The 144,179-nt window shown below is 42.5% G+C and overlaps 1 protein-coding gene across 1 annotated transcript; it reads right to left on the bottom strand.

Moving 5' to 3' along the window:
• Positions 1-37,348: 37,348 nt before the first annotated feature.
• OSTN (osteocrin) lies at positions 37,349-109,072 on the bottom strand. Its single transcript, XM_069768044.1, has 4 exons — positions 109,028-109,072; positions 57,254-57,340; positions 50,934-51,112; positions 37,349-37,433 (listed from the first exon to the last, which is right to left on the bottom strand). The coding sequence occupies exons 2-4, from the start codon at positions 57,338-57,340 to the stop codon at positions 37,349-37,351; spliced, it is 351 nt and encodes a 116-aa protein (XP_069624145.1). The 5' UTR covers positions 109,028-109,072.
• Positions 109,073-144,179: the final 35,107 nt, after the last annotated feature.

The raw sequence follows: 144,179 nt of genomic DNA, 5'->3' as shown, positions 1-144,179 counted from the left end.
GTCTGTGGATGGATACCATGCTTGGCATAGGTGGCTTTCCTTCATAGGATGCTGCCCTTCCCGGGGAAAGGCCTGGCTATTCACTGCTTGCGTCGAGAAACACGTGATGGTGTCTCCGCAGCTTCTTTACATGCATCTGCATATTTCCCATAAGGGATGGGGGCAGTGTTCTGGAATCACTGCGTTGAGAAACACGTGATGGTGTCTCCGCGGTGTTGGATGTTTTGGTCTCCCCGAGGCCAATCTTCTGTGCCTTTATAGCCTTTTTACTAGGCACTGCTCCTAATAGCCAGATTCCTACTCCACACTGATGAGGGGCAAAAACCCCGAAACAGCTGTCTGTGGATGGATACCATGCTTGGCATAGGTGGCTTTCCTTCATAGGATGCTGCCCTTCCCGTGGTTGTTCCTTCCCGGGGAAAGGCCTGGCTATTCACTGCTTGTGTCGAGAAACACGTGATGGTGTCTCCGCAGCTTCTTTACATGCATCTGCATATTTCCCATAAGGGATGGGGGCAGTGTTCTGGAATCACTGCGTTGAGAAACACGTGATGGTGTCTCCGCGGTGTTGGATGTTTTGGTCTCCCCGAGGCCAATCTTCTGTGCCTTTATAGCCTTTTTACTAGGCACTGCTCCTAATAGCCAGATTCCTACTCCACACTGATGAGGGGCAAAAACCCCGAAAAAGCTGTCTGGGGATGGATACCATGCTTGGCATATGTGGCTTTCTTTCATAGGATGCTGCCCTTCCCATGGTTGTTCCTTCCCGGGGAAAGGCCTGGCTATTCACTGCTTGCGTCGAGAAACACGTGATGGTGTCTCCGCAGCTTCTTTACATGCATCTGCATATTTCCCATAAGGGATGGGGGCAGTGTTCTGGAATCACTGCGTTGAGAAACACGTGATGGTGTCTCCGCGGTGTTGGATGTTTTGGTCTCCCCGAGGCCAATCTTCTGTGCCTTTATAGCCTTTTTACTAGGCACTGCTCCTAATAGCCAGATTCCTACTCCACACTGATGAGGGGCAAAAACCCCGAAACAGCTGTCTGTGGATGGATACCATGCTTGGCATAGGTGGCTTTCCTTCATAGGATGCTGCCCTTCCCGTGGTTGTTCCTTCCCGGGGAAAGGCCTGGCTATTCACTGCTTGCGTCGAGAAACACGTGATGGTGTCTCCGCAGCTTCTTTACATGCATCTGCTTATTTCCCATAAGGGATGGGAGCAGTAACATAGTAACATAGTAACATAGTTAGTAAGGCCGAAAAAAGACATTTGTCCATCCAGTTCAGCCTATATTCCATCATAATAAATCCCCAGATCTACGTCCTTCTACAGAACCTAATAATTGTATGATACAATATTGTTCTGCTCCAGGAAGACATCCAGGCCTCTCTTGAACCCCTCGACTGAGTTCGCCATCACCACCTCCTCAGGCAAGCAATTCCAGATTCTCACTGCCCTAACAGTAAAGAATCCTCTTCTATGTTGGTGGAAAAACCTTCTCTCCTCCAGACGCAAAGAATGCCCCCTTGTGCCCGTCACCTTCCTTGGTATAAACAGATCCTCAGCGAGATATTTGTATTGTCCCCTTATATACTTATACATGGTTATTAGATCGCCCCTCAGTCGTCTTTTTTCTAGACTAAATAATCCTAATTTCGCTAATCTATCTGGGTATTGTAGTTCTCCCATCCCCTTTATTAATTTTGTTGCCCTCCTTTGTACTCTCTCTAGTTCCATTATATCCTTCCTGAGCACCGGTGCCCAAAACTGGACACAGTACTCCATGTGCGGTCTAACTAGGGATTTGTACAGAGGCAGTATAATGCTCTCATCATGTGTATCCAGACCTCTTTTAATGCACCCCATGATCCTGTTTGCCTTGGCAGCTGCTGCCTGGCACTGGCTGCTCCAGGTAAGTTTATCATTAACTAGGATTCCCAAGTCCTTCTCCCTGTCAGATTTACCCAGTGGTTTCCCGTTCAGTGTGTAATGGTGATATTGATTCCCTCTTCCCATGTGTATAACCTTACATTTATCATTGTTAAACCTCATCTGCCACCTTTCAGCCCAAGTTTCCAACTTATCCAGATCCATCTGTAGCAGAATACTATCTTCTCTTGTATTAACTGCTTTACATAGTTTTGTATCATCTGCAAATATCGATATTTTACTGTGTAAACCTTCTACCAGATCATTAATGAATATGTTGAAGAGAACAGGTCCCAATACTGACCCCTGCGGTACCCCACTGGTCACAGCGACCCAGTTAGAGACTATACCATTTATAACCACCCTCTGCTTTCTATCACTAAGCCAGTTACTAACCCATTTACACACATTTTCCCCCAGACCAAGCATTCTCATTTTGTGTACCAACCTCTTGTGCGGCACGGTATCAAACGCTTTGGAAAAATCGAGATATACCACGTCCAATGACTCACCGTGGTCCAGTCTATAGCTTACCTCTTCATAAAAACTGATTAGATTGGTTTGACAGGAGCGATTTCTCATAAACCCATGCTGATATGGAGTTAAACAGTTATTCTCATTGAGATAATCCAGAATAACATCCCTCAGAAACCCTTCAAATATTTTACCAACAATAGAGGTTAGACTTACTGGCCTATAATTTCCAGGTTCACTTTTAGAGCCCTTTTTGAATATTGGCACCACATTTGCTATGCGCCAGTCCTGTGGAACAGACCCTGTCGCTATAGAGTCACTAAAAATAAGAAATAATGGTTTATCTATTACATTACTTAGTTCTCTTAGTACTCGTGGGTGTATGCCATCCGGACCTGGAGATTTATCTATTTTAATCTTATTTAGCCGGTTTCGCACCTCTTCTTGGGTTAGATTGGTGACTCTTAATATAGGGTTTTCATTGTTTCTTGGGATTTCACCTAGCATTTCATTTTCCACCGTGAATACCGTGGAGAAGAAGGTGTTTAATATGTTAGCTTTTTCCTCGTCATCTACAACCATTCTTTCCTCACTATTTTTTAAGGGGCCTACATTTTCAGTTTTTATTCTTTTACTATTGATAAGAATCTGGAATCACTGCGTTGAGAAACACGTGATGGTGTCTCCGCGGTGTTGGATGTTTTGGTCTCCCCGAGGCCAATCTTCTGTGCCTTTATGGTGTTAAAAGCCGTCTTCCATTCGTCCCTTTCACGGATGCCAATCAGGTTGTAAGCACCCCACAGATCTAGTTTAGTAAATACCCTTGCTCCCCGAAGCCTATCAAAGAGCTCAGATATCAGGGGCAGTGGATACTTATTCTTAACGGTGATGGCGTTAAGACCCCTGTAGTCTATGCATTGACGTAGTTCTTCATTCTTCTTCTGCACGAAGAAGAACCCAGCCCCTGCAGGAGACCCTGACTTCCTAATGAATCCTCTTGCCAGATTCTCCTGGATGCACTGTGACATTGCGTCCGTCTCCAGGAGAGATAACGGATAGACTCGATCCAACTTGACACCCGTCTCCGGGAGGCTCAGCACCAGGCAAGAGGTCAATTGGACAGTCATAGGGGCGGTGAGGCGGAAGAGTCTCTGCAGCCCTCTTGGAAAACACGTCCGCATAGGACTGATAATGCTTGGGGAGAGATGAAAGATCTGCGGGTACCTCTGTAGTAGCAACCTGAACGCACTCCCTCTGACATCTACCCTCACAAGATTTACTCCAACCCAAAATTCTGCCTGTGGACCACTCTATATGAGGGGAGTGATACCGAAGCCAAGGTATCCCTAACAGGATCTCATCAATTCCCTCAGAAATGACAAGTAAGGATATAATGAGATGGTGACATAGATAGAGTAAATGGGATGGTCTGGTGAGTAGTCTGTGAGGGCAGTGTCGACCCATTCACCACTCGTACGGTTACTGGCTTGGCGAGCATCACCAGGGGTATTGCGTGACGTTGGGCTAAGGCAGATGACATAAAATTGCCCTCCGCCCCAGAATCCACGCAAAGCTCTACCATAAGAGTGGATGGGCCAATGGTAATTGTCCCCTTAAAGGACAGTTTAGAAGAAAACGCTGCTATGTCTAGTGAACCTCCTCCTTCAGTTACTAGACGCGATCGTTTTCCTGATCGCTGTGGACATTTATTGGCATAATGTCCTAACTGCTGGCAGACATTACAGACCACGGGTATTCGAGCGGCTCGGGTCTTAGGTCCTGCTCGAGAAGCCTCTATGGTCTCGTGGGAGTCAGACACCTGAACAGGAGATTCCGGACTGGCGAAGGTAGGAGCCAACCAGAACCTCTACCTAGACTGGGTCTGCTCCAACCTTCGCTCGTTAAAACCAAGGTCGATGTGGGTGGATATAGATATATGCTCCTCCAGTGTGGCAGGAATCTCCCTGGTGGCCAAGGCGTCCTTCACATGGTCAGCCAGTCTGTGACGGGGTGTACGGCAGAGCAAGAAGGGACAACAGGCCGAGGGATGATTCAACAGATTTATTATCAAGAACGCTGGAACAACACATGCAGGTAGATCTACAGAGTCCACAATTAGTCCAATGGAACAGGTTCGGGGGCACCTCCCGATAATCCTTGTGCCAGGTAACAAAGCAGCAGTCCACAATTAGTCCAAGGGATCCCAAAACAATCTCACGAACGACGAGATATGTCCTCAGCTCAAGTCTCGCCCCGTTCGCTTCCACAGTCCTAGATGGGCGTGGGGTCTTGCCTCAGCTAAGAATCCCCACTCCTTCTCCTTCAAGGATCAACTCACATCTGATCTCAAAATAAGAATGGATTGTCTGAGCTCCTGGGATCCGCCCATGAAGGGGGGTAGGGGTCACACCTTCTATTCAATGGTTGGGTCCACCAGAAGATTCTAGACTGGTGGGCTCCGCTTGATCTATGTAGTATGTACATTTGACTAACCACCTGCTGTGAGGAAGAATGGCTATTCCTCCACTAGTGATGTTGACAAAGCTTAATTACATTAGAGCTTAGGGCTGCAAGTATTGGGGGAAGGAGACATATTGTTACAGGTGAACTCCCAGCACAAGAGAATACATAAATTACAGCTAATAGAAACCAGAGAACAGTTACATATGGCATATTATTCAAATACAGGACAGGGCAAAAGTACATATCATGACAATCCCTTCCCCTCCCAATTTGTGTACGTACCAGGGACCTCTACAGGTCGCTGGTTAATTACACACAGGCAGAGCGTAACTTACATGTGGCTTCATGCAGCCACGAATTGGCATCGTAGCTCTCCCACATCATTGCCCAGGAGAACATCTGCAGGCAGACCACCCATCACCCCAATCACACATCGCCTGACCCCAAAACCAAAGTTCAGATCCACAGTGGCTGTGGGAATAGTCCTCCATTGTCAACCAGCCAGTTCAATGACAATCCCAGGTCCTCTATGGATTGCCTCAGGCCGAACCACTCGGGGATCAGCCAGTGTGAGGAAAGCCCCTGAGTCACAAAATCCAATAAGTCTCTGTCCATCCAGCACGACCTCCTGCAAGTGCTTACCTCGATGAGCAGAAGTCGTCATAGCTGCAGGTCGCACACCATAAACTTCTAGTGGTGCAACATGGGTGGGTGATGCACAAGGCCAGTCCTCACGTAGTGGTGACACGTTGTCCTCCATGGCACTTGGCTGTACATAATTAATAATACGACTGGGTACAGGATCAATCCTCATTTGAACAGCTGGGGAGGAGGCTTGCAGATGCCCCGGCTGTCCACATCGATAGCATCTGTGCTGGGTCTCACTCCATCCAAGGCGTCCTCTTGGGCGAGGGGTAAGGGAACCTGGAGGCTGGCCCCCACCTGAAGGTGCTGTAGGGTTTTGAGGACGTCTCCTCCATGGGCTGGCTGGGCATGAGACCTGCAGATGCCCCGGATGCCCACAACCATAACACCTGCGCTCTGCTACTTCCTCTCCTCGTCGTATTCCAGAAAACGCAGTAGAAGCAACTGGAGGCACATTTACACGGGTATCAGCATGAGGTGGTGGCTTAGAGGAACGGGGAACAATGGGGACAGAAGAACAGGGGGCCACCGGTGTTGTGGAGCTGGTAGGCCTCTCTCCATCCTCCAACAGAATCCTCCACTGAGGCTTGATGGTGAGAGCCTCATCAGCTAGAGCTGCAGCTTCCTCCACAGTGGCTGGTCTCCTTTCACGCACCCATTCTCGAATCTCAGCAGGGCACATGAAGTAAAACTGCTCTTTTAGGATAACCTGGAGGAAGGTCTCCCAGGTTAAGGCCTCATCTGCCTCCAGCCAGCGATGACATATTTGTTTGAGTCTGTGGGCATACATCTTGAAAGACACTTCCTCATCACAGGCTAAAGTACGGAACTGAGTCCTGTAAGTGTCTGCGGTAACAGCATAATGTTCTAGAATAGTCCGTTTAATCTCTGCATACTCACAGTTCCCCCGAGGGTCCATAGCTCTATAGGCTGCGGCAGCTCCACCCTCTAAGAGCCCCACCAGATGTCGGACTCGCTCCCTTTCCGGGACTTCCATTAATCGACACTGATGCTCAAAGTCCTGGAAGAAGCCCTCAATGTCGCCTGCAGCCTCATTAAAGGGCTTGAAGTCTTTGCGGGACACTCTGGGGAGTTCCCTCATGGTGGGTGCTGGGGTTACAGTCTGTCTGGAGCTTCTAGCTGCTTCCAAAGCGATCTGCCTCTCCAGCAATGCCATCTCCTGAGCTCTGTGAATGGCCTCCCTCTTATCGTCTATGGTGGCCTCTTCTCCCAGCAATGCCAACCCCTCCTCGTATCACACAACCCACTGACTTTTTTGGGTATTTACCTCCGGCTGCAGTCTTTCCTCCATTTGCTGTGAGGGTCCTTCCTCAGCGTCATCTTGCAGGCGAACTCCTTCCAAAGCCTCAATAAGCTGCTCCTTGGAGAGTCCCTTAAAACGGACTCCTACTTCACGGGCCTTTGATTGTAGGCTCCCCAAAGTCCAGTTCTTGTACTCTGCGGTGTTGGTTCCCGATGTTGGGCCATTGTCCTCCATTCCTTCTGCTCTGATCCCACTGCTTGCCACCAGTTTGTGACGGGGTGTACGGCAGAGCAAAAAGGGACAACAGGCCGAGGGATGATTCAACAGATTTATTATCAAGAACGCTGGAACAACACATGCAGGTAGATCTACAGAGTCCACAATTAGTCCAATGGAACAGGTTCGGGGGCACCTCCCGATAATCCTTGTGCCAGGTAACAAAGCAACAGTCCACAATTAGTCCAAGGGATCCCAAAACAATCTCACGAACGACGAGATATGTCCTCAGCTCAAGTCTCGCCCCGTTCGCTTCCACAGTCCTAGATGGGCGTGGGGTCTTGCCTCAGCTAAGAATCCCCACTCCTTCTTCTTCAAGGATCAACTCACATCTGATCTCAAAATAAGAATGGATTGTCTGAGCTCCTGGGATCCGCCCATGAAGGGGGTGTAGGGGTCACACCTTCTATTCAATGGTTGGGTCCACCAGAAGATTCTAGACTGGTGGGCTCCGCTTAATCTATGTAGTATGTACATTTGACTAGCCACCTGTTGTGAGGAAGAATGGCTATTCCTCCACTAGTGATGTTGACAAAGCTTAATTACATTAGAGCTTAGGGCTGCAAGTATTGGGGGAAGGAGACATATTGTTACAGGTGAACTCCCAGCACAAGAGAATACATAAATTACAGCTAATAGAAACCAGAGAACAGTTACATATGGCATATTATTCAAATACAGGACAAGGCAAAAGTACATATCATGACACAGTCCCCTCCAGAACACCGCAATAAGGATTTTATTCGGCTACTCCAGCTCTGATGTCAAAGTCCGGAAGTGGACGGCGAATTGGCTGACCCTGGACGAGCCCCGTATTAATGCTAGCAGTTGGAGCGCCATATCATGGCACATGTAGCCTGAGTGGCAGAGTATTCACTGGCGACAAGCTCAAACATAAATGATACTAGTGCATGGCAGGGCGGCCATGCACATCTTTTATATGTGCAGCAACTTCAGGACCTTCGTAGAGGACCAATGAGAGCTGCTACAGGACCTGAGTGTGTGATCCCCGGCCTCCAATGAAAGGTCCTCCTTTTGGCATGCTCAGAAGGAGAAAAGTGGGACTTAGTCCCAGAAGCATCTGCTCGCCGCTGACCAGTACTGGCTACAATGGCTGAGCCTGGAAGGGCAGCAGCAACCAGCCGTGTTTTGCTGTTTTTTCAAATTTTTGGAGGATCTCTGAATCCTCTTTTTGTACTTTTGCTGTTTAGAGATAGGACTCATAAGCATGAGGACCCTTGACGTGGGTTATGAGCTTGCGTATTTTGGCCAGAATATAAACCAATACCTCACATAATATTTTTTTTATGTGTTTTTTGCATTTTTTTCGGGGTGCAGTTGGGCCCATTTTCTGCTTGTAAACTGTGGTGTCTGTGCACATGGGGTGCATTTGGATAGCGCTGGGCAGGCCCGCCTGATCTAATAGAAGGGTGTCACTACTAGGCCTGCCTGGATGCTGTGCATCTCCATTGTGTGAACAGCGCCACATACAAGTTTTTATGTGCAGCTATGTGCCAAGCAGCCACCCCCTCCATTAGTTTGGTAGCTGGTGAGTGGCTGTGTCATCGGTTATGCTGCACCTGTGTTTCTATTTTACCACATGGGTCCACTGCATCCTGTTAGTGCATTTGTTTGGAGGACTAGGCAGGTAAGAACCTCTGCCGTGTTTTGCTGTTTTTTCAGCAGCAACCAAGCCCACAGTATCTGCCTGAGCCAGACGCTGGGACCAACGTCTCCAATGGGCAGGCTCCACTGCGGCTGAAGAAGAATGGGAGACTGCAGCGGAGGTGGCTCAAGATTCCCCCTGTGCAGGGGAGGGAACTCGACACGTAAGAGCATTTGACAGAGATACCACACGGTAAACGATGTGGCCTGTATTTTTTTTACAGCAAAATAGTGTCACTATAGTGTCACTATCTAGGGTAGCACACCGCAAAAACAGTTCAATATAGGCCTGAAATGCCACAATTTTTAGCCCACAGATAGATGAGGTGTGTGTTGGAGATACCAGGCTGTAAAATATGTGTCCTGTTTCTTTATTTTCTTACAGGAAAATAGTTTCAAGAACTAGGGTAGCACACAGCAAAAACAGTTCAATATAGCCCTGAAATGCCACAATTTTTAGCCCACAGACAGATGAGGCATCTGATGGAGATAGCCCACTTTCAAATATCTGGCCTGTATTTTTATTTTTTTTTTGGCCAGCAAAATTGTTTCAATAAGTAGGCTAAGACACAACAAAAGCAATTCTATGGAGGCCTGAAATGGCACAATTATGACCTCAATGATATGCGATCTGTGTGGGGGGAAAAACATAGTGTAAAATATCTGCCCTGTAGTTAAATATTTTTTTGGCTGCTAAATATTTTTTTTGGCAGCAAAATGGTGTCAAGAAATTGTATAAGACACTTCTAAAATTTTTTACAGTACCACAAAAATGGCAATATTTTAGGCGCACTCAGATGTGACCGTTGGGACGGGTAAACCTGTTTAAAATAGCTTCATTTTCACGCTGTACTATGAAAAGGATCTGGCTGTATTCTGCAGTCCCAACAAGCAAATTGAGAAAAAAAGGGGGCTCTGAATTGCTTTGGAATTACATAAACAGGATTAAGATGCAAAAAAAAAAAAATATTCCTGGGCAATGATACCTGGGGCTATGTATACGGTCAATATATGTAATAGGCAGCAGCAGAAGCAGACAGTAATGGAATGGACCCTCTTGATGTATGCAATGCAGTATGCCATATACAATGCCTGCCTGCTACTGATATCTATATACCCACATACACTCCCTGCCTACCTATCACTGCAGTCTATGTACCCCGTAATTAGTCCTTAGGGCCCCTTTCCACTTGCTAGGAAAACGGACGAGTGCAATCCGATTAAAAATCGGATTGCACTCGGACCAATGTTAATCAATAGGTGACACTCCATTTGCGATTTTTTTCCCAGCCGAAATCGGACTGAGAAAAATCTGTGTCGGCTGAGAAAAAAATCGCAGCATGCTGCGTATTGCTGAGATTCTCGGACGAGACTCGCCAATGCAAGTCAATGGGTGCGAGAAAAAAAACGCACAGCACTCGCACCATGCGTATGACATCCGTTTTAAACGGATAGAAGAATCAGAATTTAGCACAAAAGAGGAAAATGATCCCATGACAGGAAGTGACATACAGGGAAGTGTTGGCAGGCTCCCCTACAGCACATGTCATTAATCACTGCTTGTGCCCACCTCCACGGAGTTGAAAGTTAATCTGTTGTAGCCATGTCTAATATAATTAACGTGGAGACGCTCTTGGTGTTAGTCCAGGAGCGCCCCGAACTTTGGGATCCACAAGATTCTAATTATCAAAACCGACTTGTGAAGGACGCCTCCTGGACTTACATTTGCCGGCAATTATTTCCCAATTATGCTGAGAGCCCCCCGGATGTCAAAATTAGGCTGAGTAAGTAAACAATATTTCTTTATATAGATATATATGTAAATTTGTTATCTCTCCTTCCTGTATATATATATATATATATCTATCTATATATATATCTATATCTATATCTATATATCTATATATATCTAGAGAGAAATATATATATATAGATATATCTATCTATATCTCAAAAATAGGTATGTATGTATATATACACACATATATACATACATATATATATATGTATATATATATATACTGTATGTTTCTCCTAAAAATATATATATATATATATATAGATATATACATATATAAATATATACTAGATGGTGTCCTGATTCTAACGCGTTGGGTATTCTAGAATGTGTAGGTAGTATCTAGCACAGGCCACGTACTAGATAGCATAGCCATATAGTATAGAACATAACCGACGTAGTATATAGTATTAGATAGGCCAGACACGTATTATAAAGGCCAGCCACGTTTTTTTTGTTTAAATGTGGCCAGTATATTCCATTGCAAGCAATAATTTTACGAAAAACTCATTATCTATTCACCCTCCGGCGTCCTGCCTATTCAAGGCAGGCGTTTAGCGATGGACGTTGCGACGCGGCGGGCTGAAGAGTGCACTGCCGTCTTGACAGATGCTGATGTGCGAGAGCAAGACCACTACATCATCATCTAGCGATCTTGCAATTCATGGTCCCTAGCCTCGCCACCATTGTTGAAGCCATTGTAGTGTGAATATATAATTCTTATTTCTGTTTGTTCTTATTTTTTTTTTTTTTTCAAATATTGATGCTGCATAGGCAGCATGAATATGAAAATGTTTGTCACACAGGGTTAATAGCAGCGTTAATGTAGTGCGTTACAGCGTGGCATAACGCGGTCCTTTAAGAAGGCAATTAACCCTGTTTGAGCTGTGACTGTAGGGGAGTATGGAAGGTACACTGACTGCTGTGCAGTAAGCATCGCCCATTTGTCTTCCGGCCTCTGCGCGTTGCTGATTGTTCATGGTCGTTTGGCCAAAAACAATCATCAATTTTGTTTTCATTGACACACAACCAATGGGATTTTGCATACTGCCAGACAGACAGAACGTACCCTTACACAATTGTGTTTATATATATATATATAAATAAATATATCTATATTTGTGATTATGGCATTCACAGTACGAATTATTGCATGTGTAACTATTTTTGCTGGCTTTTTCTTTTGCAGTGAATGATGTAACCCGGAGGTGGAGGAGCTGCCGGGATCAATACCGGAGAGAGCGCCAACTACGTCAGCAAAGTGGTTCTGGGGCTATCAAAAAAAGGCCATATCTGTATATGAGGCAATTAAACTTTTTATCACGCATCATTGACCTAAGACCGTAAGTACCCTATACTCTTGAGTCTAAGCCCGGTATGGGCGGCACGGTGGCGCAGTGGTTAGCACAGCAGCCTTGCAGCGCTGGAGTCCTGGGTTCGAACCCCACCAAGGACAACATCTGCAAAGAGTTTGTATGTTCTCTCCGTGTTTGCGTGGGTTTCCTCCGGGCACTCCAGTTTCCTCCCACATTCCAAAGACATACTGATAGGGAATTTAGATTGTGAGCCCCATCTGGGACAGCGATGATAATGTGTGCAAAAAATGTAAAGCGCTGCGGAATATGTTAGCGCTATATAAAAATAAAGATTATTATTATTATTATTATTATTATGCGTTTGCAACATCATCCCTGTCCTGCTATGCGTGCCTAACAACGTTCTGTCCTGATGTGTGGCTCCCCTTGTCGTGTCCTGGTATGTGAGTCTCACCATGTTGTATGCATGGCTCTTCTGTGCCCTCCTTGCTCAGCTACCCACCCTTAACATGTTTTTAGGCCTGGCTGACATTACCCCCCTTCCCATCATACTCACCCTCTGTTGTTGCCTCTACGTCCCTGCATCGACATTGTCTGGCGTTGTCTGCTCTCCCATGCGGTCACGTGTTACCCGTCATTAAGGTTATAATTAAGCACTCCACGCCTATGGGAGTGGAGATGTATACATATTTAGTACCTTAATAAGCGGGACCACGTGACGGCTAAGCCCAGGAGTGGAGAGATGGTGGCGTTGTGAAAACGGTGATGCCTCGACGGAGGTTGAGTATGATGAATTGTGAAAGTCATCTCCATATGCTGCTAGGGCGTTGCCCTTCCCCTGCCAGCATTGTAGCAAATTTTCTGGTGTCTAATCCGAGGATGAGGTTTTGTGGCTCATCCAATTTGAATATACTCTTGGCTTATACACGAGTATATATGCAACTTGTTTGTATGGGCCATCGATAATTTAATGAGCGAAATTCAAATTTGGCTTAGCAAAATATATTAATCTAAAAACTTCTTTATATTTAGAACCGATTCTAACATTCGAGAAACAGACACAGGCTCGGAGGCAGAGGCAGGGACATCACAACATGAAGAACGACGGCCATGTGAAGATGTCGTCCCAGGAGCATCAGCGGAGGAAGGTCCAGACCCACCAAACCATACAGAGGATGCTGCACAGCAGGAAGAGCAGGCCAGGAGCAGCAGTCCAACATTGCCTCTATATAGCTCCCCCCAGGCATCAATACCACAGCGAATGCGCCGAAGGAGAGAAGCACACAATCTAGGGTCAAGGAGGGAGATTGATAGACGTGTAATGGATTATATTGGTCGCACCATTAGTGATGATGGCGAGGAGGCATTTTGTCGCAGCTTGGCCCAACATCTTCGCCGAATCCCAATGGATTTAAGACTAAATACAAAAACATGTATAATGCACCTCATACATGCTGCAACACCACCACAAAATCCACGTGAGATCTTTCAAATAATTGAAAGACAACACCAACTGTCTGAATGCCCCAATGCATCCAGTTCTGCCGCTGCTCACGGCCATGCAACTGGTGAGTCACAACAATCACCTATCAGTAGGCCAACTAATGACTCTGGGCGTCCATCTTCCTCTGACATTTCTACACAATCATGGCATCGTCACATGAGTGTGGAAGGTCAATTTGGACAGGAGCATGGCAACATAGGCCAACCGCCTACTTTTATTGGCTATTCCAACCCCACCATCACCAATATTCCACCCACAAATACTCTGCAAGCATGGCCACCATACCCAAGACATTATGGTCATCAAGGCCAATATGGGCCACAAAATAGGTCAGCTAATGTAGTTGGCCAGGGTGAAGGCTGGGTTCCTCGGGGTCCACACCACCATCCAAATATTCCCCAACACAGCAATATATTTCAACATCCACAAACACAAGAGGCTGCTTTCTATTCTCAGGGCCAAGTTGATTATGTAATCAGTCATCACCAACCAATACGAACCCAGACCAACCCACCAGCAGCAATTACTCAAAATCAAACATATCAGCAAAGCCCTGGCCGCGAAAACCGCAGCAGTAACATTTCTCCATCTTCACCAACAACATCCCATCAGTCTTTTATTGATTTGTAATGTTTTGAACAGTTTTGATTGTTTTTTTTACAACGTTTGCAAATTGAAAAATTAGGCCAAAGGAAGCCTTGTTATTTATGTTTAATTTGCTACATAAAAGCAAATATTGTTTGACAAACAAGATCTGTGTTTTTTCTGGAAAACTTAAAATGTAGCCATTGTAATGCCAAAAAATCATTACAGTATATACTCGAGTATAAGGCGACACAAGAATAAGTCAACCCACATACATTGACCATTTTTAAAGAAAATACTCCTCAGACACTATCTTGTAAGGACTTGTTGCCCAACCTTAAAGCTGGAAGGATCCTTGGAAGTGGACCACCCATTTGCTTGGGGATAATACGCCAAACCATTATGTTAGAATTTAATATGCGACAATCTATATTTCTTACATTATACACAATATAGAACTTTCAAAAGTTAATTTGACGGTCAACTGACAACCAGAATGCAAAAATTATAACTTTGTCAAAAATTTGCCCTAATCAAAATGTTGTGGTTTGTTTGAAGCCATTGGCAATATACTTACTTAAGGGTGTTGGCTGCGTGGAATGGAGGGTCCCAGAGTCGATGATGGAGGAGCCATGATTGGAGCATTGATGAAGGCTGGGAATCGGGTGGTGTTTGAAAATGTATCACGCTCCACATTCTCAGCAACACACATTGATGATTACTCCTAGCTACCAAGAAATGCCTCCATCATCTGCTCCGTCCCATTTCTGGAGTGAGAGGTACCACCATGGGCAACTAACTGGTTTTTTGAATGCTTATGGCCATGTTAAATGTTGGCAGCAATGCCAACAACGCCAAGGGCCATTTTGAACACACAAAACCAGAGTATTGTGACATTAGGAAAAAGCTAATGGTTGCTTTAACATAACACATGATGGGTCTAGCCACAGTCAAGAAGACATTACCTAACATCATTCACCCACCCATTTACACAATGTTCCTTTGCCTACAACCAATCAACATCACTCTTGAAGACAAACATCCAAAACAACCACCTGGCCCTCAACAGCCAATCATTCTTTTTTTGACTTGGAATGTTTCTTATTTGTTAAATTTGCAAAGCTTTGACAAGTATGCCACCTTTTCATTTAGTTAGAAATGAAGGCTGATTTGTGTTTTTATGTTTGTTGAATTTTTTTTTATTTTTTTTTTTAGGTTCCCAAAATTTTGACCAATCCAAACATTTTTGTGTGAAATATTGCAAAAAAAATTTAATTTTTTAGCACAATCATAATGAAGAAACCAGAATAGGAAACAATCATATTACTACATTTTCTTGGCAGGGTATTGCTCCCTCCAGCGAATCAAAATAATTTGCAAAATAATTTCTGACTCTGAGGCCTGACAGCTGTGTGTAACATAGTAACATAGTAACATAGTTAGTAAGGCCGAAAAAAGACATTTGTCCATCCAGTTCAGCCTATATTCCATCATAATAAATCCCCAGATCTACGTCCTTCTACAGAACCTAATAATTGTATGATACAATATTGTTCTGCTCCAGGAAGACATCCAGGCCTCTCTTGAACCCCTCGACTGAGTTCGCCATCACCACCTCCTCAGGCAAGCAATTCCAGATTCTCACTGCCCTAACAGTAAAGAATCCTCTTCTATGTTGGTGGAAAAACCTTCTCTCCTCCAGACGCAAAGAATGCCCCCTTGTGCCCGTCACCTTCCTTGGTATAAACAGATCCTCAGCGAGATATTTGTATTGTCCCCTTATATACTTATACATGGTTATTAGATCGCCCCTCAGTCGTCTTTTTTCTAGACTAAATAATCCTAATTTCGCTAATCTATCTGGGTATTGTAGTTCTCCCATCCCCTTTATTAATTTTGTTGCCCTCCTTTGTACTCTCTCTAGTTCCATTATATCCTTCCTGAGCACCGGTGCCCAAAACTGGACACAGTACTCCATGTGCGGTCTAACTAGGGATTTGTACAGAGGCAGTATAATGCTCTCATCATGTGTATCCAGACCTCTTTTAATGCACCCCATGATCCTGTTTGCCTTGGCAGCTGCTGCCTGGCACTGGCTGCTCCAGGTAAGTTTATCATTAACTAGGATCCCCAAGTCCTTCTCCCTGTCAGATTTACCCAGTGGTTTCCCGTTCAGTGTGTAATGGTGATATTGATTCCCTCTTCCCATGTGTATAACCTTACATTTATCATTGTTAAACCTCATCTGCCACCTTTCAGCCCAAGTTTCCAACTTATCCAGATCCATCTGTAGCAGAGTACTATCTTCTCTTGTATTAACTGCTTTACATAGTTTTGTATCATCTGCAAATATCGATATTTTACTGTGTAAACCTTCTACCAGATCATTAATGAATATGTTGAAGAGAACAGGTCCCAATACTGACCCCTGCGGTACCCCACTGGTCACAGCGACCCAGTTAGAGACTATACCATTTATAACCACCCTCTGCTTTCTATCACTAAGCCAGTTACTAACCCATTTACACACATTTTCCCCCAGACCAAGCATTCTCATTTTGTGTACCAACCTCTTGTGCGGCACGGTATCAAACGCTTTGGAAAAATCGAGATATACCACGTCCAATGACTCACCGTGGTCCAGTCTATAGCTTACCTCTTCATAAAAACTGATTAGATTGGTTTGACAGGAGCGATTTCTCATAAACCCATGCTGATATGGAGTTAAACAGTTATTCTTATTGAGATAATCCAGAATAACATCCCTCAGAAACCCTTCAAATATTTTACCAACAATAGAGGTTAGACTTACTGGCCTATAATTTCCAGGTTCACTTTTAGAGCCCTTTTTGAATATTGGCACCACATTTGCTATGCGCCAGTCCTGTGTGTGTATGGGCAAAGCCTGTGCAATGTGTTGACGATTGCTTGTTGATCCTAAAACGCCATCCTGACACACAGAGACATCATGGTGACGGGTAAAGTTGTGTAGTATGACGCATGCCTTTACTACTAGGTCCACATTGTTTGGGCTTAACTGGAGGGCACTGTGCAAGACCCGCCATTTAGCTGACAAGATGCCAAATGCACACTCCACCAGACGACGGGCACGAGTTAATCTATAGTTAAAAATGCGCCAACGTCTGTCCAGACACCGTCGCGGATAAGGCCTCATCACATTCCGTGTTAGCTGAAATGCCTCATCACCAACTACAACATATGGCATTGGTGGACTCCCAGAAGAAGGAAGACTCCTTGGGGGTGGCACAACCAAATCATTGTCCTTCAGCCGCTGACCCATAATGGAAGAACTGAAGATTCGAGAATCTCCAGTTCGTCCATAGGACCCTATATCTACAATTATAAAGTTGTAGTTGCTGTCAACTAAGGCCAACAAGATAACTGGAAAATAACCCTTATAATTGTAGTATAGGGACCCAGAGTTCGGCGGCTTCTTGACACGGATGTGCTTCCCATCTAGGGCACCTAGACAATTAGGAAAGTGGCACGTGTTGTAGATGCCATTAGCAATACGTTCCCAATCTTCGGTTGTGGGCTCAGGCATCACTTTGTTCTTTAGGGCAATCCATATTTGTGAGCATGTGTGCTTCACTATATTTGATATTGTTGGTATGCCTAGAAGAAACTCGAGATGGAGGGAAGCATAGGATTGTCCCGTTGACAAAAACCTAGAAATGGAAAGGACAAAAAAAAAAACAAATAAAATAAAATTGATGTATATCACACCATGTTGAAATAAAATAGAGTTCCACGCCTAAGCAAACTCCAAAATTTAAGCCACATACAAAACTAAACTTTACCCCTACCCATAACCCTAACCCTACCACGAAAACATAAGTATAGGTAGGGGTAGGGTTAGGTTTAGGGGTAGGGGTACGACCAAACAGTGGATTAACCACACATATGGGTTATTGGCGTACTCTGGACCAATTTAAACATTTTTTGTGTAACATTTATCATGTTACCCTTGCTGACTTCCTAAAAATTGGAACACTTTGTTAGATGTTAGCATGAGATACATTAAATGTTTTTTTGTGTGTAGCATAGCTACGCCTTGAGGGGTGGTGGCTTTGGAATGGGGTAACATTTATGTGTTTTAGAGCATATCGACCTATTATAAAGTGACAATTTGATGGGTTAAATAGCAACCATATTCTTTGATGCCAGTATGTGATTTTACAAAAAAAATATACCTTAACGTTAACATGAGACGTTCTTCAGCAGAAATGCAGCGACGAAAACGGGTATTTTGAAAAGTGATGGCTGGACGAAGCTGTGCAAGAAGAAAGTCAAAGGCCTCAAGTGACATCCTTGTGTAGGCATAAAATTTATCCCGATGCATCCGCATATGTTGATATAGGCGGGAAAAATGACCTTTTCTAGGACGCTGGGTGAGGAGAGGATGCACCCAAAATCTACGCCGCCTACTCGGAGCACCAACAAGGGGATATCCCACTCCATATTCCCGGGATAACATCCAGTTAAAGAGGAGCTCCTCAGTAGGGTCCAGACTAAGATTTCTGGCAGACATGCTTGCTTGGGGTTTATTAGAAAAGACACACCACAAAAAACTCAACAAGCAATCACACATGTTGCTAAATGCCTTTATATAGGGATAGCACACATGATTTCTGATTGCTTGGGCATTTTAGGTCCGTTTAAAACGGATTGCATACGGATGTAAAAACGGATGATGCGATTAAAAAATCGCATGACACTCGCATGACACTCGCATGGCACTCGCAGACGTTACATCAGTTTTTTCGGTCCGTAAATCGGACCGTTTTTTTCTCACACTAGTGGAAAGGGGCCCTTAGAAGGACTGTTGGTTTAGCTGGATTTATGTTTTCTATTATGGTATACCCACAGTAACTGATACACAACCTATTCTGTCACTGGCGCTGCAGCAAATCTCCCTACACTGGTGATTCTAAAGCTGACTGTGCCGAGCAGGGCGACGCCAGGTCTGATATAGACCTGATGACGCTGTGCGGCCAGTCAATCACTGTCATGCCACAAACAGCATGGCTGCGGCATTACAGTGCATGGAAGACAATCCCTGCATGTTGATTAGCGCTCTAAAGAGCGTCAAACATGCAGGGCGGGGACCTGAGCTCCTGCCAAATAATCCTGGAAATGCTTGGCGCTTGCCGAGCACCACGAGTACAGCGATGCTCGGGTGAGTACCAAGTATTACCGAGTATGCTCACTCATCACTATTTACTACATAATGGCGGAGGGCTGCAACTCGTATATCCCTCCGCTACAAGAACCCATACATCTGACTGACATGCAGGTGAGGTGGGGCACCAAGGTCTAAATTTTGCATACAAGTAGATATAGACTATACATTAGTAATAAATAGTCACAATTAATTTGGGGAACAGAGGGTCTTTTTACGTTTGGGGTTTTTTGAAGTGAACAAATATTTCGTATAAAAAAAAGAGCAAGCGACAAAATTTTTTTCAGAATTATATTTTATTGCAAACAAAAAACATTTAATGAATTCGTCTACAGTAGTAAAGAGTGTGGAGGGTGTGCCAGTATATGTGTAAGAAACTGTAATGAAGAAAATGAACAGTGCTCCATAATATATTGCCAGCACGTAACAAGTTACAACAGGTGATGATATTGGGACTGTGGTTTTATCTCAGTGGTATTTAACGTGGGTAAATATTTCAAAGTACAAACTATTACAAAAATGAACAGCAAAGTTCAAACTGAAAATCTCATTTCCCTAACCGATGCACATTTTTATATTGTAGTGTTTTTGTTTTGTTTTGTTTTGCTTGCTTTCTTTCATCTTCAGGTTTTTTCTTGGTTTACACATATTTTCATACAGATTGAAACCCTATATTGTTTTTTGCATCATATTTTAGAATATGATTCATGCATATAGGATATTTCTCTGTGTAATCTGTAAAAAAAAAGCCATGACAAAAAAATCTGAAGATGTACAGTAACTTAACCATAAATGTCCCTGGTAAAGCACGGTGGAGTCAATTCTGTCACAAATTACTGTAAACTGTGCACATACACAGTTGAATTACCGTACATTGCCCTGCAATGTGATAATTGTAACCACCCTTTCACCCTCTTATTTCTGGTCTTTTACGATGAATGAAATGACAATACAGCAATCTATCTGTATAAATACTCATCTACAAATCTGTTACATACACCAAAATATAGTGGTAAATCATTATTAATATAGCTTTCATCTAGCGTTCAGCAAGAATGAGTGTCAAAAATATTAGTAACTACTACAACTATGATTCATTCCTGATGGGGAACAAGTAGTCAAATATGTTGTAAGATGCTACATGAAAGCATAGATAAATCTATGATAATTCTACACAAAGAATTGAGCTGCCTTGGAAACATTTGGTGAAGTCGGGCCACACTTCTTGGACTGAACCATGCGTGTTGTACCTAAATATTGCACAGTTTAAGAAAGATGTCTTTAAAATTCTAAATCTGCCACATATTGCTAATTAGTTAAAGAGGTTTTCTGCGCTTAGAGTACAAGTCTGTAATAACTTTATAAGACTGCAGACTTGAGAATCCTCACAGCGCGAGCAGTGTGCGCTGTAGAGATTCTCCGGCGCTGGCGCCAAGAGCAGGAGGTCATGTGACTGCAAGTATATGATTTGCATACTTCTTACCACATTCCTACTTGACACATTTTGGCCTTGCGCAGTACACTTCCATTGAGCGATAAAATACTCATCTAATGAGCACATGACCGCATGTATGCAAATCACATAGTAGCGGTCATATATCCGCCACTCCCAGTGCAGGCACTGGAGAATCCCCATAGCCATAGCATGCACTGCATACGCTGTGAGGTTTAACAAGATTGACTGAAGACTTGTACGCTAAGGCTGGCCAACCCCTCTAATCTAGGAAGAATGGGTGGGTTTACATGTAAGATAAAAAAAAATTGAGTTTTAATTATGTACCCCTAGGTACACTCTAATGGAAAATGTAAATGCACTACATACGATACATATACATGCTATGACACAGGGATATAATTTGCAGCACTTAGGTTTGTATATTCAATCTCCACTATGTATTTGTCACATTTTCTTTTACAATGTTCAATTATGTAATTATTTAAGTATTGTATATGAACTTTAATAGGTTTCACTGGTCTTAAGAGGTGACAATACAAGGCTCCTTACGCTCTATTCACACATCCATGTCACACGTTCATGTGCTGTCCATTTTTTCTCTCAGACAGCCCATTGACCCATAGCGTTTCTTCAATCCATACACACATCCAGCCTAAAAATTGGATCTTTGTCCAGCGGCTGCATGTCCTATTCTCATCCATTTTGTGCCTCAGTTTCAGCTATTAAAGTCACTGGGGATCAGTATAAAACAGATGAATTGCAGAAGACATACTTTGCACTTCAGAGTTTCATCCAAGTTTCATCCATTTTTAACTAATCCTTTGCTAAGAGAGAGTGGATAAATAAAGGTTCAGACAGTCTGCTGGACTGAAAAAAACAAAAATAGGAAAAGAAAAAAAGTGGATGCAACTAGAATGACACCTGATAAAATGTCTGTCTGTTTCTCTTGGATGGTATCACACACATAAGGAAGCCTTAAAGAGGTTTTCCCATGAATAGTGTTGAGCATTCCGATACCGCAAGTATCGGGTATCGGCCGATATTTGCGGTATCGGAATTCCGATACCGAGTTCCGATATTTTTGCGATATCGGGAATCGGTATCGGGATGAAGATTGATGTGTAAAATAAAGAATAAAAAAAAAATATATTGATATACTTACCCTCGGACGCGCCCTGGTTGTAACCGCTGCAACCGCCATGCTTCTGTTCCTTCGAATGAGCGCGTGAAGGACCTTCGATGACGTCGCGGCTTGTGATTGGTCGCGTGAGCGGTCACGCGACCAATCACAAGCCGCGACGTCATCGAAGGTCCTTTATGCGCTCATTCTTAGGAAGGGAATCATGGCGGTTGCAGCGGTTACAACCAGGGCGTGTCCGAGGGTAAGTATATCAATATTTTTTATTTTTATTCTTTATTTTACACATGAATATGGATCCCAGGGCCTGAAGGAGAGTTTCCTCTCCTTCAGACCCTGGGAACCATAGAGGATACCTTCTGATATTTGTGTCCCATTGACTTGTATTGGTATCGGATATCGGTATCGGCGAGATCCGATATTTTTCGGATATCGGCCGATACCATCCGATACCGATACTTTCAAATATCGGATGGTATCGCTCAACACTACCCATGAATAAAGTACACTATAATCAATAGACCTTGGAATAAAAATAAGTTCCACAATTGGATGTGTAAACTAAGAATGTTCCTGTGGTGAGATAATGTGCCCCTGCTATGTGATGTGTAATGGCTGTTTCTGACCGTGCAGGAACATGATCTGATTATACCACATCTCCTGAGGAGGGGGGGAAGCAATGAGTATACAGACAGAACAGCATGGGATCACAGCTGCTGCTTTCTGTGAGATAAAATATTTCACTGCCTGTTTATAAGCTTGACTTACCTCACAGAAAGAATCAGCTGCAATCTGCTACTATAATCTCTGTATACTCTCTTTTGCTTCCTCCCCTGCCACGGAGCTGTGGTATATCCGACCATGTTCCTGCATGATCGGACACATCCATTACACAAGGGCATATTGATAAGATTATTTCAAGACAGGGTAATTGTTTTTTACTTTGTCCTTAACAGTTGTCACCTGCATCTGGACTTCCAGATCCATGTCTAACTTGGCTTCAAATATAGATTCAGAAAAGATTTCAAAGGACACACAGCTTATGAACAGAAAATAATGTGTATATTATCTAATAGCATATAATGTACTTCTGCCTTTGATCTTCTTTACTGTCCATCAAGTATACAATATCGGCTTTGTCTATCTATCTGCAAATCCTGACATACAGTGGGTACGGAAAGTATTCAGGCCCCTCTAAAGTTTTTAAAGTTTTCACTCTTTGTTTCATTGCAGCCATTTGGTAAATTCAAATAAGTTCATTTTGTCTCATTAATGTGCACTCTGCACTCCATCTTGACTGAAAAAAAAACAGGAAAGTAGAAATTTTTTCAAATGTATTAACCCCTTCCCGACCTTTGACGCATACGCTGCGTCATGAAAGTCGGTGCCATTCCGACCCATGACGCAGCATATGAAAGTATATGCGTCATGGAAAGATCGCGTCCCTGCAGATCGGGTGAAAGGGTTAACTCCCATTTCACCCGATCTGCAGGGACAGGGGGAGTGGTAGTTTAGCCCAGGGGGGGTGGCTTCACCCCCCCCCGTGGCTACGATCGCTCTGATTGGCTGTTGAAAGTGAAACTGCCAATCAGAGCGATTTGTAATATTTCACCTATTATAACTGGTGAAATTTTACAATCCAGCCATGGCCGATGCTGCAATATCATCGGCCATGGCTGGAAACACTAATGTGCACCCACCCCACCCCACCGATCGACCCCTCAGCCCCCCGATCTGTGGTCCGCTCCCCTCCGTCCTGTGCTCCGCTCCCCCATCCTCCTGTCCGCTCCCCCCGTGCTCCAATCACACCCCCCGTGCTCGAATCAAACCCCCCGCACTCCGATCCCCCCGCACAGCGATCCTCCCCCCGCACAGCGATCCCCCCCGTGCTCCGATCCACCCGCCCGCACAGCGATCCCCCACTCCGTGCTCCAATCCACCCCCCCATGCTCCGATTCACCCCCCCGTGCTCCGACGCCCCCCCGTGCCCTGATCTCCCCCCCTTATACTTACCTAGCCTCCCGGGGTCCGTCCGTCTTCTTTCCTGGGCGCCGCCATCTTCCAAAATGGCGGGCGCATGCGCCCGCCGAATCTGCCGGCCGGCAGATTCGTTCCAGAGTGAATTTTGATCACTGAGATAGGTTATATCTCAGTGATCAAAATAAAAAAAAAAGTAAATGACCCCCCCCCCTTTGTCACCCCCATAGGTAGGGACAATAAAAAAAAATATTTTTTTCCCCACTAAGGTTGGGGTAAGAACTAGGGTTAGGGTTAGGGTAGGGTTAGGGGTAGGGTTAGGGGTAGGGTTAGGGTTAGGGTTAGGGGTAGGGTTAGGGCTAGGGGTAGGGTTAGGGGTAGGGTTAGGGGTAGGGTTAGGGTTAGGGTTCTGGATGTGCACACATATTCTGGTCCTATGCGGATTTTTCCGCAGAGGATTTGATAAATCCGCAGTGCTAAACCGCTGCGGATTTATGGCGGATTTACCATGCTTTTTCTGTGCATTTCACTGCGGTTTTACAACTGCGATTTTCTATTGGAGCAGTTGTAAAACCGCTGCGGAATCCGCAGAAAGAAGTGACATGCTGCGGAATGTAAACCGCTGCGTTTCCGTGCAGTTTTTCCGCAGCATGTGTACAGCGATTTTTGTTTCCTATAGGTTTACATTGAACTGTAAGCTCATGGGAAACTGCTGCGTTTCCGCAGCGTGTGCACATACCTTTAGAATTAGGCTATGTGCACACGGTGCGGATTTGGCTGCGGATCCGCAGCGGATTGGCCGCTGCGGATTCACAGCAGTGTTCCATCAGGTTTACAGTACCATGTAAACATATGGAAAGCCAAATCCGCTGTGCCCATGGTGCGGAAAATACCGCGCGGGAACGCTGCGTTGTATTTTCCGCAGCATGTCAATTCTTTGTGCGGATTCCGCAGCGTTTTACACCTGATCCTCAATAGGAATCCGCAGGTGAAATCCGCACAAAAAACACTGGCAATCCGCGGTAAATCCGCAGGTAAAACGCAGTGCCTTTTACCCGCGGATTTTTCAAAAATGGTGCTGAAAAATCTCATACGAATCCGCAACGTTGGCACATAGCCTTAGGGTTAGGGTTGGGTTGGAATTAGGGTTGTGGTTAGGGTTAGGGGTGTGTTGGGGTTACGGGTGTGTTGGGGTTAGGGTTGTGATTAGGGTTACGGCTACAGTTGGGATAAGGTTTAGGGGTGTGTTGGAGTTAGAATTGAGGGGTTACCACTGTTTAGGCACATCAGGGGGTCTCCAAACGCAACATGGCGCCACCATTGATTCCAGCCAATCTTGTATTCAAAAAGTCAAATGGTGCTCCCTCACTTCCGAGCCCCGACGTGTGCCCAAAAAGTGGTTTACCCCCACATATGGGGTACCAGCATACTCAGGACAAACTGTGCAACAATTACTGGGGTCCAATTTCTCCTGTTACCCTTGGGAAAATAAAAAATTGCTTGCTAAAACATCATTTTTGAGGAAAGAAAAATGATTTTTTATTTTCACGGCTCTGCGTTGTAAACGTCTGTGAAGCACTTGGGGGTTCAAAGTGCTCACCACATATCTAGATAAGTTCCTTGGGGGGTCTAGTTTCCAAAATGGGGTCACTTGTGGGGGGTTTCAACTGTTTAGGCACACCAGGGGCTCTGCAAACGCAACATGACGTCTGCAGACCATTGCATCAAAGTCTGCATTTCAAAAGTCACTACTTCCCTTCTGAGCCCCGACGTGTGCCCAAACAGTGGTTTACCCCCACACATGGGGTATCAGCGTACTCAGGAGAAACTGGACAACAACTTTTGGCGTCCAATTTCTCCTGTAACCCTTGGGAAAATAAAAAATTCTGGGCTAAAAAATTATTTTTGAGGAAAGAAAACGTATTTATTATTTTCACTGCTCTGTGTTATGAACTTCTGTGAAGCACTTGGGGGTTCAAAGTGCTCACCTCACATCTATATAAGTTCCTTTCGGGGTCTAGTTTCCAAAATGGGGTCACTTGTGGGGGGTTTCTACTGTTTAGCCACATCAGGGGCTCTGCAAACGCAACGTGATGCCCGCAGAGCATTCCATCAAAGTCTGCATTTCAAAACGTCACTACTTCACTTCCGAGCCCCAGCATGTGCCTAAACAGTGGTTTACCCCCACATATGGGGTATCATCGTACTCAGGAGAAACTGGACAACAACTTTTGGGGTCAAATTTCTCCTGTTACCCTTGGGAAAATAAAAAATTGCGGGCTAAAAAATCATTTTTCAGAAAAGAATTTTTTTTTTTTTTCATGGCTCTGCGTTATAAACTTCTGTGAAGCACTTGAGGGTTCAAAGTGCTCACCACACATCTAGATTAGTTCCTTTGGGGGTCTAGTTTCCAAAATGGGGTCATTTGTGGGGGATCTCCAATGTTTAGGCACACCGGGGCTCTCCAAACGTGACATGGTGTCCGCTAATGATTGGAGCTAATTTTCCATTTAAAAAGCCAAATGGCGTGCCTTCCCTTCTGAGCCCTGCCGTGCGCCCAAACAGTGGTTTACCCCCACATATGGGGTATCTGCGTACTCAGGACAAACTGGACAACAACATTTGTGGTCCAATTTCTCCGATTACCATTGGCAAAATAGGAAATTCCAGGCTAAAAAATCATTTTTGAGAAAAGAAAAATTATTTTTTATTTTCATGGCCCTGCATTATAAACTTCTGTGAAGCACCTGGGGGTTTAAAGTGCTCAGTATGCATCTAGATAAGTTCCTTGGGGGGTCTAGTTTCCAAAATGGGGTCACTTGTGGGGGAGCTCCATTGCATAGGCACACAGGGGCTCTCCAAATGCGACATGGTGTCCGCTAACAATTGGAGCTAATTTTCCATTCAAAAAGTCAAAAGGCGCGCCTTCCCTTCCGAGCCCTGCCGTGTGCCCAAACAGTGGTTTACCCCCACATATGAGGTATCGGCGTACTCGGGAGAAATTGCTCAACAAATTTTAGGATCCATTTTATCCTATTGCCCATGTGAAAATAAAAAATTGAGGCGAAAAGAAATTTTTTGTGAAAAAAAGTACTTTTTCATTTTTACGGATCAATTTGTGAAGCACCTGAGGGTTTAAAGTGCTCACTAGGCATCTAGATAAGTTCCTTGGGTGGTCCAGTTTCCAAAATGGGGTCACTTGTGGGGGAGCTCCAATGTTTAAGCACACAGGGTCTCTCCAAACGCGACATGGTGTCCGCTAACGATGGAGATAATTTTTCATTCAAAAAGTCAAATGGCGCTCCTTCCCTTCCGAGCCTTACCATGTGCCCACACAGTGGTTTACCCCCACATGTGAGGTATCGGTGTACTCAAGAGAAATTGTCAAACAAATTTTAGGATCCATTTTATCCTGTTGTCCATGTGTTTATGAAAAAATTGAGGCTAAAAGAAGTTTTTTTGTGAAAAAATAGTACTTTTTCATTTTTATGGATCAATTTGTGAAGCACCTGGGGGTTTAAAGGGCTCACTATGCATCTAGATAAGTTCCTTGGGGCGTCTAGTTTCCAAAATGGGGTCACTTGTGGGGGAGCTCCAATTTTTAGGCACACGGGGGCTCTCCAAACTTGACATGGTGTCCGCTAAAGAGTGCAGCCAATTTTTCATTCAAAAAGTCAAATGGCGCTCCTTCCCTTCCAAGCCCTGCCGTGCGCCCAAACAGTGGTTTACCCCCACATATGAGGTATCAGCGTACTCAGGACAAATTGGACAACAACTTTCGTTGTTCAGTTTCTCCTTTTACCATTGGAAAAATACAAAAATTGTTGCTGAAAAATTATTTTTGTGACTAAAAAGTTAAATGTTCATTTTTTCCTTCCATGTTGCTTCTGCTGCTGTGAAGCACCTGAAGGGTTAATAAACTTCTGGAATGTGGTTTTGTGCACCTTGAGGAGTGCAGTTTTTAGAATGGTGTCACTTTTGGGTATTTTCAGCCATATAGACCCCTTAAACTGACTTCAAATGTGAGGTGGTCCCTAAAAAAAATGGTTTTGTAAATTTCGTTGTAAAAATGAGAAATCGCTGGTCAAATTTTAACCCTTATAACTTCCTAGCAAAAAAAAATTTTGTTTCCAAAATTGTGCTGATGTAAAGTAGACGTGTGGGAAATGTTATTTATTAACTATTTTGTGTCACATACCTTTCTGGTTTAACAGAATAAAAATTCAAAATGTGAAAATTGCGAAATTTTCAAAATTTTCGCCAAATTTCCATTTTTATCACAAATAAACACAGAATTTATTGACCTAAATTTACCACTAACATGAAGCCCAATATGTCACGAAAAAACAATCTCAGAACCGCTAGGATCCATTGAAGCGTTCCTGAGTTATTACCTCATAAAGGGACACTGGTCAGAATTGCAAAAAACGGCAAGGTCTTTAAGGTCAAAATAGGCTGGGTCATGAAGGGGTTAAAAAAGAAAAACTGAAATGTCACATGGTCATAAGTATTCAGACCCTTTGCTCAGACACTCATATTTAAGTCTCATGCTGTCCATTTCCTTCTGATCCTCCTTGAGATGGTTCTACTCCTTCATTGGAGTCCAGATGGGTTTAATTAAACTGGCAGGACTTGATTTGGAAAGGCACACACCTGTCTATATAAATCCTCACAGCTCACAGTGCATGTCTGACCAAATGAGAATCATGAGGTCAAAGGAACTGGCCAAGGAGCTCAGAGACAGAACTGTGGAAAGGCACAGATCTGGCCAAAGTTACAAAAAACATTTCTGCAGCACTCAATGTTCCTAAGAGCGCAGTGGTCTCCATAATCCTTAAATTGAAGATGTTTGAGACCATCAGAAGTGTTCCTAGACCTGGCTGTTCAGCTAAACTGAGCAATCATGGGAGAAGAGCCTTGATGAAAGAGGTAAAGAAGAACCCCAAGATCACTGTGGCTGAGCTCCAGAGATGCAGTAGGGAGATGGGAAAGTTCCACAAAGTCATCTATCACTGCAGCCCTCCACCAGTTAGGCCTTTATGGCAGAGTGGCCAGGCGGAAGCCTCTCCTCAGTGTAAGACATATGAAAGCCAGCATAGAGTTTGCTAAAAAACACAAGAAGGACTCCTAGACTATGAGAAATAAGATTCTCTAGTCTAATGAGACAAAGATAGACCTTTTTGGTGATAATTCTAAGCGGTATGTGTGGAGAAAACCAGGCACTGCTCATCTGCCCTATATAATCCCACCGGTGAAACATGGTGGTGGCAGTATCATGCTATTGGGGTGTTTTTCAGCTGCAGGGACAGGATAACTGGTTGCCATTGAAGTAAACATGAATGCGGCCAAGTACAAAGATATCCTGGATGAAAACCTCTTTCAGAGCACTCTGGACGTCAAACTTGGCCTACGGTTCACCTTACAACAAGACAATAACCCTAAGCACACAGCTAAAATAACAAAGGAGTGTCTTCAGAACAACTCTGTGACCATTCTTAACTGGCCCAGCCAGAGCCCTGACCTAAACCCAATTGAGCATCTCTAGAAAGACCTGAAAATGGCTGTCCACCATCGTTCACATCCAACCTGACGGAACTGGAGAGGATCTGCAAGGAAGAATGGTAGAGGATCCCCAAATCCAGGTGTAAAAAACTTGTTTAATCATTCCCAAGAAGCCTCATGGCTGTACTAGCTCAAAAGGGTGATTCTATTCAGTACAGAGCAAATGGTCTGAATACTTATGACCATGTGATATTTCAGTTTTTCTATTTTAATAAATTTGCAAAAATTTCTACATTTCTGTTTTTTTTTTCAGTCAAGATCGGGTGCAGAGTGTACATTAATGAGAAACAAAAATGAAAAGAAAAATTTACTTTTTTGAATTTACCAAATGGCTGCAGTGAAACAAAGTGAAAAATGTAAAAGGCTCTGAATACTTTCCGTACCCACAGTACATGCATTACTTTAATTAAATCCAGTTTAAAGACATGTGTTATGTAAAATACTGTTATCATTGAAATAAAAGAAGATCCACAGCAACAGAACATCAAAGGATTGCTCAAGATCACTGACTAAAGGCAATCTGTCAGCAGGTTTTAGCTATGTAATCTGAAGACAACAGGAGATAGAAGCTGAAGCATAGAATTCAGGGATGTGTCACTTGTCAACGTGTATGCTGCTGTTTACTAACTGTGAAGGATTTATCATTAAGAGATAAACATTGTTGGCCTATATTAGTTCGGCAATGCTCCCCCTGCCATGATAAGCACCTCATTGTCTATAGACTATGTACATAGAGAGCCTGGCGTGGGCGGGGTTAGCTTTCTCAGCTCTGCTTCATTCTAAAACTAAAAGCTCTGACTATGTCAAAACGGCTGCACCAAGTAAGCTAAGTGATACGTTGTTGGTTTCAGCATCTCTTTTCCTACATTACGGTGCTCTCAGATGAGGTAGCAAAAATCAATTGACAGATTCCCTTTAACAGGATTAAAAGATTTTGTAGAAGAAAAGTTTTTCTTTACAATCAGAGGCTGATAAAATATGACTAGAAATGCTTACTATACTTATTGAGGAAATGGTAGGATAAAATGTGACTGATTACATCTCTGGTTTCCTTTGTGGTAGTTTTTATGAATCTCCCTAAAGATTACTCAGAGTGCCTAAAGCCAGTGATCTGTGTAATAAACTAAAACGAAAGCACCACAAAATGTTCACGACATAAGTGTGGTCCAGCTACTTCGTGTGCTCAGTCACCCACCCTGGGTTATACCTTATAAAAGTAAAAAACTCATGTAATACATTATTTCTATGACACAGGGATATCATTTGCAGCACTTATGTTTGTATATTCAATCTCCACTATGCATTTGTCACATTTTCTTTTACAACGTTCAATTATGTAATTATTTAAGTAATTTAAATCCTCTTAGATTATCATGATTTTAGAAAGTAAAAATACATTTGGGCTACAGTGCAATCCTATGGCCATAAAGGGGTATTGGGGTTGGGCGGGACAGGTGACTTTATGAAACTGTGGAGCTGAAACGTTTAAATATTGTTGGCATAGATTTCATGGTTAGACATTAAATACATATAACACACAGTAAATTCTACATGTATTATATAAGTGCGTTACTCCACTTGTAGGGGATAACCTTTATACAGTTATTCATACAATGTTTCATGATGCTCTACAGCAGGAGACCCCCAACCTTTCTGACCCTGAGAGCCACATTCAGTTATGAAAGAGGGCTGCGAGCCACATTCATCTCTGAGAGGGTCGAGAGTGACATCCAGCTCCTGCCCACTCACAGTAGTGACACCCACAGCCCCCTATTACCAGTATAATGACAGGCAAAGCTTTTCCACTGAAATCACACCAAGGCACTATGCCAAGCCCCACGGTTTCCTCTTACCCCCTGCTCTTGTGCGCAGGGCCAGCCACAAATGTCACCATCTAGAGATCTACTCTTAATAGCTGTTTGCTAAAACTGGTGCTAATGCACTAAGCTAGCAGACAAGCCATGGGCGACACATCATGGGCTGCGAGCCACATGTGGCTCCCGAAATACTAGTTGGGGACACCTGCTCTAGAGCTACATAAAGTCACAATAAAACCTGGGATCTGTGAACGGCAGTCTTGAACTATTTTGAACGTTTTGTATTTTTAATTTTTTTCAACAGCTGTTCAGAAACCCAAAATTCAATAAAGATTAATGTTTTAGTGATGTGTACGTACACCTGCGATGCTTTCCAAAACTGATTGATGCAATTATTATAATCTATAGATGTAGCAAAATGTTACTTGATAAATAATACACCATTTTGATAACTTGTGACAGGTTACCCCAATTAAAGGGGTTATCCGAGACTAATTAATTTTTTAATATGGGCCTAAGAATGAACAGGTAGATAGTTCCTCATTATAGTACCTGCCCGTTCTGCCTGCTATCGATCTTCGCCAGATCAGGGGTGTCACATGCTGCTCCTATCAGCAATTCTGTGGCTTCTACTGACGCCACATCAGCCGAGCAGCTGCTTGTCTTTTGCCCTGCTCTGTTCATGGAGTTCTTCCAATGTCATGCTGATTGACAGCTGCCTCTCCTCAAAATAACCACAGGAAGCTGACACTCAATTAGCATGATTCTGGCAGTTAAGCCCTGTCAACAGAGCAGCCTAGAAGAGAAAGATCTTTTCTGTAGGTGTGAGGAACAGAACCGCCAGCAGGCGTGATCTGTGACTGATCAGCCCTGGGTCAAGCAGGCAGGTAGTGAACAACTGATACTGATTTGGCACTTATCCTAAGTCATATTGCAAGACACGTTAAAGGGTTGATTGTGACTTGTAGGATCGCTAGTTCCAATAGATGGCACTATAGAGTTCAAGTCCTCTTTTTCTCTTAAGAGGCAATTTGCATGTTTGTTTTTAGGCACACAGAAAAGAAATAAAATAGTTCCGGAAAGCCCGTTTAAGAGGATCCAGATAACTTAACATTACACAAGCCATTGACTGATGTCTAGTTATGTGTCAAATTACACTTTTTTGCACCGTGATATCCCAGTGCTGTATTAACTGCGTTATTGTAACCTTTACTCCATCAGTACCATTCAATAACAGCAGGGATTCTTATTTTAATATTATTGCATTAATCAATTTTCATAAATTTGATTTGATTCTATGAACGATCTTGTGGCTAATTTTTTACAGGGTATATACACATGCTAGATTTGTTAAAGAAATGTCTGCTACTGTTCCATTCATGTGTATGAGGCTTGCAGAAATCCATGTACCTGGCACTGAAACAACCCTATTGCAACCCCAAATCTGCTGCTTTTAGGTATGTTCATAAAGGCACACAACCACTTGATGGTAGTGTATGATCATGTAATGCTCAATCAGGACATAAGAAATATGTAGGTGTACAGGTTTTGTATAGGATAAGCTACATGCAGTCTAATAGACTATGCAACTAGTAGGAATGGAGATTATTGGTGACAATCAATTGATTATCTTGGTAAATTTTAGCCTATTAAAAAGTGCAGTAAATTTATATGCAGGAAACATTTCTTCTCTTCAGTACAAAATTTCACGACAAAACACGCAAACTAGGATCACAAGTCAGTGTAGGATTATACATACACCCTGCCACCAGGCTATGGAAGTTTCATCTGATAGATGAAATCTATTATTGTTTTGACAGTGGAAATGAAATAAATGATAGATGGTCAGTTCATTAATCAATGTAACTTAAATCAGAATCTGGAGTCTTGTAAGGTATGAGCGTGTTTTGGTGACTTCTGAGATGTATCATATATCATCCAGGGTGTATATTCCTGCAAAGACAAAAAAAAAACGTTGCGTAAGACAAGACATTTCCTTACCAGAATCCTGTTTCTACTTTACTAAATGAACTAGACACATCTAATGGTGTAAAATATTGATCATCTACTGTACGTCTAAGGTTTTGCAACTTATTGAACATTCTATAAACTGCCAATATGCCTAAAAAGCAATCCATGTATATAATTTAGAGAAAAGTATATCAACCCCAGGTGCTTGCTTCACATCATCTCACAGATCCATTGGTATTAATATAGAATCTGTTCTCCATTGGGTTCAACAACAGCTCACTCTGTTCTGAGATCATTATCCACTGGAATAAAAGGGATCTGGCAAAATATGGCTGTCCTTGGAAATGACCACACAGCACCCCATTCATAAATGCCTGTCCTTATAGTGCTTTTCACCACTGGTCTTCTTCGTGGAAAATAAATGAGCCCAGACGCTATTAGATCTGTAAGCAGATGGTTGGCCTCTAGCCGCAGGTTGTGCACCCCTGTATTATGAGAATTGGGTCCAGTATACTTTGCTACTTTGCGTGAATTTAACATTTGTGCACCTGCTTGAACATTAATCAATAACTGTTGGTGGGAGCAGTGATCATGAATGCACACTATCACTCAAGATTCATCAAGTGGATGAATTGGTGCTCACATATATCAATCTTAGTGGATCTTATGAACTCCACTTCAGTGTTTGTGGGGGGCCTGGTGGGGGACAAAGTAGTCAAACATCAATCTATCATACATTTCTAATTTATCTTATGGATAGGTGACACTCATTTTTGGGTTAAACCCCCTTATGAATACTGTGAGGATTCAGCCACAAGAGCTTATGGAACAAATATGTGTCCACTTTCAGTTATAATGCAATCACAATGTTTAAAAGGTCTAATTTATGAATCAAACCAGAGGACACAGGCCCTAGTAGTAGGTGATTAGCTCCAAAGTAAGCTACAAACGGAGTTGTTTCAAACATGGGCACAATAGAGGATGCTCTGAAGTTCTGGTAGGCTTAGCTCAAAGTTGTTGCCAAAGTTCACCTCGTTGCATATTTGAATGGATTTTGGTCATGGCTCTGTAAAGATGTAGCAAAATCAGCATTTTTTTCTATTTTTGAGTTCACACTTTTTATGGAGAAATTCTCATTTTAACACAAAAATAGGCTTTCCCCAAACTATTGGCACACAGTTGGAAGCATTTTATGTTTTACTATGTGAATGGTCGAGAAAGCTATTGGAATATTTAGCAAAAGATTGTACAATATACATTACCCTTCTGCTCACCAAAAATTGAACAGCCGCCTACTAAACCTCAATTAATTCAAGGTAATTAATACAGAACAGAGAAAGGTAGTTATTCTGGTTCTACACTAAACAAGTAGGGAAACTTAGATGTCCATGAATATTAGTAATTCCCATCTAGTCTTCAACTAAGACTTTCTAGCATTTATGTCATACTCACTACTACTTTTCATTAACTTGTGATTTTTACAATTTACCTGCAGATTAGAGGCTTTAGCAACAAAAGACCAAAGATGAAGATACCGTACCCAAAAACTCCACCATGCTCACATCCCAAGTGGGGGAGCTACCCAGGGGGAGGTTTGATACCACTAGTATAAATGGACACTCCTATCAATAGCAATAAGGAAGAAACAGTGGAGTTACAGTCCAAAAACAAGTTTTTATTCAACAATAGTTGGCAACCATAGCCAGAACAGTATACAAAAATCCTAATTTAATTAAACACAACATATACCTGAAAAGGAGAGTGGATGGTAGCAATAGATGGAATTAGACACCACGTAGGTATTCCTGGTACCAATTGAATATCAATAAAGTGCATAGTGCCATATAGTAATTTGGGAAAAAGGATCAAATGGTATACAGGTACCCCTATAAATCTATACTTCACGGCTAAGTATACATATGAGTAGCCCTGCGCACAGGCTATGTGACCACTATATCAGGTCATTCATCATAAGCCAAAAGGAAGTAAAAAAGGAAGACACCATACAGAATTATTATTGAACCTTACCCAAAGTTTGGTGACCAGGATAACCCACGTGGTGGCCCCAACGCGCGTTTCGCGTCAGCTTAGTCAGGGGGCGGTGCTGCTACATGTCTAAGGTGTGCCATTTAAATGTACGCAATCAGCTACAATCACTGCCACCTGAAGCGGCGCATGTCGCCGCGCATCCAGACCCTTCAGGTGGCAGTGATTGTAGCTGATTGCGTACATTTAAATGGCACACCTTAGACATGTAGCAGCACCGCCCCCTGACGAAGCTGACGCGAAACGCGTGGGTTATCCTGGTCACCAAACTTTGGGTAAGGTTCAATAATAATTCTGTATGGTGTCTTCCTTTTTTACTTCCCTGTGCGCAGGGCTACTCCTATGTATACTTAGCCGTGAAGTATAGATTTATAGGGGTACCTGTATACCATTTGATCCTTTTTCCCAAATTACTATATGGCACTATGCACTTTATTGATATTCAATTGGTACCAGGAATACCTACGTGGTGTCTAATTCCATCTATTGCTACCATCCACTCTCCTTTTCAGGTATATGTTGTGTTTAATTAAATTAGGATTTTTGTATACTGTTCTGGCTATGGTTGCCAACTATTGTTGAATAAAAACTTGTTTTTGGACTGTAACTCCACTGTTTCTTCCTTATTGAGATTAGAGGCTTTAGTACATTCACACTTCATGACTATACATTAAGGAAGTATCCAATACAGAGAAATTGTGGTTCTGTGCTTTGATTGCTACAAAATCACAATTAACATTGGTTTTTAATAAATTGCTGGAAGACTGTAGCATTTTGCTGCAATTTTGCAGTAATTGCTGTGAAAAAATGTTAAGTTTAATAGCATATTCTCAGAGTATACTTGTAAGGAAAAATACTACTACTTTTTATGGCATTAGATGAATAATGAACACTATTTTTGATACACTATACCTCTTGGAGGGCTGTAGTTTGCTCACAGTATGCCATAAAAGCTTGATAGGTCCGAGTCCTACTAATGTGATCTTCACCTATCAGATGAGAATCTGTCAGGAGTACTATCAGGAGTGAGTCCAGCATTTATTAGGTGTATATGACATGTCCTTTCATATCTGCCTAACATGGAAAAAACCTTTAATGAGGCTTTCCATAACATCTATATATTAATGACCTGCAGTGAAGATAGACACCCCCAGAAATCAGCTCTTTCCAAGTACTACAGTGGTAATTATACTGCTGGCTCAATGAAGCCAGCCAAAAAATTCATTAAAATATATTGTTTATTATATAAAGATTAAAAGATCCAAATGACCACATAATAATCTTCATAAACATACAACACAAACATGATGCCCCTGGAAGAAGCAGAGGGCAAAGATGCCCCCGGAAGAAGCAGAGGGCAAAACGCGCATCGGGGAGCCAGAGGGGATCACCCGACGGACCACTCACACGTCGTTCTGTCATCTAGTTGGCAGCCTGGGAAAAGGTAATATTCTGTGCTTTTCATTATGCATTTCTGGGTACATTTTGGCTATTTATATTGACAGCACAGACGGGATTTCTGTATGGATGCTGTCTGGCACCTTTAATGTTCTTTCTGGTCTGTAGGGTGTTGAATGCTGCTATATCTAAATACTCATTTTATAATTATTTGCACAGTTAGTTTAATTTTCCTATGTATGCTATATTGCTAGAATTATATGTTTAGGATTGTGTTCGGATGTTCCTCCGTCACTTGGGTTGTATGTTTGTGAAGATTATTATGTGGTCATTTGGATCTTTTAAACAATTTTTATAATAAATAATATATTTTAATGAATTTTTTGGTTGACTTCATTGAGCCGGCCATATAATTACTGCTGTCTGAGTTGTATAATACTGTGGAAGTACCAATGTGTTTCTAAGCTGAGGACATTTTTGTGATTATCAAGTACTACAGTGGCCAGAAGTGCCTAGTGTATCGAGCTTGAACAGCGCAACTCTGTATATTGTGTGCTGGTTGTTCTCTGGTAGCGCTGCTCAGCTAACATTCCTTTCAATGGGAGCTGAGCTACAATATCCGAGAACAGCCAATACACAGGCTGTAGTGTTCCAGCTCCATACACCATGTACTTCAAGCAGCAATGGTTTCTGCAAGCTCAGTGTGGGTGTTGGATCTTCTTCGATATGACAATGATGACCTTCCTATCCCAAGAACAAGTCATCAATATCGCAGTCCTAAACAATCCTTTTAAGGTAAAAATTTAACAAAGACTAAAGAAATGAGCAGATAATGCATTACTCACTATAAATTTCTTTTTAGCCTCTAGTATTAGCGAGGCGGTTCACGCCAATCCTGTCAATGGGAATCCCAAATCTTCTTTTTGTAAGATCTACTACTTTTCTGCAAGGACAAAAGGAAATACATCAGTTTGTAAATGAATCAGCTTTTAAAAGGAAATTTGGCATCAACATTGATTCACTTTAACCATTATCCTGTATAAAACTAAATCTAAAAAGCAAAGCCTATATTATTCTATTTGTATTTTTCTTTTAAATCAGTCAACTGTGATATTACCAGTTTATGTAAATCTGATGCCTAAGGAAATGTTCATTATGGATTATTAATCAAGCAATGCATTCAACATGGAGAGCATTTCACTATACAGTATAAAATGTGAATAATATAGTAAATCTAATATTAATGACATCACTTGGGACAGTGCATTAGCTGATACATTAAGCATTCAAACTTTTTTTAAAGATTGTGTCCCAACTGGTTATCTCTATTTTAAAGTGAAACTGCCCAGTAACCAGATGATCATCCGAGGACTGGATGGTTTAATTTCCAACAATTGGTTCTTCTAATTAGGAGAAAGCTGACCGCGGTAACTGTAGGAGGAATGTACAACTACATTTAACCTATTATAATGAATAGACAGCAATGCAAAAAATGGTTTAATTAAGACTTGTAGAGCAGGAGTTGCTCTCTCTTAGGGTATGTGCACGTGACATCTTTTTTATTTGGTCGAGTTTTCAAGAGAAAGATGCTTCCGGAAATACTGGCAATTTGTTTTCCTAAAGCATCATTTCTAGCTTTTTTCAGTAGTCTTCTGAATTTTATTTGACATTTTTGACCACCAGCACTTCTTTTAATTGTGTCTTCAGGTTTTTTTTGTGGCTAGTCTTTTACTGGTGTTTCCTGGTCATTTTGTTAAACTCCATTCAATTATGAATTAACCCCTTCGCGACATGCGCCGTACTAGTACTGCGCTGCCGACACTGCATTTCTGCCAGCAGCAGTACTAGTACGGCGCACCGATCACCGCGGTCTCGCGCTGAGCGCCGCGGTGATCGGGTGCAGGTGTCAGCTGTATATGACAGCTGACACCCCGCAGCAATGCCCACGATCGGCGGTAGCGCCGATCGCGGGCATTTAACCCCTCTGATGCCGCTGTCAGTAGTGACAGCGGCATAGAGGGGGATCGCGCATGGACGGGGGCTCCCTGCGCTCTCCCACCGGAGAAATGCGATGAGATCGCGTTGCTCCGGTGACCCGGAAGGAGTCCCCAGATCCAAGATGGCCACCGGACTCATTCTGGGTCATGAAATGACATGGCTAGCCGGCACCTGCTGAGAGTTGCTGAGAGCAGGCGTCGGAAAGCCACCTAAGCTTGTCTGTCAGATCGTTGATCTGACAGAGTGCTATGCACACTGCCAGATCAACGATCTGATCTAATACAGTGATGTCCCACCCTGGGACAATGGTAGAAAGTAAAAAAAAAAAAATAGAATGTATAAAAAAATAAATAAAAAAAATCGCCAAATAAAGAAAAAAAAAAATTTCCCAGTACATCCATTTATTTATGTAAATTAAAAAAAACAATAAAAGTACACATATTTGGTATCGCCGCGTCCATAACGACCCACTCTATAAAACTATCCCACTAGTTAACCCCTTCAGTGAACACCGCAAAAAAAAAAAAAAAAAAAACAAGGCAAAAAACATTGCTTTATTATCATAAAGGCGAACAAAAAGTGGAATAACACGCGATCAAAACGACAGATATAAATAACCATGGTACCTCTGAAAACGTCATCTTGTCCCGCAAAAAAAAAGCTGCCATACAGCGTCATCAGCAGAAAAATAAAAAAGTTATAGCTCTCAGAATAAAGCGATGCAAAAACAATTATTTTTTAATATAAAATAGTTTTTATTGTGTAAAAGCGCCAAAACATAAAAAAATGATATAAATGAGGTATCGCTGTAATCGTACTGACCTGAAGAATAAAGCTTCTTTATCAATTTTACCACACGTGGAACGGTATAAACGCCCCCCCTAAAAGAATTTCAGGAATTGCTGGTTTTTGTTCATTCCGCCTCATAAAAATCAGAATAAAAAGCGATCAAAAAATATCATCTGCCCGAAAATGTTACCAATAAACTCGTCCCGCAAAAAACAAGATCTCACATGACTCTGTGGACCAAAATATGGATAAATTATAGCTCTCAAAATGTGGTGATGCAAAAACAATTTTTTTGCAATAAAAAGCGTCTTTTAGTGTGTGACAGCTGTCAACCCAAAAAATCCGCCAAAAAAACGCTATAAAAGTAAATCAAACCCCCCTTCATCACCCCTTAGTTAGGGAAAAATAATAAAATGTAAAAAAATGTATTTATTTCCATTTTTCCATTAGGGTTAGGGTTAGGGCTAGGGTTAGGGCTAGGGTTAGGGTTAGGGTTGGGGTTGGGGTTGGGGCTAGGGTTAGGGTTACCATTGGGATTAGGGTTAGGGGTGTGTTTGGATTAGGGTTTCAGTTAGAATTGGGGGGTTTCCACTGTTTCGGCACATCAGGGGCTCTCCAAACGCGACATGGCTTCCGATCTCAATTCCAGCCAATTCTGCTTTGAAAAACTAAAACACTGCTCCTTCCCTTCCGAGTGCTCCTGTGCGCCCAAACAGTGGTTCCCCCCAACATATGGGGTATCAGCGTTCTCAGGACAAGTTGGACAACAACTTTTGTGGTCCAATTTGTCCTGTTACCCTTGGGAAAAAAAAAACCTGGGGGCTAAAATATCATTTTCGTGGAAAAAAAAAATATTTTTTATTTTCACGGCTCTGCGTTATAAACTGTAGTGAAACACTTGTTGGTTCAAAGCTCTCACAACACATCTAGATAAGTTCCTTGGGGGGTCTAGTTTCCAATATGGGGTCACTTGTGGGGGGTTTCTACTGTTTAGGTACATCAGGGGCTCTGCAAATGCAACATGACGCCTGCAGACCAATCCATCTAAGTCTGCATTTCAAACGGCGCTCCTTCCCTTCCGAGCTTTGCCATGCACTCAAACGGTGGTTCCCCCCAACATATGGGGTATCAGCGTACTCAGGACAAATTGGACAATAACTTTTGTGGTCCAATTTCTCCTGTTACCCTTGGCGAAAAAAAAAATTACGGGCTAAAACATCATTTTGTGGAAAGAAAAAATGATTTTTTAATTTTCACACCGCTACATTCTAAACTTTAGTGAAACAATTGGGGGTTAAAAGTGCTCACCACACATCTAGATAAGTTTCTTAGGGGGTCTTCTTTCCAAAATGGGGTCACTTGTGGGGGGTTTCCACTGTTAAGGCACGTCAGGGGCTCTCCAAATGCGACATGGGTTCCGATCTCAATTCCAGCCAATTTTGCATTGAATAGTCAAATGGCGCTCCTTCCCTTCCGAGATCTGCCATGCGCTCAAACAGTGGTTTATCCCCATATATGAAGTATCGGCGTACTCAGGACAAATTGCACAACAACTTTTGGCATCCAATTTATCCTGTTACCCTTGGGGAAAAAAAATTGGGGGCAAAAAGATCATTTTTTGTGAAAATTAATAAGAATTTTTTTTTACGGCTCTACATTATAAACTTCTGTGAAGCACGTGGAGGTTCAAAGTGCTCACCACACATCTAGATTAGTTCCTTAGAGTGTCTACTTTCCAAAATGGTGTCACTTGTGGGGGTTTCCACTGTTTAGGCACGTCAGGGGCTCTCCAATCGTGACATGGGCTCCGATCTCAATTCCAGCAAATCTTGCATTGGAAAGTCAAATGGCGCTCCTTCCCTTCCGAGCTCTGCCATGTGCCCAAACAGTGGTTTACCCCCACATATGGGGTATCGGCGTACTCAGGACAAATTGTACAACGACTTTTGTGGTCCAATTTCTCCTGTTACCCTTGGTAAAATGAAACAAATTGGACCTGAAGTAAAAATTTTGTGAAAAAAAAGTTAAATGTTAAATTTTTTTTAAACATTCAAAAAATTCCTGTGAAGCACCTGAAGGGTTAATAAACTTTTTGAATGTGGTTTTGAGTACCTTGAGGGGTGCAGTTTTTAGAATGGTGTCACTTTTGGGCATTTTCTGTCATATAGACCCCTCAAAGTCACTTCAAGTGTGAGGTGGTCCGTAAAAAAAATGGTTTTGCATATTTTGTTGCAAAAATGAGAAATCGCTGGTCAACTTTTAACCCTTATAACTCCCTAACAAAAAAAAATTTCCAAAATTGTGCTGATGTACAGCAGACATGTGGGAAATGTTGTTTATTAACTATATTGTGTGATATAACTCTCTAATTTAAGGGCATAAAAACTAAAAGTTTGAAAATTGCTAATATTTCATAATTTCTGACAAATTTTTGTTTTTTTCACAAATAAATGCAAGTCATATCGAAGAAGTTTTATCACTTTCATGAAGTACAATATGTCACGAGAAAACAATGTCAGAATCACCAAGATCCGTTGAAGCGTTTCAGAGTTATGACCTCATAAAGTGACAGTGGTCAGAATTGTAAAAATTGGCCCTGTCACTTAGGTGAAAACAGGCTTTGGGGTGAAGGGGTTAAAGCAAAAATACTGACAAAATCGCTCAAAAGAGCAGGTTGTCTTTTGAGCCTTCTCACTGACTTGTATTATAAAATAAAGCATATCTTCAGGGCAGAAAATGCTTGAACCATGGCTAGCTGACTTTTTTTTAACCTTATAGGCTAGGAATGGGTCAATGTGCAGTCTGTTTTCCATAATTGTATCAACAGGACAAAAAAATATGTTTTTATGAACAAAGCTTATGACAATGGAATCTTAAATATTATTGATCTTTCTGATAGAAGATGCTGCAGTTATGAGAAAAAATTATGTATGGCAAACCCATGTGACAGCTTACTCTGATCATATAATCACAGAATGTTAGAGTTGGAAGGGACTCCAGGGTTATCAGGTCCAACCACCTGCTCAATGCAGGATTCACTACACCATCTCAGACAGATTCTGTCCAGACTCTGTTTGAAGACTTCCATTGAATTATTATACAAGTTTTCACAGTCCATCTATAATAAATCTGCCTAAGATAGGAAAACATGTACTTTTTATTGTATACTAAAGCTTTTTATAATATAAGATTGTCCACATCAGGGCAGGACTACACAGTGAGACATATCATGACCATAAGTGTTATGAAAGGCAATTCAGTACTACAATGGACATAGCGGTCAGAGCACATACAGTGATCTGACAATAACCCAAAATCATAGAACGAGCTCTGAGACGTGGGAACTCTGCAGACCGCAATCCCTAATCCTCTCCAAACAACACTAGAGGCAGCCGTGGATTGCGCCTAACTCTGCCTATGCAACTAGGCACAGCCTGAGAAACTAACTAGCCTGAAGATAGAAAATAAGCCTACCTTGCCTCAAAGAAATACCCCAAAGGAAAAGGCAGCCCCCCACATATAATGACTGTGAGTTAAGATGAAAAGACAAACGCAGAGATGAAATAGATTCAGCAAAGTGAGGCCCGACTTTCTTAACAGATCGAGGACAGAAAAGGCAACTTTGCGGTCTACACAAAACCCTAAAGAAAACCACGCAAAGGGTGCAAAAAGACCCTCCGTACCGAACTAACGGCACGGAGGTACACCCTTTGCGTCCCAGAGCTTCCAGCAACAAATTAGACAAGCTGGACAGAAAAAATAGCAAACAAATAGCAAAGAAGAACTTAGCTATGCAGAGCAGCAGGCCACAGGAATGATCCAGGGAAAAGCAAGTCCAACACTGGAACATTGACAGGAAGCCAGGATCAAAGCATTAGGTGGAGTTAAGTAGAGAAGCACCTAACTACCTCACCAGATCACCTGAGGGAGGAAACTCAGAAGCCGCAGTACCACTTCCCTCCACCAACAGAAGCTCACAGAGAGAATCAGCCGAAGTACCACTTGTGACCACAGGAGAGATCTCTGCCACAGAATTCACAACAGTACCCCCCCCTTGAGGAGGGGTCACCGAACCCTCACCAGAGCCCCCAGGCCGACCAGGATGAGCCACATGAAAGGCACAAACAAGATCGGGAGCATGGACATCAGAGGCAAAAACCCAGGAATTATCTTCCTGAGCATAACCCTTCCATTTAACCAGATACTGGAGCTTCCGTCTTGAAACACGAGAATCCAAAATCTTCTCCACAATATACTCCAATTCCCCCTCCACCAAAACCGGGGCAGGAGGATCAACAGATGGAACCATAGGTGCCACGTATCTCCGCAACAATGACCTATGGAATACGTTATGTATGGAAAAAGAATCTGGAAGGGTCAGACGAAAAGACACAGGATTAAGAACCTCAGAAATCCTATACGGACCAATGAAACGAGGTTTAAACTTAGGAGAGGAAACCTTCATAGGAATATGACGAGAAGATAACCAAACCAGATCCCCAACACGAAGTCGGGGACCCACACGGTGTCTGCGATTAGCGAAACGTTGAGCCTTCTCCTGGGACAAGGTCAAATTGTCCGCTACATGAGTCCAAATCTGCTGCAACCTGTCCACCACAGTATCCACACCAGGACAGTCCGAAGACTCAACCTGTCCTGAAGAGAAACGAGGATGGAACCCAGAATTGCAGAAAAATGGCGAAACCAAGGTAGCCGAGCTGGCCCGATTATTAAGGGCGAACTCAGCCAAAGGCAAAAAGGACACCCAGTCATCCTGATCGGCAGAAACAAAGTATCTCAGATATGTTTCCAAGGTCTGATTGGTTCGTTCGGTCTGGCCATTAGTCTGAGGATGGAAAGCCGAGGAAAAAGACAAGTCAATGCCCATCCTACCACAAAAGGCTCGCCAAAACCTTGAAACAAACTGGGAACCTCTGTCAGAAACGATATTCTCTGGAATGCCATGTAAACAAACCACATGCTGGAAGAACAATGGCACCAAATCAGAGGAGGAAGACAATTTAGACAAGGGTACCAGATGGACCATCTTAGAAAAGCGATCACAGACCACCCAAATGACTGACATCCTTTGAGAAACGGGAAGATCAGAAATAAAATCCATAGAGATATGTGTCCAAGGCCTCTTCGGGACCGGCAAGGGCAAAAGCAACCCACTGGCACGAGAACAGCAGGGCTTAGCCCGAGCACAAATCCCACAGGACTGCACAAAAACACGCACATCCCGCGACAGAGACGGCCACCAAAAGGATCTAGCCACCAACTCTCTGGTACCAAAGATTCCAGGATGACCAGCCAACACCGAACAATGAACCTCAGAGATAACTTTATTGGTCCAGCTATCAGGGACAAACAGTCTCTCCGCTGGACAACGATCAGGTTTATTAGCCTGAAATTTTTGCAGCACCCGCCGCAAATCAGGGGAGATGGCAGACACAATTACTCCTTCCTTGAGGATACCCGCCGGCTCAGACAAACCCGGAGAGTCGGGCACAAAACTCCTAGACAGAGCATCCGCCTTCACATTTTTAGAGCTTGGAAGGTACGAAATCACAAAGTCAAAACGGGCAAAAAACAGCGACCAACGAGCCTGTCTAGGATTCAACCGCTTAGCATACTCAAGATAAGTCAAGTTCTTATGATCAGTCAATACCACCACGCGATGCTTAGCTCCTTCAAGCCAATGACGCCACTCCTCGAATGCCCACTTCATGGCCAGCAACTCTCGGTTGCCCACATCATAATTTCGCACAGAAGGCGAAAACTTCCTGGAAAAAAAAGCGCATGGTTTCATCACTGAGCAATCAGAACCTCTCTGCGACAAAACAGCCCCTGCTCTAATCTCAGAAGCATCAACCTCGACCTGGAACGGAAGAGAAACATCTGGTTGACACAACACAGGGGCAGAAGAAAAACGACGCTTCAAGTCTTGAAAAGCTTCCACAGCAGCAGAAGACCAATTGACCAAATCAGCACCCTTCTTGGTCAAATCGGTCAATGGTTTGGCAATACTAGAAAAATTGCAGATGAAGCGACGATAAAAATTAGCAAAGCCCAGGAACTTTTGCAGACTTTTCAGAGATGTCGGCTGAGTCCAATCATGGATGGCTTGGACCTTAACAGGATCCATCTCGATAGTAGAAGGGGAAAAGATGAACCCCAAAAATGAAACCTTCTGCACACCAAAGAGACACTTTGATCCCTTCACAAACAAAGAATTAGCATGCAGGACCTGAAAAACTGTTCTGACCTGCTTCACATGAGACTCTCAATCATCCGAGAAGATCAAAATGTCATCCAAGTACACAATCAGGAATTTATCCAGGTACTCTCGGAAGATGTCATGCATAAAGGACTGAAACACTGATGGAGCATTGGCAAGTCCAAATGGCATCACTAGATACTCAAAATGACCCTCGGGCGTATTAAATGCAGTTTTCCATTCATCTCCTCACCTGATTCGCACCAGATTATACGCACCACGAAGATCTATCTTGGTGAACCAACTAGCCCCCTTAATCCGAGCAAACAAATCAGATAACAATGGCAAGGGGTACTGAAATTTAACCGTGATCTTATTTAGAAGGCGGTAATCTATACAAGGTCTCAGCGAACCATCCTTCTTGGCTACAAAAAAGAACCTTGCTCCTAATGGTGACGATGACGGGCGAATATGCCCCTTCTCCAGGGATTCCTTCACATAACTGCGCATAGCGGCGAGCTCAGGCACGGATAAATTAAACAGTCGACCTTTTGGGAATTTACTACCAGGAATCAAATTGATAGCACAATCACAATCCCTATGCGGAGGTAGGGCATCGGACTTGGGCTCATCAAATACATCCCGGTAATCAGACAAGAACTCTGGAACCTCAGAAGGGGTGGATGACGAAATTGACAGAAATGGAACATCACCATGTACCCCCTGACAACCCCAGCTGGACACCGACATGGATTTCCAATCTAATACTGGATTATGGGCTTGTAGCCATGGCAACCCCAACACGACCACATCATGCAGATTATGCAACACCAGAAAGCGAATAACCTCCTGATGTGCAGGAGCCATGCACATGGTCAGCTGGGTCCAGTATTGAGGCTTATTCTTGGCCAAAGGCGTGGCATCAATTCCTCTCAATGGAATAGGACACTGCAAGGGCTCTAAGAGATACCCACAACGCTTAGCATACTCCAAGTCCATCAAATTCAGGGCAGCGCCTGAATCCACAAATGCCATGACAGAATACGATGACAAAGAGCAGATCAAGGTAACGGACAGAAGAAATTTTGACTGTACAGTACCAATGGTGGCAGACCTAGCGAACCGCTTAGTGCGCTTAGGACAATCAGAGATAGCATGAGTGGAATCACCACAGTAGAAACACAGCCCATTCAGACGTCTGTGTTCTTGCCGTTTAACTCTGGTCAAAGTCCTATCGCACTGCATAGGCTCAGGTTTAAGCTCAGGTAATACCACCTAATGGTGCACAGATTTACGCTCACGCAAGCGTCGGCCGATCTGAATGGCCAAAGACATAGACTCATTCAAACCAGCAGGCATAGGAAATCCCACCATGACATCCTTAAGGGCTTCAGAGAGACCCTTTCTGAACATAGCTGCCAGCGCAGATTCATTCCATTGAGTGAGCACGGACCACTTTCTAAATTTCTGACAATATACCTCTATCTCATCCTGACCCTGACAAAGAGCCAGCAAATTTTTCTCTGCCTGATCCACTGAATTAGGTTCATCGTACAGCAATCCGAGCGCCAGGAAAAACGCATCGATATTACTCAATGCAGGATCTCCTGGCGCAAGAGAAAATGCCCAGTCCTGAGGGTCGCCGCGCAAAAAAGAAATAACAATCAAAACCTGTTGAACTGGATCACCAGAGGAGCGAGTTTTCAAGGCCAGAAACAATTTACAATTATTTTTGAAACTCAGAAACTTAGTTCTATCTCCAAAAAACAAATCAGGAATAGGAATTCTTGGTTCCAATATAGCTTTCTGATCAATAGTGTCTTGAATCTTTTGTACTCTTGCCGAGAGCTGATCCACAAATGAAGACAGACTTCTAATGTCCATCGCTACACCTGTGTACTGAACCACCCAAATGTCTAGGGGAAAAAAAAGGCAAAACACAGTGCAAAGAAAAAAAAATGGTCTCAGAACTTCTTTTTTCCCTCTATTGAGAATCATTAGTACTTTTGGCTTCCTGTACTGTTATGAAAGGCAATTCAGTACTACAATGGACATAGCGGTCAGAGCACATACAGTGATCTGACAATAACCCAAAATCATAGAACGAGCTCTGAGACATGGGAACTCTGCAGACCGCAATCCCTAATCCTCTCCAAACAACACTAGAGGCAGCCGTGGATTGCGCCTAACTCTGCCTATGCAACTAGGCACAGCCTGAGAAACTAACTAGCCTGAAGATAGAAAATAAGCCTACCTTGCCTCAAAGAAATACCCCAAAGGAAAAGGCAGCCCCCCACATATAATGACTGTGAGTTAAGATGAAAAGACAAACGCAGAGATGAAATAGATTCAGCAAAGTGAGGCCCGACTTTCTTAACAGATCGAGGACAGAAAAGGCAACTTTGCGGTCTACACAAAACCCTAAAGAAAACCACGCAAAGGGTGCAAAAAGACCCTCCGTACCGAACTAACGGCACGGAGGTACACCCTTTGCGTCCCAGAGCTTCCAGCAACAAATTAGACAAGCTGGACAGAAAAAATAGCAAACAAATAGCAAAGAAGAACTTAGCTATGCAGAGCAGCAGGCCACAGGAATGATCCAGGGAAAAGCAAGTCCAACACTGGAACATTGACAGGAAGCCAGGATCAAAGCATTAGGTGGAGTTAAGTAGAGAAGCACCTAACGACCTCACCAGATCACCTGAGGGAGGAAACTCAGAAGCCGCAGTACCACTTCCCTCCACCAACAGAAGTTCACAGAGAGAATCAGCCGAAGTACCACTTGTGACCACAGGAGAGAGCGCTGCCACAGAATTCACAACACATAAGCATTTGTGCAACTTGTCTGCAACTTGCTGTCATGTAATTATTTCAAAGCTGTGATTTTGCTGAGCAAAATCACAATCAAATTGCAGACCAATTGCATCCAAGTCGCAGTCAAATGGGGCTGGTATTGAAGTCACAGAGGTTGGGGTTAGAGCTAGGGTTAGGGTTGTGCTAAGGTTAAGGTTGGGTTAGGATTAGAGCTAGGGTTAGGGTTGGGCTAGGGTTAGGGTTGGGGCTAGGGTTAGGGTTGGGGCTAGGGTTAGAGCTTGGGTTAGGGTTAGGTTTGTGTTGGGGTTAGGGTTGTATTGGGGTTATGGTTGTGGTGTTGGGGATAGGGTGGTTTGGGGATTACGGTTGTTGTTAGGGTTATGGTTAGGATTAGGGTTAGGGGTGTGTTGAGGTTAGGGTTGGCGTTAGGGCTGTGTTAGGGTTGGAGTTATAATTTGGGGGTTTCCACTGTTTAGGTACATCAGGGGGTCTCCAAATCTGACATGGCCACTGCCATTGATTCCAGCCAATTTTGTGTTCAAAAAGTGAAATGGTGCTCCCTTCCTTCTGAGCCCTACCATGTGCCCAAACAGTGTCTTTCCTCCACATATGGGGTATTGGCGTACTCAGTAGAAATTGCACAACACATTTTGTTGTCCATTTTCTCCTGATACCCTCTTGAAAATAAAAAAGTTTGATTCCAAAGTAAATTTTTTTGTGAAAAAAATAAAATGTTCATTTTTTCCTTCCACATTGCTTTAGCTCTCGTGAAGCACCTGATGGGTTAATAAACTTCTTGAATGTGGTTTTGAGCACCTTCATGGGTGTAGTTTTTAGAATGGTGTCACTTTTGGGTATTTTCTGTTATACTGACCACCAAACTCAATTCAAATGTCCCTAAAAAAATGTTTTTATAAATTTTGATGGAAAAATGAGAAATCGCTGGTCAACTTTTAACTCTTACAACATCCTAACAAAAAAAATGTTTCCAAAATTGGGCTGATGTAAAGTAGACACGTGGGAAATGTTATTTATTAACTATTTTGTGTGACACCACTCTCTGATTTACGTGTACAAAAATTAAGTTTGAAAATTGCAAAAAATTTTAACTTTTTACCAAATTTCCATTTTTTTCATAAATAAATGCAAGTCATATCAAAGAAATTATACCACTGATATGAAGTACAATATGTCATGAAGAAAGATTCTCAGAATCAGTGGAATCCGTTGAAGCGTTCCAGAGCTATAACCTCATAAAGTGACAGTGGTCAGAATTGTAAAAACTGGCTTGGTCATTAAGGTCAAAATTGGCTCTGCCACTAAGGGGCTAATGATTTTTATTTTATATGTAACTTTGCATATACCAAAATGGCCATTTAAGGGTTTTCATGTACAGGAAATGTATTGCTAGAGTTCATAAGATGACTGGATTATCAAATATTTTATGTAGGTAGCTATTTCATTCTATGCAGTTGCTTCCTCTTGTTTGAGGAGTTTTGACTTAGGCGTGAATAGCAGAATACTAGTTGTGTCTAAAAGCAAAGAGTAAGCAGGTAATTATAGTTAACAAACACAGGCATCCACAGGCTGTTTATTTTTTGGGCATTAATAAACAATTGATTCTGGGATATGTGCAGTAAAAAAGGTTACATAGTACTCCACCTTTTACTAAGATATTAATCATCATGTCATTAGAAGAACAAGTTCTAACACACAAGGCCAAGAAGACAAAATGTAACTGTACTGCTTGACAACAAATCATTACCTCTACTGTTTTAGTCTAGGTTTCATCTATTTATTTTTGACCAGTAGTTATGCACATTGACATTTACTATGGTTTGTTGGCTCATTCATGATTTACAAAAAAAGTATGTGCCCAAACTACACTGTTCACCCCATATCAAAGGTGTAGTCACGTGTCAGATGCAAGAGCATAGTTCTCTACACACATATAGAATTTGTTTTCTATTATTATACTTATTATGTCTAATGTCATCTAAATAAATATAAATATATATATATATATATATATATATATATATATATTCATATATATATATATATACAGTACAGACCAAAAGTTTGGACACATCTTCTCATTTAAAGATTTTTCTGTATTTTCATGCCCATGAAAATTGTATATTCACACTGAAGGCATCAAAACTATGAATTATCACATGTGGAATCATATACTTAACAAAAAAGTGTGAAACAACTGAGATTATGTCTTATATTCTAGGTTCTTCAAAGTAGCCACCTTTTGCTTTGATGACTGCTTTGCACACTCTTGGCATTCTCTGTACTGTATATATATATATATATATATATATATTTTTTTTTTTTTTTAATGCAGATATGTCCACAAGTTGAACATACACTTTATTTAAATATGTTTGTTGTTACAGTTTCTTGGCTCCCTCTTCTGGCTGAATCTTACAAGTACAGCTTTGAATTTTATGAAATTAATCGTCTTTGTCCCAGAACATTTATTTTTTATTGAGATATGTATGAACCGAATGAGCTCTTCCACAAATACACACATTTTTCTGTAATGGGAGAAAATTGACAAGGTCATATAGTTTGAAACATGCACTAATTGTTCTTCTATACAGGTATATTCACCTTTGTTTTCCCTTAATTTCGATAGTGCTTGCAGAAATTCTGTCGAGCGGAGATCCAAATCCTGGAAAACTTCTTTTCTTCTTGGTCTCAATCACATCATTTTCCAGAGAGACAAGTTCATCCAGAAGTAAGAGCTTAGCTGCCAGATCTGCTGACTTCTCTTCATTCGAAATTGATCGCTGACCAACATCCAAAACAATTGAAGAGTCAAACCTCTGTTTAATAAAATTCAACGTGAATGGTAATGGTATTCGAGCATGCCTAAGACACTCGGTTAGCACATGAACATGGTCGGATAACACCTTATCCGAGCACGTTCGCTCAGCACTAGTGGATAGCAAGTTTTCCAGACTACTCAGGTCTCTTCACTAGGGATAGTTTCACCTATTTCCATTGCAGAGACGATCGTTAACCTCTTACTTTGAATCTTTATGCCTTTAAACTAGGTATTTATACCCCACAAGCTAAGAAATAACATGTAAAACATGTCTGCTTTACATCAGCATAATTTTTGAAACATTTTTTTTTGTTAGGAAGTTAGAAGGTTTAAAAGTTTATCATCAATTTTTTTTTATTTTTCCCCAAAAATTAACACAACCATTTTTTTAGGGACCACATCCCATTTGAGGAGCCTATGCGACAGAAAATACCCAGTAGCCAGAAGCTGTGGCAGAGGTTCTTGTGCTCCATTCTCTGGCACACCACATGAGAATGGGGGTGCTGGCTGGGTGTATGAACTTGTGATGGTAATACGCTCTTGAAGACCACATCGTACCATTATTTCCGGACAGCCAGGACCAGAAGTAACAGAGTTCAGTGTGCTAGACGATAGCTCCTAAATAAACTTATTTTTACTGAAGAATAACTTATGAAGAAATATGTACAGCAAATAGTAGGCATTCATCTTCAAGGACATTTCTGTTTTGACATAGAACATCATCAGTTACTTTCCCTTCTCTTTGGTAGAGTCACTCTGGCTTTTTACTTCGCTTAGCTCTTTTGTCTCAACACAGCACACTAATTCAGGAACCTTCTCATCCCCAATAATGCCACAACAGTCCAGTACGCAAAAGACCTATACTTACAACTGCGTATTTATCCACTTAGGGGAGTTTTCAATATGGCTGCTACTTAGGTTTCCTCTTTATTGATGCCTCAGGACTACCCCACTCATGGCATTTCCTCTTTGTCTTACCACCCAGCAAGGCTTCCCTCGTAGGTGCTTACCAATTGCCTAGGTCGTCTCCTACTTGCCACAAAAGCACCCACTGTATATGGTTTTGCTGAATAGCGAGACCTCAGGTTTGCTTCTACTGCAGGCTTATCCCTATCTGATGTTTTTTCCAGGAAGCTCTCTGTTGTGCCCTCACTTATCTCCTCCTCTCTGCTAGTCGCAACTTATTAACTCTAAAGGTACCTTCACACTGAGCGACTTAACAACGATATCGCTAGCGATCCGTGACATTGCAGCGTCCTGGATAGCGATATCGTTGTATTTGACACGCAGCAGCGATCTTGATCCTGCTGTGACATCGTTGGTCGGAGCAGAAAGGCCAGAACTTTATTTCGTCGCTGGATCTCCCGCAGACATCGCTGAATCGGCATGTGTGACGCCGATTCAGCGATGTCTTCACTGGTAACCAGGGTAAACATCGGGTTACTAAGCGCAGGGCCGCGCTTAGTAACCTGATGTTTACCCTGGTTACCATTGTAAATGTAAAAAAAAACAAACAGTACATACTTACATTCCGGTGTCTGTCCCCTCGCCGTCAGCTTCCCGCACTGACTGTGAGCGCCGGCCAGCCGTAAAGCACAGCGATGAAGTCACCGCTATGCTTTACGGCCGGCCGGCGCTGAGACAGTGCAGGGAAGCTGAGGCCGGGGGACAGACACCGGAATGTAAGTATGTAGTGTTTGTTTTTTTTTACATTTACAATGGTAACCAGGGTAAACATCGGGTTACTAAGCGCGGCCCTGCGCTTAGTAACCCGATGTTTACCCTGGTTACCAGGGGACTTCGGCATCGTCGGTCGTATACCACTTCTTGCTAACAATAAAAATCATCAGACATACAAACACCATATCACATTAAATTAATGCACATGTCTTCAAAGGGAACGTGTGCAACACCTCCACTTCCTTACATCAACACAAGTCCTAACAGGTGAGCAGCTTATCAACACAATGTCGCTGTACACTGTTCCAAGCTGGAAAGAGATGGTGCAGAGTGGTCTTTCAGAGGTTAAACTGCCCTTTTGATCACTGATTCATTGGTGCAAATGGATAATGATTTCTGACCAATTAGTGCTGTGGCCTGTGAGCACTGACACTGCTGTAGCCCATGATGTAACTAAGTCAGTTTGAGGAAACCCCTTCCCAATCAGGACGTATGGTTATGTCATATGTCATGAAGGGGTTAAACTATGCCTGATAAAGAGTAGTCTGCTTAGTGTGGAAAGCTTGCTATTTGTTATCATCTTGTTGGGTAGCCATTCAAAGGTACCAACCACTGAGGACTCTCAATTCTGATTGTTTTTCTGTCTACTGACTAACAAGATACAAAGATATATTTTTCCTGTAACATTTAAGGAACAGTGAGAACATGTATGATATATTTATACTGATACATTGATTATTTAAAATGTATATACAATGGCATGTGAAAGTTTGGGAAACCCTGGTCAAATTACTGTTATCGTGAACAGTTAAGAAAGTTGAAGATGAAATGATAAGGCCTAACGTTAATTCTGACACATTTCTTTTATTTTAGGCAAAAAACAATTACGGTATATATTGTCATATTTTACATTTTAAAAATTACAAAAAGGAAAATGGGAATTTGCAAACATATGGACACCCTTGGAGATTTATGTGCTCAGATAACTTTAACCAAGATATCAGACCTTAATTAGTATGTTAGGCTACTTTCATACATCAGGCTTTCAGCGTCAGGCTCAATCCGGCTAATTTTCAAAAAAACGGAAGCGGCAAATGTTGCTGCCGGATCCGTTTTTTTCACCATAGACTTGTATTAGTGCCGGATTGTGCCTGATGACCTTGTGTTTCGTCCGGTTTTCGCCGGATCCGGCAAATCTGCCGTTTCCGGTTTCTTGAAAAAACGTCCATTGCAACGTTTTTTTTCTCCGGCAAAAAAGCCGGAAGTGCCGGATCCGTAGCTTCCAGCTGTTTACTAGAATGGAAGTCTATGTGAGCTGGAAGGTGCTGGATCCAGAAAATGACAGATTCCGGTGCCAGATTCCAGTTTTTTAAACTGAGCATGCTTCAATTTTTTGAATCCAATAATCTAGATACGCTAGCCGGATCCGTTGAAAAAATGGATCCGTCGCATCAGTTTTTCACAATCTGCGCCGGATCCAGTTTTTTCAACATTCGCCAGATTGTGCCTGATGCAAAAAACCTGATGTGTGAAAGTACCCTTAGGATTATGATTTGTTCACTATCATCATCAGGAAAGGCCAGGTGATGCAAATTTCCCAGATTTATAAAAACCCAGTCTTGTCTAACCTTGTACAGCAGCCATGTGTTCCACTAAGCAGCTGCTTAGCACTCTGAAAATGGTGGAGGCCCACAAAGCAGGAGAAAGCTGTAAGAAGATAGCAAAGTGTTTTCAAGTTGCTCTTTCCTCAGTGTAATTAAGAATTGGCAGTCAACAGGAACAGTGGAGGTCAAGAAAAGGTCTGGAAGACCAAGCAAGATTTCAGAGAGAGCTGCTCATAGGATTGCTTGAACGGGAAATCAGAACCCCGCTTGACTGCAAAAGACCTTCAAAAAGATTTAGCAGACTCTGGTGTTGTGGTACATTGTTACATTGTTCAGAGACACCTGCATAAATATGGCCTTCATGGAAAAGTCATCAGAAGAAAACCTCTCCTGTGTTCTCACCATAAAATTCTGTATCAGAAGTATGCAAAAGAATATCTAAACCAGTCTAATGCATTTCAAAAACAAGTCCTGTGGACCGGTGAGGTTAAAAAACTCTTTGGCCACAATGATCAAAGTTATGTGTGGAGAAACAAAAGCACAGAATTTCAGGAAAAGAACATCTTGCCAGCCATTAAGCATGGCGGTGGATCAATCATGATTTGGGTTTGTGTTTCAGCCAATGCCACATGGAACACTTTATGGGTAAAGGCAGAATGGATTCAATGAAATTTCAACAAATTCTTTATGCAAGCATAACACCATCTGTAAAAAAGCTGAAATTGAAGTTGAAAAGAGGATGGCTTCTACAAATGTATAATGATCCTAAACACACGTCAAAATCCATACTAGACTATCTCAAAAGGTGCATGCTGAAGGTTTTACAATGGCCCTCACAGTCCCCTGATTTGAACATCAATGAAAATCTGTGGCGAGACCTTGAATTAGCAGTGCCTGCAAGACAACCCAGGAATCTCACAGAACTGGAAGAATTTTCCAAGGAAGAATGTATGAAAACCCCTCAAATAAGAACTGAAACAATCCTAGTTGACTATAAAAAGCATTTACAAACTGTGATACTTTCAAAAGGGGGTTCTACAAGGTACAAACCATGCTAATATCCAACCTTAGCATCAGCCCATTTTCCTTTTTGTAATTTTTAAAGTATAAAAAATGAATGAATATATATATATATATATAAATATATATATATATATATATATATACTAGATGGTGGCCCGATTCTAACACATCAGGTATTCTAGAATATGTATGTATGTACGTCACGCTTAGCACAGCCACGTAGTATATAGCACAGCCACGTAGTATATAACACAGCCACGTAGTATATAACACAGACAGCCACGTAGTATATACCACAGCCACATAGTATATAGCACAGCCACATAGTATATAGCAGCCACATAGTATATAGCAGCCACATACTATATAGCACAGCCACATAGTATATAGCAGCCACATACTATATAGCACAGCCCACGTAAAACAGACAGCCATGTAGTATATAGCACAGCCACGTAGTATATAGCAGCCACATAGTATATAGCAGCCACATAGTATATAGCACAGCCCACGTAACACAGACAGGCACGTAGTATATAGCAGCCACATAGTATATGGCAGCCATGTAGTATATAGCACAGCCCACGTAATATATAGCACAGCCCACTTAGTATATAACACAGGCCACGTAGTATATAACACAGCCCATGCAGTATATAACATTGCCTACGTAGTACATAGCAGCCAGGCAGTATATAACACAGCCCACGTAATATATAGCACAGCCCACGTAGTATATAACATCGGGTATTCTAGAATATGTATGTATGTAGCGCTTAACACAGCCACGTAGTATATAGCACAGTCACGTAGTATATAGCACAGACAGTCACGTAGTATATAGCACAGACAGCCACGTAGTATATAGCACAGCCACATAGTATATAGCAGCCACATAGTATATAGTAGCTACATAGTATGTAGCACAGCCCACGTAACACAGACAGCCATGTAGTATATAGCACAGCCACGTAGTATATAGCAGCCACATAGTATAAAGCACAGCCACATAGTATATGGCAGCCACATAGTATATAGCAGCCACATAGTATATAGCAGCCACATTGTATATAGCACAGTCCACGTAATACAGACAGCTACATGGTATATAGCACAGCCACGTAGTATATAGCAGCCACATAGTATATAGCAGCCACATAGTATATAGCACAGCCCACGTAACACAGACAGCCACGTAGTATATAGCACAGCCACGTAGTATATAGCAGTGCCCACATAGTATATAGCAGCTAGGCCATATATAACACAACCCATGTAATATATAGCACAGCCTACGTAGTATATAACACAGGCCACGCAGTATATAACACAGCCCATGTAGTATAGAGCAGGGTGGGCACCATATCCCTGTTAAAAAAAGAATTAAAATAAAAATAGTTACATACTCGCCCTCCATCGTACACCGAAGCTGTCCCAAGCGATGCGGCCGCCAGCTTCCGTTCCCAGTGATGCATTGTGAAATAACTGAGATGACTTAGCGGTATCTCTGGGAACGGAAGCTGGCGGCAGCATCGCGCGCATCAGTGGACGTCGGAAGGTGAGAATAGCACAGTTTTTTATTTTTTTTATTTTTAACATTATATCTTTTTACTACTGATGCTGCAATAATAGTAAATTTGCCCAAACTTATACATGCCACTGAATATATCTTTTTATTTTTCTTTATAATGCAGCACAAAATATTAGTCAGTGTACACATTTGCTAAATTACCCCCATTGAAGGTAGATTGTAATGAATAATAAATAAAATAATTCTACAGTACTTACTCCCCTACCTCTGAAGATGCCTCTGTTAGACCAGTCCACTTCAGGATAGCAACAGCAAGGAAAAGATAGACACTCACATTGCTCCAGTCCATCATCTGTAAAGAAAAGGCCAACATTACTAATAAGGAATATATCATGTTTCATAAAGCTGACTGATAAGGGAATGCTCGGTATCGTCAGTAGAACTATGGTTTAAAAGAGTTGGCCACTTTATCTTTAGGTGTTGGGGAGGAATCATCCTCTTTTTTTCTCTATTGATATGGCCATAGTAGCAATTGTTTTTTTGCAGGATGTGTTGCATTTTTTAGTTTTTCCATTCATTTTACCATATATTGTTCTGAAATGGAAAAAAAATCTGTGTTGGATAGAATTAAATAAAACCAGCAATTATGCTATAGTTTTTTAGTTTTCGTTTTTACAACTTTCTCTTTGGATGAAAAAGGACCTGGTAACTATGTTCTATGGATCAGTATGGTTATGGTGAACAAAATTTATATGCATTTCTTTACTCATTTAAAAATCTTTTCTTAAAAAAAAATGTTGCCTTAATCACCATGTTCTGAAAGCCATACTTTTTTATTGTCAAAAGAGGACTTATTTTTGATGGAACAATCTTTACATTTTATATTGGGATTATGTGACTTTCCAATCTATCATTTTGGGTAGGAATAAGAACAAATCAAAGCCGCACAAATCTGCCAATGTGGGTACAAACCTCTGGATCCACTAGCAAGCAGATCCCAAAATACAAAAAGCCAAAATGAAAGCAGCACGTCCTTCAAAAAAACTCAGACAAATATTTATTCCATGGCCAAGGTATGCAAAGTTTCAGTTCTAAGGGCTCATACCCATCACCGTTAAAAAAAGTCCGATTTTGAACGAGTGTCATGCGATTTTCATGTGAGTACAATCTGATTTTTAACACATAGCATCCGATTTACATCTGATTTCCTTGCTAATGCGACACAATTGCAATGCGATTTTATTTTTAACATGAACTTTACATAGACCAATTCTCTATGTAATTTACACATAGTTTTCCAAGGAAATGCTTTGTGTGTAGTTTACTGTATATGTTTTTTTAGTAAATAAATTGCTGCTGGATGGCAAACTTTATAGAAGTTTATAGAAGCTAGACTTCAGAGGTGTACAAGCATGTTAAGCCCAGGTTCCATGAGTAGGTCTCCAGTTACGATGATGTAAATTCACTCTGTGGGGGGTAAAATGGCCATGAAAAGGAACACCCTCCAAAATGCAAATCTATGAAATTCTGCTGTCACAATTGTTAGCTGCATCTAAAGGTACCGTCACACTAGACGATATCGCTAGCGATCCGTGACGTTGCAGCGTCCTGGCTAGCGATATCGTCCAGTGTGACAGGCAGCAGCGATCAGGCCCCTGCTGTGCTGTCGCTGGTCGGGGAAGAAAGTCCAGAACTTTGTTTCATCGCTGGACTCCCCGCAGACATGGCTGAATCGGCGTGTGTGACACCGATTCAGCGATGTCTTCACTGGTAACCAGGGTAAACATCGGGTTACTAAGCGCAGAGCCGCGCTTAGTAACCCGATGTTTACCCTGGTTACCATCGTTAAAGTAAAAAAAACAACCGCTACATACTTACCTACCGCTGTCTGTCCCCGGCGCTCTGCTTCTCTGGTCTGGCTGTGAGCACAGCGGCCGGAAAGCAGAGCGGTGACGTCACCGCTCTGCTTTCCGGCTGCCCGGCGCTCACAGCCAGACCAGAGAAGCAGAGCGCCGAGGACAGACAGCGGTAGGTAAGTATGTAGCGGTTGTTTTTTTTACTTTAACGATGGTAACCAGGGTAAACATCGGGTTACTAAGCGTGGTCCTGCGCTTAGTAACCCGATGTTTACCCTGGTTACCGGGGACCTCGGGATCGTTGGTCGCTGGAGAGCTGTCTGTGTGACAGCTCTCCAGCGACCAAACAGCGACGCTGCAGCGATCCGGATCATTGTCGGTATCGCTGCAGCGTCGCTTAGTGTGACGGTACCTTTAGGCTAGGTTCACATTGTGTTAGGGCAATCCGTTAAGCGCATAGCGCTAGCGGATTGTGCTAATGCAAAGTTTATTTTGGGTCCGCGTTCACCGTCCCTGCTAGCGCAGATCCCCGATCTGCGCTAGCGAGGGACGGACCTCGGACGCACCTCGAACGCTGCAAGCAGCATCCGAGGTCCGTCACAAAAGAACGGCACATCCCTAGTGCGTGCCAAAAATGGCATGCGCTATCGATGCGCTAGAGGCACAAATCACATTGCTGTCAAAGGGTGCGCTAACAAACCCATTGCACGACGTTAATTGCGACATTTTCGCCGTGCAACGCAGTCCATTAGCGTTAACCCATTAACGCAATGTGAACCTCGCCTAAGAGCTTAGCCTGAAGAGATTAGAGCTAGCTATGATCGCAGAAACTATTAGGGCACAAGCCCCACTTTCAAGAATTGCTGCAGTTTTGGTGCCGCGTATTTATGAAGCATCAAAACTGCAGGGGCGAGATGTTACAGCATAGTGTATGTGATTCATAGAAATTCCATGTCCACTCTGCATGTATGTGCATCTGTGGATTACCTGCGGAAACGTCTTTCAGGACCGACCGCAGCATGTCAATTTCTCTTATAGAGACGCCAGTCACCGTGAGAGAAATTTCACCCATACAATGTATTGGATTGGTTCAGTGAACACATGTGGATTTACCTGCATTCAATAGAATGCATCGTTTTGGAAGCAGCGAAAATATGCTGCATCCAAAACGCTGCTACTTCTGGATCATGTGCACATAGCCTTATTGGGTGCTTGCTGTATAAGACAGCTGTCTGGAGCAGACTTAGCTTTTGAGACTGCTCCATACATGCAGTGGGCACATCCACTCTATATGAGCACCAAATATCACCAAGGATTTAAAAGCAGGCTTCCTTGTTTTTGTAAAAAAAAAATTATTCTAAAATGTAAGATGTGTGAATGTGGCAAAAATGTAAGATGATATAAACATGTAGATGATTATGAGTACATAAATAGGTAGCTACGTATTGCACAAAAGACTCCTCCCAGTCCATAACTACGGAAACTAAGGCCGTGGTTCTTCATTTCCTTTTTTTTTAAGAGACTTGGCTCTTTTTTCTTGTGGTATTCGTTGATGATTCTCATGCCAAATTCTTCCAAATGGTGTACTTGTGTTGATGAAATTTGTGCAATATCAGAGCTGCTTTTTCTTCTTGATTTTTACATTTTTTGTACCTTTTTAGAACATAAACTAACAGGATCCTTTAAAACGTCACACAATCGTCATGCAATTATGCAAAAATACATTTTTCACTCTACTTGAGTACTGCAGTACAATTCTACAAATCTGTTATCCAATTCAAAAAGTCGCAGGTGATGAATTAGGATAAAACATCTGGATAAGGAAAACCATGCCCACATTGTTGAACAAATGAAAAAAAGTTAAGTCAGGTTAAAGCTGCAAATTAAATAATAAATAACGTGCAAATAAAAAAAAGTCACTTCTAGATCCATTTTTATTCCAGAAAAAAAGACACCAAGACATTGATGAATTGAGTCCCATGTGTTTTTTTTTTTAAATGTTGTTAATTTGGGAAAAATAATTTCTGGTAACACATTTTTTTCGTTACTGCCTCCAAATCCACATTAAGTGGAATTATAGTCTCATATGTGAGGAATGAATTTGCTGTAATAGATTTTACAAGCACAATCACACATCTTCAAACTTTCATAGCATACAGTGGCACTGGCTTACACTGTAGGTCCGGAATAAGAATGTCAAATATTTGAATTTACAACTGCAAAGTTTTGATAATAATTAATAAAATGTCATAAAATGATTTGTATTTGTCAGGGGCATCATTTTGGGGTACATATTACTTATTGACTAAGTGTTATTACCTCTTTGTGGGAAGGAATATAAACAAAATAACAGTTTTGCCGCTGTTTTTACATGTTTTAACTTTTACACTATTTACAATGTTGTTCCTTACCTTTGTTCCATGTGTTACAACTATTGATTGGGAATTAAATGCCTATCTGGTCCTTACTTGGACCGAAAGTTGATGATACCCCTTAAAAACAAAGTGATCAAACTTCTGAATTAGGGCACTTATTCAAGTGTTCTTCTCAGGATATGTAATTCCTAGTACCATCTATGGTTTATATTTCCCCTGGATAGTTGGAGAACCGACCATGGTTTATAATAAGATATGGGGTTGACAACACTTATACGAGGATTAGTAATTAAACATCCTCCCCAAGGAGCTAGACTCAACAGTCCTTTGTTTTGCACACTTTGTTCACTAATTTAATGATTTAAAAAAGTTAAGTATTATATACCTCACAATCTATGATTTTTAACCCAAAAGGTAGACTGTGGGCTGATTGTACCACAGCTATCTCTGTTAATATCTATTAACCTCTTCGTTACCTATAACGTATAGATACGTCAAAGGTCGTGTTCCGGCATTCCACAGTTGTTTTTCTTATTTTTACCGCGATCACTAAGTGCTAAAACTGACCTGCCACTATAGTTCTTTACGAATTTGCAGATATCAAACATGTATAGGTTATTTTTTATTTAAGTGGTGAAAAAAAAATCCAAAGATTATTAAAAAAGAAAAAGAAAGGTGCCATTTTCCAAGACCTATAGCGATCATGTCCATCATCTTCCACATTATCCATTCGGATGTGCAGAGATTTGAGATTCACCATCATCCCTACGTCCAGGAGTCCATCTCAAATGGTTTGATACCCATCTGGCGCAGCAACAAACTATCTCCCACTGTTATATCTCTTGTCTTTTTATATATTGTGGAACTTTGTGCGTGTAATTGAAGAGGGAAAAGAGGCTCATTGTGACAGAAAGCTTGGCCACCGTGAATCACATCATAAACTGCCAAGAGCACAGCCCTCTGCTGTACATCACATCAGGTAACCACAAAAGTGGCGTCACAGTGGCTGAGTGGTTAAGGCTCAAGATTCACAATCTAATGGGGTTTAACCACACAGGTTTGAATCATGTTTATGACACCACTTTAGTGGTAACCTCATGTGGTGTATGGCAGAGGACAAGGGATATAACAGTGGGAGATAGTTTCTTGATATGCCAGATGCATAGCAGACAGTTTGAGACAGGCTCCTGGATATAGGGCTGATAGTAAATCCCAAATCTTCGCACATCAGTACAGGTAATGTGGAAAATGATGGTTTGCTCAGTAGCTGCATCATAAGTAGAGGATGATGGTGGTGATAGTAATCATGAAGAAGCAGTGTGACCTTAAACAGAACAGTCTCTTTACTAATGATAATGGGGCAAGTTATTATATACAGATAGTAGGTAGTTAGTGTTCAGGTTCACACTCACACTTGAAAGTTAACTTATACCGGCAGACAGACAGGCAGATCTCTGTGGGACACTTGTTTCATCAAATCAGAAAATGTCTTCTTTAAGGCTGAGCTAAGCTTCTGATCTGGGATATTTTTTCACTTGAATGGGTCTAGGTATGTCAGTGTTTCCGTTAAATGTTTAAACTGTCACCACATGTACCAGAGACATGGACCTGTGAAAGCGCCCTAAAAGAGATAGGAAACAGGTCAGATGGAGTCTACACTTGAAGTGAATGTTTCCATTGGGGGTTTGTATTTATGTTTTGCTACATTTTTACACTAAACTATTTTTTTTATACAAAATGATTTGTTTTAGCATTACCATATTCCAAGAGCTATAACATCTTTATTTTTTGCCAACTAAGGTGTGTGAGCTCTTGATGTTTGTAGGACAAGATGTCATTTTCAGTGATACCATTTTTCTTTATTTATTTGACTTCTTGTGTTTTTTTTTCCGCTTTTTGGATGGTACGATGAAAAAAACAGCAGTTTTGCCTTGTTTTTTTGTTAACATATCTTACAGTGTTTACTGTACCGGTTAATTTGCATGAGATTTTTATAGTTCCCAAGTTTTTACTGACATGATGATACCAAGTATGTGTGTTTTTATGCATGCCCACGTAGACGGCTTAGGATCGTTGATTCCTTTAACGTAACAGATTTCCTTTAATTATATAGATTGAGCTTGTAGCAATTGTACATAGTAGCTGTTTGGCTTTTTATATAGCTCTCATTGTGTACTATTAACCAAATATTAACCAGCATGTGAATGATCATTAGGAATTCCACATTAAAGCATGCCTTTGCTATGTATTTAGCTTTGGTGTGTCTGATTCTTACAAATGCTCTCTTTCCTCCTACAATAGAGAAACCATGAATAGCTTTATAATATGTCTGTATGCATGCAGAAGTATAAAGAGACTCTATCGTCCCTTCGATGACCACATCCTGATTATTTGGACGTGAGGATATAAAAATAAACGGGCTGCCTAAATACACACATTTAATATGGCTTAATGTGCTTGCTTGGGTTTATTCATCCAAAAGACTGAATTTCCAAAAAAAGAATATGGTATACTAACAAAAATAAACCATAGCACCTGCCTTACAAAAGACACTTGATTAAGTGGTTGAAATTAGACTCGTGCAGAATTTGGAAGTGGGATCATTTGCTGCCTCCTTTTTCCTCACCCTGGCGCCCAAAACAAAATGCTGAGGTTAAAGGTGATTTAGGGGAAAAATATTTTAGGACTTTGTGGCTATTTTAGGATTTCTGGGGAGATCCTACCTTGTGACCTCTTTTGACTTTAGAAGGAGAGATGTATTAGCCCTTTGCTCTTTGCAATTTGCTGCTCACACAAGAAGTTCTCAAGAACTACAGCGAACAGTGTAGAATACATTGATTATAAAGAAGTCCATCCAGATTTAGGTCTGGGTCACATCATTAATTTGTGATAATATTACTCGTAAAATTGTTGTCCCAAAAATTGAGATTTGATTCAAAAGAAATCTCTTAAGAATATGTGTAAATCTTACTTTTGAGCCTCCAGTTGAAGTCTTAAAGCATTTGATTAGATAAAACATGATAATTATATTTTCTCAGAAGAATAATTTAATAATTTTGGGACATATAAATATAACTATAAAATGTAGCATACAAGGCAACATTTTTAGAAAAACATGATTTCTCAGAGAACGCCACAAGTCAGTTTATAATACAGCATTTTGCTCCTGTGTATATTATCTTCGATAATATGTTCCTGTTAAGAGAAAAGCCATTTATGGATCTGTCCTCCTAATCATCATTTACAATGTGTTAAACCTTTGTTGCTTTTCCAACTAAAACATAATCATTAAGAAACAGACTGTGTTGCATACTTCTTCCATAGCAAGGAAGAATAAATACAAATTTCAAGATAAATGACAGCACTGTAAAAGGATTTGGTGTTAGTAATTAAATATGGAAGCCCTATTGTGATATCAACATTTTATGATTTTTATATGCAACGGTAATAGGCATAGTTGGATTTTATAGGATTCTCAAGGATGAAGATATTAACATCTAAAGAAAAAAAGAGCCATTTATTGTTAGTGAACATCTATTGCCTATTCCTCAGTCAACTGAACTCTCTATATTAAATGGGAACTGTACATTCAATGAACTTTGCATAAATTAATCGTACAGCTGAATATAACAACTTTGTAATATAGCTTAATATCTTATCATTATCAGACAAATTTGGTTAAGTCCACAATTATGACACTTGTCCTCCCTCCTTTTCCTGAACTCACCATCCACTCTAAGGGTACCGTTACACTATACGATTTACCAACGATCACGACCAGCGATACGACCTGGCCGTGATCGTTGGTAAGTCGTTGTGTGGTCGCTGGAGAGCTGTCACACAGACAGCTCTCCAGCGACCAACGATGCCGAGGTCCCCGGGTAACCAGGGTAAACATTGGGTTACTAAGTGCAGGGCCGCGCTTAGTAACCCGATGTTTACCCTGGTTACCAGCGTAAAAAAAACCAAACACTACATACTTACATTCCGGTGTCTGTCCCTTGCCGTCTGCTTCCCGCACTGACTGACTGCCGGTCGTAAAGTGAAAGCACAGCACAGCGTGCTGTGCTCTGCTTTCACTTTATGGCCGGCAGTCAGTCAGTGCGGGAAGCAGACGGCAAGGGACCTGACGGACACCGGAATGTAAGTATGTACTGTTTGTTTTTTTTTACATTTACGATGGTAACCAGGATAAACATCGGTGTCACACACACCGATCCAGCGATGACAGTGGGAGATCCAGCGACGAAAGAATGTTCCAAACGATCTGCTACGACGTACGATTCTCAGCAGGGTCCCTGATCGCTGCTGCGTGTCAGACACAGCGATATCGTATGGATATCGCTGGAACGTCACGAATCGTACCGTCGCAGCGATCAAAATGGCACTGTGTGACGGTACAGGGCAGAGTCAGACAGTCATATTTCTCATGCAAGAATCGCATCATAAACCTTGTACTGTCTGCTCTCATCTCATGATCTGAGCTTGACAGCTGCATAGAAATACATCACGCTGTCATACTGAGGTCAGGAGAGGTGCCGGAGCAGTCTGTGCAGTGCGATTTGATTATCACCCGTGTTATATGGCAGTCTGTCTCTGACCTAAAAAATAGTTCAAATTTTAATTGCTCAGACAAAGCAGACTATCATTTCACCGTGGTATCATGCGCCACAGCCCGTTATACTCTATTCAGAAGGTAGGAGGAAGGAGGAGAAAGGAGCAGAGCGAGAAAACAAGCACAAAGTCAAAGACAGAAAAATCATGTTGAGCTTTCTAACAAGTCTTTTACCTCTAACCAACATTGAATTTATATCTACACTGATCAGTACTGCTGTGTATTCTTTTAATGCTTCTGCTGCTATGTGAACAAAAAAAGAAATGAAGAACAATAATTCCTGTTTGTGTGTTGTGTATGGCAGTCATCATAGCTGCCATTATACACCCACTAGTTCAGAGTGGATTGCACATAGAAAAAGAATCTCCAAGAGAGGAAACTGATACAAATGTAGGCTATAAGTCATATAATGGCTAGATATAATATTATTCCCTGTGTACTCACACCAGGCAATTTATTTTAAATGTATGGTCCCCTTTAAGGAGGCCACAAAGTTGTATAGGTTTTAAACAATGCAAACTTTTTACTTGTCTTTTCCCTGTTTCCAATAAACTTCCTTTTCCTTTTTTCTTTAAAAATATTTCACATAGGTCCATATCTCAAATAAAAAAAATTATGCATATGTTGTATACAAATTATGCTTAAGGAGTACCTATCATATTTATTTAAATGATAGGTACTACCTAACATGTGTAGCAGATTGATTGAGTGTGGGACCTGAGGCACCCACAGATCCCTTAAAAGCTACTCTGCTGTATGCTGCTCAACTGCCACAAATGCTCGGATCTCCTATCTGAATGTGCAGATAGAGCTCAATAAAAAGGTCATCAGAAAGTATATTATTATTATTTATTATTATAGCGCCATTTGTTCCATGGCGCTCTACATGTGAGAAGGGGTATACATAATAAAACAGGTACAATAATCTTAAATAATCCAAGTCACGATGAACTCATTCACCACAAAAGTTGCAGCTAACATTTTTGAGTGATTTGGGGGGGTCATAGGACTCCAAATTCCACCAATCTGCCTCACATTTTAGGCATGAACTATCATTAAAATAAATGAATGCAATAGTTTTAGAGGGTATCGTTTCTCCTTATGGAGAGTGACATACCATCTCTGGCTTGTCATGGTAAGGAGGCTTATTCGCCGTGCAATGCTCCTCTGGGAAATATAATATGCAAATTGCCTCTTCTGAGAAAAAGAGGACTTAAACTCTATAGTGCCACCTGTTGGAAGTAGCGACCCAGTCCAGAGCCTCTCACCTAGCCAAATTAGTTCTCATGCTTCGCAATGACGAGGGCCAACAGCCCAAAACACCGTACCAAGAAGGTACGATTACGGGTAGAATGTTGGAGTGGTTGGTTACCGACACACCAACGGTTCCAACATTCTACCTACTGCCAAAAATACATAAGGATAAGAACAACCCACTGGGTCGCCCTATCGTCTCGGGGATTGGGGGCATCAATGAGGCCATTTGCTGCTTTGTTGATTTCTATCTCCAGCGCTGTGTAGAAACCCTGCCTTAATTTATCAAAGATACCACAGACATTTTGACGCATCTTAACAACATACAATTGGAACAGGATATGTTCCTAGTGGTTTGTGACATTGAGTCACTATATACATCGATATTTCACTATCATGGGATCACGGCATCGAGGTCCTTCCTGGAGATGACAAATTTGGACGATCATTTGGTTACTTTTATTTTGGATCTTTTAAAATTTATTTTGACCCACAATTTTTTTACATTTAAAGATAGATTTTTCCTACAGCTGCAGGGAACAGCGATGGGGGCGACTTGTGCGCCCTCATACGCTAATTTGTTCCTGGAGCTGTGGGAGAAAGAGGTGGTCTACGAAATGGGGGACTTCTCTGCTGTGGTCTCATGCTCCAGATATATCGATGATATATTGTCTATATGGCAGGACTCAGAGACGTCATTGATTTCCTTTATGACAAATTTGAATGACAATCCGTATAATATCAAACTTACTTATAAATATAGCAAAAAGGAAGTGGAATTTCTTGATGTCTTGATACAGACAGACAGTAATGGATATTTGACTACTGATGTCTATCGTAAAAATACAGCGGTAAATGCCCTCCTTCATGCCTCCTCAGCGCATCATCCCCAGACGACCAGGGCGATACCGGTGGGGCAATTCCTTCGCATGAGGCGTATTTGTTCTGATGAGGGTAAGTTTCAGAATCAGGCAGGGATCCTTACTAGGCACTTACAACAACGTGGATACAACCATAAATGTATACGGAAGGGGTATAGGAGAGCTAACAGAGAGGTGAATTGCTAGTCAAAAGGAGGGTGTTACAACAAGATGAACCAATTAGACTTATTACAACATTTAATTCAAGATGGGCCAATATGATGGACATCTTGCGTCCATCTTGCGTAAACATTGGTCTATCCTGTGAGCAGATGAAGATCTGAGTAGGTATCTGCCCGAGAACCCTTCTGTGACTTGGAGACGTTCAAAAAACTTGAAGGATTTATTGACACGAAGTCACTATGTGGCACCACAGAAGTCCCATTTTTCTGCACGTGTAGGCCCAACTTGGGGGTCCTTTCAATGGTGACTGCTCTGCATGTCAGTACATTGAAAGGTCATTTACATTCGACAATAGTGTTGCTACTAGGACTTATAAAATGACACACCATATATCCTGTACTATGGATATGGTGGTATATTATGGCTATTGTCCATGTAAATTAATATATGTCAGGATGACGACCAGACAGTTGAGGGTCAGGACCCTGGAACATGCCAGGGATATAAAAAATGCAGCAATGGCCCATAACTCCTCAATTCTAAAAACCATACCTAAACACTTCCGTATCCACTATAATAGAAACCCAAAAGCGTTCAGGGTTAAGGGCATAGATAGGGTGCAACTGGGAATTTGAGGGGGGAACTATAAAAAGGAACTCTTGAAAAGGGAAACCAAATGCATGGTCTGCCTCGATACAGTTGCCCCTAAAGGCCTGAATGAGGCATTAAGCTTCAAGTCCTTCATTTCAGAAGTAGGCGCAAATTTAATGTTTGTTTTTTTCTTTAATTTATGGTTGTTGTGTTCTGCTTTTAAACTTGTTTTCTTTTATTTCGATTGTAGTTATACAAAATAGTTGTGCATTGTTGTTTACACACGTTTCTGGACCATCTGGCGGAATATTTGGGAGAATAAGGAGGCTATTGTCTTGGAATATTGTATGGACTTGGAAATCCATGCATGAAGATCTTTTGGACCAACTATGTTATGAATATTGCAGCCCATTACAAGACTGATTGTTTTATGTGATATATTATAATATTCTTTATAAGATTAGTAATAATGATGTGACTAATATGTCTGTAATCATTTATGTCTGGGGGATTTGGAGTAGGCGCCATGGAATCTTTACTGGCATAGTCCCACTCCCCATGTATTTCTTACTGTCTGTATGGGCAATTATTTTCTGTGTGCCGCACGGTAGGATACACAATGTTGATGTATATACTTTAGTTGGTCTGACGAGCATGTGTGCTGGGTCCACAATATGTATTCCTCCCCTAGGGCCAAGTTACCGTATATTTTGTAAATTTTGATCTACCTTTGGTCTTATTGTTGGGAGTCTTTCATGGCATTTGTTTGACACTTTACGTGCCATTGATCTGATCTTTTATTCCTGGACATACACGCCCACCTTTTCTCACCTTATACCTGGCCGGAGCGCGCACTGCACATGCGCTGCTTCGCGCGGTGGTGGGTGGCGCTCAGCCATGGTGACGCGTTGCCATGGTCACGGGTCTTGTCATCTGACCGAATCATGTGACGTGGTGATGCGCACCTTGAGCGCCGCTCTCCTCGGCGTATCGCAACATGGTGGTGGCGCGCCGCACACGGCTGCAGGTAATTATATCACAACTTTTTAGTATTTAAAGGGGTCACATATGTTGCTTACTCACCTCCTGATGAAGCCACTGTTGTGGTGAAGCGCGTGTCGAGGTGTCCATTGTTATGACCTGGTGGTTAAGAGGCCACACTGAAATGACCTGGTGGCTAAAACGCAACATGGAACGAGCTCTGAGAAGGTGGTATCTCTACTGACCGCAGTCCCTAATCCTAACAACACAACTAGAAATAGCCGAGGGATGTTCCTGACACTCCCTAGACACCTCGTCACAGCCTAAGATATAACTACCCCTAAAGAAGGAAATAGAAAGCTATCTTGCCTCAGAGAAACCCCCAAAAGGAAAGATAGCCCCCCACAAATATTGACAGTGAAAGGAGAGGGAAATGACGAACACAGAAATGAAATTAGAATTCAGCAAAGGGGAGGCCAATACTAAACTAGATAGACAGAGAGCAAAGGATACTGTGCGGTCAGTATTAAAAACTACAAAATCCACGCAGATTTTACAAAAATGAACTCCACACCGACTCACGGTGTGGAGGGGCAAATCTGCTTTCCCAGAGCTTCCAGCTAGCCTAAATAAGACATAGTGACAAGCTGGACAAAAGAGACAAAATGCAAAGCAATAGAGTCCAAACAAATGGACAAACAAACTAGCAAAACTTATCTTTTGCAGACAAGGACTGGCCATATGAGAAATCCAAGAGAAGAATCAAATCCAACCAAGAACATTGACAGCAGGCATGGACTAAAGCCCAGAGCAGGTTTAAATAGCAAACTCAGGAAGGCGATTAGTGAAGGCAGCTGCTACAGCTACCTAACGGAGCAGCAGTTCCACTCGAAACCACCAGAGGGAGCCCAAGGGCAGAACTCGCAAGCACACCATTAGCAACCACAGAAGGGAGCTCCAGAACGGAATTCACAACAGTACCACCCCCCTTGAGGAGGGGTCACCGAACCTTCACCAGAGCTCCCAGGCCGATTAGGATGAGCCAAATGGAAAGCATGAACCAAATCGGGAGCATGAACATCGGAGGCAACAACCCAAGAATTATCCTCCTGGCCATAACCCTTCCACTTGACCAGATACTGAAGCTTCCGCCTCGAAAAACGAGAATCCAAAATCTTCTCTACCACATATTCCAATTCCCCCTCAACCAACACCGGAGCAGGAGGATCAACGGAGGGAACCATAGGTACCACATATATCCGCAACAAAGATCTATGGAACACATTATGAATGGAAAAGGAAGCTGGAAGGGCCAAACGAAAAGACACTGGATTGATAATTTCAGAAATCTTATAAGGCCCAATAAAGCGAGGCTTGAACTTGGGGGAAGAAACCTTCATAGGAACATGACGAGAAGACAACCAGACCAAATCCCCAACACGAAGCCGGGGACCAACACACCGACGACGGTTAGCAAAACGCTGAGCCTTCTCCTGAGACAATGTCAAATTGTCCACCACGTGAGTCCAAATTTGCTGCAACCTGTCCACCATGGAATCCACACCACGACAATCAGAAGGCTCAAGCTGCCCTGAAGAAAAACGAGGATGAAAACCAAAGTTACAAAAAAAAGGCGAGACCAAAGTAGCAGAACTAGCCTGATTATTAAGGGCAAACTCGGCCAACGGCAAAAAGGTCACCCAATCATCCTGATCAGCAGACACGAAGCATCTCAAATAGGTTTCCAAGGTCTGACTGGTTCGCTCTGTTTGGCCATTTGTCTGAGGATGGAATGCAGAAGAAAAAGACAAATCAATGCCCATTCTAGCACAAAAGGACCGCCAAAACCTAGAAACGAACTGGGAACCTCTGTCAGATACAATATTCTCTAGAATACCATGCAAACGAACCACATGCTGAAAAAATAATGGAACCAAATCAGAAGAGGAAGGCAACTTAGGCAACGGCACCAAATGGACCATCTTAGAAAACCGGTCACAAACCACCCAGATAACAGACATCTTTTGAGAAACAGGAAGATCAGAAATAAAATCCATGGAAATATGCGTCCAGGGCCTCTCAGGAATAGGCAAAGGCAAAAGCAACCCACTGGCACGGGAACAGCAAGGCTTAGCCCGAGCACAGGTCCCACAGGACTGTACAAACGAACGCACATCCCGCGACAAGGAAGGCCACCAAAAGGACCTAGCCACCAAAACTCTGGTACTGAAAATCCCAGGGTGACCAGCCAACACCGAACAATGAACCTCAGAAATTACCCTACTAGTCCATCTATCAGGAACAAACAATTTCCCCACAGGACAGTGGTCAGGTTTATCAGCCTGAAACTCCTGAAGTACCCGCCGTAAATCAGGGGAGATGGCAGAAAGAATCACCCCCTCCTTGAGGATCCCAGCCGGCTCAAGAACTCCCGGAGAATCAGGCAAAAAACTTCTAGAAAGGGCATCAGCCTTCACATTCTTAGATCCAGGAATATACGAGACCACAAAATCAAAACGTGAGAAAAACAGAGACCACCGAGCCTGTCTAGGATTCAACCGCTTAGCAGACTCGAGGTAAATCAGATTCTTGTGATCAGTCAAGACCACCACGCGATGCTTGGCTCCCTCAAGCCAATGTCACCACTCCTCAAATGCCCACTTCATAGCCAACAACTCTCGATTGCCGACATCATAATTACGCTCAGAAGACGAAAATTTTCTGGAGAAGAAGGCACATGGTTTCATCAAAGAGCCATCAGAATTTCTCTGAGACAAAACGGCCCCTGCCCCAATCTCAGAAGCATCAACCTCAACCTGAAAAGGGAGAGAAACATCTGGCTGACGCAACACAGGGGCAGAAGTAAAACGACGTTTAAGCTCCTGAAAGGCCTCAACAGCCGCAGAGGACCAATTTACCACATCAGCGCCCTTCCTCGTCAAATCGGTCAGAGGCTTCACCACACTAGAAAAATTAGCAATAAAGCGACGATAAAAATTGGCAAAGCCCAAAAATTTCTGAAGGCTCTTTACAGATGTAGGTTGAGTCCAATCATGAATGGCCTGGACTTTAACAGGGTCCATTTCAAAAGCCGAGGGAGAAAAAATGAAACCCAAAAAAGAAACCCTCTGAACTCCAAAGAGGCACTTAGACCCCTTCACAAACAACGCATTAGTACGAAGGACCTGAAACACCATCCTAACCTGCTTCACATGAGACTCCCATTCATCGGAGAAAACCAAAATATCATCCAAATACACAATCATAAATTTATCCAGATAATTCCCGAAGATATCATGCATAAAGGACTGAAATACCGATGGAGCATTAGAGAGCCCGAATGGCATCACAAGATATTCAAAATGGCCTTCAGGCGTATTAAATGCTGTTTTCCATTCATCACCTTGTTTAATACGCACAAGATTATACGCCCCTCGGTGGTCGATTTTAGAAAACCAACTAGCACCCTTAATCCGAGCAAACAAATCAAAAAGCAAAGGTAACTGATACTGGAATTTGACAGTGATCTTATTGAGAAGGCGATAATCTATACAGGGTCTCAAGGAGCCATCCTTCTTGGCAACAAAAAAAAATCCCGCTCCCAATGGTGACGAAGACGGGCGAATATGCCCTTTCTCCAAGGACTCATTTACATAACTCCGCATAGCGGCATACTCTGGCACAGACAGATTGAAAAGTCGGCCCTTAGGGAACTTACAGCCAGGAATCAGATTAATGGCGCAATCGCAGTCCCTATGAGGAGGCAGGGAACTGGACTTGGGCTCATCAAATACATCCTGGAAATCCGACAGAAACTCAGGAACTTCAGAAGAAGGGGATGAGGAAATGGACATCAAAGGAATGTCACTATGTACTCCTCGACAACCCCAACCAGTTACAGACATAGATCTCCAATCCAGCACTGGGTTATGTTCCTGTAACCATGGAAAACCCAGCACAACAACATCATGCAAATTATGCAACACCAAAAAATGAATATTTTCCTGATGTGCTGGAGCCTTGCACATGGTTAACTGTGTCCAGTACTGAGGTTTATTCTTGGCCAATGGCGCAGCATCAATCCCCCTTAAGGGAATAGGACTCTGCAAAGGTTCCAAGGAAAAACCACAGCGCCTGGCAAACTCTAAGTCCATTAAGTTCAGGTCAGCGCCAGAATCCACAAATGCCATAACAGAAAAGGATGACAATGAGCAAATCAGGGTAACAGACAAGAGAAATTTAGGCTGCACAGTACTAATGGTAACAAACCTAGGGACCCTCCTAGTACGCTTAGGGCAATCAGAAATAGCATGAGCAGAATCACCACAGTAAAAACACAGGCCATTCTGACGTCTGAATTTCTGCCTTTCTGCTCTAGTCAAAATCCTATCACATTGCATAGGGTCAGGACTTCGCTCAGAGGACACTGCCATATGGTGCACCGCCTTGCGCTCACGCAAGCGCAGATCAATCTGAATGGCCAGAGACATAGACTCGCTCAAACCGACAGGCACAGGAAAGCCCACCATAACATCTTTAATGGTTTCAGAAAGACCTTTTCTAAAAATAGCAGCCAGCGCCTCTTCATTCCATTTAGTGAGCACAGACCATTTTCTAAATTTCTGGCAATATAACTCTGCCGCTTCCTGACCCTGACACAGGGCCAACAGTGTTTTCTCAGCATGCTCTACAGAGTTAGGTTCGTCATACAACAATCCGAGTGCCTGAAAAAATGCTTCTACATTCAATAATGCCGGATTCCCTGTTTCAAGAGCAAATGCCCAGTCTTGAGGATCACAACGCAGTAAGGATATGATGATTTTCACTTGCTGAATGGGATCACTAGAAGAACGGGGTTTCAAAGCAAAAAACAATTTGCAGCTATTTTTAAAGTTCAAAAACTTGGATCTGTCCCCAAAAAACAAATCAGGAGTAGGAATTCTTGGCTCTAGAGCCGGAGTCTGAACAATATAATCTTGGATACTCTGGACTCTTGCAGCAAGTTGATCCACACGAGAAAACAAACCCTGAACCTCCATACCAGAGCATATATCCAGCACCACCCAGATATCAAGAGGAAAAAAAAGGCAGAACAGAGCACAGAAAAAAAAATGGTTCAGAACTCTTTTTTTTCCTTCTTTTGAGATGCATTCAATTCATTCTTGGCCTGCTGTACTGTTATGACCTAGTGGTTAAGAGGCCACACTGAAATGACCTGGTGGCTAAAACGCAACATGGAACGAGCTCTGAGAAGGTGGTATCTCTACTGACCGCAGTCCCTAATCCTAACAACACAACTAGAAATAGCCGTGGGATGTTCCTGACACTCCCTAGACACCTCGTCACAGCCTAAGATATAACTACCCCTAAAGAAGGAAATAGAAAGCTATCTTGCCTCAGAGAAACCCCCAAAAGGAAAGATAGCCCCCCACAAATATTGACAGTGAAAGGAGAGGGAAATGACGAACACAGAAATGAAATTAGAATTCAGCAAATGGGAGGCCAATACTAAACTAGATAGACAGAGAGCAAAGGATACTGTGCGGTCAGTATTAAAAACTACAAAATCCACGCAGAGTTTACAAAAATGAACTCCACACCGACTCACGGTGTGGAGGGGCAAATCTGCTTTCCCAGAGCTTCCAGCTAGCCTAAATAAGACATAGTGATAAGCTGGACAAAAGAGACAAAATGCAAAGCAATAGAGTCCAAACAAATGGACAAACAAACTAGCAAAACTTATCTTTTGCAGACAAGGACTGGCCATATGAGAAATCCAAGGGAAGAATCAAATCCAACCAAGAACATTGACAGCAGGCATGGACTAAAGCCCAGAGCAGGTTTAAATAACAAACCCAGGCAAGGCGATTAGTGAAGGCAGCTGCTACAGCTACCTAACAGAGCAGCAGTTTCACTCAAAACCACCAGAGGGAGCCCAAGGGCAGAACTCGCAAACACACCATTAGCAACCACAGGAGGGAGCTCCAGAACGGAACTCACAACAGTCCATACTGCGGGATCACACTAAGGCCATCATGACCACAGGTATTATGCGTTTGCCATCCTAGTCAGATTATACTATGGGCTACTTACGCCATTCCAGGCTATAGGGTCTAGTGTAATAATAGGGTCTAGTGCAATAATATTTGAAGTGATCTTTCTAGCGACTCGGTGAGGATTTGTACACTGCACATTCATCCATTATTTGCCAGTAATGTGCTCTATATGGCATGTTTACATGGGCTCAGTTTGGTGTAGCATCCTGTGCTATTTTGATTAGGTCATTTGGTTGAGGTGTTATGTTCCCGTTATTTTCTCTTTCTGCCGAAACTAGCTTACAGATGGTAGCACCATCTGAATTGTACTCTTTGTGATTATTTTTGTATTATATGTATTTTGCACTATAATAATTTTATATCAATAAATTTTGTTATATTGGGAATCGCTCCTTCAGTTGTCTCTCCATTGGTATATGTGCATATGTGAAGGAAAAATCCCCCTTTCTTTGTTTTTTTCTTAACTAGTATATGAGGTGCTCTCTTTAAAGGGACTCTGTCACCTGAATTTGGAGGGAGCAATTTTCAGCCATAGGGGCGGGGTTTTCAGGTGTTTGATTCACCCTATCCTTACCCGCTGGCTGCATGCTGGCTGCAATATTGGATTGAAGTTCATTCTCTGTCCTCCGTAGTACAAGCCTGCGCAAGGCAATCTAGCCCTTCGCAGGCGTGTACCATGGAGGACAGAGAATGAACTTCAATCCAATATTGCAGCCAGCATGCAGCCAGTGTGTAAGGAAAGGGTGAATCAAACACCCGAAAACCCCACCTCTGTGGCTGAAAATTGTTCTCTCCAAATTCAGGTGACAGAGTCCCTTTAAGTATAAGCCAAAAACACCGTGTCTGCGAATTGAGATGCTGATTTGGCTTTTATCCTAAGTCATATTGCACGATTCGTTTAAAGGGTTGATTGTGACTTGTAGGATCACTACTTCCAACAGGTGGCGCTATAGAGTTTAAGTCCTCTTTTTCTCAGAAGAGGCAATTTGCATAATATAGTTTTAGAGTAAATTTTCGCTTTTAACATCTTACATGGAGAACTAGTTTGGGAACTACTGAAATCTTCTACCACTGCTGCAGATAATTGTATTAGAATCTGGCTTTGACCGGCTCTATGATAGCGACCATGCATTCTCAGCTGAAATGGTCAGGAGAGATATTCGTCACAGTATATGTATCTCTGACAATATGTAGTGCTAATTTTAACAACACAAAGATGTACCTACAAGAACTTACTCCTAAGTTGTACTACATGTAAGAATTTTCAATTATTTTGAAAAGTCAAGATTGATGCTACTACTTACGAAACCTATGACACTTATTTGCATATGTTTTTCAATTTTTCAAGTTAAACATTACCATTTGGTATAAAATGTCTAGCATGATGTTTCAATATGTCCTTATTATAATTTATTGATAATTTTGCAACAGCTAAACAAATAGAACATTTGGGAAACTAGTTTAATGGAAATAACTTTCTATAATACGCAACATTTACAAGAGAAACAGAGAAAAGCCCTAAAGTCCTTCCGAGTGATGTACCTACCATGTTTCCATTTACTGTAAAGGAATGAGTCACAGTGAGGTAAGCAGACCACAAAATACTTATTCTCTACGTCTGGAAATCAGTAATGGCTAATAAAAAGGTACACATTGCATACATAACTTGCTGGTTATTTTTACTGCAACACAATTAATGATATTTTTCTGGTAAAGACTATTTTAAACTTTAAGTCATATAAAGTACAAGCAAAAAAGCTCTCGGTCTTTATCTGTGAAATCTGTATGGAAGATTAGACTTTGCTGCCAGTAACTGGAGATTGCCTCTTTTAGACTGCTGGGATTTTGAATACACTGATGAAAACAGTACAAAGCAGGATTTGAAATCTAGTTCAAGGTGTTGGTCAGAAACAGAGGGCTCCCAAACATGTCAAAATCAAGGGTAGTCAAGGAAAAATATCATTTTATTTAGTCCTAATTGCCTAAACAATGCACTGGAGAAGTAAGGTGCTTCTTCTATGTATGGAGAAAAGTAAATAGGTCTATGTTCACCTAAAAAGGGTACAATTGAGTTTCATAGAGACGTATGTAGATATACTCACTCATAAACTGTAGCTATATATATCCGTCAGGCATTAGGTAACCACTAGTGTTGAGCGATACCGTCCAATATTTGAAAGTATCGGTATCGGATAGTATCGGCCGATACCCGAAAAGTATCGGATATCGCCGATACCGATATCCGATACCAATACAAGTCAATGGGACACCAAGTATCGGAAGGTATCCTGATGGATCCCAGGGTCTGAAGGAGAGGAAACTCTCCTTCAGGCCCTGGGATCCATAGTGAGGTGTAAAATAAAGAATTAAAATAAAAAATATTGTTATATTCACCTCTCCGGCGGCCCCTGGAACATCACCGCGAGGAACCGGCATCTGGCAGGCTTCTTTGTTCAAAATGAGCGCCTTTAGGACCTGCGGAATGACGTCGCGGCTTCTGATTGGTCGCGTGCCGCCCATGTGACCGCCACGCGACCAATCAGAAGCCGCGACGTCATTCCACAGGTCCTAAAGGTGCTCATTCTAGGAATTTATCTGAGGAATGACGTCGCGGCTTCTGATTGGTCGCGTGGCGGTCACATGGGCGGCACGCGACCAATCAGAAGCCGCGACGTCATTCCGCAGGTCCTAAAGGTGCTCATTTTGAACAAAGAAGCCTGCCGGACACCGGTGACTCGCGGTGATGTTCCAGGGGCCGCCGGAGAGGTGAATATAACAATATTTTTTATTTTAATTCTTTATTTTACACCTCCGATACCGATACCCGATACCACAAAAATATCGGATCTCGGTATCGGAATTCCGATACCGCAAGTATCGTCCGATACCCGATACTTGCGGTATCGGAATGCTCAACACTAGTAACCACTGATACTTGCAGCTACCTGAACATGACCTGTGCAGACTCTTCAACTCCAAGACACATCCAGCCTGGTACACGTGGCCTGTGCATTCACAATCTAACACATTCACCTCTGCTCGATGGATGCTCCCTCAGTAGACTGCCATAAAATTAAACTGCTTCCTGCTTTCTAGAGAAATACTGAAGGTGTTTCTAATCAAACACTGAAAAGCTGAAATATAACCCTGTCATTCCAAGCTATGCTCATAAATAAGCATGTGTATATATATATATATGTATATATCTATATTTACTGAGAAAATTGTTGCCGTCTTCAATACTTATTATATATATACAGTTGTGCTGAAAAGTTTACATAAGCTGGCAGAATTTTTGCTTTCTTGGCCTTTTTTTCAAAGAATATGAATGATAGCACCAAAACCTTTTCCGCACACATAGTTAATGGTTGGGTGAAGCCATTTATTGTCAAACTACTGTGTTTTAAATCATAATGACAACCTAAAACATCCAAATGACCCTGATCAAAAGTTCACACACCCCAATTCTTAATACCGTGTATTGCCCCCTCTAACATCAATGACAGCTTGAAGTCGTTTATGGTAGTTGTGGATGAGGTTCTTTATTTTCTCAGATGGTAAAGCTGCCCACTCTTCTTGGCAAAAAGCCTCCAGTTCCTGTAACATCCTGGGCTATCTAGCATGAACTGCGTGCTAGAGATCTCCCCAGAGTGGCTTAATGATAATGAGGTCAGGAGACTGAGATGGCCACTCCAGAACCTTCTCTTTGTTTTAGGCTAAGTGCACACGTTGCAGAATTGCAGCGAAAATTTCCGCGGCAATTCTGCGCCTCCTGCCGCGGGTATAGCGCATGCGGAATTGGCATGCATATTCCCGCAGAAAACTAGCATAATTAGCTTTCAGAATGCTAGCGTTTTCCAAGCGATCTGTAGCATCGCTTGGAAAACTGATTGACAGTTTGGTCACACTAGTCAGTGTTTGACAAGTGCGACCAACTTTTTACTATTGATGCAGCCTATGCCGCATCATTAGTAAAAGATAGAATGTTAAAAATAATAATAAAAAAAAAAGGTTATACTCACCTACCGCAAACAGCCGATCTCCTCAGCAGCTTCCGTTCCTATAGATGGTGTTTGTGCAGGACCTTCGATGACGCCGCGGTCACGGGACCGCGATGTCATCGCGGTCATGTGACCAAGACGTCATCGCAGGTCCTTCACACACCATCTACAGGAACGGAAGCGGTCGCGTGCAGCGCTGAGGGGCAGGAAGACTCCGGGGGCCATCGAAGGTGAGTATATCACGATTTTTTTATTTTAATTATTTTTTTTTAACAATTATATGGTGCCCAGTCCATGGAGGAGAGTCTCCTCTCCTCCACCCTGGGTACCAACCGCACATGATCTGCTTACTTTCCGCATGGTGGGCATAGCCCCATGCGGGAAGTAAGCAGATCAATGCATTCCTAGGTGTGCGGAATCCCCGCGATTCCGCAAATTTAATGAACATGCTGCGTTTTTTCTGGAATGCGAATCCGCTCAGGAAAAAATGCAGCATATGCACAAAAAATGCGGATTGCATTCTATTCAATAGGATGCTTATTGTGAGCATTTTTTTGCGTTTTTATAGCGAAAAAACATAAAAAATCTGCTACGTGTGCACACAGCCTTACTGTAGCCAATGACAGGTCGACTTGGTCTTGCATTTTGGATCGCTGTCATGTTGGAACGTCCAAGTGCGTCCAGCTTCCAGGCTGATGAGTGCAAATTTGCCTCCTGATAACGTGTTGCATTCATCTTTCCTTCAACTTTGACCAAATTTCTGTGGGTTTGTAGCTCACACATCCCCAAAACATCAGCGATTCACCTCCATGCTTTACAGTGGGAATGGTATTCCATTCATCATAGGCCTTGTTGACCTCTCTCCAAATGTAACATTTATAGTTGTGGCCAAAACGTTTAATTTTGGTCTCATCACTCCAAATTACCTTGTTCCAGAAGTGTTGATGCTTATCTCTGTGCTGTTTTGCATATTGCAGGTGAGATCCTTTGTGGCATTTGCGCAGTAATGGCTTTCTTCTGGCAACTCAACCATGCAGAGCATTTTTCTTCAAGTGCCTCCTTATTGTCCATCTTCCAACAGCCACACCGCTAGTTTTCAGAGTCCTGTATTTCAGCTCATGTTATTTGTAGGTTTGTCTTTGCATCCCAAACAATTTTCCTGGCAATTGTGGATGACATTTTTGTTGGACTATTTGACCATGGTTTTGTTTTTACAGAGCCCCTGATTTATCATTTGTTAATCACAGTTTGAGTGCTGCTGACTGGCATTATCAATTCCTTGGATATCTTTTTGTATCCCTTTCCTGTTTTATACAGTTCAACTACCTTTTCCCATAGATCCGTTGACAATTCGTTTGCTATCCCCATGACTCACAATCCAGATATGTCAGTGGATGAAAGATGCAGGAGTCTGTCTGGATCCCAGACTCTAACTCAGCTTTTATTAACACACTGTGAACAAGCAAATAGGTCACAGGTGAGGATGTTACCTTTAGTAGCCATTCAAACCCATTTGTGTCAACTTCTGTGCATGTTATCAGGCCAAAATCACCAGGGTATGTAAACTTTCGGTCAGGGTAATTTGGATGTTTTGGGTTGTCATTATGATTTAAAATGAGAAAGCAGAGTAGTTTGACAATAATTGGCTTCCCCAACTATTAACCATGAGTGGATAAAAAGTTCTGGTGTTATCATTCATATTCTCCGAAAAAGACCAAGGAACCAAAAATTCTGCCTTTTGCTTCCAGTATCCGTTCATCGTGGGACAGATGAATGGCTAACAAGGTCTCCCGATCTGACCCCTTTAGACTTTTATCTTTCTGGTCATCTGAAGGCAGTTGTCTGTGCTGTGAAGATACATAGTAACATACATAGTAACATAGTTAGTAAGGCCGAAAAAAGACATTTGTCCATCCAGTTCAGCCTATATTCCATCATAATAAATCCCCAGATCTACAGAACCTAATAATTGTATGATACAATATTGTTCTGCTCCAGGAAGACATCCAGGCCTCTCTTGAACCCCTCGACTGAGTTCGCCATCACCACCTCCTCAGGCAAGCAATTCCAGATTCTCACTGCCCTAACAGTAAAGAATCCTCTTCTATGTTGGTGGAAAAACCTTCTCTCCTCCAGACGCAAAGAATGCCCCCTTGTGCCCGTCACCTTCCTTGGTATAAACAGATCCTCAGCGAGATATTTGTATTGTCCCCTTATATACTTATACATGGTTATTAGATTGCCCCTCAGTCGTCTTTTTTCTAGACTAAATAATCCTAATTTCGCTAATCTATCTGGGTATTGTAGTTCTCCCATCCCCTTTATTAATTTTGTTGCCCTCCTTTGTACTCTCTCTAGTTCCATTATATCCTTCCTGAGCACCGGTGCCCAAAACTGGACACAGTACTCCATGTGCGGTCTAACTAGGGATTTGTACAGAGGCAGTATAATGCTCTCATCATGTGTATCCAGACCTCTTTTAATGCACCCCATGATCCTGTTTGCCTTGGCAGCTGCTGCCTGGCACTGGCTGCTCCAGGTAAGTTTATCATTAACTAGGATCCCCAAGTCCTTCTCCCTGTCAGATTTACCCAGTGGTTTCCCATTCAGTGTGTAATGGTGATATTGATTCCTTCTTCCCATGTGTATAACCTTACATTTATCATTGTTAAACCTCATCTGCCACCTTTCAGCCCAAGTTTCCAACTTATCCAGATCCATCTGTAGCAGAATACTATCTTCTCTTGTATTAACTGCTTTACATAGTTTTGTATCATCTGCAAATATCGATATTTTACTGTGTAAACCTTCTACCAGATCATTAATGAATATGTTGAAGAGAACAGGTCCCAATACTGACACCTGCGGTACCCCACTGGTCACAGCGACCCAGTTAGAGACTATACCATTTATAACCACCCTCTGCTTTCTATCACTAAGCCAGTTACTAACCCATTTACACACATTTTCCCCCAGACCAAGCATTCTCATTTTGTGTACCAACCTCTTGTGCGGCACGGTATCAAACGCTTTGGAAAAATCGAGATACACCACGTCCAATGACTCACCGTGGTCCAGTCTATAGCTTACCTCTTCATAAAAACTGATTAGATTGGTTTGACAGGAGCGATTTCTCATAAACCCATGCTGATATGGAGTTAAACAGTTATTCTCATTGAGATAATCCAGAATAACATCCCTCAGAAACCCTTCAAATATTTTACCAACAATAGAGGTTAGACTTACTGGCCTATAATTTCCAGGTTCACTTTTAGAGCCCTTTTTGAATATTGGCACCACATTTGCTATGCGCCAGTCCTGCGGAACAGACCCTGTCGCTATAGAGTCACTAAAAATAAGAAATAATGGTTTATCTATTACATTACTTAGTTCTCTTAGTACTCGTGGGTGTATGCCATCCGGACCCGGAGATTTATCTATTTTAATCTTATTTAGCCGGTTTCGCACCTCTTCTTGGGTTAGATTGGTGACCCTTAATATAGGGTTTTCATTGTTTCTTGGGATTTCACCTAGCATTTCATTTTCCACCGTGAATACCGTGGAGAAGAAGGTGTTTAATATGTTAGCTTTTTCCTCGTCATCTACAACCATTCTTTCCTCACTATTTTTTAAGGGGCCTACATTTTCAGTTTTTATTCTTTTACTATTGATATAGTTGAAGAACAGTTTGGGATTAGTTTTACTCTCCTTAGCAATGTGCTTCTCTGTTTCCTTTTTGGCAGCTTTAATTAGTTTTTTAGATAAAGTATTTTTCTCCCTATAGTTTTTTAGAGCTTCAATGGTGCCATCCTGCTTTAGTAGTGCAAATGCTTTCTTTTTACTGTTAATTGCCTGTCTTACTTCTTTGTTTAGCCACATTGGGTTTTTCCTATTTCTAGTCCTTTTATTCCCACAAGGTATAAACCGCTTACACTGCCTATTTAGGATGTTCTTAAACATTTCCCATTTATTATCTGTATTCTCATTTCTGAGGATATTGTCCCAGTCTACCAGATTAAGGGCATCTCTAAGCTGTTCAAACTTTGCCTTCCTAAAGTTCAGTGTTTTTGTGACTCCCTGACAAGTCCCCCTAGTGAAAGACAGGTGAAACTGTACAATATTGTGGTCGCTATTTCCTAAATGCCCAACCACCTGCAGATTTGTTATTCTGTCAGGTCTATTAGATAGTATTAGGTCTAAAAGTGCTGCTCCTCTGGTTGGATTCTGCACCAATTGTGAAAGATAATTTTTCTTGGTTATTAGCAGAAACCTGTTGCCTTTATGGGTTTCACAGGTTTCTGTTTCCCAGTTAATATCTGGGTAGTTAAAGTCCCCCATAACCAGGACCTCATTATGGGTTGCAGCTTCATCTATCGGCTTTAGAAGTAGACTTTCCATGCTTTCTGTTATATTTGGGGGTTTGTAACAGACCCCAATGAGAATTTTGTTACCATTTTTCCCTCCATGAATTTCAACCCATATGGACTCGACATCCTCATTCCCTTCGCTAATATCCTCCCTTAAAGTGGACTTTAGACAAGACTTTACATAGAGACAAACCCCTCCTCCTCTCCGATTTTTACGATCCTTTCTAAACAGACTGTAACCCTGTAAGTTAACTGCCCAGTCATAGCTTTCATCTAACCATGTCTCGGTTATTCCCACTATGTCAAAGTTACCTGTAGATATTTCTGCTTCTAGTTCTTCCATCTTGTTTGTCAGGTTTCTGGCGTTTGCGAGCATGCAGTTTAGAGGATTTTGTTTTGTTCCAATCTCCTCACTGTGGATTGTTTTAGAAATGTTCTTACCTCCCTTCTGAGTATGTTTTCCTGGGTCGTCTTTGTTCGAGTCTAATATTTTTCTTCCCGTCCCCTCTTCTTCTAGTTTAACGCCCTCCTGATGAGTGTAGCGAGTCTTCTGGCGAATGTGTGTTTCCCAGGTTTGTTGAGGTGTAGTCCGTCTCTGGCGAGGAGTCCATCATACCAGTAATTCACACCGTGGTCCAGGAATCCAAATCCTTGTTGTCTGCACCATCGTCTTAGCCAGTTGTTTGCATCAAGGATCCTGTTCCATCTCCTGGTGCCATGCCCGTCTACTGGAAGGATAGAAGAAAAAACTACCTGTGCATCCAGTTCCTTTACTTTCTTCCCCAACTCTTCAAAGTCCTTGCAGATTGTCGGTAGGTCCTTCCTTGCCGTGTCATTGGTGCCAACATGTATCAGAAGAAATGGGTGGACGTCCTTGGAGCTGAAGAGCTTTGGTATCCTATCGGTCACATCCTTGATCATCGCACCTGGAAGGCAGCATACTTCTCTTGCAGTTATGTCCGGTCTGCAGATGGCTGCTTCTGTGCCTCTCAGTAGTGAGTCTCCCACCACCACCACTCTTCGTTGCTTCTTGGCTGTACTTTTTGCTGTCACTTGTTGCTGTGTGCCCTTTTCTTTTTTGCTTGCTGGTATTGCTTCATTCTTAGGTGTGCCATCTTCATCCTCTACAAAGATTTGATATCGGTTCTTCAGTTGTGTGGTTGGTGATTTCTCCATGGTCTTCTTGCTTCTTTTGGTCACATGCTTCCACTCATCTGCTTTTGGAGGTTCTCTGACACTTTTTGCACCTTCTGTGACCAGTAGAGATGCTTCTGTTCTGTCTAGAAAGTCTTCATTCTCTTTGATGAGTTTCAAAGTTGCTATTCTTTCTTCCAGACCCCGCACCTTTTCTTCTAAAAGGGCCACTAGTCTACACTTCTGACAGGTGAAATTGGATTCTTCTTCTGGTCGATCTGTGAACATGTAGCACATGCTGCAGCTCACCATGTAGGTTGTCACATCTGCCATGTTGCTCCTAGATCCTGCTGACTTGCTGTGTGTTTTCCTTCTTGTGTAATCTACTCAGCCAAGCTCTCTTGCAATAATGTCCTACAGGCAAAAATTCTTCGCTTCTCCCAGAAGGCACCTGGAATATGCAAATTAGCCTCCTGAAGCTTGAATCCCTGGTTTGGTGATGCTTTCGAAGCAGCTGGTCCCGGCTGTACCCAACGATCTTCTAGCTTAGGGAGACTTCGCTTCTCCCAGAAGGCACCTGGAATATGCAAATTAGCCTCCTGAAGCTTGAATCCCTGGTTTGGTGATGCTTTCGAAGCAGCTGGTCCCGGCTGTACCCAACGATCTTCTAGCTTAGGGAGACTTCGCTTCTCCCAGAAGGCACCTGGAATATGCAAATTAGCCTCCTGAAGCTTGAATCCCTGGTTTGTGCAGCATCAGAAACAACGTATACTGGAAGTCTGTGCTAGCATTTCTTCTGCGGTGTTGCTATCAGTGTGTCAAGAGTGGGAGAAAAGGGTTGCATTGACAATCCAACACAATGGGCAGCCCTTTAACATATTTTAGAAGTGGTCATAGACTTGTAAATAACTCATGAAATAATAAAGTTACGCTAAAACCAAGCACACCATTGTTTTTTTTGTGAAAATCTCAATAAGTTTGATGCGTCACATGACCCTGTTTCCATTGGAAAAAATAAAATTGGATACAAAATAGCTGACTTCAAAATGGCCGCTATGGTCACCACCCATCTTGAATAGTTTTCCTCCTCCCATATACTAATGTGCCACAAACAGGAAGTTCATATCACCAACTATTCCCATTTTATTTAGGTGTATGCATTTAAATGGCCCATCCTGTATATACTTCCTTCTAAACCCCTAATGTTGGTGGTCTTTTTTGTCCTTTCTCATTCTCGGGTCCTCTACAGAGGCCTGAGATTTTGAGGGTTCTGCACAGGATCTTAGTTGTTCACAGCATTGCACTTTTCTGGACAGAGAGATCAGATGCTGCTCCTGGCATCTGTTGTAGACATTTTCCCAACTTAGGGGGTCATTGCTCCAAGTGCTCCTATCACCACTGGATTACTGCTGCCTTCACCTTCCACATCTTCTTCAGTTCTCCTTTGAGGACCTGTTATTTCTCCAGCTTCTCATATTCTTTGTATCTGATGTTGCTGTAATTTGGCACTGCCACATCTATGATCATTGCAGTCTTCTGATCCTTGTCTACTATCGCAATGTCTGGTTGGTTAGCCAACATCTGCTTATCCATCTGGATCTTGATGTCCCACAGAATTTTAGCCCTTTCATTCTCCACTACTTTTTTGGGGGTCTCCCACCAGGACATAGGCAGACTTAGCCCATATGTTATGCAAATGTTCCTGTATACAATTCCCTCTACTTGGATGTGGTGCTCGGTATATGCTGTTTCTGCTTGCATTTTGCATCCTGCCACTATGTGTTGGACTGTTTCTGAGGTTTCATTGCATAGTCTGCATCTTGGGTCTTGTCTTGAGTTGTATATCCCTGCTTCTATGGATCTGGTACTTAGTGCTTGCTCTTGTGCTGCTATGACTAATGCCTCTGTGCTGTCTCGTAGTCCTGCTTTCTCCAACCATAGGTAGGATTTTTCCATGTCAGCCATCACCAATATCTGTCAATGGTACATCCCATGCAGCGACTTGTCTTGCCATGGCGCTTCATGGTCCTGTTCTTCCTTCCAGACCTGGTGTTGTTGCTGCCTTATGCTTTATCTCAGCATCTCATCTTTTGGTGCCATTTTTCCGATATATTCCTGGATACTCCTTGTTTCATCCATGATGGTGGCTTGGATGCTTATCAAGCCTCGACCATCCTCCTTTCTGTTGGTATACATACAGCAGGCAAAATAAGTATTGTGCACTGCACCAATTTTCTCAATAAATATATTTCTAAAAGTGCTATTAACATGGAATTCTCACCAGATAGTGGTAACAACTCATCCAATTAGCAAGATGTTATTTTCCTGAAATTCTGTGCCCTCTTTTCTGCACACATACCTTTGATCATTGTGGCCAAAAAGTTACTGTATTTTTTGGAATATAAGACACATTTTTCCCCAAAAAATTGGGAAGGAAAATGGGGTGTGTGGCTTATACTGTAGTGCTAATGCAGGCTTACCGAGGGGTTGCAGCAGAGGTGTGGCGATGCTGCAGCGGTGGGCAGTGCGGAGTGCATCTAAGCAGGGTCTCTTCTTCAGAATGCCGGTGGCAGAAATGTGATGGCGATGCGGCCTGGTGTCCATGGTGAGCAGAGTGCATCACCGGTTTCCCTGCGGCCATCTTCCTGAAGGTATGGGCCGCCGGAGGCTTCAGAAAAGTGGCCCCTGGAGGCTGCAAGTGCCCAGATTGAAATCTCGATGGCACTCGGCTTCAGGAAAATGGCCGCTGAGATTTCAATCTGTGCACATGCGGCCTTTGGCAGCCATTTTCCTGAAGCCTCCGGCTGCCCACGGCTTCAGGAAGATGGACGCAGGGAAATTGGAGATGTTCTCGTCTTTGCTCACCATGGACACTGGGCTGCGGCACAACCTCATTTCTGCCGCCAGCAACCTGAAGAAGGGACCCTGCTCCATGATCCGCTACATCGAACCACGGGACTTGCCCTACTTCTGCCACCGCTGGCATTCTGAGCATGGGACCTTGCTCCAGCTCTGCCTCAAAGCCGACTCCGGACCCACAGCATCACACCCCAGGACTGCAGCATTGCCCCACTTCAGCCGACACCGGCTTCCTGAGGAAGGGATCCTGCCTTCTGTGAAACAACTGTACCACTGCCAGCCCTCAGGTAAGAAACCTTAAATTTGGACAATAAGATGGACCCTCATCGTATAAAAATCTTTTTTCTGCTGTTTTCCACTCCAAAATTTAGGATGCATCTTATGGCCTGGTGCGTCTTATAGTCTGAAAAACACGGTATATTTTAACCTCATCGGTCCACAGGACTTGTTTCCAAAGAGCATCAGGCTTGTTTACATGTTTCTTCTGATGCTAAATTTTATGGTAAGTGTTGTGGATTCTGTTTTTGGGCTCCCTCTGGTGGTTACAGATGGTACTGGGTGACTTGTGTTCTCTGCGGTCTCTGGTGTCCACCTGTTCTATCAGGATATGGGAGTTTCCTATTTAACCTGGCTTTCTTGTCATTTCCTCGCTGGCGATCAATGTAATCAGTGTGTCTTGTTACCTCTGCTTTCCGCTTCAGTAATCTTCAGGACAAGCTAAGTTTTTGATTTTCCTGTTCCACGTTTTGCTTTATTTTTGTTTTAGTCCAGCTTGCAGTTATGTGATTCCTTGTTGCTGGTTGCTCTAGTGGGCTGATATTACTCCTCATGTTCCATGAGTTGGCACATGAGTTAAGGTAATTTCAGGATGGTTTTTTGTAGGGTTTTTCGCTGACCGCGCAGTTCACTTTTGTATCCTCTGCTATCTAGTTTTAGCGGGCCTCATTTTGCTGAATCTGTTTTCATTACTACGTATGTGCTTTCCTCTCATTTCACCGTCATTACATGTGGGGGGCTGCTATTTCTGTGGGGTGTTTCTCTGGAGGCAAGAGAGGTCTTTGTTTCTTCTAATAGGGGAAGCTAGTCCTTCGGCTGGCGCGAGACGTCTAGAATCATCGTAGGCACGTTCCCCGGCTACTGCTAGTGTTGTGAATTAGGTTCAGGATCGCGGTCAGCTCAGTTTCCATCACCCTAGAGCTTGTTCTGTTTTTTCGTGTGCTTGTCCTTTTGTGATCCCCTGCCATTGGGATCATGACAGTATCGCCGGCCCGAAAAGTGGTAATCATATTGGCTGAAGTAGGAGGAAAAGTAGTCTGAGGAAGTTTTTTTTTTTTTTTTTTTTTCTCCTTCCCTCAGAGTTTGCTGCGTCTTACCTCCTCTTAATCCTTGAATGGCTCTGACCTCAGCTGTTTATCATGGACGTCCAGAGTTTGGCTTCCAGCCTGAATAATCTTGCTGCTAAGGTTCAAAATATACAAGATTTTGTTGTACATGCTCCTATGTCTGAACCTAGAATTCCTATCCCAGAGTTTTTTTTCTGGAGATAGATCTAGTTTTCTGAATTTTAGGAACAATTGCAAGTTGTTTCTTTCTTTGAAATCTCGCTCCTCTGGAGACCCTGCTCAGCAAGTCAAGATTGTAATATCTTTCCTGCGGGGTGACCCTCAGAATTGGGCATTTGCATTGGCACCAGGGGATCCTGCGTTGCTCAATGTGGATGCGTTTTTTCTGGCATTGGGTTTGCTCTATGAGGAACCTAACCTAGAGATTCAGGCTGAAAAAGCTTTATTGGCTCTCTCTCAGGGGCAAGATGAAGCAGAATTATATTGTCAGAAATTTCGGAAATGGTCGGTGCTTACTCAGTGGAATGAGTGCGCCCTGGCTGCAAGATTCAGAGATGGCCTTTCTGAGGCCATTAAGGATGTTATGGTGGGGTTCCCTGCGCCTGCAGGTCTGAATAAGTCTATGACTATGGCTATTCAGATTGATCGGCGTTTACGGGAGCGCAAACCTGTGCACCATTTGGCGGTGTCTTCTGAACAGGCACCTGAGACAATGCAATGTGATAGAATTCAGTCCAGAAGTGAACGGCAAAACTATAGGCGGAAAAATGGGTTGTGTTTTTATTGTGGTGATTCAGCTCATGTTATATCAGCATGCTCTAAACGCACAAAAAAGGTTGATAAGTCTGTTGCCATTAGTACTTTACAGTCTAAGTTCATTCTGTCTGTGACTCTGATTTGTTCATTATCTGCCATTTCCGTCGATGCCTATGTGGATTCAGGCGCTGCCCTGAGTCTTATGGATTGGTCATTTGCCAACCGCTGTGGGTTTAGTCTGGAGCCTCTGGAAGTCCCTATTCCTTTGAAAGGAATTGACTCTACACCTTTGGCTATGAATAAACCTCAGTATTGGACACACGTGACCATGCGTATGACTCCCGTTCATCAGGAGGTGATTCGCTTCCTGGTACTGTATAATTTACATGATGTCTTAGTGCTTGGTCTGCCATGGTTACAAACTCATAACCCAGTCTTGGACTGGAAAACGATGTCTGTGTTAAGCTGGGGATGTCAGGGGGTTCATGATGATGCACCTCCGATTTCTATCGCTTCATCTACTCCTTCTGAGGTTCCTGTATTTTTGTCTGATTATCGGGATGTTTTTGAGGAGCCTAAGCTCAATTCGCTTCCTCCTCACAGGGATTGCGATTGTGCTATAGATTTGATTCCTGGCAGTAAATTTCCTAAAGGTCGTTTTTTCAATCTGTCAGTGCCAGAGCATACTGCTATGCGGGATTATGTTAAGGAGTCCTTGGAAAAGGGACATATCCGTCCATCTTCGTCTCCTTTGGAGCAGGTTTTTTTTCGTGGCCAAAAAAGATGGTTCCTTGAGGCCTTGTATAGATTACCGTCTTTTGAATAAGATTACGGTCAAATATCAGTATCCTTTGCCATTGTTGACTGATTTGTTCGCTCGCATTAAGGGGGCTAAATGGTTCACTAAGATTGATCTTCGGGGTGCGTATAATCTTGTGCGGATTAAGCAGGGTGATGAGTGGAAAACCGCATTTAATACGCCTGAGGGCCATTTTGAGTATTTGGTGATGCCTTTTGGACTTTCTAATGCTCCTTCTGTCTTCCAGTCCTTTATGCACGATATTTTCCGTGAATATCTGGATAAATTTATGATTGTGTATTTGGATGATGTTTTGGTTTTTTCTGATGACTGGGAGTCCCATGTTCAGCAGGTCAGGAAGGTGTTTCAGGTCCTGCGGGCCAATTCTTTGTTTGTAAAAGGTTCAAAGTGTCTCTTTGGAGTCCAGAAGATTTCTTTTTTGGGGTATATTTTTTCCCCTTCTACTATTGAGATGGATTCCGTCAAGGTTCAAGCTATTTGTGACTGGACGCAGCCTACATCTCTTAAGAGTCTACAGAAGTTCTTGGGCTTTGCTAATTTTTATCGTCGTTTCATAACTAATTTTTCTAGTGTTGTTAAACCTTTGACGGATCTGACTAAGAAGGGTGCTGATGTTGCTGATTGGTCTCCTGCGGCTGTGGAGGCCTTTCAGGAACTTAAGCGCCGGTTTTCTTCTGCTCCTGTGTTGCGTCAGCCAGATGTTTCGCTTCCTTTTCAGGTTGAGGTTGATGCTTCTGAGATTGGAGCGGGGGCGGTTTTGTCACAGAGAAGCTCCGATTGCTCGGTGATGAAGCCATGTGCGTTCTTTTCTAGAAAGTTTTCGCCCACTGAGCGGAATTATGATGTTGGTAATCGGGAGCTTTTGGCCATGAAGTGGGCATTTGAGGAGTGGCGTCATTGGCTTGAGGGTGCTAGACATCGTGTGGTGGTCTTGACTGATCACAAAAATCTGATTTACCTTGAGTCTGCCAAGCGTCTGAATCCTAGACAGGCTCGTTGGTCACTGTTTTTCTCCCGTTTCGATTTTGTGGTTTCATACCTGCCAGGTTCAAAGAATGTGAAGGCGGATGCTCTTTCTAGGAGTTTTGTGCCTGATTCCCCTGGAAATTCTGAGCCCACTGGTATCCTTAGGGATGGGGTGATTTTGTCGGCTGTCTTCCCAGACTTGCGACGTGCTTTGCAGGAGTTTCAGGCGGATAAACCTGATCGTTGTCCGCCTGAAAGACTGTTTGTTCCGGATAATTGGACCAGTAGAGTCATCTCCGAGGTCCATTCTTCTGCGTTGGCAGGTCATCCTGGAATATTTGGTACTAGAGACTTGGTGGCCAGGTCTTTTTGGTGGCCTTCCTTGTCGAGGGATGTGCGTTCTTTTGTGCAGTCTTGTGAAGTTTGCGCTCGGGCTAAGCCTTGCTGTTCTCGGGCCAGTGGATTGTTGTCACCTTTGCCTATCCCGAAGAGGCCTTGGACGCACATTTCCATGGACTTTATTTCGGATCTCCCTGTCTCTCAAAAAATGTCCGTCATCTGGGTTGTGTGTGACCGCTTTTCTAAGATGGTTCATCTGGTACCCTTGCCTAAGTTACCTTCCTCCTCTGAGTTGGTCCCTCTGTTTTTTCAGAAAGTGGTTCGTTTGCATGGGATTCCGGAGAACATTGTTTCTGACAGGGGATCCCAGTTTGTGTCTAGATTTTGGCGGACGTTCTGTGCTAAGATGGGCATTGATTTGTCCTTTTCGTCTGCATTCCATCCTCAGACGAATGGCCAGACGGAACAAACTAATCAGACCTTGGAAACTTATTTAAGGTGTTTTGTTTCTGCTGATCAAGATGACTGGGTTACCTTTTTGCCGCTTGCCGAATTTGCCCTTAATTATCGGGCTAGTTCTGCTACCTTGGTTTCTCCTTTCTTTTGTAATTCGGGGTTTCATCCTCGTTTTTCCTCTGGTCCGGTGGAGCCTTCTGATTGTCCTGGAGTGGACATGGGGGTGGATAGGTTGCATCAGATTTGGAGTCATGTGGTGGACAATTTGAAGTTGTCCCAGGAGAGGGCTCAGCAGTTTGCTAATCGCCGTCGCCGCGTGGGTCCTCGACTTCGTGTTGGGGACTTGGTGTGGTTGTCTTCTCGTTTTGTTCCTATGAAGGTATCTTCTCCTAAGTTCAAGCCTCGGTTCATCGGTCCCTATAGGATCTTGGAAATTCTTAACCCTGTGTCGTTTCGTTTGGATCTCCCGGCATCTTTTGCTATTCATAATGTGTTCCATCGGTCGTTGTTGCGGAGGTATGAGGTACCTGTTGTTCCTTCGCTTGAGCCTCCTGCTCCGGTGCTGGTGGAGGGAGAATTGGAGTATGTTGTGGAGAAGATCTTGGATTCTCGTGTTTCCAGACGGAAACTTCAGTATTTGGTCAAGTGGAAGGGTTATGGTCAGGAGGATAATTCTTGGGTGGTTGCCTCTGATGTTCATGCTGCTGATTTGGTCCGTGCATTTCATAGGGCTCATCCTGGTCGCCCTGGTGGTTCTCGTGAGGGTTCGGTGACCCCTCCTCAAGGGGGGGGTACTGTTGTGGATTCTGTTTTTGGGCTCCCTCTGGTGGTTACAGATGGTACTGGGTGACTTGTGTTCTCTGCGGTCTCTGGTGTCCACCTGTTCTATCAGGATATGGGAGTTTCCTATTTAACCTGGCTTTCTTGTCATTTCCTCGCCGGCGATCAATGTAATCAGTGTGTCTTGTTACCTCTGCTTTCCGCTTCAGTAATCTTCAGGACAAGCTAAGTTTTTGATTTTCCTGTTCCACGTTTTGCTTTATTTTTGTTTTAGTCCAGCTTGCAGTTATGTGATTCCTTGTTGCTGGTTGCTCTAGTGGGCTGATATTACTCCTCATGTTCCATGAGTTGGCACATGAGTTAAGGTAATTTCAGGATGGTTTTTTGTAGGGTTTTTCGCTGACCGCGCAGTTCACTTTTGTATCCTCTGCTATCTAGTTTTAGCGGGCCTCATTTTGCTGAATCTGTTTTCATTACTACGTATGTGCTTTCCTCTCATTTCACCGTCATTACATGTGGGGGGCTGCTATTTCTGTGGGGTGTTTCTCTGGAGGCAAGAGAGGTCTTTGTTTCTTCTAATAGGGGAAGCTAGTCCTTCGGCTGGCGCGAGACGTCTAGAATCATCGTAGGCACGTTCCCCGGCTACTGCTAGTGTTGTGAATTAGGTTCAGGATCGCGGTCAGCTCAGTTTCCATCACCCTAGAGCTTGTTCTGTTTTTTCGTGTGCTTGTCCTTTTGTGATCCCCTGCCATTGGGATCATGACAGGTAAGGACACAGGAGACATTTTCCTCTGATGACTCTTCCATGAAGGCCATATTTGTGCAGGTGTCTCTGAGCAGTACAACAATGTATTACAACTAGTGTTGAGCATTCCGATACCGCAAGTATCGGGTATCGGCCGATATTTGCGGTATCGGAATTCCGATACCGAGTTCCGATATTTTTGCAATATCGGAAATCGGTATCGGGATGAAGATTGATGTGTAAAATAAAGAATAAAAAAAAAAATATTGATATACTTACCCTCGGACGCGCCCTGGTTGTAACAGCTGCAACCGCCATGCTTCTGTTCCTAAGAATGAGCGCGTGAAGGACCTTCGATGATGTCGCTGCTTGTGATTGGTCGCGTGAGCGGTCACATGAGCGGTCACATGACCAATCACAAGCCGCGACGTCATCGAAGGTCCTTTACGCGCTCATTCTTAGGAAGGGAAGCATGGCGGTTGCAGCAGTTACAACCAGGGCGCGTCCGAGGGTAAGTATATCAATATTTTTTATTTTTATTCTTTATTTTACACATGAATATCGATCCCAGGGCCTGAAGGAGAGTTTCCTCTCCTTCAGACCCTGGGAACCATAGAGGATACCTTCCGATATTTGTGTCCCATTGACTTGTATTGGTATCGGATATCGGTATCGGCGATATCCGATATTTTTCGGATATCGGCCGATACCATCCGATACCGATACTTTCAAATATCGGACGGTATCGCTCAACACTAATTACAACTCCAGAATCTTCTAACTCTTTCTGAAGGTCTTTTAAAGTCAAGCGGAGGTTTTGATTTCCCTCTCTAGCAATTGTACGAGCAGCTCTCACTGAAATTCTGCTTGGTCTTCCAGACCTTATCTTGACCCTTCACTGTTCCTGTTAACTGCCATTTCTTAATTATATTTCAAACTGTGGAAAGGGCAACTTCAAAATGCTTTGCTATCTTTTTATAGCCATCTCCTGCTTTGCGGGCTTCCACCAATTTCATTTTCACAGTGCTAGGCATCTGCTTAGAATAACCCATGGTGCAGTTTTTGGCACAAGGTTGGAGGCGGCTGAAGTTTAATAAAGCTGGTAAATTTCCATCACCTGGTCTTACCTAATGATGAACAAGCCATAACCCTAACAGGCGAATTATGTTCTGAAACCTTGGTCAAAGTTATGAGTGCACACATACAGTATCTCCAATAGTGTCCAAACTTTCGCTTCAATTTTCCTTTTTGTAATTTTCAAAATGTAAAAAATTACAATATAATTATCCTTTTTCTGCATAAAAGTAAAGTAAATATGTCATCTTTAACTTTAGCCCTTTAAGAGATCATTTAATCTTCAACTTGCTTAGCTGTTTACAATAACAGTAATTTTGACATGGGGTGCTCAAATTTTTACATGCCACTGTACTAAAGAAATTGGTGACGTATTCAATACTTTTTCACCTGCTGTATATTTACAGGTTTATCTCAGAAAATTATAATATCATCAAAATGACAAAATTAGCACAAAGTCTACTAGTTACTTGTCCCATGGGTAGGTTATGTTAGGGAAGTACAAAACTGGACCATAAGACCAATATAGGTCTTATTTTCCTTTCAGGACATATCCGTTCATAGAATTGTACATGTGCTTAACATATAAGTATAAATCAATGCTGTAGCAAGTGTATAGATATAACATAAAAATGGAATAACAGACTGGGAGTTTGTCCAGATACTTTTTAACGTACGGGTGCTTCTCACAAATTTAGAATATCATGAAAAAGTTAATTCATTTCAGTTCTTCAATACAAAAAGTGAATATATATATACAGTATATATATATATATATATATATATATATATATATATATATATATATATATATATATATATATACAGTACAGACCAAAATTTGGACACATCTCAGTTAAAGATTTTTCTGTATTTACATGACTATGAAAATTGTAAATTCACAGTAAAGGCATCAAAACTATGATTTAACACATGTGGAATTATATACTTGACAAAAAAGTGTGAAACAACTGAAAATATGTCTTATATTCTAGGTTCTTTAAAGTAGCCACCTTTTGTTTTGATGACGGCTTTGCACACTCTTGGCATTCTCTTGATGAGCTTCAAGAGGTAGTCACCGGGAGTGGTCTTCCAACAATCTTGAAGGAGTTCCCAGAGATGCTTAGCACTTGTTGGCCCTTTTGCCTTCACTCTACGGTCGAGCTCACCCCAAACCATCTCGATTGGGTTCAGGTCAGGTGACTGTGGAGGCCAAGTCATCTGGCGTTGCACCCCATCACTCTCCTTCTTGGTCAAATAGCCCTCACACAGCCTGGAGGTGTGTTTGGGGTCATTGCCCTGTTGAAAAATACATGATGGTCCAACTAAACGCAAACCGGATGGAATAGCATGCCGCTGCAAGATGCTGTGGTAGCCATGCTGGTTCAGTATGCCTTCAATTTAATATATAAAGCTGAATGTGTGTATGTGTGTATGTATGTATGTATGTGTGTATGTCCGGGATTGGCATCTGCACCGTCGCAGCTACAGCCACAAAATTTTGCACAGTCACACGTCTGGACCCCGAGAGCGTCATAGGCTATGTTGTGAGGTGAAATTTTAACCCCGCGCGTTCCAATTCACCAAACAATTTTGCCCCTATCTACATAATGGGGAAAAAGTGAAAGGAAAAGTGTTGGAGGCGTCGCAGCTACAGCCACAAAATTTTGCACAGTCACACCAAGGAAGGTGACGGGCACAAGGGGACATTCTTTGCGTCTGGAGGAGAGAAGGTTTTTCCACCAACATAGAAGAGGATTCTTTACTGTTAGGGCAGTGAGAATCTGGAATTGCTTGCCTGAGGAGGTGGTGATGGCGAACTCAGTCGAGGGGTTCAAGAGAGGCCTAGATGTCTTCCTGGAGCAGAACAATATTGTATCATACAATTAGGTTATGTAGAAGGACGTAGATCTGGGGATTTATTATGATGGAATATAGGCTGAACTTGATGGACAAATGTCTTTTTTCGGCCTTACTAACTATGTTACTATGTTACACATCTGGACCCCGAGAGCATCATAGGCTATGTTGTGAGGCAAAATTTTAACCCCGCGCTTTCCAATTCACCAAACAATTTTTGCCCCTATCTACATAATGGGGAAAAAGTGAAAGGAAAAGTGTTGGAGGCGTCGCAGCTACAGCCACAAAATTTTGCACAGTCACACGTCTGGACCCTGAGAGCGTCATAGGCTATGTTGTGAGGTGAAATTTTAACCCCGCGCTTTCCAATTCACCAAACAATTTTGCCCGTATCTACATAATGGGGAAAAAGTGAAAGGAAAAGTGTTGGAGGCAAATTGACAGCTGCCAGATGTGAACAAGGGGGACTTAAAGAGTGAGAGTGATGGCACCAAAGAGTATATACCGTACAGTTGCTAAGGTGGGGCCCCGACATGGGATACTCACCACACACGGGGATATGAACACACACACACATAAGGTGCCACACACTACCACGTGCTTGAACACATATACCACCCTCAGCACACATTTCACCACACAGACACCAACCTCGCCACATAAAAGTCGAAACACAAAAGTCGCCGCTCAAAACTTGCCACTCGCAAAACTCGCCACATGCAAAACTAGGCTCACGCAAAACTCGCCACACGTGCAAAACTCACCTCATGGAAAACTCGCCACATGCAAAACTTGCACATGCGGAAAAATTGCCACATGCAAAAGTTGCCTCACACAAAGCTTGCACATACTCAAAACGCACCACACATAAAACTCACCACTCGCAAAACTCGCCATGCGCAAAACTTGCTGCACACAACTTGCCACACTAACCTGTCACATTCAACTCGACACACAAAAAGTTGCTACACACGTCTCATCACAAAACTCATCTCACAAAAGTCGCTACATGCATGTCGCCACATGCAACTCAACACACACAACTTGACACATGAAACTCGCCCTAAAACACACACAAGTCTGGTATTATCCTTCAAAAATAAAAATCTGATTAATAAGCAGACAAACTACAAGAGCAACAAATGTACCATATAGGAAATATGGCAGCTGTCAGTCACATGACCTATCTATTATGTGTATGCGTGAGCTAATATATACTGCCAGGGGGGAGGCCTTCCTGTTGGCGGGGGATTTATCAGGCTGCCAATTTAGCTTACAAATACTGAGGTAAAAATACTGACCAAATAACGTGTGAACGTGGTCTATTACAGGAGGAGATGACACACAGGTATATACTATATACAGGAGAGATGACACACAGGTATATACTATATACAGAACGAGATGACACACAGGTATATACTATATACAGGAGGATATGACACACAGGTAGATACTATATACAGGAGCAGATGACACACAGGTATATACTATATACAGGAGCAGATGCCACAGGAATATACTATATACAGGAGGAGATGACACACAGGTATATACTATATACAGTAGGAGATGACACACACATATATACTATATACAGGGGAGATGACACACAGGTATATACTATATACAGGAGTAGATGACATACGGGTATATACAATATACAGGAGGAGATGACACACAGGTATATACTATATACAGGAGGAGATGACACACAGGTATATACTATATACAGGAGGAGATGACACACACACATATATACTATATACAGGGGAGATGACACACAGGTATATACTATATACAGGAGGAGATGACATACAGGTTTATACTATATACAGGAGGACATGACACAGGTATATACTATATACAGGAGGAGATGACATACAGGTATATACTATATACAGGAGGAGATGATATACGGGTATATACTATATACAGGAGGAGATGACACACAGGCATATACTATATACAGGAGGAGATGACACACAGGTATATACTATATACAGGAGGAGATGACACACAGGCATATACTATATACAGGAGGAGATGACACACAGGTATATACTATATACAGGAGGAGATGACACACACATATATACTATATACAGGGGAGATGACATACAGGTACATACTATATACAGGGGCGATGACACACAGGTATATACTATATACAGTGGAGATGACACACAGGTATATACTATATACAGGAGGAGATGACATACAGGTATATACTATATACTCGAGGAGATGACACACAGGTATATACTATATACAGGAGCAGATGATACACAGGTATATACTATATACAGGAGGAGATGACTTACAGGTACATACTATATACAGGAGGAGATGACACACGTATATAATATATACAGGAGGAGATGACATACAGGTATATACTATATAAAAGAGGAGAAGACACATAGGTATATAGAGGAGGAGATGACATACAGCAGGTATATACTATATACAGGGGAGGTGACATACAGGTATATACTATATACAGGAGATGACATACAGGTATATACTCTATATAGGAGGAGATGACATACAGGTATATAGTATATACAGAAGAGATGGCATACAGGTATATAATATATACAGGAGGAGATGACACGTTGGTATATACAATATACAGGAGGAGATGACATACAGCATGTATATACTATTTACAGGGGAGATGACATATAGGTATATACTGTATACATGAGAAGACATACAGGTGTATACTATATATAAGGGAGATGACAAACATGTATATACTAAGGTGAAAATGAGGGGTGTGAGGTGAAAATGAAAAGGTGTGAGTGAAAAATGAGAGGAGTGAGGGAAAATAGTGGAGTGATCGGAAAATGACAGATGTGAGGTCGAAATGACAAGTGTTAGGGGGGAATGAGAGGAGTGAGGGGGAAAATAAGAGGAGTGAGGGGGAAAATGAGAGGTGTAACGAAGAAAATGAGAGGTGTAAGGGAGAAAATGAGAGGCATGATGGGAAACACCGGGCTCTTCAGCTAGTTTTAAATAAATTCCCAACAGTGTCACCAGCAAAGCACCACCACACCATCACACCTCCTCCATGCTTCACGGTGGGAACCAGGCATGTAGAGTCCATCCGTTCACCTTTTCTGAATCGCACCAAGATACGGTGGTTGGAACCAAATATCTCAAATTTGGACTCAACAGACCAAAGCACAGATTTCCACTGGTCTAATGTCCATTCCTTGTGTTCTTTAGCCCAAACAAGTCTCTTCTGTTTGTTGCCTTTCCTTAGCAGTGGTTTCCCAGCAGCTATTTTACTATGAAGGCCTGATGCACAATGTCTCCTCTTAACAGTTGTAGAGATGTGTCTGCTGCTAGAACTCTGTGTGGCATTTGACCTGGTCTCCAATCTGAGCTGCTGTTAACCTGCGATTTCTGAGGCTGGTGACTCGGATAAAATTATCCTCAGAAGCAGAGGTGACTCTTGGTCTTCCTTTCCTGGGGCGGTCCTCATGTGAGCCAGTTTCTTTGTAGCGCTTGATGGTTTTTGCCACTGCACTTGGGGACACTTCAAAGTTTTCCCAATTTTTCAGACTGACTGATCTTCATTTCTCAAAAGTAATGATGGCCACTCATTTATCTTTACTTAGCTGCTTTTTTCTTGCCATAATACAAATTCTAACAGTCTATTCAGTAGGACTATCAGCTGTGTATCCACCAGACTTCTGCTCAACACAACAGATGTCCCAACCCCAATTATAAGGCAAGAAATCCCACTTATTAAACCTGACAGGGCATACCTGTGAAGTGAATATAATTTCCGGCGACTACCTCTTGATGCTCATCAAGAGAATGCCAAGAGTGTGCAAAGCAGTCATCAAAGCAAAAGGTGGCTACTTTGAAGAACCTAGAATATAAGACATATTTTCTGTTGTTTCACACTTTTTTGTTAACTCCTTCCCGACCTTTGACGCATACGCTGCGTCATGAAAGTCGGTGGCATTCCGACCCATGACGCAGCATATGCGTCATGGCGGAACCGCGTTCCTGCAGGCCGGGTGAAAGGGTTAACTGTAATTTCACCCGGCGTGCAGGGACAGGAGGAGTTGTACTTTAGTCCAGGGGGGGTGGCTTCACCCCCCCGTGGCTACGATCGCTCTGATTGGCTGTTGAAAGTGAAACTGCCAATCCGAGCGATTTGTAATATTTCACCTAAAAAACTGGTGAAATATTACAATCCAGCCATGGCCGATGCTGCAATATCATCGGCCATGGCTGGAAACACTAACGGCTCTGCGTCATAAACTTCTGTGAAGCACTTGGGGGTTCAAAGTGCTCACCTCACATCTAGATAAGTTCCTTTCGGGGTCTAGTTTCCAAAATGGGGTCACTTGTGGGGGGTTTCTACTGTTCAGCCACATCAGGGGCTCTGCAAGCGCAACATGACGCACGCAGAGCATTCCATCAAAGTCTGCATTTCAAAACGTCACTACTTCACTTCCGAGCCCCAGCATGTGCCCAAACAGTGGTTTACCACCAAATATGGGGTATCAGCGTACTCAGGAGAAACTGGACAACAACTTTTGGGGTCAAATTTCTCCTGATACCCTTGGGAAAATAAAAAATTGCGGGCTAAAAAAGCATTTTTGAGAAAAGAAATTTTTTTTTTTATTTTCATGGCTCTGCATTATAAACTTCTGTGAAGCACTTGAGGGTTCAAAGTGCTCACCACATGTCTAGATTAATTCCTTTGGGGGTCTAGTTTCCAAAATGGGGTCATTTGTGGGGGATCTCCAATGTTTAGGCACACAGGGGCTCTCCAAACGCGACATGGTGTCCGCTAATGATTGGAACTAATTTTCCATTTAAAAAGCCAAATGGCGTGCCTTCCCTTCTGGGCCCTGCCGTGCGCCCAAACAGTGGTTTACCCCCACATATGGGGTATCTGCGTACTCAGAACAAACTGGACAACAAAATTTGTGGTCCAATTTCTCCTATTACCGTTGGCAAAATAGGAAATTCCAGGCTAAAAAATCATTTTTGAGGAAAGAAAAATTGTTTTTTATTTTCATGGCTCTGCGTTATAAACTTCTGTGAAGCACCTGGGGGTTTAAAGTGCTCAGTATGTATCTTGATAAGTTCCTTGGGGGGTCTAGTTTCCAAAATGGGGTCACTTGTGGGGGAGCTCCAATGCATAGGAAGACAGGGGCTCTCCAAACGCGACATGGTGTCCACTAACAATTGGAGCGAATTTTCCATTCAAAAAGTCAAAAGGCGCGCCTTCCTTCCGAGCCCTGCCGTGTGCCCAAACAGTGGTTTACCCCACATATGAGGTATCGGCGTACTCGGGAGAAATTGCCTAAAAAATTTTAGTATCTATTTAATCCTATTGCCCAATGTCAAAATGAAAAAATTGAGGCGAAAATAAATTTTTTGTGAAAAAAAAGTACTTTTTCATTTTACGGATCAATTTGTGAAGCACCTGAGGGTTTAAAGTGCTCATTAGGCATCTAGATAAGTTCCTTTGGGGGTCCAGTTTCCAAAATGGGGTCACTTGTGGGGGAGCTCCAATGTTTAGGCACACAGGGTCTCTCCAAACGCGACATGGTGTCCGCTAACGATGGAGATAATTTTTCATTCAAAAAGTCAAATGGCGCTCCTTCCCTCCTGAGCCTTACCATGTGCCCAAACAGTGGTTTACCCCCACATGTGAGGTATCGGTGTACTCAGGAGAAATGGCTCAACAAATTTTAGGATCCATTTTATCCTGTTGCCCATGTGAAAATGAAAAAATTGAGGCTAAAAGAATTTTTTTGTGAAAAAAAAGTACTTTTTCATTTTTACGGATCAATTTGTGAAGCACCTGGGGGTTTAAAGTGCTCACTATGCATCTAGATAAGTTCCTTGGGGCGTCTAGTTTCCAAAATGGGGTCACTTGTGGGGGAGCTCCAATTTTTAGGCACACGGGGGCTTTCCAAATGTGACATGGTGTCCGCTAAAGAGTGCAGCCAATTTTTCATTCAAAAAGTCAAATGGCGCTCCTTCCCTTCCAAGCCCTGCCGTGCGCCCAAACAGTATTTTACCCCCACATATGAGGTATCAGCGTACTCAGGACAAATTGGACAACAATTTTCGTGGTTCAGTTTCTCCTTTTACCATTGGGAAAATAAAAAAATTGTTGCTGAAAGATCAATTTTGTGACTAAAAAGTTAAATGTTCATTTTTTCCTTCCATGTTGCTTCTGCTGCTGTGAAGCACCTGAAAGGTTAATAAACTTCTCGAATGTGGTTTTGTGCACCTTGAGGGGTGCAGTTTTTAGAATGGTGTCACTTTTGGGTATTTTCAGCCATATAGACCCCTCAAACTGACTTCAAATGTGAGGTGGTCCCTAAAAAAATGGTTTTGTAAATTTCGTTGTAAAAATGAGAAATCGCTGGTCAAATTTTAACCCTTATAACTTCCTAGCAAAAAAAAATGTTGTTTCCAAAATTGTGCTGATGTAAATTAGACGTGTGGGAAATGTTATTTATTAAGTATTTTGTGTCACATAACTCTCTGGTTTAACAGAATAAAAATTCAAAATGTGAAAATTGCAAAATTTTCAAAACTTTCGCCAAATTTCCATTTTTTATCACAAATAAACACAGAATTTATTGACCTAAATTTACCACTAACATGAAGCCCAATATGTCACGAGAAAACAGTCTCAGAACCGCTAGGATCCGTTGAAGCGTTCCCGAGTTATTACCTCATAAAGGGACACTGGTCAGAATTGCAAAAAACTGCAAGGTCTTTAAGGTCAAAATAGGCTGGGTCATGAAGGGGTTAAGTATATAATTCCACATGTGTTAATTCATAAATTTGATGCCTTCAGTGTGAATTTACAATTTTCATAGTCATGAAAATACAGAAAAATCTTTAAATGAGAAGGTGTGTCCAAACTTTTGGTCTGTACTGTATATATATAATCCCATTGGGGATTAATCATATTATCCTCGGTAGTGCATTCCAAAGAATGGACGCAGCATGTGAGAAGTCTTGGAGACGGGAGTGGGAGGTTCTGATTATTGAGGATGTTAACATCAGGTCATTGGCAGAATGGAGGGCATAGACTGAGAAGAGGGAGGAGATGTAGGGTGGTGATGAACCATGGAGTGCTTTGTGGGTGAGAGTGATACGTTTATATTCAATTCTGGAGTGGATGGGTAACCAGTGCAATGACTTGCACAAGGTAGAGGCATTGGTGTAATGGTTGGTCAGAAATATGATCCTGGCTGCAGCATTCAAGACAGATTGGAGAGGGGAGAGTTTGGTAAGAGGGAGACCAATTAATTGAGAGTTACAATAGTTCAGATGAGAATGATTAAGAGCAACAGAAAGAGTTTTTATAGAGTCGAAAGTAAGAATATAGCGGAATTGCAATTTTTTATCACTATTTTGCCCCACTTGGATTTTTGTCCAACTTTTTCGTTATGTTACATGATAAAATACATAATGCTATTTAAGGCTACGTTCACACTAGCGTTCGGCTAGTGTGCATCGCGCTAGCGTCGGGCGACGCAGCGGCGACGCACGGGTCATGCGCCCCTATGTTTAACATGGGGGACGCATGCGTTTTTGCTTGTTGCGTTTTCCGACACGTGCGTCTTTTTTGATGCTAGTGTCGGACCAAGAAAACGCAACAAGTTGCATTTTTCTTGCGTCCGATTTTCGTCAAAAAACGACGCACGCGTCGAAAAACGCAGCGTTTTTGCGTGCGTTGTGCGTCGCGTCGCCGACGCAGCGGCGCACAACGCTAGTGTGAACGTAGCCTAAAAGAAAAAAAGACCTTGTAAATCTATGTTAAAAAAAAACTCGATGGCAGCATTCCAGGAGCAGGCAGAAGGAAAACAGGCCCTCTGCCCTTAGATCAGAGACCCTGTGACCGTTGTCATGGTGACCTGATGTTGTAACGATGCTGCTGCATACCCATGCTATACAAGTGATCAGCCTGCAAAAAATGATAGTCTCATAGTGGTACATAGCAAAAAAAGTTAAAGAACGTTAAAAAAAGTAAAACTAAAATCTAAATATATTGTACCCATACATAAATAGTTTTATGAAAAATAAATAAACAATAAAAGTACACATATGTGGTATTGCCGCATCCGGAATGGCCTACATGAATTCATTGAGAAGTTTAGTTTAGAAAATGGCATCACTTGTGCTGTTTTGGCATGTTAGGAGCTCTTCAAATGTGACATGATAGCTGCAACCTATTCCAGCCAAAATAGCACTTCTTCCCTTCCAAGCCCTGCCATACGCCCAAACAGTAGTTTCCCTCCACGTATGTGGTATCTGCATACTCAGGAGAAATTGCACAATAAATTTTGGGGTTCATTTTTTTTCTACCCTTGTAAAAATAAAAAACTTGTGGATAAAATAACATTTTTGTGGTAAAAATGTGTTTTTTAATTTTCACGGCTCAACACTATAATATTCTGTGAAGCTGCTGAAGGTTCAAGTTGCTTACCACACATCTAAATACATTCCTTGAGGGGTCTTATTTCCAAAATGGGGTCATTTGTGGGGGGTTTCCACTATTTAGGCACATCAAGGGCCCTCCAAACGCGGCATGGCGTCCGCTTTCGATTCCAGCCAATTTCGCATTCCAAAACTCAAATGGTGCTCCTTCTCTTCTGAGCCCTGCCATCCACACAAACAGTAGTTTTCCACCACATATGTGGTATTGGCGTACTCAGGAGAAATTGCACAACAAATTTTATGTGCATTTTTTCCTGTTGCACTTGTGATAATTAATAAATTGGGTCTAAAATAACATTTTTGTGGGAAAAAAGGTAAACCTGAAGGGAGTTTGAATTTGGTTTTAAGCACCTTGCTGGGTGCAGTTTTTAGAATGGTGTCACTTTTGAATATTTGCTGTCACATAGGTCCATCAAAATTACTTCAAATGTGATGTGGTCAATAAAATTTTTTTATGGAACTTAACCCTTCTAACTTCATAACCCACAAAAAGTGTTTCAAAAATTGTGCTGATGTACAGTAGACATGTAGTAAATGTTATGTATGATCTATTTTGTGTGACATAACTCTCTGGTTTAAGGGCATAAAAATAAAATTTTGAAAACTGAAAAATGTTCTACAAATTTTACCACTATCATGAATTATTTTATGTCCAGAAAAAACACTCTCAGAGTCCCTGGGATACGTTGAAGTGTTCCAGAGTTATTACCTCATAAACTGACTCTGGTCAGAATTGAATAGTTTAGCTTGGTCAGGCTCTAGTGCGAAAGTGTTAATTTTAACCTATAGTTTTTTCCACTAGAGATGATTTAATGCAAGTCTTGAGTCTTTTACTCTTGTCCCATTAACGTTAATGTATAAATTTGGATTTATGACATAATTAAATTCCAATTTGCCTTTTTTTTTTTGCATAGACATTAACATCGTTCCGTTTTTCCTACGATATTCAAAAACATTCTACCTTAAATCTTTGAAAAATAAAATGTCATAATGTTTTGCAAATACATTTTTCATAAATTTAAATATCTTGAAGTTTTTAAAGTAAATTATTTCTTAAAATATGAACTTGTATTGTGATCATTTGTAGTTATCCAGTTGTATGTCATAGTTACGGTATTTCTAAATGAAGAACGTGGCTGGCATGCTTTGGTCACTTCTGCAAGAACATATGTGCTGCAGCTTTTCACATATGTTAAAGCCTAGTTATGTTCTACAAGCAATAATGCATTACGGGAGAGATTTTTCAAAAGACGTGTTAAATTCAGATATATTAATTCTGGATTATTTCCAAGACGAATCAAGTCAAAATCATCACTGAATCGTCAGAGATTTTAATGTGAAGTTTCCTCTGCAATTAAATTTGCATTCGCATATACGGAATACAAGGGTTAGGTTTGTGGAAATGGCCCTATAATTGGTGCGAGTGCCATCCAAGAAAACATTCGATCCCACTCGGGATCCAATGTTATACTGTGGGGCCATGCACATTTGTTTTTTTTCCTTGGATAGAGCCGGTCTGACAGCTGCAGGGCTGCAGCATGCACGAGTTTGATCCGATATTTGGAGTGCACTCAGCTGTGCAAGTCAATCTGTCAGTGGAACAAATCGGACTGCACTTGGATGACATCTGAGTGCAGTCCGATTTCCACAGAGACTTTTTTTTCATCTACACCTCAGAATCCGATCATACTGCGATCAAACTCTAATAGTCTCCCGGATGAGAAAATATATGCTCGTATCACCCTTGCCTAAACCAAAGCAATTCCACAAGTAAAAGATTAGTATTCACGGATTCAACTGTAGATTTCTCTTTCCCATTAAGATTAGTGGGATAAAATTTTCTAACAATCCAAAACAGAATTTACAGGATACATATTAAAAAAATCTGCTGTAGATTCTACATGTGTACGTCCACAAATAAAATCCACAGCATGTCTGCCAGATATGAATGGAGCCTAATAGAAAGTCAGTTACCTCTAGCAGCTGATCAGATCACAGCGCTCATTTTTAAATGCTCTCTGTAAAATGAAAGCAGCATCTTGACTGATTGCCGTAGAAAGCAATTTCTCTTCCCCATGCACATGGTTTGGTAAATCTCCAATTGCACATTTAGAGGCAGCACAATATTGTCATAACGAAAAATAGATTCATAAATGACCCCTGCTGTTGGTAAATAATAGTAATTATACCCCAATAACATTTTTGATCATCACTAGAAATGTTAAATAAAAATTATTACCATTAAAAATATAATAATATTTTTTTAAAATATATTACTACCACTACTAATAATAATAATGATAATTATAATTTGTTTATTAGACATACAATACATAAATATGACAAAATGAAGTGAGATGGTAATGTTAATACTGTATTTTTAATATGCCGACATTGAAATATTATACTAAATGCATCTGCTAATTTCCCTTTAGACATGTATTGCTTTCAAGGTATTTAATAAAACTATGCATTCGGTGTGGCATACAATGTTGGAGTGAATCTACGGTTAAAAATACAATTATTCTAACAACATTAATTACTTTCATCTTCATTTATTTTGTATTAAATGTGTAGAATATATAAAATTGGAGGATGGAGTCATTGATTTGTTGCGTTCCTCATAAACTATCGATATTTTGTTAGCTTTATTTAATCTCTCTGTTCCAAGATAGAAATACCGGATATATTATATGTTTGTGCATTTTTCTCTGTGTGCTGTGTATCTAGAATATGTGTCCTATTAAGATTGATTTAAAAACTGGGAATAAATATTGCAAGCATGGGAATAAATACTACCAGTAGCTAACAAACATAGTTTTATACCTAAATGCCATAGCCTGCTTTTTCTAGGAATCTAGAATAAGCAAAGCAAAACATTTTTTTTTTCGAAGCAACATACATCAAATACAAATATGCCGTAATATACTACAGTATGCTTTTTAATATTTAGCATTTGTTTCTTTCATGATTTTCAATATAAATATATTATGTCATATAAATGCGGTGTAATTAGATTATGTATCATGTTTATTCATTTCATTTATTTATATCTTTTGCTCATGTATATCAGAATAGCCATGATAATTTAACTAGCCAATAATGGATGGTAATAAACATATAGAGTGAGTTAAGCTTTATTTTTATTTAACTCATTTTTATTATGATAATATAATTTATAAAGGTAAGAAAAGTCAGGCATTTGGCAGGCATGTCATAAAGAACATAAGCTCATGCGGCATATTGCTAATCCCTCTTCTGCTTACCTTGAATGGAATTCAACTGATTGAAAGTTTATGTCTGTTCAGTGTGTTTCTGTCTCCTCCTCCTCCTGTCTAATCCTTGCTTCTTGAGCTTGTTCTCCGAGAGATTTTATAGACCCTGCTCCAGCCTCCGCACTCCAATCCCTGCCTAAGTTTCTCTTACATCATTTTTTTTAGAGATTTTCCACTGATCTTTATTTTAAGACTGTACTTCCTTTGTGCAACTCACTATCCTCTTTACCTTTGTTGGTGTTTAATTACAGGACGTAGTTGACTTTTAAAAAAAAGGAAAGTGAATACAGTAATGTGCTGAATGCATCATCATGAATCAAAAAATTAGATAGCTTGGTAGAAGGATAGATAAAGTATTAGGCATTTCTTGTGCCTTTGTTCACCCTTATGTTAGATGTCAATGTTTGCCCAACTAGATAAAGGTTTGAACAAATGTGTTCCCGGGCAGCATGGTGGCTCAGTGGTTAGCACTGCAGCCTTGCAACACTGGGCTCCTCGGCTCAAATCCCACCAAGGACAACTTCTGCAAGGAGTCTGTATTTTCTCCCTGTGCTTTCGTGGGTTTCCTCTAGGTACACCAGTTTCCTCCCGCTCTCCAAAGACATACTGATAGGGAGTTTTTATTGTGAGCCCCAATGGGGACACTGACAATAATGTCTGTAAAGCCCTGCAAAATTAATAGCGCTATATAAGTGAATATAATAAATGAGTTCACATCACTTACCCACTCTTTCTGTCCATAAAAACCAAAACAATCGAGTATTGTATGCAGGATGATGAAAGGGAAGGTTGCAAATATGAAGGTTTTAGAAATTATATAGAGAATAATCTTTTAATATTTGCAACCTTATAGCCTCAATCGTTGCTGTTACTGATTACGTTCCTACCATTATAGGTATAGTTTTTTCTGTACACTGGTGACTTTGTCTAGTTCTTAAAGGTACCTTCACACTGAGCAACTTTAGAACGATAACGATAGCGATCCGTGACGTTGCAGCGTCCTGGATAGCGATATCTTTGTGTTTGACACGCAGCAGCGATCTGGATCCTGCTGTGACATCGCTGGTCGGAGCTAGAAGGCCAGAACTTTATTTCGTCGCTGGATCACCTGCTGACATCGCTGAATCGGCGTGTGTGATGCCGATCCAGCGATGTCTTCACTTGTAACCAGGGTAAACATCGGGTTACTAAGCGCAGGGCCGCGCTTAGTAACCCAATATTTACCCTGGTTACCATTGTAAATGTAAAAAAATAAACACTACATACTTACATTCTGGTGTCTGTCGCGTCCCCCGGCATCAGCTTCCCTGCACTGTGTCAGCGCCGGCCGGCCGTAAAGCAGAACACAGTGGTGACGTCACCGCTCTGCTTTACGGCCGGCGCTTACACAGTGCAGGGAAGCTGACGCCGGGGGACGCGACAGACACCGGAATGTAAGTATGTAGTGTTTTTTTTTTTTACATTTACAATGGTAACCAGGGTAAACATTGGGTTACTAAGCGCGGCCCTGCACTTAGTAACCCAATGTCTACCCTGGTTCCCCGGGGACTTCGGCATCATTGGTTGCTGGAGAGCTGTCTGTGTGACAGCTCTCCAGTGACCACACAATGACTAAACAGCGACGCTGCAGCGATCGGCATCGTTGTCTATATCGCTGCAGCGTCGCTTAATGTGATGGTACCTTAAGTCCTAAATGGGACACTTATTATTGCCAATGCCTTAGAATTTGTCACACAATCTCCCTATAGCATGTCAAATCATGATATATTGTGATACACGAGAACTAGAATTTAAAGCGAACCTGTCACCAAGCTTAGCCAATATAGGATACCGCATTTCATGGCTTATCTACAGCATTCTATAATGCCCCCAATCCAACCTGAAAGATAAGAAATATAAGTTTTATTATACTCACCCAGGGGTATTATAAAATGCTGTAGATAAGCCCTGACAGGCAGTGGCCGTATCTTATATCGGCCATACCTGGTGACAGGTTCCCTTTAAAGACACTGGTCTAGAAGTCAATGTCCTTATGGTAAGAGTGAATTGGTCTGGAAAAGGTTTTTGCACTGTAATTACAGGTTAAAAATTCTGAATAGTCTGTTCAATCTGAGAACAGATTCATGTAACATAAATCCAGACAGCACATCTTCTACTGAGTACTCGTAGGGTTTGGATGTACGGGAGAACTGCCTACTGCTCATCCAAGTATCCAAATATACAGAAACAGCACTCCAGTATCTTACAGGTTTGTCTCAAGTGTAGGATTATGTTACAGCCACAGAGGACAACACTTTGGTGCCTCCTCAAAAAAAGCCTCATGATTCTTTGCCTTAGGGCTCCTACTCACTTGCGAGCAACTCGGATGAGTCTCGCATGTTTAAAACTCGGCTTTGCCTCATAGGAATACATGCAGCAGCACACTCCGCTCCTCTGTGCCATGTGCACTGCCGGGGTATTGCCGTGCGAGACTCATCCGAATCTCGTGCAAGTGAGTAGGAGCTCTAATAAAGGATCACTGACCTTAAACATTGCTTATAAGTAATATGATTTACGCCCACGGTATTTTTTGATCTTTATTTCTTTTTATAAAAAACCCTGTATTTTAGGCAGACCTGTAAGACTCTGGAATACTATTCAATTTCTAAATATAGTGTGAGAAAAACACAAGGTACAGGAATAATATTTACAATTTTCCACATGAGAAATCACTTTTCAGTGTATCACCCTTCAAAAAACAGCCTCCACTGCAACATACCAGATTGCTCATCAGTTTGCTATCAAATCAATCCTTGCTTGCCCAGACTGCTTAATGTAACCAAGAAGAGAAGCAGAGTCAATGTTTATTATATATCAGCCAAATTACAGGCAAGTATGGTCAGCTTCATTCTAATATAGATATGATAAATCCCTAAAGACCAAAATCAGATTCAATGCTCATCTGTACAGCACGAGGATACATTAAAGGGAAACGGTAAGCAGAATTGTTCACAGTAAACTACAGACAGTGTCAGGTTGGCGCCGTTATACTGACTAAAATGATACCTTGTTTGATGAAATCTGTCTTGAGGCTGTTGTTTAATCTTTATTTTCAGTTTTGATTTAATGATATGCTCGTGTTTTGGGGCGGCCGGGTGGGGGGTCTTTACATGGAGCTCTGCTTAGCTACTCATACTGATGGCCTATGACAGGTCACTGATCCCTCAGTGTCCTGCCCCCTATTTTACATACTGGATATAAAATGTTTGAAAAAAAAAATCACCTACAGCAGGCAGGCGACGGCATCTGTGCTGTAGGATGATTGCATCTAAAATGTCCATTTAATTATATTATTTCGTGAAAGAAATGTATTCAGAAAAAAAAATTCTATCTCAAAATGGCACCAACCGTACCTGCGTAGTAGGCAAACCGATAGATGCTACTGTGCAGGCGCCGCCATCTTTGTGGAAACAAATTTTTTTTCCCCTCTAACAAAATGGCGCTCGCGGCACCTGCGCAGTAGGATCCATCGGATCCAAAAAAGGAAAATCCCTCAAAAAATTGCTAGTTGCCAAAACCGTTTGAAAAAGGCTCAGGAAATTATAGAAAAAAACGTACACAAAATACTCTTCAGGAAAAGAAATAATGGAGTTTCCTGAAGCAGTTTCTGCTTGAAACACTAAGTTTAAAATACGTCATGTGCACTTACCCTGATAGGGAAAAATAGAAAGTGTTTTAATGGCAACATGAGAATGCACCCTAACTGCCAAATGACATTGGAATATTATTTTCTACTATTGAATTACCAAGTCTTGTTACATATTCTCAGCCTTGAATTATTCCAGACCGGGATCCTTTGTTTCACCAGGGCTCCATCTCTTTAATATGCAGGTAACATGGAATGCTTGTATGATGTAATTAAAATGTACATGCCGAGCCTATGTGTTTTCTGTATTATAGTGTCCCCTAAACTACATATCCCAGGGGCTGTGCAATGCGCATGCTGTACCTCATCCTCTAATTACTCTTATTTTACTAGATAGAAAAAGGTGAGGTATAGGCAGTTTAAAAAGAAAATTGCCTTTGTTCTACCTGACACAAATAGCTGCAACAACGTCCAGTGCCTAGTGGTGAATAAAGCCATGTGAGGAGTAAGGACAACCTCTTCTTCAGCATTCTATAAAACGTGAGGTGCATGCTGCCATCCTAATATTTGTATTTATGGATATTCAAATTGTCTTATCAGTATAGAAAAACATCCTTATTGCATATTTTGCCTTCATCAACACAAAGGCACATTCCAGAAGTTTCATGCTGCGCTAAGCATGGGAAGCATGAAATATAAACAGGCTACCTTATTAGAGTGATCTGTATTAGGCCGGGATCACACTTGCGAGTGCAATGCGAGAAACTCGCGCGAGTCTCTCGTCTCAGTACCCGGCACTGCCGCTGGCACTCGGGACCGGAGTGTGCGGCTGCATGTATTTCTATGCAGCTGAGCACTCCGGTCCTGAGTGTCGGCGGCAGTGCCGGGTACTGAGGCAAGAGACTCGCGTGAGCTTCTCGCATTGCACTCGCAAGTGTGACCCCAGCCTTAGCGTGAAACTGCAGGATCTCAGTGATTACACAGGTAAAGATAAAGTCAAACATGTTACTTTGCCTGGCCCTGCTTTATTCTCCATGTGCAATCTGTCAATGAAGAAAGGTCAGGCGGGATAATGTTTTTATCTGAAAAGGAAAAAAAGCATCATTTTAATAGGTTTATAATATTTTCTACACTTTTCTAATGGTGGTCTAGTGCTAGAAAATGGTAGTTATTGGAGATAACAAAAGACAAATTTTTTAAATTTGAATTTGCAAGATTCTGATATTTTTTTAAACTAGATTTACCAGAAGTTGCAAGTATGATAGTTACCATGAAGAAATGTCTATATTATATTTTTCAAGAAACGTATCCAGTCCCCTCTTAAATTTTAGTAATGAATCACTCCTTACAAAATCATACTGCAGAGAGTTCCATAGTCTCACTGCTCTTACAGTAAAGAATCCGCGTCTGTTATTGTGCAGGCATGTACTACGGAGGACAGAGAATGAACTTCAATCCAATATTGCAGCCAGCATGCAGCCAGCGGGTAAGGAAAGGGTGAATCAAAAACCCCAAAACCCCGCCTCCATGGCTGAAGATTGTTCCCTCCAAATTCAGGTGACAGTGTCCCTTTAACCCCTTCATGACCCAGCCTATTTTGACCTTAAAGACCTTGCCATTTTTTGCAATTCTGACCAGTGTCCCTTTATGAGGTAATAACTCGGGAACGCTTCAACGGATCCTAGCGATTCTGAGACTGTTTTCTCGTGACATATTGGGCTTCATGTTAGTGGTAAATTTAGGTCAATAAATTCTGTGTTTATTTGTGATAAAATCGGAAATTTGGCGAAAATTTTGAAAATTTTGCTATTATTACATTTTGAATTTTTATTCTGTTAAACCAGAGAGTTATGTGACACAAAATAGTTAATAAATAACATTTCCCACACGTCTACTTTACATCAGCACAATTTTGGAAACAATTTTTTTTTTTGCTAGGAAGTTATAAGGGTTAAAATTTGACCAGCGATTTCTCATTTTTACAACGAAATTTACAAAACCATTTTTTTTAGGGACCACCTCACATTTGAAGTCAGTTTGAGGGGTCTATATGGCTGAAAATACCCAAAAGTGACACCATTCTAAAAACTGCACCCCTCAAGGTGCACAAAACCACATTCAAGAAGTTTATTAACCCTTCAGGTGCTTCACAGCAGCAGAAGCAACATGGAAGGAAAAAATGAACATTTAACTTTGTAGTCACAAAAATGATTTTTCAGCAACAATTTTTTTATTTTCCCAATGGTAAAAGGAGAAACTGAACAACGAAAGTTGTAGTACAATTTGTCCTGAGTACGCTGATACCTCATATGTGGGGGTAAACCACTGTTTGGGCGCACGGCATGGCTTGGAAGGGAAGGAGCGCCATTTGACTTTTTGATTGAAAAATTGGCTGCACTCTTTAGCGGACACTATGTCACATTTGGAGAGCCCCCGTGTGCTTAAAAATTGGAGCTCCCCCACAAGTGACCCCATTTTGGAAACTAGACGCCCCAAGGAACTTATCTAGATGCATAGTGAGCACTTTAAACCCCCAGGTGCTTCACAAATTGATCCGTAAAAATGAAAAAGTACTTTTTTTTCACAAAAAAATTATTTTGCCTCAATTTTTTCATTTTCACATGGGCAAAAGGATAAAATGGATCATAAAATTTGTTGGGCAATTTCTCCTGAGTACACTGATACCTCACATGTGGGGGTGAACCACTGTTTGGGCACATGGTAAGGCTCGGGAGGGAAGGAGCGCCATTTGACTTTTTGAATGAAAAATTATCTCCATCGTTAGTGGACACCATGTCGCGTTTGGAGAGACCCTGTGTGCCTAAACATTGGAGCTCCCCCATAAGTGACCCCATTTTGGAAACTGGACCCCGCAAGGAACTTATCTAGATGCCTAGTGAGCACTTTAAACCCTCAGGTGCTTCACAAATAGATCCGTAAAAATGAAAAAGTACTTTTTTTTCACAAAAAATTTCTTTTCGCCTCAATTTTTTCATTTTCACATGGGCAATAGGATTAAATAGATCCTAAAATTTGTTGTGCAATTTCTCCCGAGTACGCCGATACCTCATATGTGGGGGTAAACCACTGTTTGGGCACACGGCAGGGCTCGGAAGGGAAGGCGCGCCTTTTGACTTTTTGAATGGAAAATTAGCTCCAATTGTTAGCGGACACCATGTCACGTTTGGAGAGCCCCTGTGTGCCTATGCATTGGAGCTCCCCCACAAGTGACCCCATTTTGGAAACTAGACCCCCCCAAGGAACTTATCTAGATGCATACTGAGCACTTTAAACCCCCAGGTGCTTCACAGAAGTTTATAATGCAGAGCCATGAAAATAAAAATGATTTTTTAGCCTGGAATTTCCTATTTTGCCAACGGTAATAGGAGAAATTGGACCACAAATTTTGTTGTACAGTTTGTCCTGAGTACCAGATACCCTATATGTGGGGGTAAACCACTGTTTGGGCGCACGGCAGGGCTCAGAATGGAAGGCATGCCATTTGGCTTTTTAAATGGAAAATTATTTCCAATCATTAGCGGACACTATGTCGCGTTTGGAGAGCCCCTGTGTGCCTAAACATTGGAGATCCCCCACAAATGACCCCATTTTGGAAACTAGACCCCCAAAGGAACTAATCTAGATGTGTGGTGAGCACTTTGAACCCTCAAGTGCTTCACAGAAGTTTATAACGCAGAGCCATGAAAACAAAAAAAAAAATTTCTTTTCTCAAAAATGATTTTTTAGCCCACAATTTTTTATTTTCCCAAGGGTAACAGGAGAACTTTGACCCCAAACGTTGTTGTCCAGTTTCTCCTGAGTACGCTGATACCCCATATGTGGGGGTAAACCACTGTTTGGGCACATGCTGGGGCTCGGAAGTGAAGTAGTGATGTTTTGAAATGCAGACTTTGATGGAATGCTCTGCGGGCGTCACGTTGCGTTTGCAGAGCCCCTGATGTGGCTGAACAGTAGAAACCCCCCACAAGTGACCCCATTTTGGAAACTAGACCCCGAAAGGAACTTATCTAGATGTGAGGTGAGCACTTTGAACCCCCAAGTGCTTCACAGAAGTTTATAACACAGAGCAGTGAAAATAATAAATACGTTTTCTTTCCTCAAAAATAATTTTTTAGCCCAGAATTTTTTAATTTTCCCAAGGGTAACAGGAGAAATTTGACCCCAATATTTGTTGTCCAGTTTCTCCTGAGTACGGTGATACCCCATATGTGGGAGTAAACTACTGTTTGGGCACATGCCGGGGCTCGGAAGTGAAGTAGTGACGTTTTGAAATGCAGACTTTGATGGAATGCTCTACGGGCGTCACATTGCGTTTGCAGAGCCCCTGATGTGGCTAAACAGTAGAAACCCCCCACAAGTGACCCCATTTTGGAAACTAGACCCCGAAAGGAACTTATCTAGATATGTGGTGAGCACTTTCAACCCCCAAGTGCTTCACATAAGTTTATAACGCAGAGCCGTGAAAATAATAAATATGTTTTCTTTCCTCAAAAATAATTTTTTAGCCCAGAATTTTTTATTTTCCCAAGGGTTACAGGAGAAATTGGACCCCAAAAGTTGTTGTCCAGTTTCTCCTGAGTACGCTGATACCCCATGTGTGGGGGTAAACCACTGTTTGGGCACACGTCGGGGCTCAGAAGGGAAGTAGTGACTTTTGAAATGCAGACTTTGATGGAATGGTCTGCGGACATCACGTTGCGTTTGCAGAGCTCCTGGTGTGCCTAAACAGTAGAAACCCCCCACAAGTGACCCCATTTTGTAAACTAGACCCCCCAAGGAACTTATCTAGATATGTGGTGAGCACTTTGAACCCCCAAGTGCTTCACACACGTTTACAACGCAGAGCCGTGAAAATAAAAAATCATTTTTCTTTCCTCAAAAATGATGTTTTAGCAAGCAATTTTTTATTTTCTCAAGGGTAACAGGAGAAATTGGACCCCAGTAATTGTTGCGCAGTTTGTCCTGAGTATCCCATATGTGGGGGTAAACCACTGTTTGGGCACACGTCGGGGCTCGGAAGTGAGGGAGCACCATTTGACTTTTTGAATACAAGATTGGCTGGAATCAATGGTGGTGCCATGTTGCGTTTGGAGACCCCCTGATGTGCCTAAACAGTGGAATCCCCTCAATTCTAACTCCAACACACCCCTAACCCTTATCTCAACTGTAGCCGTAACCCTAATCACAACCCTAACCCCAACACACCCCTAACCCTAACCACAAACCTAATTCCAACCCAACCCTAACCCTAAGGCTATGTGCCCACGTTGCGGATTCGTGTGAGATTTTTCCGCACCATTTTTGAAAAATCCGCGGGTAAAAGGCACTGCGTTTTACCTGCGGATTTACCGCTGATTGCCAGTGTTTTTTGTGCGGATTTCACCTGCGGATTCCTATTGAGGAACAGGTGTAAAACGCTGCGGAATCCGCACAAAGAATTGACATGCTGCGGAAAATACAACGCAGCGTTTCCACGTGGTATTTTCCGCACCATGGGCACAGCGGATTTGGTTTTCCATAGGTTTACATGGTAGGCAAATCCGCACCGTGTGCACATAGCTTAATTCTAAAGGTATGTGCACACGCTGCGGAAAACGCTGCGGATCCAGAGCAGTCTCCCATGAGTTTACAGTTCAATGTAAACCTATGGGAAACAAAAATCGCTGTGCACATGCTGAGGAAAAACTGCACGGAAACGCAGGGGTTTACATTCCGCAGCATGTCACTTCTTTCTGCGGATTCCGCAGCGGATTTACAACTGCTCCAATAGAAAATCGCAGTTATAAAACCGCAGTGAAATGCGCAGAAAAACCGCGGTAAATCCGCGATAAATCCACAGCGGTTTAGCACTGCGGATTTATGAAATCCGCTGCGGAAAAATCCGCAGAGGACCAGAATACGTGTGCACATTCCTAACCCTAACCCTACCCCTAACCCTAACCCTAATCCTAACCCTAACCCTAACCCTATCCCTAACCCTACCCCTAACCCTACCCCTAACCCTAGTTCTAACTCCAACCTTAGTGGGGGGGAAAAAAAATCTTTATTTTATTATTGTCCCTACCTATGGGGGTGACAAAGGGGGGAGTCATTTACTGTTTTTTTATTTTGATCACTGTGAGGTTTTATCGCAGTGATCAAAATTCACTCTGGAACGAATGGGGGGAGTGGACAGGAGGACGGGGGAGCGGAGCACAGGACGGAGGGGAGCGGACCACAGATCGGAGGGCTGGGGGGGCGATCGGTGGGGTGGGGTGGGGGCACATAAGTGTTTCCAGCCATGGCTGATGATATTGCAGCATCGGCCATGGCTGGATTGTAATATTTCACCAGTTTTTGTAGGTGAAATATTACAAATCGCTGTGATTGGCAGTTTCACTTTCAACAGCCAATCAGAGCGATCGTAGCCACGGGGGGGGTGAAGCCACCCCCCCTGGGCTAAAGTACAACTCCTCCTGTCCCTGCAGGCTGGGTGAAATTACAGTTAACCCTTTCACCCGATCTGCAGGAACGCGATTCCGCCATGACGCATACGCTGCGTCATGGGTCGGAATGGCACCGACTTTCATGATGCAGCGTATGCGTCAATGGTCGGGAAGTGGTTAAGGTTATTGCACCACAAAACACAGTAAAACCTGATACCTGCATTTTTTGTTGCGTATTTGCTGTGTTTTTGCACTTAATAATTGCTTTTTATAGGTGAAAAAATTCTGAAAATGTAACATGCTGCAGTTTAAAAAAAAATGCTGTAGTTTTCCAAATCAGTTAGGAAATAAAACCAATGTAAGATACAATATGATACAATACGATACACTTTATTGATCCCGAGGGAAATTATGGTTTTACAGCAGCGTTACAAACAGCATTTCAAACATTACAACATTACATTACAAACAGCATTACATAATTACTAGACACAGATCTTGCACATGACTAACCAGATTACGTAACAAACAAATTTGGGTGAATGTAGGTACTTAAATCTCTGATCATTGCCATTAGTGCACCAGCCATAGGTAATTGTCGTCTTTCACTCTTAGGAAATTGTTATATATCCCCATAGCAGTGGGCACAAACGATTTCCTTAATTTCTCCTTCTTGCACGTAAGTAGGATTAGATGACTGCTGAATGTGCTCTTCTGCTTCACAAACAGCTCGTAAAGTAGGTGTGTATTATTGTTCATTATAGCCCTACACTTCATCTGAATCCTATCTTCCACTACCTCCTCAAAAGATTCAAGATGGAAGCCAACAGCCGCGCTTGCCTTCTTGATAAGTTTGTTGAGCTTATTAACGTCAGCTACTCGCACACTACTGTCCCAGCAAATGGTAGCAAAAAAGATGGCGCTTGCCACAATGGACTGGTAAAACATTTCAAGCATTTTACTGCACACATTGAACGACCTGAGTTTCCGTAGAAAGTACAGTCTGCTCATTCCCTTTTTGTAAACCTTCTCTGTATGATACCTCCAATCATGTTTGCCATCAATCTGAACCCCAAATATTTGTAGCTCTGAACCATCTCCACCTCTTGGCCAGCAATAGTGATTGGTAAGTAATCATCCTTTTTCCTTCCATAACTCACCACCATCTTCTTTGTTTTCTTCACATTTAGTTCTAGACAGTTAGTCTGGCATCAATACACAAAGTCAGAAACCACCCTTCTATATTCCTCCTCCTCTGGTCCCACACAATGCCCCCTACAATCACTGAGTCATATGAGAAATTTTGGAGGTGACAGAGATCAGATTTATGCTGAAAGTCAGCTGTATACAATGTCAAGAGGAAGGGTGGCAACACTGTACCCTGAGGGGCTCCAACACTGCTCCGTACACTGCCAGATACCACCTCCCCCATTCTTACAAACTGTAGCCTGTCCGTCAGGTAGTTGCTTATCCAGTTCACCATCCCGTCATCTACTGCCATATCAGTCAACTTATTTCATATTAAGGGTGGCTGCAAGGTATTGAAAACACTTGAGAAGTCAAAGGACATGGCGCGCACTGCAGTTCCATCATAGTCTAAGAATGAATGTACTGTATGTAGCAGAGACACTACCACATCATTCACCCCCAATCTCTGCTGGAACACAAACTTTAGCGGGTCATTATAGGCCCTCACCCTCGAACACAAGTAGGCAAGTACTATTCTCTCCAATGACTTCATAGCATGCGATGTTAAGGTCGCTGGACGATAGTCGTGTAGGGAAGTCGGAAAAGTGATCTTGGGATTCTCTGTAATTGTAGGCTCCAGTTAAACAGGAGCTGGAAGACAGTACACAGTTGGTTGCACACGCTCTGAGGACACGTGGACTGAGGCCATCAGGCACAGCTGCTTTTGCCAATGACTAGCTTGCTAAACTGTTTCCTCACATTGCTTGGGGAGACAGTAAAACCAGACAGTTTATCCCCCAATGTCAATGCTGCCGATCATTCCTCTACTCCATCCCCCATTCCTGATGACGCTGGGCACGTGTTGGTGAATCTGTTGAAAAACTCATTCATTTCATTAGCCATGGGCAGATCCACTTCCCCACACTCCGACCTTACCTTAAACCCAGTTAACTGCTTCATGCCCGACCACATCTCCATGGAATTGTTGTGTGACAATTTATTTTCTAATTTAATTCAGAACACATCATGTGCATTCTTGATTTTCCCTTTTAAGTCCCTTTGTATCAGATTTTTAGTTTCTTTGTATCCTTCATTTTAAATGCCAGCTTTTTCTTGTTTGGTAAGTATTTAAGTTATTTTTTTATCCAATTCTTTTGTAATTTGCATAAAATTGAATCTTTTTAACTGGTACTACAATATCAGTACAAAAATTTATATACCGTATTTTCCGGTGTATAAGACGACTGGGCGTATAAGACGACCCCCCAACTTTTCCAGTTAAAATATAAAATCTTCTTAAAAGTCACGGGGTGGTCTTATACGCTGTATGTCGTCTTATAGGGCCGGTGACTAATGTGCCTTTTGGGGGGGGAGTGGTCCCGATGACAGAGGGGGCGTCTCACAGGAAAGTGTGAGTGGAGTATGCCCCATTACCTGACATTGTAGCTGCAACCAGCGTCAGCGTGGGGTGCTGAGGAGCAGCGGCGGCTGCTCCTCTTTGTGCCGCGTGGGTGCTGTGGGGTGGCAGTTCCTCTTCGTACAGTGTCGGGGCTCTGTGCTGTGGGGCGGCAACAGCGGCGTATCTTCACGCAGAGTCAGTCGGGGCTCCTCTGGCATCTCCTGAAAGCCCAGAGGCGCCGGCAGCTCCATTGCTGCAATGCGGTGGCCTCCGGGAAAATGGCCGCTGGGGGCGGCGCATGCGCAGATTCAGATCTCGTCTCCCGAGATCTCGGGACAAAATCTGAATCTGTCTGTAGGAATCTTAGTCTGTAGGAGAGCCAATACCCCTGACAACACTTCCCCAGCTGCCTCTTGGCTGGCAGATGGAGGTATATACATGACTACTGCAATGCAAATGGAGAATTCTCTAGGTAGATAGTAAGGCCTAAGGCCAACTGCTAATAATTCAGTGTTTTGACTGCAGTGACTTTCCTGCTTTTTTGTACAAATATGGCCACCAGCTTAGATCTTATCATATGACATGTTTTCAATAATATTAGCCAATCAGTAGGGTTTCCAAGGGTGAGCCGATGCGGAGTGGGGGTGCCATATCCACTGTACAGTAGGGTGCCAACCCCCACAGCTAAGCAGGATTTTGCATCAGTAGGGAACAGTATAGTGAGGCACTATATGTTTACAAGTACTATTGCAATTTGTCTTTGTGTTTTTCACCCTGTCACATTTATTTATGTATTATTTCTATCTGCCATTCAACATCCTTTATTGGCAATCCCCTTATGTTTTTTCCATTTTTTCCTGTGGTGTGTAAATGGTGGCCCATTTGATTACAGGCTAGGGTGCACCAGGAGATTTAGGGACAGCCACCAAGGAGTGAGGGTGCCAGTCTCGTATTGTGTGTTAGGGTGCCAACCTCCGCTGACAGGCAGTGTGTATCAGGCTAGAGTGGTAGGGTTATCTAGTCAGCACAGTTGTGTGTTATGTTGATTGTGGCAGTTTCATGGTTTTAAAATAACAAATAAAAGGATAATTTTATCTGCAATATCATTAGAATATAAGGTTATTTCTGTTGGTTTTCTTGATTTTTTTACCTTATTTGAAATGATTTTCTTTAGTTTTTCTGCAGTGACTTTCCTTAACAGTAATATGTCACTGATTATACCATCTGGTATTAATGTATAATATCACCCAACCACCCTTCTTCTTACCACACTTAGCTTTGTCTCTATCAGCTCGGACCATGTGAAACCATGGAATCAAAACACTTGAATCAGGAACCTTCCCATGTAACCAGGTTTCTGTAAAGCACATGAGACTGCATACCCTGAACTCCGTCTGGGTTTTAAACAGAGCTAGCATTCCATACATCTTATTTCCCAGTGAGCGTACATTACCCATGATAATTGATGGGACTGTTGGTTTAAACCTTGTTCTGGACTTCAACTTTTTACCTGCTCTGCAGCCTCTGAAAGGTCTCCACACTTCACGAGGAATATATGGTATGGCCACAGCTGGAGAAGACTTCAACCTTCTCAGCTCCAGAAGTCGATCCCTTGAATACGCAACACGTTTAGGACCCTTTCCTTCTCTCCAGTCCACGCCGTGCCTGACTATGTCCAGTGTTCACGGCTGTACCCAGATGGCTGCAACAGTAACCAACAAGGTAGAAGCTGTGTGTATTGCGGAACTGTATTTCACATGTGTGTGCATGAGATTTCTGAAATTATTATTATTATTCATTTATATAGCACAATTGATTCCATGGTGCTATACAGTACATGAGAAGGGTTACATGCAAATTACAGATATCACTTACAGTAAACAAACTAACAATGACAGACTGATACAGACAGGAGAGGACCATGCCCTTGTGGGCTTACATTCTACAGGATGTTGAGAAAGGAGACAGTAAGTTGGGGGGTTGCAGCAGCACTGGTATTGGTGAGGCGATAGCTCCAGTAGTGGTGAGGAGGCAGCGGGGTCATATCAGGCTGTAAGCTATCTTGAAAAGGTGATTTTTTTAGGTTCTGTCTGAAGCATCCGAATGTGATTGATAGTCGGACGTGCAGGGGTACAGAATTCCATAGGATGGGGGATATTTGGTAGAAGTCTTGGAGGCGATTAGGTGAGGAGCAAATAAGTGTGGAGGAGAGAAGGAGGTCTTGGGAGGACCGGAGATTACATGAGGGAAGATATCGGGTGATTAGTTCAGAAATATATGGAGGAGACAGGTTATGGATGGCTTTGTAGGTCAGTATTAATAATTTGAACTTGATATGCTGAGGGAATGGGAAGAGATTTGCAGAGGGGAGAAGTGGAGGAGTAGCTAGGAGATGAATTAGTCAGGCAGCAGAGTTAAGAATGGACTGGAGAGTTGTGAGAGTGTTGGCAGGGAGGCCACAGAAAAGGATATTGCAGTAGTCGAGGCGGGAAATGATAAGGGCATGCACAAGCATTTTAGTAGATTGAGGTTTGAGGAAAGGATGGATTCTGGAAATATGTTTGAGCTGGAGGTGACAGGAATTGGAAAGAGCTTTGATGTGTGGTTTGAAGGACAGGGCAGAGTCATGGGTTACTCCGAGGCAGAGAACTTCCGGTACGAAATCTCATACCTTTTGTAGGTACTGTAAAACGCAGATTAAAATTTGCATTAAAAAACACAGAAAAAATGCAACATGTGAATGTGGTCTAAGAATGAAGAAAAAAAATGTGTAATTGTAACTTAATGTAAGAAGAAAAATGTCAGCTATACCGCTTCACTGTTTAACACTTAGTCTGGCCCTACTATAGCTAACATTCCTCCTATTTATCTCTTCTGCTGCATGTGCTTCTCACAAAACTAGAATGTCATCAGAAAGTTAATTTATTTCTGTTCTTCAATACAAAAAGGAAACTAATATATTAGAGTCATTACAAACAAAGTGATCTATTTCAAGTGTTTATTTCTGTTAATGTTGATGATTATAGCTTACAGCCAATGAAAACCCAAAAGTAATTATCTCAGTAAATTACAATACTTTATAATACCAGCTTGAAAAATGATTTTAAAATCCAAAATGTTGGCTTACTGAAATGTATGTTCAGTAAATGCACTCAACACTTGGTCAGTGCTCCTATTGCATCAATTACTACATCAATGCAGCATGGCATGGAGACGATCAGCCTGTGGCACTGCTGAGGTGTTATGAAAGCCCAGGTTGGTTTGAGAGAAGCCTTCAGCTCATCTGCATTGTTGGGTCTGGTGCCTCTCATCTTCCTCTTTACAATACCCCATAGATTCTTTATGGGGTTAAGGTCAGGCAAGTTTGCTGGCCATTCAAGCACAGTGATACTGTTGTTTTTAATCGAGGTACTGGTACTTTTGGCAGTGTGGACTGGTGCCAAGTCCTGCTGGAGAATGAAATATCCATCTTCAAAAAGCTTGTCGGCAGAGTGAAGCATGAAGTGCTCTAAAATTTCCTGGTAGACGGCTGCGCTGACTTTGGTCTTGATAAAACACAGTGGACCTATAGAAGCAGATGACATTGCTCCCCAAGCCATCACTGATTGTGGAACCGTCGCACTAGACCTCAAGCAGATTGGATTGTGTGCCTCTCCACTCTTCTTCCAGACTCTGGGACCTTGATTTCCAAGGTATAGATAAACTTGGCACACACAAGGGAATGCAGTGAGAATTTAATGAGGTTCAGTACATACAGTAGACGTTTCGGTCTGTAAAGACCTTCATCAATGTACCTCACTTATGTACTCATAGATATGAGAGTGGTCATGCAGGGGTTAAGTATCCCCGTGAATAAGCTGAATCAGTTTCTGGAGGTTCCCGGTATGATTCCAAGTCTTTGGAGCGTGTCCGTGAATGATGCGGTGTCCACCGCTAATCGCGTTGAAATTTTCATCACCTGGCCTTTCCTAACGATGATGGTGAACAAGCCATAACCTTAATAGGCTAGTTAAGGTCTGAAACCTTGGTCAAAGTTATCTGAGCACACAAATCGCCTAAACTTTTGCATTGGCCCATTTTCCTTTTTCTAATTTTTAAAATCTATAAAATGACAATACATTTTTGTGCTAGTATTCAAGGGTGCCCAAACTTTTACTTGTCACTTTGTATAGCCCAAATACGGTCACACAATAACAAAAGAAACTAGCTGCCACCACCAATCATTGATACAGGCTGATTGGACACCTGTTACAGATAGCGTATTGCTTCAGATTTGCGGTTTATAAAGCAAGAGTAATTAAGCTATTACATTTTTACTTATTTCATCCAAAAAGTAGGAGGTGTTTATACAAATATACAAAGATGTTACAAAATGGATGCTACAATACAGTATAAACAATTATGTAAAATAAAAAGGATAGAAATGTACTATACCTATTGTCGAAGGGTTGGCTCTGTCCCTTATGAAGGGGAGCTCTTCGTTTTTGGGGGGGTAATGGTACAGAACCACAGGGCACTATTTCTTCCAGTACTGAAAATGATCATAGTTTGGTATTTGCTTTCATTAACACAAATCACACACATACCTCCGCTCTTGTGGCTCATAACACAGCTGGTCTGGGATGTGGCTAGTTTTTGTTAGAAAATTATGGGATTCCCAACTTCCATTGCAGCGCCCCAGAGATCTGGTCGTTGCAGTATGACACTCTGCCACCAAGGGGAGTGATGGTACGTCTGATGGCACTGAAGGAATTCTACTGACCAGGTATCACCAGCACACATTACACTTCACACTCCTGCCACTAGGGGGAGCAAAAGGCTTTATTTATTGGGCCACTCCTCACACTGGTAAAACTAGGGGTTGGATAGGAAGTTAGTCAGAAGCTGACTGGGTTGGATTCAGGCAACATCCCGTGGCAGGGGGTGTTGCAGGGAGAAGACACAGGGGGATCCCTGTCAGGCGTGGGAACCTGGCAGGTGCCTAGCGAACAGAGCAGAATGTAACGGAACCGTGCCTGCACACCCCGCGGCGGTATCCAAGAGAGAGACACGAAGGGAAGGATATTAGGGAACAGTGATAAATGAGATCAAGCACAGGGGAGAACCAGTAGGAGTCGTGCCATGAGACCAAGGCAACATCCTACGGAGGCGCGTAGCCGGTGGCCGGAACACCGCGGGAGTAACTGACTCTAGGCCTTACTTACTCCGCAGGACAGTTAATTATAGGTTGGCTGTCTACCTTAAATTTCCTATGAAGACATAGGGGGCAACGTGTGGAGAGGGGCGTCTCTAGGGTCCCGGAAGAGCTCCGAGCCTTCCCGTCATACCGGTGCGTCCTAGCCATAGCATACCTGGGGACGAGAAACTAGTAACATCTGGAACTAAAGAGAGAGAGAGAGCTGTAGAGAACGAACGAACGAGAACAGCAGTTGTGAGGACTATTCTGAATGCTCAGCAGGGTAGCACTACAACACACAGGCGCTAGTGGTAGGCACTGATTTCCACCTGCAAAGGGAACTCTGAAAGTGCCCATCGGACCGGCCGGTCTCAGATAGCCCTGTTAAGCGTGCTCTGGATTGAGGATCCTGAAGTCTTCAGTAAAGAGGTAAAGAGACTGCAACCTTGTGTCCTCGTTATTGACTGCACCTCACACCATCACCATCCACCTTACTGGGAAGCCCTGGGGACATACTTCACCTGTGAGAAGGTATACCATCCAGCTGCCATTCCATCACCCCAGCGGACCCCACAGCAGCGGCGGTCACCCTGACCGAACACCACAGGTGGCGTCACGAAACCTTGACAGACTCCTATCACCTTTTATTGGACACCCCTTAGCAGGGTTGCGGACCAGGTCTAGCCACCGTGACAGCCTCAGAACTGAACCAGAGAGGCCCGGTACCGAGAACTCGTGGCCCTGTGTCTGGGGGCGCTCCAACTTGGCGTCACGAACAGGATCGTACTTAAGCCTGAGAAGCAGGTCATGTGTGCCTTGGAACTGTGATTGAAACGTGTTTGGACTGTGATTTATTGCAAAGACTGTGTATTGCTATCTGTCGCATGATTCCGGCCAAAACTGCCGCAATTGCTGTGCCACGAGGAGCGCAGGAGAAGAAGGAGGGCGTGACATGGGAAGAGATCGCTAAAGCGGCGCGAAAAGTAGCGACCGCCCCCTCCGACTATGGCTACTGGATGACAAGCTTAGGAATGGAGGAGCTCAAACCCCAGAAAATGGCGGAGCCTCGTGTATGTGCCGCTGCAGACCAAGGAGCAGAGCTGACGACCAGCGGGTACCTGAACGACGACAAAGTGACCCGGGATCACCGCAGCCCAGCGGAGCCGAACCAGGGCTTCAGCCACAGGGGAACCCGGATCCCCTGGAATTGCCGGAGGAGGCATCGGACCACCCGACTCCAGACGGGGAGTCGGTGACGGCGAGGAAATGGAAGTCGGAGCTGAGCTGGAAGATCGCCCAGGGGGAGCCGTGGTCAGGGCCGCAGCGGACTCCAGCGTCCTCGTCAGCGGAGCCGACCGACATCGGTGGAACCACATCAGACGCAGGTACCAAAAGCGACCCTGCCCCACCAACCGATCCGGCTCCGGTGACCGTTCCCCAGCCCATTGATGACTGGTCTCCCTCTACTGAGATTGTGGTGGCGGCCCTTTACGCCATAAAGGGGATCCTGCCTCCGCTGCCAACACCTCTGGGTAAACCGATAGACGTGAGTCCCAGGGGGGTGGTCTTTGAATGGGACGCTCCCCGGTTCCAACCAGACGGGTCCTGACAGGAGGGCTCCTACGTCATCAGGCTCACCTGGAATCAGTATAGACGAAGCTTGATTTCACAATGGGAAGACCGAGAACGAATAGAACAGACTGTCCGACCAGAGGAACGGGTGCCCCTCGTCAATTGCTGCCCTGAGAGTTTGGTGAAACAGGGGATTGTGCTGGCCTTCCACCTGGGGAGGGGTTGCGGCTTCATATTAGAACCAGGGCTGCTGACTGAAGTCTTTGTGACCAGCTGTAATGTGGAACCCCAGTCCCACAGTGTACCTCCACTCCAAAACTTGTACAGAGGGGACCATGTGACCTACACCCGCCACTGGAGTGAGCAAGGGTGGTATGCCAAGAGAGTCAAACGCTGCGCGCTCGTGGTCATGCCATCTACGGTCACAACCGAAACTGGTGGCGGAACTCCACAGACCCCACAGGACCCAGAACTACCACCCTGGTGTGTGGTGTCCTGCTTGCGGAGTCTGCCACCGGCATCACCGCTCGCGCTCAGACCGTTGCTGATCCGATGAAGATGGTGCTGGACGGCGACACAGAGCCAGACCTTCCCCGGCTGGGACGTGGTCACCACCGGCTGATGTCGTGTCACCTATTACAGCAATAAACCTCGAAGAACCAAGTATGTACATAGTTATTTAACTTTTTCCTGTTTTGCTGCTTTAAACCCGTCCAGGGTTATTTCTTAAAGGGATCCCTTTGTTGACCCGGGATCCCTATTGTTTTCATTTCTTTTTCTATTTTTGCACAAGTTCATCATTGTTTAAAAGACTGCCGGATCATGAACAGTGAATGATTCCAAAACTGCTTTGTATATAGTTTGCACCTTCTTAAAGGTGCTCCCTACTGGTTTTACAAAAGAAAGAAGACTTTGCGAAGATAATGCTTCTGGACATGACGCAGAAGGTCTTGCTTTCATTGGACTTGCAGACAGAGAGAATCTGCACTACCTCTAAGAGACTCGGCTCCCTCTTAAAGGGAATGTTTACATGTTGCCTTAGGAAAGGTTGAAATATTGATAATGTTAAAATTTAGAATAGTTTGATAATGTTGATAGAGATTGAGGACAGGAAAGATTGAAAGTGAACCCGCAGGGGTTAGAGAGAGAGTCCTCCTGACAATCGTAGAACGACAGTTGGTTGCTGAAAGAGAGACAATGACAGTAGGCCCGGCCCAGGAGCTAGGCGGTCCTGCATTGGTGAAGCTAGAAAGGAAAGACAAGTTGAGTTATTTTATAGTATTTTGTAGTAGGCCTTTAGTGGGTTCAGCTTATACACCCTTAAAGGAAAAGTTAACTTATTGTTCAGAATTTGCACTGAGTAGAATACCGGATGGGTGAAAAGAGTTATTTATAGTCATAATGTTATTTAAGAATATTTAATCCTGTTTTTGTTTGTAACGTTCAAGTGTCCTCACCTCCCATAAAGGGAAGCATTGTTCTATTTACTTGTTTTAAGCATTTCAAAAATGTTGTATGTCTTTTGCTGAAATGTATTGTTGTTCTTCTTCCCAGTACAGGAGTACTGGATTTAACCGGGGGGGGGGGAGTGCAGCGCCCCAGAGATCTGTTCGTTGCAGTATGACACTCTGCCACTAAGGGGAGTGATGGTACGTCTGATGGCACTGAAGGAATTCTACTGACCAGGTATCACCAGCACACATTACACTTCACACTCCGGCCACTAGGGGGAGCAAAAGGCTTTATTTATTGGGCCACTCCTCACACTGGTAAAACTAGGGGTTGGATAGGAAGTTAGTCAGAAGCTGACTGGGTTGGATTCAGGCAACATCCTGTGGCAGGGGGTGTTGCAGGGAGAAGACACAGGGGGGTCCCTGTCAGGTGTGGGAACCTGGCAGGTGCCTAGCGAACAGAGCAGAATGTAACGGCACCGTGCCTACACACCCCACGGCGGTATCCAAGAGAGAGACACGAAGGGAAGGATATTGTGGAACAGTGAGAAATGAGATCAAGCACAGAGGAGAACCAGTAGGAGTCGTGCCGTGAGACCGAGGCAACATCCTACTGAGGCGTGTAGCCGGTGGCCGGAACACCGCGGGAGTAACTGACTCTAGGCCTTACTTCGAACTCCGCAGGACAGTTAATTATAGGTTTGCTGTCTACCTTAAATTTCCTACGAAGACATAGGGGGCAACGCGTGGAGAGGGGCGTCTCTAGGGTCCCGGAAGAGCTCCGAACCTTACCGTCATACGGGTGCGTCCTAGCCATAACATACCTGGGGGACGAGAAACTAGTGACATCTGGAATTAAAGAGAGAGAGAGCTGTAGAGAACGAACGATCGAGAACAGCAGTTGTGAGGACTATTCCGAATGCTCAGCAGGGTAGCACTACAACACACAGGCGCTAGTGGTAGGCACTGATTTCCACCTGCAAAGGGAACTCTGGAAGTGCACATCGGACCGGCCAGTCTCAGATAGCCCTGTTAAGCATGCTCTGGATTGAGGATCCTGATGTCTTCAGTAAAGAGGTAAAGAGACTGCAACCTTGTGTCCTCGTTATTGACTGCACCTCACACCATCACCATCCACCTTACTGGGAAGCCCTGGGGACATACGTCACCTGTGGGAAGGTATACCATCCAGCTGCCATTCCATCACCCCAGCGGACCCCACAGCAGCGTCGGTCACCCTGACCGAACACCACAGGTGGCTTCACGAAACCTTGACAGACTCCTATCACCTTTTATTGGACGCTCCTTAGCAGGGTTGCGGACCAGGTTTAGCCACCGTGACAGCCTCAGAACCGAACCAGAGAGGCCCAGTACCGAGAACTCGTGGCCCTGTGTCTGGGGGCGCTCCACCATGATATCTTCTGCCCTGGAGGTCCCAGGCGGGAGGTTATACTGTTATGTTTTCTATTGTGATTTTATCTTTCTGTAGATTGCAGACTTGGCATGGTTAGCACCATCCATCTAACGATAAGTTATCACTAACGGTCTTAAACCTGTCATATCCCAAAATTAATCTGTGAACTGTGCCTGGTCAGATAATTTTTTTAAAAGGGAACCTGTCACCTGAATTTGGCGGGATCGGTTTTTGTTCATATGGGCGGAGTTTTCGGGTGTTTGATTCACCCTTTCCTTACCCGTTGGCTGCATGCTGGCTGCAATATTGGATTGAAGTTCATTCTCTGTCCTCCTTAGTACACGCCTGCGCAAGGCAAGATTGAAAGTGAAGAAATAAATTAAATTTATTTTTAGATGCTTAGAAACACTTCAGATTATAGCTGACATAAAATAAAATAAAACAAATTACATCACTTTGAAGTCTTACCAGTATGACGCAAACTAATTTTATTTTGTCATTCTAATTTGATACTCTCTAACTGAACTTTCTGCAGATGAAAGAAAATATGTATGCATAAATACAAATGTACGGTATGTGTACCACATATATTTGTATATATATATATTTATGTATATATTAGAATTTCAGCTTAGCAGTATTAACTCGTGTTAGCACAGACACAGGTTTTGGTGCAAAATAAGATAACTTTTATTGTGTTTTTCTCCGTACTCCAACTGAAATAGCTTTCTTCAACACAATAAGGTGTACCATACTGTAAATAGTACATTCTTCAGGAAAATGAAGCAAAGTAAATATGCGGTCTTATCCTGCACTCTGTTGGAACCCCAGCAGTTTTCAATGCTTTCACCACAACACAGCTCATCAGATGAGTTGTCTCAGCTGCCTTTTCATAGTCCTGTAAAGCCTGGGTTGGAATATAGGAGTGACCAGTACCACCCACATTCTCTGGTGACTTCTAAATCCTGGACATGGAATCCAGTCAAATAACTACTCAGAAGCTTCGTGTTATTGGTACAGTCTTATCGGGACTTACAACACCGAGGCTGGCTGTCTATCTCAATGCCGGCTGCCTTCTTACAATCTACTATATAATTGTCTAAGAGTCACTTCCGTCTGTCTGTCTGTCTTTCTGTCTGTCTTTCTGTCACATATATTCATTGGTCGCGGTCTCTGTCTGTCATGGAGATCCAAGTCACTGATTGGTCGCGGCAAAACAGCCGCGACCAATTAGCGACCGTCACAGTCCGGCGGAAAAATGGCCACTCAATTCTCCCCGCAGTCAGCGCCCGCTCCATACTCCCCTCCAGTCAGCGCTCACACAGGGTTAATGGCTGCGTTACACCGTGTTATGCCGCGGTGTAGCGCACTCCATTAACCCTGTGTGGCCAAATTTTTACTATTGACGCCTATGCAGCATCAGTAGTAAAAAGATCTAATGTTAAAAATAATAAAAAAAATAAAGAATCATTATATACTCACCTTCTGTCGGCCCCCGGATGCAGCCCAGGCCTTTCCCGCTCCTCGTGACGCTCGGGTCCATGCATTGCGGTCTCGCGAGGTGATGACGTGCGGTCTCACGAGATCGCTACGTCATCATCTCGCGAGACCGCAATGTACTTTTGGGAGCGACCGGCACAGTCCGGCCGCATAATGGCCGCTCCCTACTCCCCAGCACTCAGTGCCCCTCCATACTCCCCCCAGTCAACGCGACATTGTCGCGGGATTTAAACCCCACTTGCCTGATTGGTCGCGAACAGCCGGTGCGACCAATCAGCGACATTGGCGCGGGATTTAAATCACGCTTCGATGATTGGTCGCGCCCAGCAATCAGGGAAGCGTGATTTAAATCCTGCGCCAATGTCGCTGATTAGTCACGTCGGCTGGGCGCGATCAATCAGCGAAGCGTGATTTAAGTCCCGCGTCAATGTCGCTGATTGGTCGCGCCGGCTGGGCTCGAGCAATCAGGGAAGTGGGATTTAAATCCCGCAGCAGTGTCGCTGATTGGTCGCGCCGGCTGGGCGCGACCAATCAGCGAAGCGTGATTTAAATCCCGCGCCAATGTCGCTGATTGGTCGAGCAGGCTGGTTGTGAGCAATCAGGGAAGCGGGATTTAAATCCCGCACCAATGTCGCTGATTGGTCGTGCCCAGCCGGCGCGACATTCAGTCACCGCTCACACAGGGTTAATGCCAGCGGTAACGGACCACGGATTGCCGCAGGTAACGCATTACGTCACCGCTGCTGTTAACCCTGTGTGTCCCCAACTTTTTACTATTGATGCTGTATCAATAGTAAAAAGATGTAATGTTAAAAATAATAAAAAAACAAAAAACCTGCTATTCTTACCTTCCATAGTCCGCAGCGCGCGGCCTCCGCCAGCATCCGTTCCCAGAGATGCATTGCAAAATTACCCAGAAGACTTAGCGGTTTCGCGAGACCGCTAAGTCATGAGTAATTTCGCAATGCATCCTGGGAACGGAAGATGGCAGCTGCCACGCACGCATCGGGACAGCTTCGCTGGATTGGATCCCGGCGGGTGAGTATTGAACTATTTTTTATTTTTTTTAACAGTGCCCACACTGCTATATACTACGTGGGCTGTGTTATATACCGCGTGGCTGCTATGTACTACCTGGCCAGTGTTACATACTATGTGGGCTGTGTTATGTACTGCGTGGGCTATGCTATATATTACGTGGCCAGTGTTCTATACTGAATGGGCTGTGTTATATATTACGTGGCCAGTGCTATATACTACGTGGGCTGTGTTATATACCGTGTGGCTGCTATATACTACCTGGCCAGTGCTAGATACTGTGAGGGCTGTGTTATGCACTGCATGGGTTGTGCTATATATTACGTGGCCAGTGTTATATACTGCGTGAGCTGTGCTATATATTACATGGCCAGTGTTATATACTGCGTTGGCTGTGTTATATATTACGTGGCCTGTGTTATATACTACATCGCCTGTGTTATATACTGCGTGGCTGCTATATACTGCGTGGGCTGTGTTATATAGTACGTGGGCTGTGTTATATATTGTTTGGGCTGTGTTATATACTGCATGGCCACTGTTATATATTGCGTGGCCTGTATTAATGCATCAGGTATTCTACAATATGTATGTATGTATGTATATAGCAGTCACATAGTATATAGCACAGGCCACGTAGTATTTGTCTGCTATATACTACATGGCTCCTATTTACTGCGTGGCCTCTGCTATATACTATGTGGCTGCTACATACATACATACATACATACATATTTTAGAATACCCGATGCGTTAGAATCAGGCCACCATCTAGTATAAATATATATATATCTTGTAGTACTGTTCTTGTAGTACTGTTCTTTTATATGAATAAAAATACTGTGCATGCATAGATACTGTAGATTATTGATTGAAGTCTAGGAATAGTATAGACACTTCATACGATAAGATTTGATAAGATTATATGAGGTGGCTATTGCCATTAAAGTGATTATCTGGGACTATTATATTAATGACCTATCCTAAGAATAGTTCATCAATATCCGATTGTCATGGGTGTGTCAGAGGCAACAGGCAGGCTCTCTACATCTGGCTTCAGAAGGTTTCTGTGTTTGGCATTGCAGACGGCTTCTTAATCCTTCTGACTTTTGGACCCTGTGGCAATCTCTAATTGACACACCTGGACCTAGGTGTTTATAGACTGTCAGTCTGCTTCAGGGAGCCGCCGGTTATGTTCACATTTTTCCTTGTGAAGGCTTGGAGCTATAGCAGTTGACTAACTTCCTTTCTGGTGCTCTTGAAGAATGTTTGATGGTACTTCTCCGGAGACTGCTCAAGCTAAGTTTCTTCCCCCTTGTTTGTCTTCATTTTTGTCTTTAGTGTACAGTGGGGACTGACCAGTGCGTATCCCCCTTCCCTATTCAAGGCCTAGATCTAGGGATTTACAGGGCTTAGATTTCATACTTGGTGATTGGTGTGGATCCAATATAGGGACAGGAGCGTAGGCAGGGTTCTATTAGATTTGCCTAGGGGTCTCCACTCCCCCTTTCCCTAGCATTCGGGCTTCCTTCCCCTCATCCCCTTTTGTTGACCTTCCCCTGTTTCCAATGTTATCAGCAGCTGGATCTCTAATCTGTACAGTGGCCATGATTGGGTAATGCCTCTATTCAAAACAATAGGTGGATGTGCAGCACTCGGCTGTGGCCACTGTGTAGTTGACAGAGCTTTGTTGTTCTGCTGTGCAACTGAGCACATCCTGACGGCTTCAGCACTGGAAACAGCTGATCGCTCCCCCACTAATCAAATACTGATGACATATGATAAGCATAGTTCATTAATATAAAAGTCCAAGAAAATCCCTTTAAGTAATAACATAGGTACTTGTAAAGAGTACCTTTTTAACAGACATTTTCTTGGTCATTTTTCAACTGCTGTAGGTCACTGTCTAAGGAGTAGGGTTACTTTTCAATCAAACTTTAACAAAACGTACATGTGCTTCTTCTCTTTACTTTTATATTTCAGGCAGAGATTTTTACATTTAAGCATTAAGCAGCTGTTATTTCCACTATACAAATTTTCCCACACCAGAAAATGTCTTCTCACCATTGAAATGTTTATATTTTTGATGCCGGAGATCAGGAGATAATATTTCTGGATCAGCACTATAAAGACTGGAAGAAGTAGCTGCTGCGTCACTCTCAGGTACATTTCAATATCTCATGTCTCAAACATTTCCTTCAATATGTTATAAAAATAATTATGGTTAGATTGATAGACTGTAGTAATATATCTATTTTACCAGGATAAACTGCTACTGAACAAAACAGATGTATCTGATAGTTAACTAGCAACTGTGACAGCTTACCGCACATGATACTGCAATTATATCTGAATGCCATTGTTCCCATAAAATTTACTTTTTCATTCATTACTGCGAATACTACTAGGAAAGCTTTCAGCTATAAATGCAAAAATTTTAAACAACTTGTCACATTGCTTGTTTTAGCTCGGGATTAATCCTTTCTTTCTCCTTATCTTATGGACCAGGCCATTAATTTTGTCATTCCTAATAGTGATGAGCGAGCACAAAAATGCTCGGGTGCTTGTTGCCTGGGTCGAGCAAATTGGAATGTCTGGGTGCTTGACCCGAGTAGCGAGCCCAATGTAAGTCTATGGGAAACTGGAGCATTTTTGCCGCGACCCCCCCAAAGGTCTTTTGAGGGTCTAAAAACTGCAGAAATTGATGTGAAAAGTGCTCAATGACATGGGAACACCATGGGGAAGACCCCTGGAAGCATTTCTGACTCCCAGGTCACTGCTGTGAACAATGTTGCGTTTTGAAATTTAGCGGAGAATATGTGTCTGTCTGTGGCTGTCTGCGTCTGTATGTGGCTGTCTGCATGTGGCTGTCTGCATGTGTGTGCGGGTGTCTGTGTGTGTGCAGGTGTCTGTGTGTGTGTGGGTGTGTCTGCGTGTGCGGTAGTGCTACCGCCGGTACTGTCAGTCACAGTGCTGTGGGATCATGTTGACAGATGTCAGCGAGTTCCGCACCTGACTGTGATCCACAGCGGTGAAGCAGGCTTGGCCCGATGAGACTACTGTTCCCATCGGACTATCTCTGGTGTCACTGATAATCGTGACAACAGGTGCTGCTGATGGGAGAGTAGTATCATCTTCTGGCACCTGTGATTACTGTTAAAAAAAAAAGTAAAATTACATACATATTCATTATTCACCTAATACATACACATTGATACATATTACATACATATTCATATAGAAATAAAAACACTTTCTACTCACCACACACCAAATCCCCGTCACCCTTAAAGCTCAGGCGAAACGCGCGTCGGGCAGGTGCGGGCTACCCCAGGACCACTCACATGGTTAAGTATTCCACTATATTACATAGTCTCTTTTTCGGTCTGTCTTATGGGCTCTAGGTGTATCGGACATATAATAACTACACTGTGCTGCTATACAAATAATCACATTGTGCTGCTATATTACTTGGTATGCATTGTTTGCACTGTGCTGCTACATAAACAATTGCATTGTGCTGCTATATAAATTCAGTGTGCACTGTTTACGCTGTGTTGCCATATAAACAATTGCACTGTGCTGTTATATTAATCTGTGCACACGGCTTGAAACTTTGACACTCTGTCTTTATTTATCTTATTTTTAATTTTATTATATATAATGAACATTATCCTGGTACTACTGATTCTTTAAAATGATAGATTTTGCACAATAAACATCTTGTGGCACTATAACAACTTTTGTGATATAATATATAATCCTAATACATGGTGACCTCTTTACAGACATGATAGTTATTATTATATTCTGTGGATGCAAACATAGGAGTTATTGTGTGCACATGATTTAATGTTCATTGGGGATATACCCATCCTTACTATTTGACTTTAGGAGCCACAATATATACTACATTGGTCTTTGTGATACCCCATACTTTTTTCCACCTGGTTTTTGTTTTCCCTTTTATATGTGTTATGTGATACTTTTATGATTAATAAAAATTACGTCTATCATGATTTTTTGAGTTGTGCATTATGTTGTAGGTTTAGTATATTTTTCAAATGCATGCTATATATTTATTTTTGTATATATGTGTATTCCTTTTCTACAAAGAACAAACATAAGATTAATTACCCTGAACTTGAATCTGCGATGAGGCCAGTTCCACATGTTGGTATCTTACCAGTTCCTGTACCACCATTGTCTGGATTGGATGAAAATTAAGTAGAATATGAAGACTATGAAGCTGAAGCTACTGGTGAAGACATGGAGACCTCAAGTCAAGATGGGTATGTACCTGATGGAGCAGCCGAGCAGCCAGAACGCTTTACTCAACATGAATTTAATGATCTCATCAGAGACCTTTCACTGTCAAAAGATAAAGCTGAACTTCTTGCATCTTGGTTGAAACAGGAGAATCTTCTCAATGATGATGTCAAATTGTGTTATTACTGAAACAGAAGTAACACTTTAACACAATTTTTTTCACAGTTGATGGGCCAATGGTGTACTGTAACAATGTGAATGGCCGCTTTGAAGAACTGAATCAAGAGTATTTTATTGCAGATTGGCGATTGTTTATTGACTTATTCCAGAGAAGTTTGAAAGCAGTGTTGCTTCACAATAGAAATATGAAACCACCAATCCCTATTGGTCACTCATGTCATCTAAAGGAAAGTTATGAAAATCTGTCAGTTTTTTTGAATGCTATACAATATAAGCATCATCAATGGAATATCTGTGGAGATTTGAAAGTGATTGGTCTGCTAATGGTAATGCAAGGACGTTTAACCAAATATTGTTGTTGCTTCTTGTGTTTATGGGACAGTAGAAATACAGTAGAGCATTATGTTTGTCGTGATTGGGGACAGAGAAACATTTATGCTAGAGGTAGAAACAATGTTCAGCATAACATCATAGTTGCTCCCACAAAAATCCTTCTTCCTCCACTACATATAAAGTTGGGATTGATTAAAAACTTTGTGAAAGTCATGGCCAAGACAAATTCACAAGGGTTCCAGTACATTTCACAGAAATTCTCCAGCATTTCACCAGCAAAACTGAAGGAAGGGTTATTTGTTGGGCCTCAGATCAGAGAGATTATGAGAGATGATGTGTTTGAAGGAACTCTAAATGATATGGAATTGAGATCTTGGAAAAGCTTCAAGTGGATCTGTAAAAACTTCTTAGGAAAACAAAAATCTCCAGAATATGTTGAAGGTGTTGAGGAACTGCTATATGCATACCAGTGTCTTGGATGTCGCATGTCTCTGAAAATACACTTTTTGTATTCACATTTAGATTTCTTCCCTCATAATCTTGGGGATGTAAGTGATGACCAAGGCACACGGTTTCACCAGGACATTATCGTAATGGAACACCGCTACCAGGGATTTGGAATGATGGCAGGTTACTGTTGGATGTTATATAGGGACAACCCTGCAAAATCGTATCAATGACAGACTAATGTCAAGCACTTTTAATTTCTGCCCATATTTTGGTTTCTATTTTGCATGTGAATTTATTTGGTTCAATAAAAACCGTTTTGTAAGATGAAGCATTTTTTTCTGATATGTGGATTACTGTTTTCTTAATGTCGCCAGTATATTTCCTATACCTTATAATAATGATGCTGCTCCATGGAAACTATACGTGCTACAGAAAATCTATATACATTTTTTTAAATCAGTTAATTCACAAAAAATTGCCCCAAAGTATCAACACCCATATATCAATAGGGTAATGTGCCACTAGAAGAATATATAGTTCACTGTTTTGGTGACCCGAATAAAATGATCCCAAATAAAGTGGTACTTAATATAAAATATAATTTTTATTGACATAATAGTTTAAAAACATACAGAGTGAAAAGGTGCTAGATCAGATTGAAGAGGGACCTATGTGCCATGGGGTATTTCAAAAGGGTAGCCATTAGTGTTGAGCATTCCGATACTGCAAATATCGGGTATCGGCCGATATTTGCTGTATCGGAATTCCGATACTGAGTTCCGATACTTTTGCGATATCGGAAATCGGAATCGGAAGTTCCTATAAGTTCCCAGTCATCTTCGGCGTGTGCGATGCGTATGGTTCCCAGGGTCTGGAGGAGAGGAGACTCTCCTTCAGGCCCTGGGATCCAAATTCATGTAAAAAATAAAGAATAAAAATAAAAAATATGGATATACTCACCCCTCCGACGAACCCTGGCTGTCACCGCTGCAGTGAAGGTCCTTCACTCTCTGCATTCTTAAAAACGGAGGCAGACGCTTGCAGCGGTGACAGCCAGGGTTCTTCGGAGGGATGAGTATATCCATATTTTTTATTTTTATTCCTTATTTTTTACATGAATATGGATCCCAGGGCCTGAAGGAGAGTTTCCTCTCCTTCAGAACCTGGGAACCATCCAGGATCACTTCCGATATTTGTGTCCCATTGAATTGCATTGGTATCGGGTATCGGTATCGGCGATATCCGATATTTTGTGGATATCGGCCGATCCCATCCGATACCGATACTTTCAAATATCGGAAGGTATTGCTCAACACTAGTAGCCATACATAAAGTAAAATAGTATGAAAAAATACAGTTCTAGTTGGTATAAGGTGCCAAAAATATTACAAAGAAATATACAGGTAAATGACATAAGAAAGGAATTCCTAAATATGCCCCATTTATTTCACAAGATATTGACTGCATAAACGTGCTTATCCATGTTGGGGAAATAATATGTAAGGAATGATATACCTATCCAAGTCCTATACTGCCGCTATATGCCTGTGTAGACATATCAGTATTGTAATGCTGCAAAAACAAGTTAATATGTGAATGGCAATATACCTGAAGTTGGCCACGTGGAAATCCCGGGCATCCCTCTGCCCCGACGCGCAAAACACTAGCATTGGACCCGTTGAAGCATGCAATACGCGAAATAGCCGTAGTCCTTTCTCGCTACCTGCATTTCTGCTGTTGCCCTACCCTCTTAACCTTGTCCATGCCATCTAAATGAAATAAAGGACAAAGGTTTTTTACTCCTTGGAAAAATGGAGTTGTGCTGTTTTTTCTTTTTTCTTGGATTGCTTCAAATGTTTTTCCAGCAAGCACCTCTAGCACCGTGAATATGCGTGTCGTTGACCCAGAGTTCACCATCTCCACCAGTAAGTAGACTATATCTTTGTGCCATTTAATTCTGCTCACTCATTTTTGACCTTTGGGGAGGACAGCTTCTTCTCCTAGAAGAAGAGGGGACGGGAAGAAAAACATTAGACTCGAACAAAGAAGACCCAGGAAAACATACTCAGAAGGGAGGTAAGAACATTTCTAAAACAATCCACAGCAAGGAGATTAGAACAAAACAAAATCCTCTAAACTGCATGCTCGCAAACGCCAGAAGCCTGACAAACAAGATGGAAGAACTAGAAGCAGAAATATCTACAGGTAACTTTGACATAGTGGGAATAACCGAGACATGGTTAGATGAAAGCTATGACTGGGAGTTAATTTACAGGGTTACAGTCTGTTTAGAAAGGATCGTAGAAATCGGAGAGGAGGAGGGTTTTGTCTCTATGTAAAGTCTTGTCTAAAGTCCACTTTAAGGGAGGATATTAGTGAAGGGAATGAGGATGTCGAGTGTTGTGAATTCTGTTATCGAACTCCCTCCTGTGGTCATGAATGGTACTTCGGCGAGTTCTGTCCATGGACTCCCTCTGGTGGCTGTGAGTGGAGCTGCTGCTTCTGAGGTTCCTTCCACAGGTGACTTAGTTTATTCTTTGGCTGGCTGCTCTATTTAACTCCACTCAGATCGTTACTCCATGCCAGCTGTCAATGTTCTTGTACTGGTTCATTTCGCTCTTGGATCTTTCTGGTGACCTGTTTTCTCCAGCAGAAGCTAAATCCCTGCTAGTTAATTATTTGTTCATTGTTTTCTTGTCCAGCTTGCTATCATGATTTTGCCTTGCTAGCTGGAAGCTCTGGGATGCAGAGTGGCACCTCCGCACCGTGAGTCGGTGCGGAGGTCTTTTTGCACACTCTGCGTGGTCTTTTTGTAGTTTTTGTGCTGACCGCAAAGATACCTTTCCTATCCTCTGTCTGTTTAGTTAGTCTGGCCTCCCTTTGCTGAATCCTGTTTCATTTCTGTGTTTGTGACTTTCATCTTAACTCACAGTCAATATATGTGGGGGGCTGCCTTTTCCTTTGGGGAATTTCTCTGAGGCAAGGTAGGCTTTATTTTCTATCTCTAGGGCTAGTTAGCTCTTAGGCTGTGAAGAGGCGTCTAGGCAGAGTTAGGTACGCTCCACGGCTATTTCTTGTGTGTGTGATAGGATTAGGGGTTGCGGTCAGCAGAGCTCCCACTTCCCAGAGCTTGTCCCGTGTTAGTTTAACCATCAGGTCATTCCGGGTGCTCCTAACCACCAGGTCCATAACAGTACAGCTGGCCAAAAGTGTTAATGCATCTCAATAGAGGGATAAGAGAAGTTCTGAGACCATTTTTTTTTCTCTGCAGTGTGATTTGTCTTTCTTTTCCCCTTAACCTCTGGGTGGTTCAGGACACCGGTGTAGATATGGACATTCAAGGTCTGTCCTCTTGTGTGGATCATCTCACTGCAAGGGTACAAAACATTCAAGATTTTGTGGTTCAGAATCCGATGTTAGAGCCTAGAATTTCAATTCATGATTTGTTTTCTGGGGATAGATCTAAGTTCCTGAATTTCAAAAATAATTGTAAACTGTTTCTTGATTTGAAACCTCGCTCCTCTGGTGACCCCGTTCAACAAGTAAAAATCATTATTTCTTTGTTGCGTGGTGACTAGTGTTGAGCATTCCGATACCGCAAGTATCGGGTATCGGCCGATATTTGCGGTATCGGAATTCCGATACTGAATTCCGATACTTCCCGCGTATCGGATACCGGAATCGGAAGTTCCCAGAATTCAAATTGAACGCAGCAGCCAATGAGGAATGAATGAAAGTGTGGGCACATCCTGTTTAGCATGGTGGGCATGTAAGTACTGGCAAGGCTTGGATTGGCTGCTGAAATGATGTCACTCTGCACTATAAAAAAGCGCTGCCGCCATTTTGCGCTCACTCTGCTGTGATTTCAGTTAGGGACAGGACGCTGTGTTCTAACTGAGGGCCAGTTGAGCTTGCTAATTGCTTTATTTTCCTTTCCAAAGGCTAATTTAGCAAAACGCTGTGTGTTCTTCACTGTTCACCTTGCTCTTGCCTTGCAGCGCTGTTTTAACAGCGTTCTGCAAGGTCTCTGTGTGTGTGTGTGTGCAGCTCACTCTGTAGTCTGTGTGCAGCCATATACCCGGTTGTATTCAGCTCAGGGGGGGTTCACACTGCCTCACACAGTTGTTCTTTTTTGCTCTTAGTGCAGCCTGCTGCACATTTTTTCTCAAATTTCCTATTAGTGTTTTTCCACCAGTCTCCAGCTCTATTGTGGAAATACACTACATAGGATAACCTAGAGGGGGGTTTTTGGGCCTTGCAGCGCCGTTTACGGCTGTCTGCACGGTCTCCGTGTGAGCCCAGCTCGCCCTGTAGTCTGTGTGCAGCCATAGCCGGTTGGATTCAGCTCAGGGTTCGTTACTGGCTCATACCTTGAGAAAAATTTTCCTTTTTTTCAAATAGTGCAGCCTGTTTAAAATTTGAAAAAAAAAATTCCTATTAGTGTCTTTCCACTCGTATCCAGCTAAATAGTGGAAAAACACTATATAGGATAACCTAGAGGAGGGTTTTTTGGCCTTGCAGCGCCGTTTACGGCTGTCTGCACGGTCTCCGTGTGAGCCCAGCTCGCCCTGTAGTCTGTGTGCAGCCATAGCCGGTTGGATTCAGCTCAGGGTTCGTTACTGGCTCATACCTTGAGAAAAATTTTCCTTTTTTTCAAATAGTGCAGCCTGTTTAAAATTTGAAAAAAAAAAAATTCCTATTAGTGTCTTTCCACCAGTCTCCAGCTCAATTGTGGAAAAACACTACATAGGATAACCTAGAGGGTTTTTTTGGGGCCTTGCAGCGCCGTTTACGGCTGTCTGCACGGTCTCTGTGTGAGCGCAGCTCGCCCTGTAGTCTGTGTGCAGCCATAGCCGGTTGGATTCAGCTCAGGGTGCGTTACTGCCTCATACCTTGAAAAACAATTTCCTTTTTTTCAAATAGTGCAGCCAGTTTAAAATTTGAAAAAAAAAAATTCCTATTAGTGTCTTTCCACTTGTATCCAGCTAAATAGTGGAAAAACACTATATAGGATAACCTAGAGGAGGGTTTTTTGGCCTTGCAGCGCCGTTTACGGCTGTCTGCACGGTCTCCGTGTGATTTAAACTAGCTCTGTAGCCCGA

Source organism: Ranitomeya imitator, chromosome 5 (genome assembly GCF_032444005.1).
Source record: "Ranitomeya imitator isolate aRanImi1 chromosome 5, aRanImi1.pri, whole genome shotgun sequence".
NCBI lineage: Eukaryota > Metazoa > Chordata > Amphibia > Anura > Dendrobatidae > Ranitomeya > Ranitomeya imitator.
The sequence above is the reverse complement of the archived record's forward strand: the minus strand, read 5'-3'. Positions and strand labels throughout refer to the sequence as shown.

Excerpts from the sequence above, each read along its gene's own strand:
- OSTN (XM_069768044.1), bottom strand. The coding sequence starts at position 57,340 with ATGATGGACTGGAGCAATGTGAGTGTCTATCTTTTCCTTGCTGTTGCT. Across the intron at positions 51,113-57,253 it reads TAACAGAGGCATCTTCAGAG|CGATCAATTTCGAATGAAGA; the intron begins GTAGGGGAGTAA and ends GATGTTGGTCAG. Across the intron at positions 37,434-50,933 it reads GAAATTAAGGGAAAACAAAG|AAAAGTAGTAGATCTTACAA; the intron begins GTGAATATACCT and ends TTGTCCTTGCAG.